The sequence below is a fragment of the Castor canadensis genome, chromosome 10, assembly GCF_047511655.1.
Source record: "Castor canadensis chromosome 10, mCasCan1.hap1v2, whole genome shotgun sequence".
In the NCBI taxonomy this organism is placed as follows: domain Eukaryota; kingdom Metazoa; phylum Chordata; class Mammalia; order Rodentia; family Castoridae; genus Castor; species Castor canadensis.
The window spans coordinates 144,541,738-144,671,262 of NC_133395.1; the positions used below are offsets into that span (position 1 = coordinate 144,541,738).

General features: G+C 45.2%; 4 protein-coding genes across 8 annotated transcripts; 2 read left to right on the forward strand and 2 right to left on the reverse strand.

The window, feature by feature from the left end:
• Positions 1-28,746: 28,746 nt before the first annotated feature.
• Lsm3 (LSM3 homolog, U6 small nuclear RNA and mRNA degradation associated) lies at positions 28,747-38,851 on the reverse strand. Its single transcript, XM_020175691.2, has 4 exons — positions 38,711-38,851; positions 36,748-36,858; positions 33,488-33,583; positions 28,747-29,067 (listed from the first exon to the last, which is right to left on the reverse strand). Exons 1-4 carry the CDS (start codon positions 38,729-38,731, stop codon positions 28,987-28,989), a joined length of 309 nt encoding a protein of 102 aa, XP_020031280.1. The 5' UTR covers positions 38,732-38,851; the 3' UTR covers positions 28,747-28,986.
• Positions 38,818-71,164, forward strand: Xpc (XPC complex subunit, DNA damage recognition and repair factor). Of its 5 annotated transcripts, XM_074044496.1 has the most exons (17): positions 38,908-39,071; positions 42,725-42,793; positions 44,236-44,425; positions 46,626-46,735; positions 53,133-53,256; positions 54,315-54,399; positions 56,229-56,386; positions 56,844-56,964; positions 59,854-59,943; positions 60,767-61,654; positions 63,219-63,379; positions 65,178-65,259; positions 68,137-68,271; positions 68,352-68,521; positions 69,024-69,117; positions 70,002-70,091; positions 70,606-71,164. In XM_074044496.1, exons 1-17 carry the CDS (start codon positions 38,969-38,971, stop codon positions 70,819-70,821), a joined length of 2,886 nt encoding a protein of 961 aa, XP_073900597.1. In that variant the 5' UTR covers positions 38,908-38,968; the 3' UTR covers positions 70,822-71,164. The 5 variants fall into 5 exon arrangements, with proteins under 5 accessions (XP_073900599.1, XP_073900597.1, XP_073900596.1 ...); XM_074044498.1 differs by lacking the exons at positions 38,908-39,071; positions 42,725-42,793 and adding an exon at positions 38,818-38,901; XM_074044495.1 differs by lacking the exon at positions 42,725-42,793 and having other exon boundaries at positions 38,908-39,158.
• Positions 71,165-72,742: 1,578 nt separating this feature from the next.
• Positions 72,743-88,977, reverse strand: Tmem43 (transmembrane protein 43). Its single transcript, XM_020175682.2, has 12 exons — positions 88,789-88,977; positions 85,217-85,366; positions 84,229-84,363; positions 83,575-83,669; positions 82,725-82,774; positions 82,372-82,441; positions 81,549-81,619; positions 80,346-80,467; positions 79,985-80,059; positions 79,032-79,133; positions 76,223-76,340; positions 72,743-74,687 (listed from the first exon to the last, which is right to left on the reverse strand). The coding sequence occupies exons 1-12, from the start codon at positions 88,798-88,800 to the stop codon at positions 74,485-74,487; spliced, it is 1,203 nt and encodes a 400-aa protein (XP_020031271.1). The 5' UTR covers positions 88,801-88,977; the 3' UTR covers positions 72,743-74,484.
• Positions 88,978-89,121: 144 nt separating this feature from the next.
• On the forward strand, positions 89,122-101,027 carry Chchd4 (coiled-coil-helix-coiled-coil-helix domain containing 4). Its single transcript, XM_020175690.2, has 3 exons — positions 89,122-89,357; positions 97,038-97,136; positions 99,887-101,027. Exons 1-3 carry the CDS (start codon positions 89,336-89,338, stop codon positions 100,189-100,191), a joined length of 426 nt encoding a protein of 141 aa, XP_020031279.1. The 5' UTR covers positions 89,122-89,335; the 3' UTR covers positions 100,192-101,027.
• Positions 101,028-129,525: the final 28,498 nt, after the last annotated feature.

A 129,525-nucleotide genomic window follows, 5' to 3' on the forward strand; every position in this document is an offset into this window, starting at 1 on the left:
ACTTAGCAGTCACAACGGGCTGCTGAGATGGGACAAGCAGGTAATGGGAAACAGCTGCTTGGCCTGCGCTGACTCCTAAGCCCCAAATTGGTGATGAGGTGCTGAAGACAAAGAACCGGCTGTTATGGTTTGGGTGGGGGCTCCATGTGCAGCAGTTAACTCCCCTCGCCAAGTTTACCAGGCGAAGCAGAGTCTACCCAGCTGGCTACAGTATGCCAGGCACTTCTGTCTTTAGAAGCAGTGAATATGCACCCAGAGACATGGGCCCACCAGGCTAAGCTGGGCCTCCTTCTCTCTAATATTGAAGAAAACATCCCCAACAGGGATTGATGCCAAGGAAAGAACTCACCTAGTGTCTTGTCCTGCAGTGGCCTCACAGCTCTATTTCATGGTGCTACCCTGTGACACTACCCCACAGAGCAGCTGGAGTTAACTTCTGAACCAGATCAGGAATCAGCAAAATTTCTAGTGAAGGCCAGAAAGAGAGAACATAACTTAGGTTTTGTGAGGCAGGTGGGTTTTGTCACAAGTGTTCAACGGAGCTATTGTAGTATGAGAACCAGCCATGGATAATATGTGAATGAGTGGATGAGACTGTCCTCATAAAACTTTACTTCCAGAAATAGGTGGCAGGCCAGATATTGTGGTCCACTGGCTGTAGGTTGTCAGTGTTTAGATTGGATCACTGACTCAAAGCCCTCTTGTGCCTTCTCATGCTCTCAGTGTGAGACCTGAACTCCTAGCTGTGGGTGTTAGGAGCTGCTGGGTGGGCCCCTGCTCACCTCTCCACCCTTGCCTGGGACTCCATTCATCACTCGCCATGCTTATTCCTGCCTCAAGCCCTTTGCACTTGCTGCTTCCTTTGCTCCACCATGACCCTCGTCCACACTTCACATTTTCACATGACTCACACATTCCTACTATTTAGGTCCCAGCACAAATGTCACTTCCTCAGAAAAGCCACCCCTGCAACCTCTGAAGTGACCATCGCCTCTCTCCCTATTCACTTGTTATCATAGCACTCTGTTTTATTTTCTGCAGAACACTTACCACAGTTGGAAATGAGGTCTAGGTTGTTTGTGTATTTTGTTATTGTCCCTCTCCCCATAAGTTCCAGGAGGCAAAGGAACATTATTTCCTCTGCTTCCCGAATATAGAGATGGAGTAAAGCAAATATTTGTGAGTGAATGAGTGTGTAAATGACGGGGTGGCCTCCCAGCTGATCCAACTCAGCCTTTCAGTCCCTGCATCCCGTCAGTTGTGTTGGCAACAGGTATCCTTTAAAAATGAATATCAGATCATGGCCTGTCTCTGAACTAACCTCTAATAACTTCCCATTGCTCTTAGAATAAAATTCAAACTCCCCACCATTGCTCCAGACACCCTGCAGAGAGGGACCCCTCACATCCCTCCCATCCTGAAGAGGAAGGCTGCCTTCAGGGTCCATTGATGTGACCCCAAAGGACTCCACTTGGCTCTGGAGGTGTTTCTGCATTGATAGATAACAGAAAATGGTGATATTCCAGGAATTCTCTTCAAACAAAAGAATGAGACCATGAACACCTGACTCATGAGAGGCTGGGAAGGCATCCAGTTTCCTCATCTCACCCCACCCGGGTCAAGCTCTCTCCTGTGATATACTCAGGGTAGAGAGAACATGACCATTGCAGACTAATGCCAAAGTCCAACAGGGCCCAAGCCTTGGGGAGGGTGGGGATCATGGAACAGGAGCTTTTACTGCTCATTCTGGCCTGGCTGAAAACTGCAAATCAAAGTGGCAAAGAGAGCAGCGGCTGTCAGCAGAATAAGTTTTTGGAGTTATGGACTCCTTACACAACTTTCTCCATGACAGCAAGGCCATTTGGTGAAACCCTACAGCAGCAATGCGGTAATGTGGACAGCCTACATGGGTCTGATGTAGCTCGTTGCATGGGCCATATTGAGACAAAAGGTTAGGAAACTGCCACCTTATGCCTTCTCAAAATTGCTCAGAAAGTAATATCAATGTGGCTAAAGCCCAGCACTAACTTCGAAGTGACTTTATATGAAGTGGGTGATCGAAGTTGTAAGAATACCCATTTTTTTCCTGTTAAGAGTTCACAAGGTATCTTAATTTTACTGGTGGCAAACGTGGCTCGTGTTTTTCCACCTTGCCCTCTTGGAAAGGTGCTCACTGGTGCTCAGCAGCACAGTGGTATCAGGGCACATGTGCAACGCACTTCTGGTCATTTTTAAAGCATCACATTCTGTCAGGCTTAGAAAAGCAACTTTTTGGAACCACTGCCTCCTAATCCTAGTTGATCTTGACTTGTCTCCACTTGATCTTGTCTCTTCTATTGTGAATTGAATCTCCCCACATTCTTGCCTCTTTCTAATTCTCTCTGGATTTTTCTCCTTCTGCATACTGGGCCATGGCGCTCCAGTTTGCCATACCACCTCCCCTTCATTTCAGTGTCTTGTACCCTAACTGATGCCCAAGCTGGTCAGCTCAGGCCTATGAGTCCTGAGCAGGAAGCAAAGGACTATGCTGGGTTACAATGACATTGGGAGAATGGGACAGACATGGTCTCCCCTCCATGCATGTGCAGCCTCTTCTACCACATTCCTGCTTTCATCCCTTACCCTGCTTTACCAGAGTACCTCCAACGACAGGAAACTCACCATTTCCTGGGACTGTCCTTTTCATTTTCTGACAACTTTATCTGAAAGTTCAAGCTGTCAACAAGCTTGAGAGCCCTGAAGTAATCTATTTCCTGCAGAGTGCTGACGGTGTGGTGTGAACTCCAAGCAGCTGTCAACATGCATTCTGCCTGTCACTTGCTGAGACCAGCACTGGGGCATGCGACATAAATCAATCACTTTCACTTTTCACCAGCATGGCTCCCTGTGCTTTTTCTGCCTCTGGTCATTCATGCTCAGCAGATAACTGATAGCCATAGCAATGTCTGGAACATGGTCAGGATTCCAGGCTGGCCAGATTTAGCCCATTATCACTGCAATTACAGTGTGTGTGCTCATTGAGAAGTTACGGGACACTTTAGGAGGGAGGGAGGGAGGAAGGAAAGGAGGGAGGGAGGGAGGAAGGAAAGGAGGGAGGGAGGCAGTCCTGGGAACTCTGGTGCTGGGCTTCGCATGAAGGAATAGATGTGAAGACGAAGGCTCCTAAGATAGCAGGTCCTGCTTATCTGACATGTTTCCCGCACTGAGGTCACATATCAATGCCATGGCCACTCCAGGTGGAAACAAGCCATAGAATGCCTCAGCTAAAGATCCTGGGGGCTTTACAGAGACCCACTAAGAGGATCAGACTGAACCAAGGCCATAGGAGGAAACCATGGCAGAGACTCAGGTCCTTTGCAAACAGGACCAGCTTTAGGAGGGAAGACAAGGGTTGGGAAGGGGCGGTGTCTTAATGCTTTGCAGGTTGCTTTCTAAGCATACAAGGAGGTCAGGAAGGAATCAGCAAGGAGCTATTTCTTCAGAACCCCAGTCATAACTCTCATTACTAGGTGAAGTCTTGAACATAGCCTGAGATGCAATCTATCAATTTTTATTGAGCACAGCCTCATTCATTCCTTTAGCAGGGCTTCTTCCAGGTACAGTGGCTTCAGAGGTGAACTGGACACATGGTTCTCACTTTCATGGAACTCACATTCTACATGGGGAGGTGGACAGTAAGCCAACAAGTAATATACAGTGTGCAAGGTAGGGATAAGTGCTGTGAAAAAAAGAATAAAGCAGATTAAGGGTAAAGGAAGTTGTGAGGACAACTGTTGCTGTGGATAATAAGGGGCTCAAAGAAGGTCTTATGCAGAAGCTTGACAATCATGCAGGAATCTGAAGAAATAAGAGAAGCAAGTGTCGGGGTCATCTGCAGAAAGTACTGCAGGCAGGAAAAGCAACAGTGCAAAGGCCCTGTGGTAGGAGAGGTAGGAGAGAGCTTGGCATATTTAAGGGACATCAGGGAAGCCAGGGATGCTAGAGCTGAGGGAGAAAAGAGAAGAGGAGAGGGGTAGGAGCAGAGGGGAGAAAGAAGAGACCAGAGGCTGATCATGAAGGGTTGTGTGCATCATCGTTGTGTCTCTGGATTTGTTTTGTGTACGTGATGAGAGTTGCTTGAGGCAAGAGGTGATCTGATTGGCTATTGAAAGGTCATTCAGGTTGCAAGATTGAGACAGTCCTGTAGGAAGGCAGGGGTAGAAACAGAGACCAGTACCTGATGGACTGGATGTGGTGAGAAGTGAAGGGGAACACATATGCTATGTGTTGAGGTAGGGAAAACAGCAGGAGTTGCAGAGTTGCAGGGTGTGATGACAGTGTCAGGAGTTTGGACTGGGTGAACAGCTTTACCCTACCATGTGCTTCCTGCCATGATACTCAGCCTTAACACAGGCCCCAAAGCAACAGAGCCAACTATGAACCAAAACCTCTGAAACTGTGAGCCAAACCTTTGCTCCTTTTAAGGTGATTCTCTTGGGTATTTTGTCACAGTAATGCAAAGCTGACTGATACAGTTTGGGGCAGGTTGAGTTTGACATATCTACAGTCATCCAAGTGAACATTTCAAGGAGGCAGCTGAATATAGAGTCTAAAGTCCAGGGAAGAGGCCCAGTGACCAATACTGGTTTGGAAGTTGTCAACCTACAGGAGGCATTTAAAGCTTCTGTGTGAGACAGGATGACATCACTCATCAAAGGACTGAGTGTGTCAGAGAAGAGGAAGGAGTAGACCTGAGCCTTGGGGCTCCCACATTCAGGATCAAGGCAGTGAGGAGACTAGAGCAAAAACGCACAGGAGCGCTCAGAAAGGGAGGAGAGCCACGGTCTTGAGGAAGGGTAGAGTGCTTCAGGAAGGACTGAGCCAACTGCTCATCCATGCCAAAGATCAGTCAAGAAATGTGGAGTGACCATTGACCATGGGATAGGAACTCGGAGGTCATTGCTGGCCTCGAAGGAAAGTTTTGGTGGTATGTATAATGGGTAGAAAAGCCTGATTTTGAGGCTGGGAGGAGAGCAGTCAGAGATTGGGGTGAGGGTGATTCTTTTGAAGATGTGCTGTCAAGAGGAGCAGAAAGGGCAGGGATGGGGCTCAGGTGCTAAATGCTTGTCTAGTAAGCACAGACCTTGGGTTCAAACCCTGGTACCATTCAAAAAAGAGGAGCCGAGAGCTGGGCACTGGTGGCTCACATCTGTAATCCTCCCTACTTGGGAAGCTAGGTCCAGAGGATTGCAGTTTCAGGCCAGTCAAGGCAAGGAAAGTTTGCAGACCTGATCTCAACCAGTAAACGGGTGCGGTGGCATGTGCCTGTCATTCCAAGGTATGTGAAAGCTAAGATCAGGAGGATTGCAATTCCAGGCCAGCCCAGGCAAAAAGTTCATAAGACCTCATCTCAACAGAGAAAATGCTGGGCCTGGTGGTGCATGTGTGTCAGCCCAGCTATTTCAGGAAGCATAAAATAGAAGAAGCACAGTCCAGGTCGACCTGGGCAAAAAGGGAGAGCCTATCTCCAAAATAACCAGAGCAAAAAAGGTTGGAGGTTGAAAATGTGGCTCAAGCAGTAGAGTGCCTGCCTAGCAAGCATGAAGCCCTGGGTTCAAAATCCAGTACTGCTTAAAAAAAAAAAGACAGAGAATGGAGGAACAAGCCAGAGGAGTATGGGAAAAGAGAAATCAGCACTCCAAAGTCCCTGGAAATGCTTACTCCCTATCCACCCAGCAGGACTGAAGAACAGGCTTGGCTCTGTGTCCTTGGGGCAAGACTCCCAACCCTCCTCCCTTTCAACGTGCACAGCCTCAGCGCCTCCACCCATCTGCCTTTGTAGGCCTTCAGGGCCTGTTTCAACATTTCTGTGTGGTTTAGTTGGTAAAGACATAGTAGTCAGATAAATACACCAGGACATTTACTCAGATAACTTACTATGAGCAGAAAATAGAAAAACAGAGTGTCCTCTGAGAGAGAACAAGGGAGGAAAATGGTTTGTGTGAGTTGCTTGGGACAGCCTCCAGAGGAAACGGCTTTCAGGCAAAATTCTGAAGGCTGAATGCCAAATGATGTGCAGAAGCACGAGCAAAGGCTCAGAGCAGAAAGTGATATAAAACTGGAAGCAGAAGCCAGGTGTGGTGACTCATGCTGTAATCCCAGCACTCAGGAGGCCGAGGTAGGAGGATCACAGGTTCAACACCAACCTGGGTTACATAGTGAAACCCTGCCTCAAGAAAGAAAAAAAAAAATCAACAAGACAAAACACCCCTGGAAGCAGAAAGTGGGGCTGGCCTAGTGAGTGAGGGTGAGAGGGGCTCTGTGGATGCTGGAGAGAGGCTGGAGCCAGGGTCCCAGGGCTGTGTTGAGGAGACTGCTGGTGTTTTTCACTCTGAGTTCAGTGGACAGTCATCTAGTAAGCAAACCATTATGTCCACTGTAGTTGACAGGGAAGGAAAACGCTCAGAAGTAAGACTGAGGCTTCCTTCAGGAATAGACAAGAGGACATGATGTGTTTTAGCCTGGGATCCCCAAGAAGCAGAGTTCGAGCCAAGGTCTTGAGGGCAAGTCATTTATGTCATACCAAGAAGTACTTGTAGGGAGACAGAACTGAGATGAAGAAGAGAAGGAGCCAAGAAAGTTTGTATTACCCTACCAATGACCTTTGCAAGCAAGTGGAGCTTAATCCTCTGGGAACGCTAGGAGCCAGTGTAGAGCACAGTGAGTCCTGACAGCTCCAGCAAGTACCTTACCTGAGGGCAGATGCTGCGGGTAAGTGTTAATGATTGGCTCTTCTGACTGCCATGCTGGTGGTTGCTGGTGGTTAGAGCAGCTCCAGCAGCTGGAGGAAGCCCCGTGGCAGGTGCTGGTAAAGAAAGTGGGCCAGCTTGCACAGAAAGGGTGAGACCTGGCGAGGTATGGGTGGGACACTGGTGCCTGGAACACTGGTGCCCTGTATTAAGTCCACTGCCTCCTGCTATTAATTCTTCTGAGGTTGCCAGTGAGAATATCTACAATGAAGGTAAGAAAGAGTGTTCATTGGACAGGCTGTAGGTCCCATTGCTTCAGGGGGCTCCAATTGCATAATTGGTGCTCCTTGTATCACTATGCATCCGAGAAACCTCCCAGCCCTGCATTCCTGCATATTGAGGTTGCTGATCTGGTGGGCTAACTGGACTTTTGTCTCTTGAAGTCTGAGCTCCAGGTCACCATGCACTGGTCAGCCAGTAATTGCTATATTGCCCACAGTTGTCACTGTGCAGGAAAACATTAAGCCCCACTGAATCCCTTGAGCTCTGGGCATACCCTTCCCTGACCCCATTATTTAGCATCAGCCCCATTTCCTCATGGTAGTGAGGATCTGATATCCTCACGAGCTTCAGTACTCCTTTCCCTGCTTACGGCTCTGTTGGCCTAAAATGACGACGGAAGCTGCATTCTTGGGAGAAGGAGCTCCTCACACAACACCCCCATCCTGCTCCACTGCCAAGACTGTTAGTTAGGCAGAGCCTAAATGTACCCACCGTTCTTGAAGGGGGTGATGGTGACAGGTCCAGTCTCACTTCTACTCCTCGCTTCCCACACAGTCACTCAGTGGGGTCCCACACCACATAATGGCTGCTATTTTGAAGTGAATACTGCATCTTAACAGACAGCATCACAGAGTGAAACTGGCAAAGTTGGGAACCACAAAAGCCTGCACCTCCAACAAAAGAAGCAAATAAACTGGCAAAAGCTATCAACTTTATTGGAATTTGGAAAACTAAAAGTTTATAGCTATCATGAGAATTCTTAATCAGGAAAAAAGCAAAAAGTGGAAACCACCAGAATCTTGATACTAGAGCTTTGTGGTGTTTAAATTTCCCTGAATCAGCAGCGGCCATGAAGACAACTATCTGTGTCCCTGGTACGGGTTCCCAGGATACAGGAAGAAAATGGGCCAAACTTCTCGAACCATTGTGGTACTTTGCTTTTACCTGGCTGGGGCCTCCTTGAAGGACTGCCTCAGCTCAGCTCCCCAAGGGCTGAGGCAGCTTCCCAGGGGCCATTTGGTAAAAACATGAAAAGGCAAATGTATCCACTGCTGCTACCTGGAGCAACAGAAAATAGCTGGAGCAAACTATAGACAAACCAAAAGCCTTAGAAAGAAAGACTGGAGAAGGAGACACTGGGCTTTGAAAAGCTCACAAGTATTCCTGAGAACCTAAAAGGCCGCATGCATGCCCAGGGCTGGAAACACCTGAGAAGGCGCTCCATCAGCAGGAAGTGAAGACTAAGGCAGAGTTGTAAAATACCTGGCTAGTGGCTAATGATTAAAGGCATGCTCCAGCCTGCACATATGGTTCTTTGCAAACACTCAGCCTTTTTTTTCCTTTGGTTCCAGGTGAAGAATACAAGTCTGCATTTAAGTGGCTAGCTAACAGAACAAATACGTCTCCATAGGTGTATTTGACAAAGAATGAAGTCTTTGGAGGATTTGTATCTCCAAATTTCAAAGCTTACTACAATTCTATAGTAATCAAATAGTAGCTACTGGCATAGGGACAGATACAGAAAACAATGGAACAGAATTGAGAGCCCAGAACTAAATCCACACATCTGTGGCTAAGTGCTTTTCAACAAGGATGTCAAGACCACTTTATTGTAAAAGAATAGTCCTTCAACAAATGTCAATGGAATGAGCACAGAAAAAGAATGAAATTGGATTCTTGCCTCATACAATATTAAAAATTTAACTCACAGTGCATCAAAAAGTTTGAAATAGGCAGGCATGGTGGCACATGCCTCTAATTCCAGCTACTCTGGAGGCCAAGATAGGAGGACTGTGAGTTCAGAGGCCATCCCTGGGAAAGTTAGGAATACCCTATTTCAAAAACAAATACGAAACAAAATAACTGAATGTGTGGTTCAAGTAGTAGCGTGCTCATGTGTGAGGCCCTCAGTTCGATCCCCAGTACTTTAAAAAAAAAAAAAAAAACTAAACATAAGAGCTAAAACTAAGAAATGCTTAGAAGTAAGCACAGTGTAAATCTTCCTGACCTGGATTAGTCGATAGATTCTTAGATTTAACACCAAAGCACAAGCAACAAAAGACAAATAGAGTTGTGAAACTGGAGATTTGCACCCATGGCCCAAATCCTGGGATTCCACAGCTGTCCATTCGCCCTGTATTCCAAATAAAGAGGCCTGGTGAAGGCAGAGAAGGGCGTTTATTACGCAGCTCCCGCATGCTACGGGAAGACAGTGAGCACTTGGCCCATTTTCCCCCATCCTGGGGTACAGACATGAGCTATAGGATTAAGGAGACAAACGAAATGGGGGCAGGGGACAAATGCACAGTTAAACGTCCCAGTCACAGGTACATTCTGGTTGACCATATCAGTCCGAGGGTTCCCAGAGGGGTTCTGGAGACGGCGTTGTCGCTGTCATCACTTGCGGGGAGCCATCTGGTTCCCACGAGATGTTTGCTTCTGCTCCAGGGTGCAACCTCATCATTAGAGGTCATTGTCCTCATTTGGGGGGGGGTCTGTCCTGCAAGGCTTGGCTGTTTCTTAAGGACAGTTTCAGTCCCTGTTCATAAAGATGTTATTGATCATTCCTGTCCTTTCTTGATTTCTAGGTGGCTGCAGGAGAGAATGGCTCGGAACAAAAGACAACAGGTACAAAATGGAGATGGAGGTGCAAGCTTTTCTCTTGCTTTTAGTGAATTTGAGGGTCCAAGTAAGGAGTCAGTGCTGTTCAGCAAAAGCAACTTCATCACCTCTTACATTTGGACTTCATCAAAATTAAAGCTATTGTGCCTCAAAGTGAAAAGGGAGCCCACAGAATGGGAGAAAACACTTACAACTCATGTACCTGATAAGGGATTAGAATCTGGAATACATAAAGAACTAAAACTCAGCACAAAACAACTCAATTAAAAAATGAACTGAGAGCATTAGACATTTCTCCACAGCATATGGAGAAATGGCCAGTGAGCACATTGGAAGGAGGCTTGTCACCATTAGCCATTGGCGAAACACTACTCCAAACCACAGGGAGGTGCCGCTTCACAGCCACCAGGATGGCTGTCTTTAAAATATGAAATCTAACAAGTGTCAGCAAAGATGTAGAGAAACTGGAACTTTGAACATTGGGAATGTGAAATGGTGCAGATGCTGGCAAAAAGTACTTGGCTGTTCCTTAAAAAGTTAAACATAGGGCTGGGGGTGTAACTCAAGTGGTAGGGTGTCTGCCTAACAAGCACAAGGCCCTGAGTTCAAACCTAGTACCACACACCCCCAAAATAAGTTAAACACAGAATTACCATATGACCCAGCGATTCCAACCCTGGGTATACACCCAGAAGAATTGCTCAAACAAGAACTTATGCAAGAATTTAATAGCAGTGCTATTCATAATAGCTAAATTAATAAACAAAATATTACATATTCCTACTCGTGTACTATTCCTACTCATAGTGCATATTCCTACTCAGAATATTACAGGATCCTGCTCAGTAGGATCATGGGAGGAACATAGTTTGAGTTGAACCCAGGAAAAAAGTTAGCAAGATGCCATCTCAGTCAATGAGCTGGGCATGGTGGTGTGCCCCTGTCATGCCAGCGACCTGGGAGGGATTAGGATCACAGTCAGAGGTGGCCCTGGAGCAAACGTGCAAGACCTTACCTGAAAAATGACTAAATGCAAAAAAGGGCTGGGGTCGTAGCTTCAGTGGTACTTGCCTAGAAAGCACAAGGCCCTGAGTTTAAACTCCAGTACCACCAAAAAATAAATAAAGTCCAGGCCACTCTGGGTATATAGCAAGACCACGTCTCTAAAGAAAAAACAAACACCTCACTAACTAAAGTCCAAGCCCACATAAATCTTCCTAACCGAGGTGGTCTAGGCAACACTAGCACTTTGGGGCTGGGGCCCCTAGAAAAATGGGATGCCTTTCTATCTTTGTTAGAGGAAAGGCCTGGAAGCCTGAGTGATCTCAGGGCTAGGCTGTGGAGGTGCCTGTGAGCTTGGAGTTTGGACTTAGCTTTCCCAGTCTCTGCAAGACTGCCCTGGGCAGCAGCACACCCTTTGGCTGTGGTTTCATTTACCATGGTCTGAAAATTCCAGAATTAAACAATTGGTAAGCTTAAGTGGCGTGCTGTTTGGGTAATGGACATGAAGCCGTGCACTGTCTTGCTCTGGCCCTCATGGAATATGATGTCTCGTCCCTCTGTGCAGAGCACCCACACTGCATATGTACCTGTTGGTACCTAGTAGCCATCTCAGATACAGCTCAACTTTCACCAGTGTTCAAGTCACTCTTGTTTTACTTAACAGTGACCCCAAAGCACAAAGTAGTGATGCTGACAATTCGGATATGCCAACTAGAAGCTGTGAAGTGCTTCCCTGAAGTGAAAAGGAAAGTTTAGGTTCTTGACTTACAAGAAAAGAACAAACTTGTATTCTGTTATTGCTAAAATCTATAATAAGATAAATCTAGAGTAAGATATTTTGACAGAGCCTACATTCACGTTTCATTACAATTGTTCCAGTTAATTATTGGTTATTGTTGCCAATCTCTTTTTGTGACTCACAAATTAAACTTTTCCTCGGTACATATGTATGAGAGGAAACAGGATCTACACCTCAGTACCTTCTGCAGTTGCAGGTATCCTTTGGAAAGCGGTGGGTGGCTAAGCTGCAGAATATCCAGCTGGTGCTGCTGTAGTCATCTTGCTGCCGGGAAGGGTGCACCTGGCTGAGAAAGTCAGCGGCAGGGGAAGCACAGCCAAGGCAGAGATCGAAGTGACATCACCTGGGCTTTTGGAAGCAGCCATACCTGCAGTCAGCCAGGTTCCTTCCCCACTAACCCCCCAGCCAGTCTGAGGCTTTTGGCTGCTGTTCTTGTTACTGATTGCTAATGAAAAAGTCCTGTTAGTGAATTCCTATCCTATAATTGTCCTTTGCTTCAATTTTCACTAAAAATGCGCTCCTTCCTAGCACTTGGGAAGCAGAGGCAGGATTGTGAAGTCTGGGCAAAGTAAGGCCTGATTTAAAGGAAAGAGTCAGGTGCCAATGGCTTATGTCTGTAATCCTACCTTCTCAGGAGGCCGACATTGGATAATATCAGGAGGATAACGGTTCAAAACCAACCTAGGCAAAAACAGTTAGTGAGACCCGATCTCAATGGAAAACAGATGATGTGCACCTGTTGTCCCAGTGACAATAGGAAGCAAAAAATCGGATGATGGTTCACGACAGCCTGGGCCAAAATTGAGATGCTATCTCCAAAATAACCTGAGTGAAGAGGACTGAAGGTGTGGCTCAAGCTGCAGAGCACCTGCCTAGCGAGTGCGAAGTCCAGACAGACAGACACACACACACACACACACACACACAATCTTTGTGATGGTGAAAGACTGAGAAATATCTCTTCATTGACTTTCCCTAAAGTTATTACCTCCTTTCTGCTCTTCTGCTGCACACTGACGTACATGCACCTCCTGGGCTTCGTGCTCAAGCCTGCCCAGGGTTAGGACAAGCCTCTGTGGTCTTTTGGAAAACGTCCTTCTAAGGCAGACACTACTGGGCTGTTGCTCCCCGATGTTTCCTATGAAGAAATCCTGGCACAAACGCTCAGAGTACAGTGCCAGGAAAATGTAGGTGCTGTAATCGTCCTCTTTTCACAGTGGGAAACTTGACCCTGAGAGATCAGGTTTCTTGTATCAGATCACAGTTAGTCTGCACTGGGGATGGGATCCAGACCCAAGATTTTGTCTCTGAAGTGTCCTTTCCCTTTCAGCAGGGGCTGTGACTGTTAGTAGCAAGTAGCCACTCAGGGATTGATGCCCTGGTGCCCTCATTGCCAGTCCCTCCACCTTCCCCTCTTCCAGCTACCCACAGCTGCTTTATAAGACGCAAACTACAACTAGACAGGAGGTCAAGTGGCCCTGTTTGTACCCTCCCTTTACCAGTGGAGACAGGAAAGTCACCTGGGAGGAGCTGAGATTATCTTGCCTCACTGTTGTCTTTTTCAGTACAACGAGCTTCAGTTTGCCTGGCACAGTAGAAGCTGGGTCAAGTGTGCTTTATTACCTGGATATCCAGGTAATCATTTGGGAGGTGCTGCTGCTAAGTATTATGAACAGAGTTTGGAAACATGGAGTTCCAGGCCCAGGTACAACTTCAGGTCACCTTCTCCCCTCTCTGAGTATCTCTTAGGTGGGAGGTGGTGGTGGGGTCAGACTAGGGTGATGTTTTGCAAAGTATTTTCCAGTGGGCATGTTTTTAGATATTAAAATAAGAAAGAAAAAAGAAGCCCCGCCGCAAGTCCACCAGGCTGGTGGTGCTGGGAACACTGAGTAGGACAGACTTTAACAAAAGTGCGCTTACTGCAGGACCACAGTCTGTGTGTTACAACTCTGGAATAGGCAGGCAAAATACTTCAGTCCCCAACTTCCCCAACTCAGGAAAGCTTCCTGGGTACAGGATGTTGGGGAGGTATTTTGTGAGACAGACTTCGGGAGAAGTGAGATTCAGGAATTCGTGGGATCTCGCTTGGCTCTGAGAGTTTTAACTTTGATTTAAGACTTTGAGAGCTAGATGACTCGAGTCTGAAACTGCTAGGTGACCACAGTCAGCAGAGTTTGGATGGAGTTGAGTTGTGATTTAAACAATTCCACTTGCTGAGAAGGAGAGTCCCCGTGTGAAAAAGAAGCCAATGAGCCAATAAACAGGACGTTCTGTGAACTTGGACAGGCTGGGCAACACAGGGGCTGTACTGTTAGTGACCTCACCATGACTTTCCCTCTGTGGAAACTCAAGGATGCACATATCGACTGCTCTGTACCACCCAAGTCTGGGTAAAGCTTAAAGTCAGAAACTCTCAGCTCTAGGAAAGTGCCTTAGACACTCTGAATTGCAAAATCAAAAAGGGTTAGAACTTTTGGAGAGAGAACCAGACCCAGAAAAACAAATGCCTGCAGGTGTGCATGTTGTCCACAGAAAAGCGGAAAAGCAGAATGAGCGAGTATCTGCCCGAACCTACCCGAGGAAGAGATCAACTCTACAGAGCCTTTATACGAATCATAAAGTGTGCATGATGTGATTGACACCTGTTCAGGGAGCTTTATTTGTTGTGTTATTTTGGTGAGTAAAAAACAACCCATGGAAAGTGAATTCATGAATTCATTGTTAAATTAAAAAAAATTTTTTTTGGTGGGACTGGGTTTAACTCAGAACCTCACGCTTGCTAGGCAAGTGCTCCCACCACTTGAGTGATGCCCCCAACCCTATTTGCTTTAGTTATTTTTCAGGTAGAGATTTTTGGTTTTTGCTCAGGCTGGCCTTTAACTCAGTCCTCCTATTTATGCCTCCATGTAGCTGGGAGTACAGTATGTACCACCCAGCTTTTTTGTTGAGATGAAGTTCTTGCTAACTTCTTGCCTGGTCTGGCCTTGAACTGTGATCCTCCTGATCTCTGCCTCCTGAGTAGCAGGGATCACAGGCATGAGCCAACTTCCCTTCTTTCCCTACCCCTCTCCCTCCCTCTCTCCTTTCCTTCCTGTTTTTGGGAGAGGTTCTCACAATGTGGCTGGAAGTCTTGATCCTCCTACCTCAGCTTCCCACATGCTGATCTTAACCAGTGGGTCCTGCTATGCCCTGCTCACCATGCCTGATGTCCTCCACTGCGTTCACCCTCTCGGGGTTTCTGACATTGGGTTCCTCGTGTCAGTAATGGGGCTTCTTCCAGAGGGAAGAATCTGGGAATTCTTCCCGATTCCAGAGGGCTCTCCTTTCAGGCTGCAGAGACCATGGAGCATGCAAGCATTCATGTTGAAAGATGTTTCCCCAACAACATGTGATGTGTCCTCAAATACATGGTACCCTACTGCTGTGTTTGACCCCTCCAAAGCGCTCCTGTTGAAATGGAGTTGCGATTGTAGTGGGTGATTAGGAGTCATGCTGTCATCATGACAGTGGGCCAGTTATCACAAGACTGAGTTTGTTACAACTTAATTTCCTCTGGCTCTGTGTCATGCCTGCTCACCGGCCCTCATGGTACAATGTAGCAAGAAGGCCCTTAGAAGATGCTGGTGCCAGGTTTTTGGACTTCTTGGCCCTGAGCCAAAAGACAAATATGTTGTTATTGTTTATAAATTACCTAGTCTCAGGCTGGCAGAGTGGCTCAAGCAGTAAGAGCACCTGCCAAGCAAGTGTGAAGCCCTGAGTTCAAAATCCAGTGCCGGCAAAAAAAAAAAAAAAAAAAAAGGACTTTATAAATTACCCAGTTTCTGTGTTGTTCTGTAGTAGTAGCAGGAAATGGACTAAAACACATTCTTATGGTCTCCTATGAGCCTTGTTCTGATCCATGCATTGTAGCAGACAAAAGCCAGGCTTTCCTCCTGTGATTTGAATCTCACGCTCCTTGAGGTCCCACCCCTGGGAACCCCCCACACTGCTGCCCACCTTGTCTCAGAAGAATATGTGATGACGGCAGAGGAGAGGGAGGTGCCAGCGTCTCAGGGTTGGCGGGAAATGAGTGGTACTTAGCTGAGCCCTTCTGCTACTTGGACTTTCTCCTTTGCACACTCTGCCAAGGGTTCTTTCATCTCTTCTGCTTACCTCCAAGATGGGGGGCGCTCACACAGTGGAAAGTGGGTCTTTTTACCATCTACATTGCTGTCACTTAGCTGCCTGGCTCACTGAAAAAAAAAAAAAAAGTGACATTTGACAGCGACAGAAAATGTTGCTGGGTTAGCCATCTGTAACTAGTAGTTCCAAAGAACAGTACTATCCTCTTGTCCACCCTCCCCAGCTCTGAACTTTGTGGCCATAAAAAATGGAGCTATGGCATTTTTTGTCTAGAATAGCAAAACTTTGTTAGTGTGTCTTTTTAACTCATCTACCCGCTACACATTCCTGTGAGGATTCTGCTCAGATGCCCGCAGAGAACGCACTTCCAATTCTCAACATAGTCAGCTGGCTTCCAGAAGGAGGAGGACCAGCACTGATGGCATAGATAAATCATATCCTTGGCCGAATACTCTCTTCAACTTTCCAGCAGGGAACTCAGAGCAAGCTCGGGACACGGCTCAGGGGTAACATTGTTTTCCTGGTGTGGTTTCAGACACCCCGGCACAGAGAAGGGAAGGTCACCCAGCAAGTCCAGGCAAAGCATGCACTAAATCCCAGGAATCTAAGACCTCCCAGCATGGTAATTGAACTAAGACAAACATTTGTCTTGCTAACCAGGGAAATTTACTGTGGTCCTTAGCAAGGGCTTCTGGAGGCTGAAGAGTATAAACAGGGAAATGGGCTGTTAATAACTGGAGTGATTAATTGGCAGAGAAAGATTTAAAGGAGGGAAAGGATCAATGAGTTGGAGAAGTAAAACATCTTCTAAGATGTCCCCACTTCCTCACATTGTGTCAACTCTTCCTGCTCACTTTCTTCATGAGACACTTTTGAAGTGGGTTTTTATTTTGTTGTTTTTGCTTTTTCATTTCTCTTTCTCTGGCAAGGTTATTTGATCGCATCTCCAACTTACTTTGCTTCTCAAGTGGAGTTGAACTTGACCTTTGCCCATCGAAGCAGAACAGCCTCTTGCTTATCTGGAGTATGTGGAACCGAGAGGCCATGGACTAATGGAAGGCACAACCGGAAATGACTGAGATACAGCACATTTTGTTTCTTTGCAGAGAAGGGTACAACAAGGCTTCAGTTTGAGGCATGAGACACAGGTGGGCCTGGAGGCTCTGAGAGAGCCCTGAGAATGGACCAAATCATAGTAGCTTCTCTTCTTTGTGGCACCTTGTCACCAGCAGTGGGGAGAGCTGGTGAGCTTCCCAGCTCAGCTCTGTACTTGCTGTGTGACTTCAGCAAACCGAACAACCTTTCTGAGTCTTGCTTTGGTCAGCCAGCTCCTGTTAGCCTGGCAAGCTCCTTGGGAATAGGGCCCTGCTTTCTTAGTGCGTAGTAGGTACTGGCACTCAGTGCACACCTGCTGTTTGAGGATATTTCCAGTAGTGCTGCAGGATCAGATCGTCGTGAGGATTAAACAAGAAAGTGTAAATAGAAGCCTAGGACCAAGCTGGATGTGGTGGTGTGTGCCTGTAGTCCTGCCTACTTGGGAGGCCGAGGCGGGAGAATTGCTTGAGCCCAGGAGTTTGAGGCCAGCCTGGGCAACGTAACAAGGCCCTCATTACTGCTGCTGTAGCTCTCTTTGTTAGAGTGCTTGCACCGGTGTCAGATCTAGAAAGGAATCTGGATGTTGTTTCTGAAGCCCTTTGTTCTGCAGATGAAAAACTGAATCTCAGGGCAGGTGTGGTGGCTCAAACCTGTAATCCTAGCTACGTGGGAGGCAGAGATTCAGAGGATCACGGTTCAAGGATAACCTGGGGAATAAAAGGTTTGCGAGACCCCATTTTAACCAGTGGCTAGGCACAATAGTGTGCACCTGCCATCCCAGTTCTGCAGGGAAACACAAACAGGATGATTACAATCCAGGACAGATGGGGCACAGCACAAGCTCTTACCCCAAAAGTAACGAGAGCAGGGCTGGGGGCGTGGCTGAAATGGAGAGCACCTGCCTAGCAAGCGCAAGGCCCTGAGTTCAAACCCAATACTGCTAACAAAGCAAAACAAAACACTCCCCCCGCCAAAAAAAAACCTGAATGTCAGATACATAGATTTGTTCATTTCTTTATGAATTCATTGCACATATATGTAGGATATGTGACTTGTTATGTGCATACTAAAGGAGGCATGAGAGAAAAAGCCACCATGCTTATGAAGCTTACATTCTGGTGGGAGGAGATAGCAAGCAAGGACACACATATTTATAAATGAAAATAGTTGTACGTGTAAAGTGCTGCGAGAACAAGCAAGTAGGGTGGTGTGATAGAGAGGGTGTGGAAATGGCAGTGAGGGGTTGGAGGCGGCCACCTCTGTGGAGGTGACATAGGAGCAGAGGCTGAGGACTAAAGACATAGCCACGCTAAGCTTGGAAGTAGGAGTGCTCTATCTAGAACACTGCTTCTCACTTGCTTTATTTTGGTGTTTGTTCTCATCAACCTTTGTTTGCAGGCAAAGGGAAAGGAATATATTTCGATGTAATTTCAAACTTACAGAAAAGTTCTAAGAATGTTATAAGGAAGTCTCGTCTCCTAGATTCACCAGTTGTTTATGTTTTGCCCCTTCTCTCTTCTCTCTAAACATACGGTATGCATATCACACACATACACATCACACACACACTTTTTCAGAACTCTTTGTGAATACACAGTGCAAACATGCTTTCCTTTTACGCCCGTACTTCAGTGTGCATTTCCTAGGAATAAGAACAACTCTTACATAACTGCAGTTCATAGCGAATCTGCAGTCTCTGTTGAAATTTGCTTTGATTGCTCCATCAATGACCTTTTAAAATTACACGTTTTTCCAGGTTCAGGATCACATACTACATTATTCCTCCTTTCTCTTTGTGTTAATGTGGAATAAATTATCAGCCATTATTTGTCTTTCTTGACCCTTTTTGTTTGCTTTTTTTTTTTTTTTGGTGGCACTGGAACTCAGGGCTTTGTGCTCTAAAGGTAGATGCTCTATGCTTGAGCCACACCTCCAACCCATGACCCTGAAGGATTTTTAAAAATGCAAAGTAATCATTTTCTGGGAGGTTCCTCTATTTGGGTCTGCCTGATATTTCCTGAGGACTCAACTCAAGTAATGCAGGAAGACCACAGAAGTGACATTAAGTCCGTCTTGGTGCATCAGACCAGAGGCACACAGTGTTGGTTTGTTCCAATACTCCTGACGGTAACTTTGGTTGTGCAGTTGGGGTGGTTTCCACCAGGTTTCTCCACCATGAAGTCATTGTTTTCCCCTTTGTAATTAGTAAGCCATTTGTGGGAAGGTGGTACTTTTATAATACAAATATTTGGATCCTCAGTTTTAGCCTTCATGGGCAATTTTCTTTCTGCATCTTTGCTTGTACTTAGTAGTTGGTGGGTATTTTGTCACTGTGACAAGATACCTGAACTAACTGACTTATAAGGAGGAAAGGTTTCTTTTAGCTCCGGTTTCAGAGGTTTCAGCCCATGGTCACGCGGCGCTTTTGCCTTTGCACCCGGGTGAGGCAGTGGGCTAGGCAGAGGTATGTGGCTGAGGAAGCCTGTTCCTCTCATGGCAGCGAGGGGGCAGAAGAGAGAGGATAGGCCAGGGTCTCACCCTCCCCTGCAAGGGCACATGCCCAGTGACCTAACCTTTTCCCACTAGGCCCCACTTCCTAAAGGCTCCATCACCTCCAATAGCATCTTGGGCTGGTGACCAAGCCAAGGGCCTTTGGGGGACACTTCAGATCTAAATTCTAGCAGCTGCCATCTTACTTTTCCTTTCCACATTTTCTTATAGAATCATTTGTTTCCTGCGTAACTATGAGCTCATGACGTCTATGTCAGTCAATCAGTTACAACCCACTGTGTGATAATTTTCAGAGTAAGCCAATGACAGCCCGTTAAACTGTTTGCTGGGACTGAGCCGTGGCTCATGTCTGTAATCCCAGCTCTTCAGGAGGTGGTGATTGAGAATATTTTGGTTCAAGGCCAGCCTGGTGAAAAAGTTAGCAAGACTCTCATCTCAACAAAACAAGCTAGGGGTAGTGGTGCATGTCTGTGATCCCAGCTACGTGGAAGGCATAGGTAGGAGGATCATGGTCCCAGTCCAGCCTGGGCAAAAAGCGTTAGATCCTATCTGAAAAACAACCACAGCTAAAGGGCTGGGGACATGGCTCGAGTGGTAGAAACCTAGAAAACTGCCTAGCAAGTGCATGGCCCTGAGTTCAAACCCCAGTACTGCCCAAAATAAATAAGTACATAAAGTAATTTCTCTGTTTCTGTGAAATGTCACCGTCATTCTTGAAGCATTTTCTTGCTTTCTTTGCAAAAAGATATTTCAGGGTCATTGGTACTTTCTCGGCCGATGCCCAGTCCTGGAATCAGCTTTCTCTCCAGTGGTGTTAGAAATATTTAGAATGCATGACTTGGTGCAGGGTGGGCTCCTGCTACCATGTGTTACTGTTTCTAGGCCCTCTTGGAACAAAGCCAGGAAGCTTCTTGACACGGAGTGTACATGTGTCACTGAGGACATCGTTGAAGTGCAGGTTCAGGCTCAGCAGGTCAGATTCGCCAGCAGCATGGTGTCTAAGAAGCCTCCAGGACATGGTGGTGCTACTGGTCCACACACACATTGTGAGCACCAAGGATGGAGGACAATGGTTCTCAGAATACGGGGCGAGTCAGAGTCCCCTGGAGGACGTGGTAAAGTACACAGTCCTGGGCCCTACTCCCACAGTTCCCAGTTCAGTAACTCTGGGGTGGGGACTGAGAAGCTGATATTTTTCTTTGGTTGTGCTGGGGATGGAATCCAGGGCCTTGTGCGTGCTGGACCAGCCCTTGACTACTGAGCCCCACGCCAGCTAGGAATCCTCAGGTGATGCTGCTGCTAGTGCTGGTCTGGGACCCCACGCTGAGACCCATCGAGGCCAACTTATTCAGGCCATTGGCTGACAATATGGTTGCACATTGGAATTCCTGGGGAAGGTGTTTTGGGTTTTTGTGTTTTGTTTTGAATATGGACCCTTAAGGCCCTAAAGATTACAATTTAATTGGTGTAGGACATCCTAGCCATTGAGAGTTTTATGAGCTCTGTAAGTGGTTCTCTTGTTCAGCACAGTTCGAGAAGATTGTTCTAGAAGCAAACGAAAAGGACTTTGAGAGGGAAAAAGCTTGGCTTTTTTTTTTTTTTTTTTTTTTTTGCGGTACTGGGGTTTGAACTCAAGGTGTACTCTTTGAGCCACTCCACCAGCCCTTTCTTGTGATGGGTTTTTCAAGATAGGGTCTCTTGAACTATTTGCCTGGAATGGCTTCAAACTGTGATCCTCCTGATCTCTGCCTCCTGAGTAGCCAGGATTACAGGTGTGAGCCACCCACACCCAGCCAGCTTGACATCTTTGAGGAATAACAAGGAGGCCAGTGTGTTTGGACAAAAGGAGGCGAGGTTAGCGAGATGGGCTCAGTTGGGAGGAGGAGGTGGTAGGTTGGGCCACCATTTAGATGTTACTTTGTCAAGATGGGAAGTCTGTGGAGGTGGTAGCGGGGGAGAGTGGAATGTCTGGGTCCTCACCTGATGGTCACAAGGCCATCTCTCCTCTTGCCAGTCCAGGCACTTTCTCCCCAAAGGAGTTTGGGTTGTGATGAATAAAGGATGAAATAGCTTCACAGCCTAAAAAATCTAAGTGATTTTCATAGTTTAAATATTGCTCATGGATTTTGTTCAGAGTAGAAATCTTTGAAAAGTAAGTTCAGGTGTCAAAATAAAGTATTGTGCTATGGAACAAGGATTTTGTGGATAGCAGACTTTCAGAAATTCATAAAGATATCCAGAAGTTCTTTGCTTTAAGAAAACTTACAGTGTATTGCACAACAGTGTGAATGTAACCTAATGCTACTGAGCTGTACCATTAAACATTGTTAAGATTATATGTTTTATAATAAACATTTTAAATAAATAATGCACAAATATTTCTCAAATGCCTGCTTTATGTAGGTGCGACAATGTGCTCATAGTATCAAGGTTAGAATGTAATTGTCAACTAACACACCTCACTTATATAGTGAGCAACTTTCAAAGATAACAAAGGGCAGGGATGAGCTTTCCAATATGAATCACTTAGGCCAAGACAGAATTACAGCTTTAGAGAAAAAGTTACTACTCATCATTTATTCAGCAGACCAACCTGCCACACATCAATTCTCCAACTTGCTCATTTTTATTCTTCAGGAAAGTTACCATGAGTACTTTGCTGCCCTATGGAAAACTGTGAATCAAGAATTTAAGCCAGGTAGGCTAAGTGAGACAGTACTCTGAACTTACGGAGTTAGGGAATGGATGGAGTTGGGAATAAACGTTTGCTTTAACAAATGACTCCTGAAGGAATCATTCCTTCCTTACTATCAAGCAGGGCCCTCTAGAGTGCGAATGACATGATTGATTTCACATGCACCACCGCGGAAACATAAGGAGCCCAGAGAGAGGCTGCTGGCGACAGGCCTTCTGTGATGTCAGTTCCAACAAAGTGATAATAACTTGGAGGTTTTGCTTATCTGTGCTATCCCCCAAAGGGCATTGCACAATATGAGTGTGCTTGGATTGGACAGGATTCCTGTGACACGATTCACTTTCTATTTTGATTCTGGCAATCCTTAACCTTTCTTCTAGGAAAGGGGATAAAAATCCTGTTAGTGAGCTCAGAATGAGCTGAGCAGAAGTAGGTATGGTCCCTGGGTAACTTTCAGCCACACTCCCAGGCCCTGATATTTGATGGAGGCTTGTCACCAGCTCTGTCAACCTGCCATGAAGATGACCTTCCCTTTCCCTGGGTTATTTGAGTCCTGAGTATCTGACAGTGATGTCATCATCTTGTGATGTTGCTGGGTGACATTGCTCACTGAGCTGGTCTACTCATTTCTCTTGTACCTTAAAGTAGAACTGAGAAAAACACTTCTGAGAACTATGAATGGGGAGGACAAAGGGCTCAGCAATGGTGAAGCCCCTGACCTTCATCTGATTTCCAATCCCTTACCATGACTAGCTTTGGTCCAACGTAGTTCCTAGTCTGGAAAAGTCATAAAGGAAGAACAGTTGCAAGAAGGTATCATGAGAATTTAGTAACCAGGCTGTAGCAGACTCAGCAAGACAGAAACTCTGAGCTCTAAAGGATGGCTTTGGTCCTTGCTGTAAAGACATATTTATTTAGGAGTGGTCTTTTACACTGTGGACCATCCACAGAGGCCTGACAGGCAGTTGGGAGGCAAAGCATAGTGTGAGAGCCACTGACTCTCAGTTCCTGCTGTGAGCCAGGCCCTGTGCTAGATCCTTTACGGACATCACCTTGGCTCGTCACCCTGTGCTGGGTACTGCTGCCATCCCCACTTTCTGGAGAAGGAAACAGGACCACAGAGGTCATGCCTGCTATTAGCTAGTCAGTGGTGGTGCTGTGTTTCAAAGATAGGCTTCGTGACTACAGAGTCTGCATCCTTATCTAGCTACACAACATCTATGTTGGCTGTCAGGTACTGTGACCAAAATTTTTCAAGAGCCCTGGACTTTTAAAATCAGTAACAGAGGGGCCATAGGCCTTTCTCTGAGGCACACATTGTTCAAGCTAAGCGCACACTGCACACTAAGACTGTGAGCAGGAACAAGAATCTGCTCAAAGAAGTGGCAGAGCCTGACCTCAAACCCTGACGCGAACTCCATTCACCCAGTGTCAGCTATGTGCACAGGACCAGCGTGCTGACAAAAACCATCCACTTTTTGTCATCTTAGTTCAATATCTTGGGGTGCGGACACCTTCCTCTCAGTACCTGTGGTACTTCTTATGCCTTCTGTCCTTCTTGGCCCCTGGAAGCAGCAGACAGTGTAAGGTTGGTGTTCCACAAACCATTTGCGTTTAGGGAGATAAATGACACAGCGCTCGTGGTCATGTTCATCTGCATTGACTACAAACCAGGAGGAACTGAAGTAGAAAAAGCAAAGAGCACAGCGCCCTCTGGTGGTAAGGTTAGGCTGCACCTGTTTGGCAGGTCTGTGGGACTTACTTAGGATCAAGAGTTCATGATAATGAGTTTTTATCACAAAGAAATGATAAGTGTTGGAGTAGAGAGATATGTTTACCCTGACCTAAACATCACAAAATGCAAACATGTATTAAAACATCTCATATCAATATATATAGATATATTTTTTGGTGGGACTGAGGTTTGAACTCAGGGTCTTGTGCTTGCTAGGCAGGCGCTCTACCACTTGAGTCATGTCCCAAGTCTTTTTGCTTTAGTTATTTTTTGAATAGGTTCTCATGTTTTTGTCACTGGGTGGGCCTGGACTGTGATCTATTTATGCCCTCCATGTAGCTGGGGTGACAAGGTATGTACCAACACACTTACTGAGTTGGGATCTAGCTAACTTTTTGTGGTAACTGGCCTCAAATCATGATCTCCCCATCTCTGCCTCCTGAGTAGAGATTGCCCATCTGTTTTTGTTTTTTTGAGACAGCATCTCACCATGTAGCCTACACCAGCCTCAAACTCATGATATTAATGTCTTAGTCTCAAGAGTGCTGGATTACAGGCATGTACCACCACACCTGGCTCCAATTTTTGTTTCTGTATACCAGTTAAAAATGCATTTTATTGAGAAAAATAAGGCATGTAAGTAAGGTGAGCTCTCTTAGGGGCATTAACACAAGCCCTTTAGAGGTGAATTCACCTTGATGAGAATCCCTTCATGTGAGCAGGTATACCCAGAAAGGGTGAGACGCTTGCCAAAATTTACAAATTATGTGGGTGATAGAGCAGAGTCTGGTGGGTTTGATTCCCAACTCTGCTGTTTTTACAGGCCCAGCGAGGGAGGAAATCATTCATTTGCCCCAGCGTGAGCATGGAAGACTGGCTAGCATTTGGCCCAAATGGTAACTGTTAACTCAGAAGGAAGACTCCTTCCTTCAGAAAGAGAAAGGAAGGTGAGATGGTGGCATGCAATTGGAGGGGGACCCTGCAGCCCCTAAATCCACACATCACACATGGCCTAGGGTCTGTGATGTGATGGTATGAACAGCCCCTGCTGGAGGTGAACCCACAATGGTCCTAACTTCTGTTGTAGAGCTCAATTAGTTTCTCACTGTGGCCTTGACAAGTCTCTTTCACTCCCCTGGGCTTTGCATGCTCGTCTGTGAAGGTTCTGAGTGACTCAGACCTCCGGTTCTCAGTAACCCCCACCATGTCCCACTGCCTTCCCTAGCTCACTCCTCTCCAGCCTGTTAGCCTGCTTTTGACCAGGAAAACTGTTCTGTTTTGCATTCAATCCTCTACTGATAGTTCCTGCATTTGGTAGTCATTTTTAATTGAATGAATCAAAATATTTCAAAGCCATGATTCTCCTGAAAATTACCCTGAGGGAAAAATAGTGGTGGTAATTGGATGAAGTCAGATGACAGAATGACCTCAGACAACTTCAGGGGTCTCCCACTGCTGCTTCAACTCTGTGCCTTCCGACCTGGGGACTGTGATGAGTCAGTAACATTCCAGTCCGGTCCCAGGCAGCCCACAGATACATTTTAGTCTTATAACCGACCTTAGAGCAGGTCATTCTCCCAGCTGGCAATTGCACAGTTGAATCTGAAGCCATGTTTTTCTGGCTCCATCACACTGCACCATCCTCTATGGTCACTTTTCCAACCCATGAAGGGCAACTCAGTGACTCCTGTCAACACCTGAGCTTACATTCCCATAGCACAGGATGTGAGTGGGAGGAGAACCAAGAAAAATTCCTCCAGGGTGATCAGTATCATAAGCTGCAGGGGGCATGCTGCTTTCACACCCACAAAACTTTTAGCAGTAGCCAAGAAAATAAGAATCTACATGCTCTGGTTTATTAAAATTGAGCAATGGATCTGGCAGGAATTTAAAACATTTGGCTTTGTCTTCTTCATTTCTTGTTAGTTTTCCATGCGAATTGATGCCTTGTTAGGTACCTGCAGCTGGCATCTACTTACATTCTCAGACATAAGGTGACAGGCAAGATGGCTGAAGGGTGAGAGGGGGAAGCGATGTCCAGCTGTGGAGAGGACACCAGTGTTTGGAAAACAAGGTGCACAGTTCACCTTAATCTGAAAGTACCCTTTGCTCACAATGCTGACCACAAAGTACTCTGTTCCTGCTCTTGTCATTTAGTCTTCTTCACTCACTGAGCATGGATTGAGGACAAACTCTTGGCCAGGTCCTGTGTCAGGGCTGTGAATATGGTCCCTGCAGGTAAGCAGCAACTGGTCTGCTGAGGCTCAGTGTTCTTCAAGTTACTCTATTTAAGTATTCTATTTAAGTCACTTTATTCTGCCCTCGCAGAAGCTCTGAGGACCCCCAGTACCTACTCCCAGTCTAACATCTGCCTTGTGTTGCAGGCCCTCCACCTAGGGGACTCTGGTTGCCATCAGGGCCAGCCATTGAACAAGCCTGGGTTCCACCCACCCTGACTCCCCCTTAGGGTGCTCAAGAGCCTACTAGGTCCACTCTTGAGGTGTGTCGTAAGAAACTCGTTACTAATAGTAAAGTCCTAAAGGACTTTCAATAATTTAGAGCAGCCTTAAGAGGGATTCCTGGCTAATAGGAATTGTCTCCGAACCCCCTCTCCGCCTTGCCTTTGGTTTTCTATAGAATACCCCTGTCCACTAGCAGAGGTGAACATCCTGCTTAGTTCCAGAGATGGGCATGTGACTCAGGCCTGGCCAATTAGAGCCTTTCATTCTCATGGCTGGAATGACTAGCCTGTGTATGGGTACATGAACCAATCAAATAGAATGAGACCACCGTGGCTGGCAGGCAGGGAGGTTGGAAGTCTCTGCCCAAGAATGAGAACAGAGTTCAGCAGAGCTGAGTGACAAACATCCATTGTGCTTCTTGCTCCAGCCAGAATGATGCTTGTCAGTAATTTCCCATGTTCAACCCAGGTGAACATTACTCACAGCTGGCAACTGTTCGCTCAATGAAGTATTCCTGTCCTAGTGGCAGCTAAGAGCAATGTGAACAGTAGCTAAGTATTATAAAAGGGTGTGTGAAGTCAGTGTCTGACTCTTAAGTGTCCAGAAGGATGACACCCCTAGTTTGGGGCAGTTCTTCAAAATTCACTCTTTGAAACCATCTATTTATAGCTAATGATTTTAGATTTACTTGGATACTCAAGTTATCTGGGTTTCAGAAATGGATCTACATTTTGTCTTTGTGGGAGGCAATGACAATTTGTCTTTCATGAAACCATCAAGACAAGGACTCAGGTGTGGTATCTGCTGGTGAGGCTTCCAAAGGAAAGACTGTCAGGAGGCTCCTTGTGAGCTGTGACACCAAGTTGCAGAAACCACAAGTCACCAGCTCCAATGACCATGGGCCATCTAGCTGGTGGCCAGAACTGAGTGCTGTGTGGCCTCAGAAGTCCAAGGCATGGCTTTTAGGGGCTATCAGACACATAATCCCAAGAGAACACCCCTGCAGACTTGTAGAGGTAACCTTGATGAAGGGCAGAGTCCTTCTTGAGATGGCCCAGCAGTGCAGAGTTCCAGCTCTGAAAAGGCTCCCAAACTCCTACCACCTCCTCTTCTTCTACTTGGTGACACAGATGGTTATTCTAGTCTATTATTGTCTCTATTCCTGTATCTTGGCAGCTAGATGAGTAAATGTGTTCATCCTGCAGTTAAGATTTGTGTATGTGTGTGTGAGAAGGTAGCTATGCCAGATTTTGAGGTTCCTAGAATTTTGGAAATACGTATAAACAAGTCTTCACAGCCAAAAGTTCTAGCATAATCTGTCAGTTCCAAGAGGAAAAGGAGAAAAACACTCAAAGGACAGAGTAGAGAATGTCCAGGAATTAACATGACTATCACAAACCAGTGAGTATGTGCAATCCTGGAGAGAACTGCAGCGTGGGGCAGAAGAGAGCCAGGTGGTCCATCATGTCATGGTGTGGTGCACACTGGGAGCTGATTTACTACCCAGAGAGCTGCAGCCTCCACATGCTCACAGGTAGGAGTCAGGCAGGGTCACAACCTGCTGCCACATACAGTAAGGAGCCTTTGCCTGAGGCATGATGTTCAAGGAATTATGGCGATTACCATGAGTCACCACCATTACCACTTAGGCAAGCACTCTCCTCAGAAAGGAATAGCCACCTGCTACTTCCACAATTGAAAGTCCCACTTTTTTCTACAGTGAACAGGTTGTTCCAAGCAGCTAACCTCCTGGGACCACTAAAGCTTAAGGATGCGTGGGGGTGGCCGGAGTGAAAGGAGGGGGTCTTCCCTGCCTATGTACACAAGATAAAACCTCCATCGACTCACCCACATTTGTTTTTCTCTTCTCCATTAACTTGTGGAGACAGGTACAATACTTAATGAAAACAAAACCTTTTTTTTTTTTTAAATGACATACACTTAAAGATTCTTTCTTGCACAAACATTGTGCCTATGTAAACATGTGCTTGATAATGGATTAACAAACATGCATTTAGCACAGTCACAGACAAGTCCTCCACAAAGCAGATTTTCTACACTGCAGAATGCAACAACCTACTTAGTGGAGGGTGTCAGGTTCTAAGTCCTGTCTTGATAAAGCTTTATAGATGTAACTTGTATATACTCTCCTCTTTTCTTTCAAGCATGAAGCACTGATTGAAGCCAAAATTGAAATAGCTTTGATTTTAGCCACATTCTACTGACTCTTGTTTTAGATGCCTGTTTTTGAGGGCCTGTGATCTAAGAGTGGAGAATGGTTCTTCAGTCATGAAATCAGTGCAGCATTGGCAGCAGACACTGTGTTTTTTGTTCTATTGAAATGTTAACCTTCACAACCATATGCTCCCTTTGCCCTGTCCCATTCTTATCTGGGTACTCTTCCCTGAGTATTATGGCATCCTATGTATGCACTGCTCCATCAGCACTGGCTTCACTGTCCTGAAAGAACACTAGGAATCACACTGACAAAAGTAATTCCTGATACTCAACTTGGTGCCTCATACATCTTCTCAGTAAAGGTGGATTAAGTGAATGTCAGACAGACGCCTGAAGAAATCACAAGATAGGAGACTGCATTAAAAAAAAATAAAAATAAAAAAGGAAACATCAAATTTAAGTGAAAGGAAACTAATCAGAAATTGTCTGCAAGAACAATGGAGCAAACCAAATCCTGAAAGAGTTCAACATCTTGGTAGTCACATTTATTGGAAGTGTTGAAGAAAAATACAAATGCCATTTAGCTGAAGAAGTTGTAAGTTATTTGCAAATCAACTCATTTCAGGGGTGGAAGAATCCTTGGGTCATTTCTTAATATCAAAATGTATGCAGGCTTCTCTCTTTGAATGTTTTGTACATTTAAAGAGGCAACTGTACAAAGTGTCCTATTTCCTACACAGGATAGACTCTTTGTTTCAGCCAACTCTCAGCGGAGGGGCAACAAGTACAACACCATCTCCCCGGACAAAGAGCATTGGAATATTCCGTTTTGTTGACTGGAAAAGAAAGAGAAAAATCAAAACACATTTATACGAATACATGTATTATTTATTTTTTGTACAGAAAAATTTAAGATGGATTCATCATAACACAAAAAACTGGATTAAAAAAAAAACCCTGATCACAAGTATGGTACTTATATACATATGAAGACAGCATAATGAAACCCACCAAACACTGAAAAAGAAGAGGGAGAATGGAAATAAAATGGAGGGGTGAACTTCTTCAAGGTAAACTATACACATGTATGGAATTATCACAGTGAAATCCCCTTGTCTTGTTAATGTATGATACTAATAATAAGAAAAAAGCTTTTCTTATCTTTGTAGCACAAAGAAACAATCTATTCAGTTTTCTTTTTCTTGGATATTGACAATTATGGCAGAGACTGGTGGTGCTACTCACTGAAACCCATTCTACTCTTCATGGGCACACAGCTAGACTACATTTCCCATGCTCCCTTGTAACCAGCATTGCAATCTATAGGACTGAGTTTTAACCACTGGGAAGTGAAAAGAGCCTCATCCAGACTAACTCATAAACTATCCATGAGTAGCCATTTGTAGCCATTCTTCTACCATTGGATGGACTGATAACACTGAGAACTCGGGACAGCAGAGTCACCAATAAAAGGCCTGGGTCCCTGACTTACCACCTGAAATCAAGCTATTGTGTAGACTGACAACCCTGTTATGGACTGCCAAGAGGGCAGGAAATAAGCTTCCACTGTGTTCAGGCATTATAGTTGTTTCTATATGCTCTTGGAGGTCCAAATATGGAATGCATATCTCAAGGCTGTAGCTTACTGGTCATACTGTAAACAGTTTTATGGCATGTTTGAGATCCCTATTATGTCTTGGCAAAATGTTAGGTAAATCTTGGAAAGCAGCCCAAAGGCCTCCCAGATTTATAGACACTGGGGGAAAATATTGAAAAAAACCAAATGTTAGTAGGTGTTGCTGTTAACTGGATGTGTTCAGCAGGGAAGTACAAGAAAGAGATGAGCTCAGGCAAGGACTGACTGGTTTTAAAGCACAGATGAAAAGAAACAGGATTCATAGGGTGAGAAAAGCCAGTTGCTTTTACACTCCAAACTATGGAAGTATTTTAAAAAGCTTTGATTAAGCTGAGGGGGTGCTCTAGGCAGAGGGGGCAAGATGGCTCAGTTACAAGAGGGCCCCACATTCCCAAGAGAAACCAAGTGGTGAGCCACCAAACCATGAAGCATTTGGTGAAGGAAAGTGGATGGCTAAAAAACTAGGCTGGGGCCAAATAATACAGACCTTTAGCAGTCTACAAAATGGGCATTCCAATTGTGGGGGAACAAGCGCCAAAGAGCAGGCTGACTGCTTTCTCCTTCCTATTAGCAAATCAGTAATCAACCAAATCATTCAGAAATTAATTATGTAAGTTACAGGAAAAAAACTCCAAAACGATCTATAGTCTGTGGGTTCCCTGTTTTGGTAATGTTGATGTTCATTAGTTAGTTCAACAGAGTAAAGAGAACAATACAGCGGGCAAGGTGAGAAAGCAGAGCCTGCCCCATCTTAGATGGAAATAGAGTATAGGAAGGCAAAGCAGTAGTTGTTCATGGTTCTGAGTGACACTGACGGTGGATACTCCCCATGATATTGCCATCTGCCCTTTCTCTGCCTATTGGTAACACATCACACTGCAACGAGAAGCTATTGTTTACATCTAAGAGCCTACAAGATAAGGTTGCTTGCTTGGCTTCTCTTTTTTTTTTTTTTGGCAGGATTGGGGTTTTGAACTCAGGGCCTCCTGCTTGCTAGGCAGGAGATTTGCCACCTAAGCCATTACACCAGCCCAATAAGGTTGCTTGTACAAGTAGACAGGCCTTCCTGTACAGAAAGCAGCCATGATACACTTTGCAGAGAAGATAGTTTTTTTTTCTTTATAGATAAAATGAGAAAAGTATTTTCTACCATCCAGTGGTTTACCATTTTACCCAGTAAATCATGGCAATGTAGAAAACATCTCACTGATTAAAGAGGTTTTACTTAATGTTCTGCATCTGCAACTCTGGAGGCAAGAGAGGTCACATATGCTAGCCAGACAACCGTGGTAGCCTTCGGGGACAGCAGCTGGTAATCTATATGGAGGCCAGTGACTACTGAGACTGTGACAGGCACTCTCCCTAGAGAAATGCACATGTGCTCAACATCTTCATCAGTGTCAGGAGGAATCCTGCTCTTAGCAGGTGTCCCCTAAGAATGGACACCATGACTGATGAGTCAATTATGTCACAGTGAGAGCATTTAAATGTTTATAAAGATTCTATTTCTGGGCCAAGAACAGTGGCTACTCAGGAGGTGGAGATTAGAAGGCTAGTGGTTTGAGGTGAGCTTGGGTCAAAAGTTAGCAAGATAAGACCCCATCGCAACAAAAAAGCCAGGCATGGTGGCACAGGCCTGTCATCCCACTTACTTGGGAGGTGTAAGTAGGAGGATCATCCAGGCCAGCCTGGGCAAAAAAATGCCAAAACTCTACTTGAAAAATAACTAAAGGAAAAAGGGCTGGAGGCATGAATCAAGTGGGAAAGCACTTGCTTATCAAGCACAAAGCCCTGAGTGTAAAGCCTAGCACTACCAAAAAATGTATTCTATGGTGAAATTTTTACGTTAATAATGTTACATGAAAAAAGCAGCATGTAAAACTGCATATTCCATATTTCATCATATATAAGAAATCATTTGAAGCTTTGGTTTAGATAAAAAGGGGGAAATGATGCCAATTAAACACACACTTTTTTCTTAACATTTCAGCTATAAGAAGCAACCAAAATTTAGAGATGTTAAAATACAAGAAAAAGAAAGTACATTTTAGAATTGGTACATTATAACTGTATCCATGTTAAAGGTAAAAAAGTCTACAAAAACAAAAGTTATTAAATGACACCTCTGACTGGAAAAAAGAAAGTCAAATGTCCACTCTCAGAGAGAGAAAGAATGCTGGCAAAGGAACCAGGAATGGTCAGAGAGAGAAAGAAACCAGGACAGGGCTGATGTTCACTAGGTACCTGTCACTAATCTGAAGCTTCTCATGTAACCTCTCAATGAATCTGCGAGAGCCGTATGAAGCAGGTACTGTTATCACACCTATTTTACAAACAAGGAAACTCTGCTACAGACAGGTTAGGTAAATTGACTCAATTATACATATATAGGTGGTGAGCAGGGGGTCAAGCTTTGAACTCAGGCAGTCCTGAAATCTAAGCCCACATTTAGTCACTACGGTATATCAGAGTTGGAGACGGGCCTGACAATACATAAAAAGACTTTTCTGATGAGATCATTGGTGATATTAACAAATGTGATTGTTAAAGAGTTAACGATTAGAATGTGTCATTACTTGGAAGATGTGCATAATTCACTGAACTAATGGCCAGTGCCTGCTGTTAGCAAAATGTGCATGAGTAAGAGGGCCATTTGAAGTAAGAATATAAAAAGTTCACTGGCATGAGTCCACATACCTCAGTGCAACTAACCTTCAGGAAACTACTACTTGTTGAGTGTGGGTATACTATCAAAAGCAAGTATCCACAAAACATGCTCTTCCCTCTCCCAGCTACCGGTCTTTGTGGCTAGATGATTTTCTTCAACTACAACAATATATATATAACAGATTAAATGCAGGAAAAAAAATGTGTGAATCTGGTTGTCATCAATTAAACCAGGCAACAGAGATTTGCTAATATACAAAACAAATACATGTCTAAGTATTTTGTTTTAGAAAATTAACAGTTATCATTTATAAAACTGTTACTTCTTAGCTGGGTGTGTGAATCATGTCTACAATACAACACTCAGAGGATGAGGCAAGAGGATGTTGAGTTTAAGGCCAGCCTGGGCTACTTAGCAAGTTTGGGGCTCTGTCTCAAAAAACAAAACAGTGTAACAGCAATAAACAAAATAAAACAAAAAACCCAAAACACCAAGAAAAAACAACTTACTTAACATTAACAAAGTGATAGGTTTATACTTCTAAATGAATTAATATTTTCTAGATTTCTCAGTTTTGGTTTCTAATACACTCAGTACTGATAGAACAAATCCATATAACGTGAAACACTATCATCGTGTATTAATGTCATACACCAGCACACGCAGGTACCTAGCACTGTCACGTCTCACTGAATCTGGTGCCTCTGGATAAATGGAGGTATTCCTGTGTACCAGAGAGAGTCTACAAAGCTAGTTCTCTGGCTCAAGGGAGTCCACGTAGGAAGTGGCCAAGTCAGTACTGGTATGTTTGATTGTAAAGCCCTTGCTGTTAATTGCTACTTGTACACAAGTAGGTTTTAAAACATGGCAGGCTTCCCATAAATATGTGTTAGCTGTCACACACTGAAAACAACTGACATTTTCCAAGTGATGAATAAAAGTCATGACTTACTTTATATATCTCTTCATATGTCTCTTCATCAATTTCTATAGTGGTCACAGTTTCTTCCACATCTCCCAGGATCATATTTAAATGTTGGTCATAAGCCTGAAGTGGGAGGATGAGGAATCAAAATATTTAATTGAGAAACAATGAACAGGGTTTACAATATGAAAATGACTCAATTACAAGTAACTACATTTAACACTTATACCACAAACTGATACGTGCAAGTAAAAAATCCTGCTGTGCTAGTATACAAATAATTTTCAGTGACAACTTAATTGGCGTGATAAAAGTATAACTTTATGACCAAAAATGATTTACTCAAAATAAACTGAAGTTCTTTTTTAAGCAAATTCTTCACTTATCAGACTAGTTCCACCTGTACGGTAGAACTTCCTGGGGCCTTGCTCAGAAACCACTGACATTTATTTCTAACAAAGTGTTACACGGTTTGCCCACATGCGAGACAAAAATAGACTATCAGTCACAAGTCACATAGGGAACTGCTAGGCAGGGAGTATAGGGTCACTTAGTATAGAGGCAATAGAGTGCATGGAGAGCTGAAGAATCCTCTAAGAGTCAGGGGTAACATGAGTGTCCTGGGGTGTGTGCATGTAATTAAGTTCAGTTCTATTTTTTTTACCTCAAAGCATCACTGTTGCATTTTGCAGCGCTCCTCTCCCCGTAAGGCTAACTGTAGATTACTGTGTCCCCATTTCTCTATTGCCTTTCCAGCCCCAGAGGTTATCTTCAGGTTTCATGGGAGGTGCAACCATAGTATTTAAGAGTGGGGCTGAAGTAAGCCTGCCTAGGTTCATATTCTAGTTCTCCCTATACTGATTATGTTGCCTTGAGCAAGGAACTTCCCATTTCTGAGCCCAAGCTTCTTCAACTGCAAAGTGGGAACAATTAGTATCTATCCTCTTGGGGTTCTATAAAGATTAAACGAAGCCAGGCACTGCTGGCTCACTCCTGTAATCCTAGCTACTCAGGAGGCAGAGATAAGGAAGATCACAGTTTGAAACCAGCCCAGGCAAACAGTTCGAGAGATCCTATCTCAAAAAAATCAATCATGAAAAGGGACTGATGGAGTGGCTCAAGGTGTAGGCCCTGAGTTCAAGCCCCAGTACAGCAAAAAAAAAAAAAAACCAAAAAAAAAGATCAAATGTTAGCAGTTTTAAATCAGTTTAGAGTAGAACAATAGTAATAAAAATAACAAGCCAGGGGTGGTGGCATATGTCTGTAATCTTGGCACTTGGGAGGCTGAGGGATCATGAGTTCGAGGCAAGTCAGAGCAACTTAGCAAGACCCTGTTTCAAAATAAAAACTAAAATCAAAGGTTAGGGGTGTAGCTCAGTGGTAGGGCACTTGCCCAGCATGAATGAAGCAGTGAGTTCAATCTCCAGTACCACACTGCCTCCTCCCCCCAAAAACAAAACCCAACACACTTAGGAAAGTAACAGTGATTGGAGAGGGACAAAAGTTTCAGTATACTCCTTATGAACAAATGGGGTCACTTCAAGGGATCAAATGTATAGAAATAACTAGGTATGCACAAAGAAACATGTTTACAAATGCCTGCAAAAAATGAAGAGCAATCTAAATGTCAGTGCTTTTGCATACAGAATCCTATGTGATCATTAGGCTGCTGCCCAGATTCTCCTTGATATAAATAAAGGAGGTTCACTCTTGGGGATATACCCAAAAGACTGTTACTCCAGAGGCACCTGCACATCCATGTTTATTGCGGCACTATTCACAATAGCCAAGTTATGGAAACAGCCAAGATGCCCCAGCACTGACGAATGGATTAAGAAAATGTGGTATCTATACACAATGGAATTTTATGCAGCCATGAAGAAGAACGAAGTGTTATCATTCGCTGGTAAATGGATGGACTTGGAGAACATCATTCTGAGTGAGGTTAGCCTGGCCCAAAAGACCAAAAATCGTATGTTCTCCCTCATATGTGGACATTAGATCAAGGGCAAACACAACAAGGGGATTGGACTATGAGCACATGATAAAAGCGAGAGCACACAAGGAAGGGGTGAGGATAGGTAAGACACCTAAAAAATTAGCTGGCATTTGTTGCCCTTAACGTAGAGAAACTAAAGCAGATACCTTAAAAGCAACTGAGGCCAATAGGAGAAGGGGACCAGGAACTAGAGAAAAGGTGAGATCAAAAAGAATTAACCTAGAAGGTAACACACATGCACAGGAAACCAATGTGAGTCAATGCCCTGTATAGCTATCCTTATCTCAACCAGCAAAAACCCTTGTTCCTTCCTATTATTGCTAATACTCTCTCTACAACAAAATTAGAAATAAGGGCAAAATAGTTTCTGTTGAGTATTGAGGCGGGGGGGGGGGGGAGAGGGAGGGGGCGGAGTGGGTGGTAAGGGAGGGGGTGGGGGCAGGGGGGAGAAATGAACCAAGCCTTGTATGCACATATGAATAATAAAAGAAAAATGAAAAAAAATAAATAAAGGAGGTTCATTCAGATGCAGAATCAATGACTATGAGAAAAAGTGTTGAAAACTATGTATAGCAAGAGTTCTCTGGCTCCCCCTTTTTTTGGACCAGCTGAAGCTGGTCTCAAATTCATGATCCTCCTGCCTCAGCCTCCTGACTGCACGCACTACCACGCCTGATTAAGATCTCCAATATTTTTCTTATAGGTGGTGTATGTATTGTAATTAGATGCATACAGACATAAGTGTGTGTGTGTGTGTAAATATACAGAAAAGATCTGAATGCTATAAACCCAGTGTTCAACAGTGGGTAACAATTGAGGAAATGGGATTTCACCTTTTACTCTATTTTTGTGCTGTTTAATTTTTTTTTTTTTTTTTTTTTTGGTGGTGGTGCTAGTGATTGATCCCAGATCCCTGTCCATGCTTGGCAAGTGCTCTACCACTGAGCTACATCCCTAGCCTGTTGTTTATAGTTTTTTTATATAACAAAACACATATTTATGAATATATCAGTATCTTAAACAAACAAAAAGGAGGACAAATAAATTTATTCATAAAAAAACAGAAAAGAAAATGAAAGGGAAGATGTTCTATGTTGACATATTCTTGTTAAAGAGAAAAAATAATAAAAATATGAAAAAAAGATTAGTTGTATTTGACTTATGGAAATACCAATGACTTTCCACCTCCTTTTCTTCCACAATTCAAAGTACTTTCTCACACTGGACAATTTCTACATTTCAAAGGCCTGAGGGTAGGAATTCAAGGTAATTCGGAACATTTACTTACATGTAATCTGCCTCGAAGCTCCCGGTCATTTCTCATCTTCACATAAATTCGTTCATCCAGGCTGAGTCTGATGAGATCCAGAGGCTCCTCTACAGTATTGGTAGTTTGTTGCTGACAATAGAAACAGGCTCACTAATTTAACACTAGAGATAGTGCAATGTTTGAATCACTGCTATGCTGTGACATGGGCAAGTTGCTGTACCTTAGTCTTCTAATTTGTAAAATGGGGGAAACAAGTTTGTTCCTAATACTGTTCTTGTGAGGCATAAGTGATACACGAAGGCTTAGAACACATACAATGCCTCTTGTACATTAACTGCTATATAAGTGAGGACTAAAACATATACATAGAAAGAAGCTGTACAACAAAATAATCACGACTGCACTTTGTTCTCTCAAAATCCAAACTACTGGACCCAATTTCAGGGTATAAGGCGACAGTCATGGGCACCTTAGCTTTATTTCAAGTGTCACTAATCATTTGAAAAATATTCCGCACTTGTAAAATGAGAAAGCCACTCTCCTTGAGGAAACTTGAGAAGAATAAATGATCTAATACCTGGCAAACAGAAAATACTTATAAATGGTTCTCATTACTATTAAAGAACTGTTGGAAATGGGTTTCAGAGGTCAGAGCTAGGATGACCTGTGGTTAAATACATGGAAGGAATGGTTGCAGTCATCAAGAGTTGGTAACGATTATTCAAGGCTCTTCAGTGAGTACAGGAGGCCAGTGGAAGGTTACTGAAGGTTACAGGCTCTACAGCTTCAAAGGGCTAGACCAGAGACACAAAAATTTTCCTGACTTCAACTGGTACCTCCACCTCAGTTCAACAGGTGTTTGTTAAGGACCACATAACCAACCACTGGAGTATAATAATACAGAATTTACAGTCCCTGCCCTCAAGCTTATTCTAATGTGAAGAAAGGCATACAAACATAGAATCATGATACTATAAAAGTACTCATGAAAACTCTACTGCTATTTAAACCTCAGACTAGGATAACCACTGTGCACCCTTTTCATCCTGTAGCTTTAAATACTGCCTTTTCAAAGATGCCTCCCTTGATCATTTGGTTGATTCACTCAAAAAATATTTTTGAGTGCTTTCAGCACGGTTCTTAGGTCTAAGAAGAGTAAGCAGAACAAATCCCCGTTCTTATGGCGCTTGCATTCTAGTGGTCATATTTTAATATGAAAAAGAATTAACATGCTATGAAGTCAAAGCAGGGTAAGCAGACTGCTATTTTATGTAGATGGCCAGGGGAATTCTCTTCGATCAAGTGAGATTTCAGTAGAAAGTTGAAGTTGTGGCCTAATCCACAGAGACAACTGAGGAAGAGGCAAGAGTGGGTGAAACAGCCTGCAGAATCATGTTATTCTGAACAGCATTCTTCTTTCCTTCATAGCATGTCACAGTTCTTCTGTATCTCACATAACCACACCTACTTTTATCTGTCCTCCCCCAAAACGTAAGTTCCAAATAAGGAAAGGGATCACTGACGTCAGTGCCAGTGTACCTGGCGCTCGCAACAGCGTGTAAGCGTACAAGCTGTGTTTGCTGAGTGGGTATGCAACTGCTGTCGTGACAGGAGTAGTGACATTAACTCCTTAATTGGACTGTCGCCTTTTCTACTGGAATCTCGACAGCTCCGGGAGGCGGGCAGGCAAAAGCACCTCCCTTCTACAGAGTGGAGAAGAAGTCTTATCTTCATCATCTGCAGATGAAGCTAAGACTCAAAAAAAAAAAAAAAAAAGGCGTGACGAATAACTTGCCAGGCGGGCTCAAAGATCCCTGGGTCAAATTAAATTAGGAGGGGGCGCGTTCCGGAAGGCCGCGGTGACCCACAGGAGGAGGCACGAAAGGCCGTTTTTCCGTGGGCTTGAAAAAGCAGCTCCGGTACGCGAGGGAGGCTGAGGACCGCCAGGTGCTCTGAAGCAAGCCCCTTAGAACACACTTACTTGGTCCACGTCGTCCGCCATGCTTCAAACCCTGCGCCCTTTCCCTCCTCTCGCGAGAACAGGAGCGCAAGCCGCGCTTCCGGAAGCGAGAGGGCGCCGCGCGCCGGAAGTAGAAACAAGCCTGTTTTGGTCCCTTCTTGCTTCCGGTAGCTTACATTGGCCTTTTGGAGCTGGGGCGGAGCTTCGTCAGAGTGAGTAGCTGGGTCCATTTCCCTCGGTCTGGTGCGTCACACACCAAGGGAGTCTTGCCCGGGCAGCATGGCTCGCAAGCGCCCGGCGGGCAGGAAGCCGCGGGGATGCGGAGTGCGCGGCCCGAAGGCCAAGGGCAGGAGCACGGCCAAGCCCGAGGAGAAGGAGGCGGGTGAGAGCGAGGCCGGGCCGGGCTCTGCAGGGAGACGCTGCAGGAGGGCGGCGGAGGCCGGGGCTCGGGCGGGGAGCCGCCGTGGAGGTGAGGGACGGAGCTGTGCTTTTCCGCGGCGTCCGGCGCTGCCTAGGCCTCGCCGACATCCCTGGGCTCTTGTCCTCTGCGCCAGGAGCCAGGCTCCCTGAGCCGCTGCTTGGCCACGAGTTCCCCTGCGCTGCTGCTTGCCCGTTGCCCCGAGGATGAAAACAGTCTCTTGGCAGCTGTTGGGATCCAAACGGGAAAAGGCAGCGCAGGTGTTTTGGGTCCCCAGAAGACGGACGGACCACAACATGCAGTGCTGTAGCGTGCCGACTTCCAGAATAACAGTTTAAGCTAAACCTCATCCCGAATTCTGGTCTCGGATTCAACGTAACCCCACCTGGATATCTCCTAGGCGTCTTAACTTTTCCATGGGCAAAGCACAGCTCTCGATTTTCCCATTTAACATATCCTGTTACCAGTTTTTCGCGTCTCAATGAACGATCCCTTCATCCACTTGTTAAAGCAAAGCCCCATCTTTTCCTTACACGCACACTTCCATTTCGTCAGCAAGTCCAGCCAGTTCAGCATCGGAACTGTACCTAACTCTGTCCTCTGTTTCCATGGCCACAGCCCCCGTCCAGGTCATCGTTACCTTTCAGTTGAATGAGTGCAGCTGTCTCTTTTCTGACTTCCCTTATCGCTGTGCAGTAATTCTCCACCCAGCAGCTCAAATGATTAAAAAATCGTGTGCCTTGGTCCTACTTCAAATCTCTTTGGTTTGCCTTTTCTCTAGGCTCCCTTAGCATGGTCTATGTTCTCCTCCATGATCGGATGCTGCTTCAACTCTCCTGTTGTCTCTTACAACTCTTCCTTGCTAGATAGCCTCCTTACTGGCCTTTCGGTTTCCCAAATACGTCAGGTTATTTCTCACGTGGAACCTTTGCTTTTGATGTTCTTTTTACCTAGAATTTTTTTCCTTGGCTCTTGCTGGGGCTAATTTCTTCTGGTCTAAGTCAAACACTCCACGATCATCGTGTATAAGGTGGTCTTTCCCTGGTACCTTTTACTGTAGCACCTCAGTTGTTGACTTCCCAACCTCTTTCTTAGTCAGTGATGATTGCCTATCTAGAATTTAAGCCTCATGAAAACATGTCTGTTCTTTCTCTGTATCTCATTTTGTTCTCCCCCTGCTTCCCTCCCAGCATTCTTCAAAAAACATTTTAAACATATACAAAATGCATGATGCTGTAGAAGGGATATTTGGATCTTCTGAAATAATGAGGTAGACGATTACATTAGGTAACCCACAGGGCTCCTATGACACTAGGTTCTGTACAGGTTATAAACTCATCCTCCATTAGGAAATAGTCAAATAGTAATAATTCCTAATCTTAGGAAGCGATTTACCCAGGATTTACTATGAGTTTCTTTTTACTCATTCAGATAACTTTTTTCTTTTTTCTTTTTCTTTTTTGAGATAGGGTCTTGCTATGTAGCCTAGGCTGGCCTGGAACTCACAGCGATTCCCCTCATCAGCCTCCCAAGTGCTAGGATTATAGGTGTGTATCACTGCACCTGTCGGGATAACATTTTTTTGAGTATCTGCTATGTGGTGTACAACAGTTAGATGATGTTGGAGAGGGAGATATCTTGGAGGAACGTTGAGTCGGTTGACATAGCACTTGCATGTAAAATATCTAAGGCAGAGCACGTTAAATATCATGGGAGAAGCTACAAGCCTTTGTATCTTCCAGAACTCCAAAGAAGTAATCAAGTTCAATTCGGGAAATTGGGAAATGGAAATGCTCTCTGAATGTGTGCAGTTGTTTGATCTGTGCTCTTAAGGATGGGTACTATTTCAACCACAGACCATGGAAGGGAGTTGGCATTGTGCTCAGTTTGTGTTCTGGATATGTGGCGGTTCAAACATTCTTAGTTTTAATGGGATAGAAATGCTTTCCATGTGGTACCATTTCTCCTAGGTTAATACTTCACCTGGGCGCCAGCTTTGTTTAGCTCCAGCATTTAGTAGTTGTGTACAGTTCGCAAATGTTATTTTGGACAAATAATTTAGCCCTTTGAGCCTCCTCTGTGAACCATAATACCACCTTGCAGGGTGGTTGTGAGTTTTCAGTGAGGTAGCATATCTGTGCATAATCCCATGTTGGGAACTCAGTTTGACTAGCTCATCCAGTGTATCCTAAAGGTAGGAAAGAATGCAGCCAGGCTTTGGTCCATTCTGCCAGTTAGAGGAGCTAGCAGTGTGTTTCCAGGGCAGCTTCCAGGATGTGAAGCATTAAGTCTTTGTTATAGTCAGTGGAGGAACACAGACCTAGCAATTGTGATTTAGGCTGTAGGTGACAGTAATTTGGGGACTGTTCATGGTAGTTTTTGTATTGTTTAGATTTTGACAGCATCCTGTGCATGCAAATGGAGGTGAGTCTTGGCTGCTTTTGACAGGAACAAAGAAAATAAGTCTTACACATTATCACCTTGTTGCTATGAAGACACCTCTGAATTCTTCATATTTCTCTGTGTTAATGCCTTCGTTGATATAATTCATTAATTGCTCCAAATATTTATTGAGCACCTACTATTTCCAGGCACTGTTCTAGTACTGGGGATTATAGTAGTGAACAAGGCAGGCAAGGGCCATGCTATCTTGATGCCGATGATCTTTGGAGGGAGGTAGATAAGATCAACACAGAATTAAAGAAAAGCAAATTCCCATGTTGATAGAGTTGTAGAGAAAGTAAAGCAGGTTGCTGTAATAAAACCGCCATGGGGATGGCAAAGAGGCGTCTGAATGAGAGTCAGTGGTCAGGGAAGGTCCCCGTGAGGAGGTGACATTTTGAGCCAATTTCTAAATGTAATTTTGAGCCATTCACAGGGAGGTATGTGGGGAAAGTGTTCTAGGCAGAGGGAACTCTGAGCTTAAAGACTCTTGAGGAAATGGACTTGACCCCTTGGCTGGACGCAGTAGTGAAAGGCATGAGTGGGAGGAAGAGAGGGGGCAGAAGTGGGCAGGGCCCTTAGCTTGGAGATTAAGCTGAGGAGTCTGAATTTCATGCTGTATGTCACAAGATGTCACTACAAGGTGTATGAGGCGTTTTTTCTTTCTTTTTTTTCGTGTTTCTGGGGTTTGAACTCAGGACTTTGGGCTTACCAGGCAGGCACTGTACCACATGAGCCATGCTCCCAGCCCCAGATGTTCTTAATAAATTTCAGTGGGCAGGCAAGCAAGCAACAGTGGTAATTCTTGCCCTTCTGAAGTAACACTGAGCTCAAAGGGGGCTGGTTAGTCATGTTAGATAGCTCTCGATTTTGGAACATCCTGTGTATATTTATATTTTTGAAAAGATGAATATTATGAATAGTGCACTATGAACACCTTTATAATTCAGTTTTGTTCCTCTTCCCCCTTTAATTCTTCTACCTCTCCAGATCCTAGAAATAATAGTTGTGTCTTTTAAACAACCAAATGAATTTGGTGATGCTGCTGAGGTAGCCTCTTCCTTGTGTTTTTAAATTAGTAAAAATGAAATATTTAGCATCTTTGCTTATTGACAGACTAAAATCATAGTAAGATTCAGAAATCCTGATTTTTTTTTTTTTTTTTTTTTGGTTAGCACTGTGCTCAAACTGTCAAGTCAAACTTTTAAGCAGCGTCTGCCTTAGAATAAGAAATCTGTTTCCAGGTACACAATACCTAATTTTGAAATAATTTGTTTCAAAGTGTTTCCATAATTTGTGATTGTACTATAATGTTTAAAACATGGGAATGCATCGATTCCTTTTATAAAACATTTTTAAAAAGATACAACTGAACCAGTGATTTGTCTAGCATAAAAACAAATGCCCCTCTACTATGAACTTTATTTGAACTAAATTATGATTTCATTTAGATCAAAAGGAAGAGTCTCCTCCCCCATGCAAAAACATACTCTTGGGGAATATAAACACCTGTCCAGTGAGTCGGCAGGACAGACCACGAATGAAAGGAATGAATTAATTTGATATTTCAGGTTAATACCGCATTTCCCTTTTGGAACTTTAATAAAAGCCACAGTGTCTTTTATTTTCTAAAATTAATTGAAGGAGAGTAATAGAAGGGCAAAGGAAGATTTGACATTTGTGAGAATCCATGTGCAGAACAGGAAAGTACCCTTTCTGGTCATATTATTTATGAATTAAGAGTAATTTGTTAATGTAAGTACATGAACATGCTATATGTTTAGATGCCCTAATTTAACTGAAATCAAGAGTTTAAGAATTTTAAATTTTCCCTTTAACAGAAAACAATAATTATTTCAAGAAAATAAAGGTATTTTAATTACTTCAGGTTGAACATCACTAATCGTAAAATTCAAAATCTGAAATGCTCTGAAATCTGAAATTTGGCAAAAAGTTTTTTATTTTAAAGTCAATGCAGATATTTCAAAACCTGAAAAACTCACTATCTGAACGTGAATAGTCCCAAGCATTTCAGGTAAGGGATACGGCCTGTACATTCTTATTCACACCCTAAGTTTGCTCAGGTTGATGGTGTATGAGTGCCATTTGGGATAGGTTAGAAAGGTTCCACTGCATTGTGTGCTTTGAGCAGAGTTTGGTCTAGTTAAAGGCAGAAACAGACTAGTAAAAATAAGGTCATGAAAAACCTTGGATGTGTGTATGAATTCAAAACATTTTACTTAAGAGGAGTGGATTGTCGATGGGCAGGGTGTTAATTCGTGGATTCAGGTATTTCCTCTCTGGGGCTTGGCTGAAACCTAAGATTTGGAAGCTAGGTTTTATTTATATTATGTGGTAGTTTCTCTAGTCTTAGTAGTAGAATAAAATGTTTGTAGAGGAGGATGGGCTGGGACTAAGGGTGTAGTTTACTGGTAGAGCTCTTGCCTGACATATGAGGCTTTGGATTTGATACCCAGCACTTTTTTAAAAAAAAGATGGTTTTTACTGTGAGCATAGACTAGGTGGCAGGTGGAAGGAGGCTGAGAGCTGTTGCTAGTCATGGGATGGTGAACAGTAACCCATGTGGTTCAGAGAGGTTCTAGGTGGTTTTATGACTTTGCCTGTAAGTTGCACTGCTTCCACTTTCTATGTTACCCCTCACTTTTTGTTCTGTGTGATTGCCTAGATGTCTCTGAAGATGAGAAACCAAAACCTCCAAAGAAGAGCTGTCTCTCAAAAGGTTCACAAGGAAAGAGGAAGAGAGGCTGCAGCAATCCAGAGCATCCAGCAAAAAAGAAAGTGGCCAAGATGACTGTTAGATCTGAAAACCTCAAGGTTGTAAAGAAGGCAGCCCTCAGTGATGGGGAAGATTTCAGGTGAGATGGCAATAAGCTTCAAACCCAGCGTTGATTGTTCTATCAGAGAAGTGTGGATGATAAGACCCAGTCTTCCCTTGTTACTGGGATCCAGAGAGAAGGAGGGATCTTTAAACTCAGGGAGTAAGAACTGAAACACATTATTCAGATGAGCACAGTGATGGCTCACAGACAGTGAATTATTCGTGGTTACACAGGTAGGTAATGGTAATTCCAAGAGGAGAACCCAGGTCTTCTGACTCTTGGTCCCGGCTCTTTCAGCTACATAGACAGACAGACAGACACAGACAGATAGAAAGAAGATATTTATCCGCCACTAACAGCTTCATTTACACTGCTCTCTGCAAGTATACACTCCTGCCTAGCTGGACTTGTCAGAATTCACTTGGCTTACTCTTCTTGTACCTTGCTGCCTCTGAGTTGTGTTCATGTTTTTTTATATCCTCCTGGAGTGGATACATATCTGAAGCCATCTGCTCTACTTTTCATTGATTCTTTCCCCTTTTCTGATGTCTTGCATTGTTTTTGAAGAGTGTAACATGTCTGCTGGGTAAGTATGGTTTGTGACTATATTACATAGCCAGGCTTGCTAGGGTGATAGGGACCATGTGTGGTTTATTTTCATAGGCCCTCACACTGGGCCTGGGCCTTCTGTTTGGCAGATGGGAAGTGTTTTTGTATGGATGAACATTTATACTAATATGTGGTAGACAATGAACCAGTTGATTATCTGCCTCCTGAAAAAAGTGGGGAGGTGGATGGATAGAGGAAAAGCAGAGGGGTAGGTGTTTCTTTTTTCTTTGAAACAAATCCTCACTTGTAGTGGCTTTTCCAGAACCTCAAATCCTGACTTGGGCTAGTGGTCCAGCAGAGGGAAGCAGTGGAAAGGGTTGGGGGAGGTGCGGCTTTTCCATTACAGTTCATCTCTCCTCCTGTCCCCTTAGTCTTTGAGAAGAATGCTGTTGATAGGCTGGTGGAGTGGCTTAAGTGGTAGAGCACTTGTCTAGCAAGCACAAAGAAAAAAGAGAAAAAGACGTTGTGGAGCTCACTGCTTCCCAGTTCTCTCCCTCACTTACTGAATTCCATCTCTAGGAGTATGCATACAAAGGCTGCTGCCAAGAAGAGCTCTGGATTCTCCTTTCCTTCTCACCTGAGAGGGGCTGTGTTCCAACCCATAGTACATGAGCATCTCTGCTGTTTTTCTTTAGGGGAAGGTTCTGGTGCCACAATGTTGACAGAAAAGTGGCAGGCTAGCCAGGCATGGTGGCACCTACTTGGAAGGAAGAAGCAGGAGGATTGTGAGCTCAAGGCTAGCCCAGGCAAACTTAGTGAGACCCTGTCTTGAAAACAAATTGTTGCATAAGGCCCTGGCTCAATCCCCACTACATCTCCCTCTCCCCAAAAAAGTGGTAGGCTCAAAAGGTGGTGTATACTATGTTAGCTCAGAATGGAGGATTATTTTAAATGGCGTGCTAAAATCTTAGATACTTTCACCTGATACCAAGTGTCAAAGTGTATGTAAGCTGAAAATAACTCAATCCTGTAGACACATGTATGAATTTGTGGAAGTATACGTTAGCCGTCATTTAGCCTTGGGTCATTGCTGAGATAGCAGTGTTGGCCATGTGTACGGTCTTACCTGTGAATGAGCCTATTCTCACTTAGCTTGAAGTTGGAGTTCTACCAATTTAAGCTTTCCTATGCCATATTTCTTAAAGCCAGAAAACTCTTGTGAGGTAGTTCATGGGAGAATCAGTATGCGTACACACAGATAACTATAATTTTTGCTTCTGAAACTCACTATTGTAGTTTCTTTTAAAATTTCCCTAACCATTCCTAGGCATGGCTGTTTTCCTTCCCATAGGTTGTAGGTTTGTTTGTTTTTTGAGATAGGGTCTCACTACATAGTCCAGGCTTGCCTCAAGCTTATCCTCCAGAGTAGCTGGGATTATAGAAATGTACCGCCATGTCTGACTTCTGTTTTGACAGCGCATCTAAAACTAATTAGGCTGACATTCCAGGCACATCTTGATAAGATTTTCAGACCCATGCTGATGGAGGAAACGAGACTTAGCCCTCACCAATCATTTTTACATACAACCCATAACTAGAAGGAGGAGTCTTTTAAATTCCATTTAGCCTGAATGTGACACTAGGATGTGTGCGCCTTCTTCATCTCGTGTACTGGGTCCTTTGACAGGGATTTTCCAGGTGACTCTAAGAAGACAAAGCATCCAAAGAGAGAGGTGGCTTTGGACAAGGACAACGATGAAGAGGAAGAAAGTGAAGATGACTGGGAAGAGGTTGAAGGTGAAGCATCTTTCCTTGTTTTTAGAACTGTTTGATTCTGTTTGTTCTCTGTTTGGAGCCATATTACATACTGTCATCCTGTTCTTTTCTCTGAATCTAAGACCAAAGATAAGGTTGGAGTAGGGACTGCCTTTGATATAAGGAAAACTCTGCAGTCTCAGTACTTATGAGGCTGAGGCTAGAGGATTGCAAGTTTCAGACCATCCTGGGCTACATAGTGAGTTCAAAGCTAGCCTAGGCCACAGTGACCCTCTGGGTCTTGAGGAAAAAAAAAAGGGAAAAATTCATGACTAGGTTACCAAAGAAGAGTGACTGTCAGTGGAGCAGTTAAAGGTAGAGAAGCTACAGCATTTGGACAAAGAGCACAGGCTTTGGAAACAGTTGGTTGGTCCTGGGTCTAGAGTCCAACCTGGCCCCTTGCACAACTATGTGAGCAAAGTCTTCACTTCTCAAGTGAGTCCTTTTTTAGTGCTAACACTGTAAACGCTGGGCCTTACTAAGCAGTGCAGTCTAGGCTTCAGGGTTGTTGTGGAACAAAAGTTGCAAATGTAGTAGGTGGAGGGATGGGGGCATCATATCCTCAAACTAAGTAGCAGCTAATTCTGCCAACTGGTCTCCACTTCTTTCTGTCAAGCATGATTTTTCCCTGGCATTTTATTTTGAAAATGTTGAAACCTGCAAAAAAATTTAAAAAGCAGTATTCATATTCTTTGCCTGGGTTCATTAACTTTACCATGCTGCCTGTAACATTGAGTGTACCTTTCTAAGTGTACCTTGTGAGCCATTTGGAAATAAGTGGCACTTCACTTCCAAATATGTAGCATACATTTTCTAAGACTTTCCTTACATGACAAAACAATATTATCACACCCAAGAAAATGAGAAGTAAACCCCTAGTTGTTATAAAAATAACTTCATGTTTATAGCTGTATCATTTTCTTTTTTCTAATGCAGGATCCAGTGAATGAATATAAACCTTGGTTGTTATGTTTCTGTAAGTCTCTTTTAATTTAGAACTTTCTTTTTTCTTCAGTGCTAGGGATTGCACAGGTCCTTGTACATGCTAGGCAAGTGTTCTACCACTGAATTACATCGTCAGTCCTTTTTTGAGACAGGGTTTCATTATGTAGCCCAGGCTTGTCCAGAACTCGTAATTCTCCTGCCTCAGCCTCTTCAGTGCTGGGATTACAGAAGTGCACCACTGCACCCCACGTGAACCACCCTTGTCTGGGTTTCTAGAGGATTGTTTTCTTTCCTTCCCTTCCTCCCTTCCTTCCTTTCTGTCTTATATCTTGGTTTTATGAGATAAATAATCAAGCATCTCATGGTGTTGTTTAAAATTTGAGTCAGGCAATTATGCCTCAGACTTGATTGAGCTTAGATTAAACTTTTAAAAATTTTAGGCAAGAATACTTAATAAGTAATGTTTTGTAGCTGCTGCTGAGTCCATCAGGAGGCACTTTGTGTCCAGTCCTTCTAGTGTCTTTGTGACATGGCCTCATTCTTTAGTTAGTTGGAGGTTCTGGGGTTTGAACTCGGGGCCTCCTGTTTGCTAGGCTCTTCCACTCAAGCCACACCCCCCAGCCCTTTTAGCTTTTGATATTTTTCAAGTAGGCCTCGCATTCTTGTCCAGGATTATCTGGGCCGTAATCCTTCCACTTAATGCCTTCCACCTAACTGGGACCATAGGTGTGTGCTGGTCTCAATAACTTTTGGCCAGACTGGCCTCAAATCCCAATCCTCCTTATCTCTGCCTTCTGAGTAGCTGGGATTACAGGAAGGAGCCACCCTGCCCTAATTTTTGACATCGTTTTTGTATTTTGGCAGCAAGATGTTCCAGACTCACCTTATACTTTCCTTGCCCTGGACCTGAAACCAGCCTCTTCTAAACTCTAAGAAGCCTCAGTTTATTTTAGTAAGGACTGGCAGCATATAGAAACTAGGATGTCGTCATTAGTTGCCAGTGGTACATCATGGCTTCTAGGCTAGGAATGGCTTTATTTATTTTTTGATTTGATCTTTTTTAATCTTTTCTTATTATTAGTATATATTAATTATGCAAAGGGGTTTTATTGTAGTATTTTCTTACAGGGATATAATGTACTTTGGTCACATTCACCCTGTAATTATTATCCCCTCTGCCTCTTTTTTGAACAGTTTTTAATGTTTTCTTTCTATTTTTGTGTATGTGTATGAAGTACTTCCATCATATTCACTCCCACTTTCACCATCTCTTTTACATTCCCCTCCTTCCATTGGTTCCCACTCTCAAACAGTCCTCGTTTTATACTCAGTCTTTTTTTTTAAGAACTAGATCCTGACAACAGACAACATATTTGTTTCTTTTTTTGCAAGGGGCGGCGTGTGTGTGTGTGCTGGGGTTTGAACTCAGAGCTTCACACTTGCTAGGCAGGTTCTCTACTGCCTGAGCCATACCTCCAAGCCCTTTTTGCTCCAGTTCTTTTTGATCCTGCTATTTTGTAATTCCTACCGTAGCTGAGATGACAGGTGTGTGCCACCACACTCAGCTTTTTCCACTGAGATGGAGTCTCAGGATATGTTTTGCTCTGGCTGGCTGGCCTGGAACTGTGATCCTCCTGATCTCAGCCTCCCACATAGCTTGGAATGACAGGTGTCTGCCACCGCGCCAAGCTATTGATTGAGATGGAGTCTCACAACCTTTTTGCCTGGTCTGGCCTCAAACTGGGATCCTTCCGATTTCGGCTTCCCAAGTAGCTAGTATTATAGGTGTGACCCACATGTGACATTTGTCTTACTCTGGCTTTTTTCGTTTAACTCATGATAATTCCAGTTCCACCCATTTTTCTGTAAATGGTATTCTTTCATTCTCCTTCATGGCCGAGTAACACTCCATTGTGTATATGTACCGTATTCATCAGGTGATGAACACCTAGATTGATTCCACAGGTTGGCTATTGTGAATAGTCCTGCTGTAAACATGGTTGTACAGGTATCTCTATTACATTCTGACTTTCATTTCTTCAGATACATGCTCAGGAGTGTTGTAGCAGAATTGCAGGGTAGTTTGAGTTTTAGTTTTTTGAGGAACCTCCATACTGATTTCCACAGTGGCTGGACCTGATTTACGTCCCCACCAATTGTGTGTAAGGGTTCCTTTTTCCTCCCACATCCTTGCTAACAAAGCATTACCTATTAAGTTTTTTTGATGATTGCCATTCTGACTGGGGTGATGTGGAATCTCAGTGTCATTGATTTGCATTTCCTTTATGGCTAAAGATGCTTTTATTCATGTATTCATTGGCCATTTGTGTTTTTTCTTCTGAGAACTCTGGTCAGTTTATTTGCCCATTTATTTATTGGCTTGTTTGTTCTTTTGCTGTTTAATTTTTGGAGCTCTTTTATGTATTCTGGATATTAATCCTTTATCTGATGAATAGCTGGCAAAGATTTTTTTACTGTTCTGTAACTTGTCTCTTGACTCTGGTAATTGTTTTCTTTGCTATGCCAAAGATTTTTAATTTGATGCAGTCCCGTCAGCTCTTGCTTTTGTTTCCTGAGAAATAGGAGTCCTGTTTATAAAGCCTCACCTGTCTCTATATTGTCAAGGGTCTTCCCTGTGTTTTCTCTAATAGCTTCACAATTTTAGGCCTTACATTTGGCTTTTGGTCCATTTTGAATTAATTTTTGCATAGGGTGAGAGCCAGGGGTCTAGCTCCAGTCTACTACATGTGGATATTGTTTTCCTAACACCATTTGTTAAAGAAGCTGTCTTTTTTAAAATTTTTTTTTTATTATACATATGTGCATACAATGCTTGGGTCATTTCTCCCCCCTGCCCCCACTCCCTCCCTTACCACCCACCCCGCCCCCTCCGTCTCCCCCCCCACGCCCTTGATACCCAGCAGAAACTATTTTGCCCTTATCTCTAATTTTGTTGAAGAGAGAGTATAAGCAATAATAGGAAGGAACAAGGGTTTTTGCTAGTTGAGCTAAGGATAGCTATACAGGGTGTTGACTCACATTAATTTCCTGTGCATGTGTGTTACCTTCTAGGTTAATTCTTTTTGATCTAACCTTTTCTCTAGTTCCTGGTCCCCTTCTCCTATTGGCCTCAGTTGCTTTTAAGGTATCTGCTTTAGTTTCTCTGCGTTGAGGGCAACAAATGCTAGCTAATTTTTTAGGTGTCTTACCCATCCTCATATCTCTCTTGTGGGCTCTTGCTTTTATCTTCTGATCAAAGTTCAATCCCCTTGTTGTGTTTGCCCTGATCTAATGTCCGCATATGAGGGAGAACATACGATTTTTGGTCTTTTGGGCCAGGCTAATCTCACTCAGAATGATGTTCTCCAATTCCATCCATTTACCAGCAAATGATAACATTTTGTTCTTCTTCATGGCTGCATAAAATTCCATTGTGTATAGATACCACATTTTCTTAATCCATTTGTCAGTGGTGGGGCATCTTGGCTGTTTCCATAACTTGGCTATTGTGAATAGTGCCGCAATAAACATGGATGTGCAGGTGCCTCTGGAGTAACAGTCTTTTGGGTATATCCCCAAGAGTGGTATTGCTGGATCAAATGGTAGATCAATGTCTAGCTTTTTAAGTAGCCTCCAAATTTTTTTCCAGAGTGGTTGTACTAGTTTACATTCCCACCCAGCAGTGTAAGAGGTTTCCTTTTTCCCTGCATCCTCGACAACACCTGTTGTTGGTGGTGTTGCTGATGATGGCTATTCTAATAGGGGTGAGGTGGAATCTTAGTGTGGTGTTACTTTGCATTTCCTTTATTGCTAGAGATGGTGAGCATTTCTTCATGTGTTTTTTGGCCATTTGAATTTCTTCTTTTGAAAAAGTTCTGTGTAGTTCACTTGCCCATTTCTTTATTGGTTCCTTAGTTTTGGGAGAATTTAGTTTTTCAGTTCCCTATATATTCTGGTTATCAGTCTAAAAGAAGCTGTCTTTTCTCCAAAATATGTTTTTGGCACCTTTGATAAAAACCAAATGGCTCTAGCTTTGTGGACTTATTTCTGGATCTGTCCCATTGATCTACACGCGTGTCTTCGTGGCAGCACCATGCTGCTGTTGCTACCATGGCTCTGTAGTAGAATTTGAAGTCGGCTATTGCAGTGCCTCCAGCATTGCTCTTTTTGCTCAGGATTGCTTTGGCTATTTGGGCATATTGTGCTTCAATAAGAATTTTAGAATTGAGTTTCTGTTTCTGTGAAAAAAGACTGGAATTTTGATGGGATTGCATTTGATGTAGGCTGCTTTTGATAATATAGCCATTTTCACAGTGTTAATTCTGCGGTTCATTAACACTGGATGTCTTTCTGTCTTCTAGTCCTCTTCAATTTCTGTCATCAAAGTTTTACAGTTTTCATTGTAGAGGTCTTTCATCTCTTTGTAAGTTTTATTCCTAGGTATTTCATTTTTTGAGGCTATTGTGAATGAGATTGTTTTTGTAATTTCTTTCTCAGCCTGTTTATTACTGATATATGGAAAAGCTCCTGATTTTTGTATGTTGATTTTATATCCTGCTATTTTGGTGAAAGTGTATCAGATCTAAGAGGTTTTTTTGGTGGAGTCTTTAGGGTCCTATAAATGTAGGATCATCAGAATGTCTTTAAAGACTTTTTGGGTTTTTTTTTTTTTTTTAGACTCTTTTTAAATTTTTAATTTTAAATTAGTATATATTGATAGGACAAGGGGGTTTCATTGTGGTAGTTCCATAGATGCATACGGTGTACTTGGAACAAGTTTGCTCTTGTCTTTATTATTTACCTCTCTCCCCTGCCTTTTTCAAACAGTGTGTGATGTGTTTCATTGTACTGTCTTGGTGTATGTATGTATATGTAACATACTTTGGTCCTCTTTACCCCCCAATATCCTTTCCTTTCCTCCTTCTAAAATTGGTTTTGCTAATGAGGTTCACAATTAGATCCAGTCTAGCAAATTCAGTTCATTTCAGCTAGTGTTTACAAGCTATGGAGGGCATAAAGAACTGGAAAAGATACATTCCTTTCATTTTCAAGTTTCTAACTGTGAGTGGAAGGCAGACACCTAACTCATAACTCTGCAAAGCAAATCATGACCCATGTTATTCTCTGTAGAATAGGAGATGCTGGCTTCTTTTTTTTTTTTTAAAGACTTTAAGTATTTGCCAAAACACATACACGAGCATCAGAAGGTGTATCTCTGTGCTTTAGTTTCCCTATCTGAAGATTCTGTCCCTGATTGTTATGTGGGTTAGGTTAAATGAGACAAACAAATATAAAACACTTAGACTGTAACTGAATTGTAGGAATAGTGGTTTCCACATCTGTTCTTCACTTCATCTTTCCCAGAACTTCATTTTTGTTCAATATATAAACTATTATTATTATTATTATTGATTTAAAAAATTATTATTGATAGAACTTAATGAGCCTGTGCTGGGTGACATGGGAGAAAATTCATCCTTCTCTCCATCTGTTCTGCCTGTGGAGCCTGTGGAGATAGAAATTGAAACACCAGAGCAGGCGAAAACAAGAGAAAGAAGGTAAGATTAGGCCCTTGCTTTTAGCTTCCTGGTCTATATAATGGGCAACAAGTACACTTAATGAAAACTTTTGAGAAATAAATAGATGAGCCGAATTGAATATCAAAGTGGTCAGGAACCTCAGATGAGAGAGCCTTGGGCATGCCTTGAGAACTGGCACGAGAAACCTTTTGGGCTGGGGTGTGGCTCAAGCAGTAGAGTACCTGCCTAGCAAGTGCGAGGCTCTGAGTTCAAACCCCAGTACTGCAGTCAATCAATCAATAAAATTGAGACACCTTTGTATCCTGGCTGGGGTAAGAGGTAGAGAAAGGAACTACTGTGTGCCAAGGACTGAGAAGGTAGGTTATCCCTTATCCTACCTCCTTACAATTGAGGAGCCTAGAGGCTCACAGAGCTTAGGTTACTTTCCAGAACTCAGCCAGTAAGCAGATGAGCCAACATCTAAATCCCTCTTACCTGACCTGACTCAGCACTCATGCTTCTCCTCCACTTCCCACTACAAGATTGAGATGATGCCCTGTGGTAAGGTGTCCCTATCCTTCCCAGGATCCTTAGTATCTCTGCAGCCTCTGATGGTCTAGGAAAATGAAGCACAAAACGTGGTTGAGTGGTTAATGAGTTCACTATGTGATGGGCACATTGTTAGGCAGAGAGGAGGGAGATGATCTGTCAGTCAAGAAGTGTCGAGTTTTCTTGAAGATTTTGCCCTAGAGCAGTGCCATATAAATGTCTATGCATTAATCTGACATCAGCGTTGTTACTAAGGAAGGAGTTGGAGGTTGGGAGGTCAGACAAAAGACTTCTGGAGGATGTGGGCTCCAAGGCCTGTTTGTGAGGCAGGATTTGGTGCTGGTAGAGGGTAGTTGATGGCATGGAGAATGTCCTGAGTGCAGGTTTGCAGGTGAGAAGGGGCAGAAAGTAGCCAGCTTGCAGATTTGCTTGTGCAGGAAAGCAGGGCAAGTGGTTCACATGTCATGATGAGCATGAGGTGACTTGGGTCACTGGGGTCTGGCCTCAGTTTCCTACTTCAGCTTTGGATTTTTCACTGTGTGTTGCAGTGAAAAGATAAAAATGGAGTTTGAGACATATCTTCGGAGGATGGTGAAGCGTTTCAACAGAGAAGTCCATGAGCACACACATAAGGTAAGGGCAAGGAATGACAGGAAAGATGGCCCTCCTCTTGGGCGGACAGATCTTTGTTTCTTAGTCAAGCTGAGTCTTGTTTTCTTGCTGTGTTAGTCACTAGATAACCTGGGCAAGTTTCTTATTCTCTCTGAGCCTTTGAGTTTCACTCAAACTTTGGAGTGGGAATAATGATACTGCCTATTTCAGAGTGTGGTGATGAGAATTAGGCACCATTCTGTGTAAAGTCACTTGTAGCACAGTGCCTGGCATGAAGCAGGGGCTGAATAACTGGTACTTGCCTTCCAGCTCTTCTTTCAACCATTGAATAACCCTAGTGCTAATCTCAGCTAGAGTCACTGTGGCTTTTGATTTTAACTGATAGTTAATTGAACATGTATACAGACCCAACAGGGTCCTCATATGGCATTAGAGAATAGAGACTTGTATTGGTTAGGCAACTCTAATCCAAAAACCCAAAATCTGAAATACTCCTAACTTCGAAACTTTTTTGAGTGAGCATCATATCAATATTCAAAAAGTTTGGGATTTTGGAGCACTTTGGATTTCAAATTTTGGATTAGAGATACTCAGCTGGTAAAGGTCTATGCAAATATTTCAAACCCCCATCCCACCCCCGCCAAAAAAAAGAAGTAAAAACCCAAATCTGAAACACTACTGGTTCCAGGAATATCAGATAAGGAATACTCAACTTTTATAAAGCTTACTTTCATATAATTAAGGAGTTTGTTTTTTAGTCTCTCACATGGAACAAGAAAGACTTCAAAACAGAAACTCAGGACTGTGCTCAGAACAGTGAAAGAGATCATCGTGGGTCTGAGTAGCCCAGGAAAACCTTATTTAGGAGAAGGGTGAAAGATTAGGAAGACTGTTGTAGCCAGGATGTGGAGGGGTCCTGGGGATCACCAGCACACCTGCCTATGTTCAGGGTATGTGTGTTAGAGAGCAGTGGCGAGAGAAGGAAGGCTTTTATATCATCTGATGGACAGTGGGCTTCTAGAGAGGGTGGTGGTGATGATGGGATGGGAAAATGTAGGATGGATGGAAGAAACCCTGTGTCCACAACTGCCTTAGAAGTCTAGAGGGGAGACTGGATGAAGTTAGAGAGGGTGACATCCACCTTCCCGAGCTTAAGTGAGATAGCTTTGTTCCTTCTACCTCTTGCTGGGTGCTGGAGGTAAAAGGAACATCAAAGCGACTGTAAGGTTGGTAGCTTTAGTGAGGGAAGAGGGGCAGTACCATTAATTAAGATAGGCTATTAGTGAGGGACTGATTTTGATGGAAAATGATATAATGCTTTGCGTGGGAAAAGAGAAAGATAGTCACATAATCATTATGGTAGGTTGGTGAAGGGTGGGGTTGGGGTCAGAGGAGGGCAGAGATGTGGGATGCATAGCAGGAGAGTATGGGTTCAGACATGCATGGAAAGGTAGAGAGCAGTCAGCACCCAGCTTCTAGTCAGTAGCTCCTGAGTGGTCATGCTCATCTTTTGCATTCACTTTTCCTCTTGGTCTTGTTGGAGCAAACCCCAGATACATTTCATCTAGAAATCCTGCCATACATGTCTTTAAAAGACAAGACTGCTTGAAAACAAGAAGTATGTATTTTGATCTTTGGCGACTTTTCTTTTAAGAAGTGAGTAATGGAGAGAAGATGGGATGAAGGACAAAGTCTTGAGAAATGGCTGATGTTTATCTTTTTACTTCTTGGTACATAAAAATGACAACAAATATTTCCTGCCCACAAAATAGCTGAATGTGGCAGCAAAACCCCTGCTCCTTACAGCCTTCTTTCCATGCCTGCCCTTCCTCCTTTCCCCCTTTCCATAGGTTCACTTGCTGTGCCTGCTGGCAAATGGCTTCTATCGAAATAACATCTGCAGCCAGCCAGACCTGCTTGCTATTGGCCTCTCCATCATACCAACCCGCTTCACCAAAGTGCCACCTCGTGATGTGGACATCTGCTACCTCTCGAACCTCATGAAATGGTAAGGTCCTCTGCCTGTCCTGCAGAGCCAGAGTGGAGGATTGAGTTCAGTCACTTCCTCAGACCTCCCCCTGAGGTGGTAAGCATGCACCAGACAGGGGTCACCGCCTTGAAGAGTGGGAACACCAACATGATCCTGGCCATGGAGGAGCTCCTGGGCTGGCAGGGAGACAAGTTCACACCAGGTAATTTAGGGTAGTGTGAGATGTGCTCTGGCACAGAAGTGCCAGGGACTATGACACCTGGAACATGGATACTTACCTCAGGTGGGCAGTTTGGGAAGGCTGTCCAAGGAAGTGCCATATGAGTTGGGTCTTCAGTGATGGTAGGAATTAGCTAGCCAGGCTGGGAAGAGGAGAACAGAGAGAGGTGGAGTTTTTTATTTTCTTGGCTGAAAAAAAAATGGAAATTCCCTTCACCCTGACCACTGCACTTGGGAATGCTTGGTTTCTCCCCAGGTTCATTGGAACATTTACAGTTAATGTGGACCTTTCAGTCAATGAGCAAGACAGCCTACAGACAACGTTGGAAAGGAGATTTGCTATTTACTCTGCTCGAGATGAGGAAGAGTTGGTCCATGTGAGTGACTCCTGGTGGCAGTGTTTAGTTAGTACTGTTAACTGATGGTAATGAAAATATGATTTCTTCCCTGGAAGATTTGTGTCACTCTATATATTTGTATCTGGGAGCCTCAGATCCCTGGGGTATTTGGAAAAAGAGATCAGACATTTTTATGTCTGTGAGGCCAAAGATTGGCATCTTTAGGCCTCTTCAGATGTGGCTTTAAAGAGTCTAAGATATCTGACAAAGCCAGCAATTAATGCTATAACACCACCAATCAGAGGAAACATTACCATTTCTGTATTGCTCTCCCACATTTTATTCCTGTGTATCTGTAATACATTAATATTTGTTTTGTTTGTTGGAATTTTTTTTAAAACACAAATGGGATCATACAGGTGTTTAAAAAGGGGATCAGCTCAGTATATTTACAGTGTTGTGCAACCACCATCTCTAGTTCCCAAGCAGTTGTATCAGCCCCAGGGGAAAACCCTGTATATACCCATCAGACACCCTTTACTACCCACCCCACTCCTGCCTAACATGGATGGCAGCCACCATCCAGCCTGCTTACTGTCTCTGTATATGTACCTGCTCTGGGTAATTCTTATAATAGAAATACAAATTGTGGCTTTTGTGTCTTTCATTTGGTATAATGTTTTTAAGGTTCAGCTGCATTGCATTTGTATTTTATTTCTTTTAATGATAGACTACTATTCATTCATCCATCTGTGGATACTTGGGTTGTTTCCATCTTTTGGCTATTGTGAAGTGCTGCTCTTCATTCCCCTTCTCCTTTCCCTTCTTCCCTCCCTCCCTCCCTTTGTGGTAACGATTGAACCTAGAGCCTCACATATGCCAAGCTTGTGTACTACCACTGAGCAACACCCCTAGACCATTGATTTTTGTGTTGATCTTATACTCTGCAGTGTTGCTGAATTTGTTTACTGGCTTTAGTAGCTTTCTTAAGCTTTCTTTGGGACTTCTGTATATAGAATCATGCCATCTGTGAATAGCAGAAATAATTTTAATTCTTCCTTTCCAGTTTACGTGTCTTTTATTTCTTTTGCTTATTTGCTGTAACTAGGACTTCAAGTACAGTATTGCATAGTGATCATGAATCTTTGCCTTGTTACTCAGCTTTGGGGAGAAAGCATTAACTATCATGCTATCTGTGGATTTTTACAAATATTCTTTATCATGTCAAGGAAGTTCCCTTCTGTTTCTAGTTCCTGAATGTTTTCTTTTTTTTTTTTAATCATGATAGCATGTTGGATTTTGTCAAATGTTTTTCCTCTGTCAACTGAGATTTTTTTTTTTAATTATTTTATTATTCATATGTGCATACAAAGCTTGGGTCATTTCTCCCCCCTGCCCCTACCCCCTTCCTTACCACCCACTCCGCCCCCTCCCTCTCCCCCACCCCCTCAATACCCAGCAGAAACTATTTTGCCCTTATTTCTAATTTTGTTGTAGAGAGAGTATAAGCCATAATAGGAAGGGACAAGGGTTTTTGCTGGTTGAGATAAGGATAGCTATACAGGGAGTTGACTCACATTAATTTCCTGTGTGTGTGTGTTGCCTTCTAGGTTAATTCTTCTTGATCTAACCTTTTCTCTAGTTCCTGGTCCCCTTTTCCTATTGGCCTCAGTTGCTTTTAAGGTATCTGCTTTAGTTTGTCTGCGTTAAGGGCAACAAATGCTAGCTAATTTTTTAGGTGTCTTACCTATCCTCACCCCTCCCTTGTGTGCTAAAGCTTTTATCATGTGCTCATAGTCCAATCCCCTTGTTGTGTTTACCCTTGATCTAATGTCCGCATATGAGGGAGAACATATGATTTTTGGTCTTTTGGGCTAGGCTAACCTCACTCAGAATGATGTTCTCCAATTCCATCCATTTACCAGCGAATGATAACATTTCGTTCTTCTTCATGGCTGCATAGAATTCCATTGTGTATAGATACCACATTTTCTTAATCCATTCGTCAGTGGTGGGGCATCTTGGCTGTTTCCATAACTTGGCTATTGTGAATAGTGCCGCAATAAACATGGATGTGCAGGTGCCTCTGGAGTAACCTGTGTCACAGTCTTTTGGGTATATCCCCAAGGGTGGTATTGCTGTTTTTCCTCTGTCAACTGAGATCTTGTAATTTCTTATTTCACACTTTTTTTTAACCCCAGAAGAAAAAAGGTAAAAATTTTTTTTTTCCCATCATAACATGGCTTCTGATAGAAACCTGCCATCTGGTTTCTGACTTTCACCTGTGACTTTCTAACAATTAATGTGATTTGCTGGGACATGGAGGTCTGTGGGAGGCTACTTGCTCGAGTAGGTTATCACTTGTGCTGTTTGAAGGGTCATTCCTGAGGAAGCTCCCATCCTTATAGGACAACAGAATTTTCAGAGCTGTAGCCTCACGTTGAAAGACCCAGTGTGGGGGAAGTAGTAAACAGGAAACAGACATGTGATTTGATGACCGTATTTTCTACTTTTTCTTCTCAGAGTGGCATTTAATTTTGTTTTTAATCACAAATGCAACATGTGCTATGCAAAGCAATAAGAGGATAGGTAGCAGAAAAAAAATCCTGTAAGCATCCATAACCCAGTATATGGATCCTTTTCAAGACAGACATGTCTGCATTTATATTTATAAATAGTTTTATCTTATAAAAATGTAATCACATATTTCTTTTTAAAGTTTCTTTTAACATATGGGGAACATTTTCTCATACTTCTGTGAAGATAAATGTCTACATCATTTCTAAGAGTGTCAGAGTTCCAGAGTTCTATTGTCAGACATTTGGGTTTTTTTCTACCTTTTCCTGTCATAAACAAGCAACAAACTGCGTTAAATTAATTAACCCTTAATTATTGTCTCAGGACAAATATGTTACCTCTTCATCCTAGATATTTCTGCTGATTCTTCGGGCTCTACAGCTGCTGACCCGATTGGTGGTGTCTCTACAGCCAATTCCCCTGAAGTCATCCATGGCAAAGGTGAATTTCTCAGGGCTTCCAGAGAAAAGGAGATGTTAGTCTAGTGTTAAAAAAACCAAGTATGAAATAAGAAACAATCTTTTGAAAAATGATTGGTTATGATCATAATTTTAAGAGTTGGTATTCATGGAGCCTGGGTTTTTTGAGCCCATCCGTGCTGCCCATGTTAGGGGAGATTGGATGCATGAGTGGGAGTCTGGCACCTGATCTTGGTGTGCACAGAGTGCTGTGAGAGGTCTGGACTCTGCGGTGCTGTAGTTTCTGTCCTGTGAACAGGGTAGAGTGTCCACATCTCATGAGCAGTCTAGAGTGCTGATAGGTGAAGGACTCTGAATCTTGAGGTGCTCTGGGAAGGAGGATCATTGCTGTCTCTTTGGGATATGGGCATTGTTTGAAGTCTGGTGGTCTACAAGTTGGTTGTAATAATTTCCTTATTCTTAGAAACTGCAGCTGTATTAAGTTCCTAAGTGTTTGTTTGCCAAATGCCTGTGTGTAAGGTAGATATTCTTATAGCTGAGGAAACTGTGACTCAGAGTTTAATGAGCTGAAATCCAAACCCAGGTTTGTCTGTTTCTAAATCCTATGCTCTTTCCTCTGCTTTATAGTTAGAGTGAAAAGAATAATATTGTAGCCTTACCTGAGAAGCCACAGATTTTAGCTAATATTTACATATAAGCGTACAGGGTAGCCAGTTGAGACTGTCTGATCTGGGGACATCTTGCTATACTAACTTGCTAGCCAATGACACAACTCTATTAAATTATAGGATCTCATATCATTAGCAAAAAAGAAGAAAAAGGCAAAATTTCTTACTGTGTTTCAGGCAAAGAAACCTTCTAAGGAGAGGTCCACAGCGGGTCTTGGAGGCTTCTCAGAACCTTCCAGCCAAGTTCCAGAAAACCATACCAAACCAAAGACCAGCAAGAGAACCAAACAAGAGGAAACCTTTTCTAAGGGCACTGGCAAACCAAGTGCCAAAGGGAAGAGAAGCAAGGTAGCTACAGGCAGCAAGAAATGGAGAGAGTCCTCCTCCAGTGAGGAAGATCTGGGAGGATCAAGGGAGCAGCGGAAGGAAACTCAGAGACGTCTAAGTGGCCGAGAGCGGCGGGTGGCCTCCGGGGTGTCCTATAAAGAGGAAAGTGGGAGTGAGAAGACTGGCAGTGGCTCTGACTTTGAACTTTCCAGTGGGGAAGCCCATCATTCTTCTGATGAAGATTCTGAATCTGGCCCTCCAAGGCAGAGGAGGGCTTCAGCTCCTCAGGGGACAAAGGCTGTGTCCAAGAGCGACTCCAGGACCCAGAGTGGAAGCCACCATAAACAGCCAGGCTTTTCAGCAGTATCTTCAAGGTCTTTGAGCAGTAAGAGAGGCAAGAAAATTTCCAACGAAGGTGATATTGCTGAAGGAAGGAAAACTATTGGTGTAGATCAGTGGTTGGAGGTCTTCTGTGAGCAGGAGGCAAAGTGGATATGTGTAGACTGTGTGCATGGGGTGGTGGGTCAGCCTCTGACCTGTTATAAATATGCCACCAAGCCCATGACCTATGCTGTGGGCATCGATAGTAATGGCTGGGTCCGAGATGTTACTCAGAGGTATGACCCAGCCTGGATGACTGCAACCCGCAAGTGCCGGGTTGATGCTGAGTGGTGGGCTGAAACCTTGAGACCTTACCAGAGCCCGTTGGTGGAAAGGGAAAAGAAAGAAGATTTGGAGGTAAGGCTTTGGCTACCAGAGGCTCCCAGACCTAGTCAGGTTATTAAAATGAGTCAGGGTTATTAAAATGATTTCCTTTCTTGAGCACCTTTTGTATCCAGCACTGTTCTTTTGATTTGATGTGACATCTTACTTAATTTTCACAGTATTATGAAGTTTGGGTTATCATTGCCTCAGTTTTACTGGTGAAGTTGGTATCCCTGAGTGATTAACCAACTAGGTATTTGAACTCAGGTCTGTGAGGCTTTGAAGTCTGTACTTTCAGTTATTGTCCAGTTATAAATTTAGAGCTTTAAAATAAGTTATGTAAGTCAGATAACTCATACTAAGTGAAAGAAGAAACAACTCATCTGTATCTGTGTGTCATTGCCCCTTCATTTTACACACACACACACACACACACACACCCTCACCTGACAGAACAACACACACACACACACACACACACACACACACACACACCCTCACCTGACAGAACACTTGTCTCCTGGGAAGGGAGGGACGTGGAATAAGGACTTTGGGAATCGGAGACTTCTAAGGCATAACATAGATGTGTCACTTGGTCCTAGAACCAACACTGACACTGGGAGGAGGACCTGAGGTGCTCGTGTACACAGTTGTGCTGTGGAGTGAGTTCTGCATTTCTGCATGGGAGCTTACCCACATTGGCTGAGGGTTTATTTCTAGTCACTCAGGATAGGGAGAGCATGGGATTACGCAGCATGGCTCACAGTGATGCACTGCATTCAACATTGAGTTTGCCCTGGGGATGTTCCTGGATTGCTTTATTTAGTACTGACAGGTTAAATGGGAATCATGCAGATGGGGTTGTAACCAAGCTAACTAATCTGTCGGTGGATGCTGAGCCTGCAGAGTCCCCTCCTCTCAGCTTCCCCACTTGTCAGTCCTTATTAATCTCTTCTCTCTTTTTTTGGCTGTATAGGGGTTTGAACTCCGGGCTTCACGCTTACTAGGCAGGTGCTCTACTGCTTGAGCCACGCCTCTAGCCCTCTCTTGGGGTTTTTGAAGGGATGCTAAGGTAAAGCACAAGAGAGTTTGAAAAACAGGATTTGGATCACAGTGCTAGGATTTCCTATCAATTCCTCAGAATCCTTAGAGAGATGCAGAGTGGAACTGTTAATCATGGTGGACTAGGAACAGCCCATTTCAGTTTCCTGTGAGAGTAGTCAAGTGAGCTGCATTGTTCAACAAAGATTCACTTTGAGATAAAGCCGCCTCAGGGAAGAACACTCATACTTTGTTTTCTTCCTTGAAGATTTTTAATAGAGCAGGCACTGGTCTGCAAGGTCTGATTAAGGTTTCTAAGGATTGGAAATAAGTCAGGTAACTTTTGGAAGTTGCTGCAAATCATAGAATTAATTCTTCATAGCTTTCACTTGAGGTACAGCCAGCTTCATGGCCAGAGCTATCGGTGCAGCATTACAAAGTCACTAGTGTTTGTGAATATGCGCTCTATCATCTGTTGTCAGAACAAATTAGTGTAAAGGTTGTTCTCTCAAACCTCACTTCTGATGATATGCTCAACGTTGTCTGACCTTTGCAGTTTCAGGCCAAGCACCTGGACCAGCCTTTGCCCACTGCTATTGGCACATACAAGAACCACCCTCTGTATGCCCTGAAGCGACACCTCCTGAAATACGAGGCCATCTACCCTGAGACAGCGGCAATCCTTGGGTATTGTCGTGGAGAAGCTGTGTACTCCAGGTGTGTGAGGTAGCTTGCTGGTTTCCTGATGGTCCAGGATTAGCAGCCTTCTTTCTAGGCAAGGGGCTGCTAATATAGGCCCATCTCATTGGTGAGAGCATTTCAGGGCAAACTATAGTGTGTGTGTGTGTGTGTGTGTGTGTGTGTGTGTTGACTGTAAAGGAGAGCTGATTCTTTAGAATTAAACAAGGATTAGAAGATGGGGGGAAAATAAAAAATAAGACAAGTAAACATATTACAAATTAAGAATAAACAGGAAGGAATGAAGAATTTGATCACAAGAGTTAAAATGAGTAGGTAGGTAATCTAAATGGGTGCTGATGCCTGCGTGGAATGGTGAAAAGCTCTGGAAATGGGTGACGGCATGGTTGCACAGCATGGCGAGTATACATGAAGCCACAAATTGTTAAAATGGTGTATTTTGTTCTGTAAGAAATTGACAAAAAAAAGTGGTGTAAATTTAAAAAAATGTAAGATATATACAAAATAAAAACTTAAGAAATATTAATATAATTTGGAGGTGAGGAAAAAAGAAAAATAGAATCAGGAATTTTTGGAATGTCCAAACGATGCTTACTTGCCAGCTCCTCTGACCTCTGTTCTCTGCTCATATCTGAACACCATGACTGTGACTTAATCACTCCTTTGGAGAATCAAAGATGGTCCACCTCCAGTGGGAGTGTGGCTGGAGCTTTGCAGCTCTGACAGCAGGATGCTACTGACAGAGAAGTGCTGCTCCAGCACTTAGAAAGAATCTGTCCTAGCATCTGTGTAAGGTAGAAAGGATGGACTCACCATCCCTCATTGAAGGATGAGGCTACTGAGGCTTAGGAAGGTGAAGAGGTGGTCCAGGTCACCCTGCTAGGATGTGGCACAGACAGGATTCTGTTGTGTCCACATGCTGTGTTGCTGGTCACCTCAGACTGCTGGGTCAGTAGGGCCCACTGTGTGCACCAGAAGGAAACTTGATGTCCTGGCTTGGTGGAGCCCATATTCCCACTAAGAAGTTAGGGATGCAAACTGAAGAAGAGGTGGTGTGCCCTGCTAAAGAAGGCTTGGTGAGGGAGGAGTTGAGCTTTGTTGGAAAGTAGATTTTCAGGTATAGCTCCGAGCTCAGGGTGGAGAGTGAGTCAGAAGCTTTCTACCCAGAATCACAGACTGCCCTGCATCATTTCACTGTTCATTGTGTATGTATCTTAGTTTTGTGATGGTTTATTAGCTTCTTGTAGTTCTGTGTAGTCGTCTTTTGGGTTTACTGCCCCCTTTTCTGGCTTTGTATTTTTTTTTTCTGTCTTTGTTTTTAAAAGTTATGTAGGTATGTGGCCTTGTGCTTGCTAGGCAGGCTTTGTACTACTTGAACCATGCCTGCAGCCCTTTTGCCCCTTTTCTAGACACTTGTCTCTCCCCTCGTGGTGTTTAGCAGCAGATCAGACCCTCAGTGGGCATTCATACTTGCATGTGGTGGCCTTTACTTCACCTCCTTGGGCTGCAAAGGAAGCTCTCACTGTGACAGAGGCAAGGTAGGAAGCTGCCGACAGAACAGCTCCACACAGGGTAGTTTGTAAGTGGACACATCTCATCAGAGACAAGTAGTCCAAGTGAAAGGTTGTTTTCCTAACACTGCTCTGAGTCTGTTAGGAGCAGGGCCTGTTCCTGCTGCAAGACAGGGCCTGGGGAGAGAATCGGTGGGGCAGTGCTCTCTAACTGCTACAAAGTCATATGAGGCACTAAGGAAGTGTGTTGCCATAGGCAGGTGTGGACTGAGTTTGTCCTTTGTCTACCCATGTTGTACCTGTAGGGATTGTGTGCACACGCTGCACTCCAAGGACACGTGGTTGAAACAAGCAAGAGTGGTGCGGCTTGGAGAAGTGCCCTACAAGGTAATCAGAGCAGGATGTCTGGCAGCAAGGGTGGGGTGGTTGCAGGACTCAAGCTGGGAGTGGATTTGGGGTGATAGATGCCTAGCTTATAGATGCAAAGCCCTGAGTTCAAACTCCAGTATTGCCAAAAAAAAAGGGGATGGGTGGAGGGGTGGGATGCAAAGCTGCCCATGCATGCCAAGGATAGGAAGCAGGAATGTCTTGCTTCTTTGAGGAGGATATGAGCATTTAAATTATTTATTAATGAGGGGTGAAAACATGCAAGAAATCTGGGTGAGAATGCAGCCTGTAGACTCCTGTTGTGAGCGCAAAGGCCTGCAGGCTGGAACTGTGTCTCTGTGAAGCCCTACTTCAGAGACATATGCGCCAACCAGATTGCCCTGTTTGACAGTTTATTAAGTATTTTGAATGTATGTAGTCTCTGTTGAATCTCAATAATATAGGCATTGGCACCATGATGCCCATTTTACAGATGAGAAAAACAGCTCAGAAAGGCAAATGACCCACCCAAGGCCCTACAGTTTGTAAAACCCAGAGCCCAGCAGGAATCCTAGGCCCTGCTTCTACTGCAGTAGAACTGCATGTAACACTGCCATGGTGCTGTTAGGTCAGTTGCCCATGAGCAACAAGAACTCAGCACAGCATTCCATGGACTTTTCTCAGAACTTGTGTCTCAGTTAAACCAGCTCTATATAGTGGCTGGTCTCAGAGGTGCATTTACTTCTTTATCACATCCCACCAAGAGCCCTTGTGGCTGTAATACTGGGGACGGAGGGCCTTTGCTTAATGGGAGGGTAGCAGGTGCTGCCAGCAGCAGTTTGAGTGCATAGAGCAGCCTGCTGAACCTGTGCTTTGCCCTAGACCTCCTCACCTTTTTCTGTGTTCCTTATCACATTGCCAGTCTCTTCATTCTAGACTAGTACTGCCCAGTAAAAATATAATATGAGCCACATAGTCACATTTTTACTAACCACATTAAAAAACAAAAGCAGGTGGTATCTTAACATGTTTCAGTAATTCTAATATATCCAAATATTATCACTTCAGCATGTTAGAAATATTTAGGAATATTTTTAAACAGTAACGGGATATTTTAAATTTACTTTGTTCTTACTGATCTCCATAATCTTCTGTGTGTGTGACTTTCAGTACCTTAGGTCAGACTGGGTTGATTACCCAAAAGTGACTGGTAGCTGTGGTCTTAGCACAATTCTGGAAAAACCCTAGCTTTCTCAAATCCGTCCTTTGTTCTTACTCTGTCATTCCTGCTTCTGCTTCAACATCTCTTGGATAGCAACTCCAGTGTAACTACATTCTCTGTATTGCACTTGTGCAGATCTTTCTGCAATAGTGCTAGTGCGTAGCCTGCTCCCTCACTGCCCCAGCTGTCTGTCACTTTCAGGCTAGAGGCCTCCATTTCCACATGTCGCTGGCACCTGCCTCCTCTATTTCAGACCACATTGAATCCCAGATACAGGTGTTCTCACACTTCTGTGCCCTGTGGGTCCCAAATGCCCTCCTCTCTAGCCATGCTCTCCTGACCAACCCCTCTATTTCCTTTAAACTTCAGCTCATATGATCTGCTCTAGCAGCCTTTCTTCTTCCCTGTCCACCCCTCCCCTCTGCCTCATCTCCCCCTCCCTTTCCCTTTCCCCTTTTTCCTTTCCTTTCTTTCCTTTCTTCCTGTGGTGCAGATGGTTGAATCTAGGGCCTTGCGCATGCTAAGCAAATGCTGTACAACTGAGCTGCATCCCCAGTCTTTGAGCGGCCTTTCTTTTCCTTCTCTGTCCCTGGTTGTCAGAGGAGCCACCTCCAAGTTCCCATTCTACCCTGTACTTTTTATGCTTTCCTCACAGGGGCTCGAGCTCCCTCAGGGCAAGGACTTGCCCCTTCCCTGTCTGCCCCAGTGACTGGTGGCATTCTTAGTGGCTATTTAGTGAACAGTTTTAGATGATTGGCTTTCTCACAAAGGGACCATGAGAACCCAGAGTCCCTTGAGCCCCACAGGGGTAATAGGGTATACTTGAAGACCATGGCAGGAACAGACATGAAAGCAGGGATCAGCAAACTGCAGCTCACAGGTCATATCCAATCTGTGTCTTGTTTTGGTAGGGCTCTCGATCTCAGAATATTAAAGTGTTGTAAAAAAGGAAATGGATAAAGAATATCACAGAGGCCACATGTGACCCTTAAGCAGAAAAGCTTGCTGATCCCTGCACTAGAGGAAATTTGTTTTCCCAGGCCCAGAAGCTAGTCCTTAGCCCCGTGCCACCTCTGCTCATATAAGAGTTATGCAACCATCTCTCTTTGCCAGTCCTCTAGTCCTTTCACCCCTTAACTCCCCAGGGAAAATCTAGGTTTTGGCCATCAGATGTATGTTATGTGCTGGGGGTCCTAAGTGGTCAGTGCTTTCCATAGTTTATTTGAGGTTGGATAGTGGTGGACAGTTGTCTGGGTTTGCTGCCTGTAGTCCTGGTACCCTAAGTAAGCGACTTTATCTAAGGTCCGCTTTCTCTGTCAGTGATGGAAGTACAGAACACAGGACAATGACTAAAAGCATTAGGCCTTGGCCTTTACAAGCTGTGACTTTAGGTGGATCCTTCCCCTCCTAGGATGCTTATCTGTAAAATGGAGAGAATAAGGTGACCTACCTCTTGGTTTACTGAAAAGATTAATAACTTATACCAGAATAGTGCCTGGGATGGTGAGTGGTCTATAAATGCTGGCTGGTACTCTAGTCATAGGAAGGTTAGAAGCCCACCCATCTCCCAGGTTTGCTGAGGAAATTGAATGAACCAACAGCAGTGAGCATAGCACCTGGTGTAGACTAAGTGGTCAGAAGCCTTTGTTGTAAACTGGCTGTTTGCTCTGGAGTAGATGGTGAAAGGCTATTCCAACCGAGCCCGGAAGGCCCGGCTTGCTGAGCCCCACCTGCAAGACCATAATGACCTGGGCCTGTTTGGCCACTGGCAGACAGAGGAGTATCAGCCCCCCGTAGCTGTGGATGGCAAGGTAAGGGTCACACTAGATGGGTCAGAACCAGGCTGCCTGTCCTCCGGCTGACCACATCCTCCTGTGCCCACCCTCTGCAGGTGCCACGGAATGAATTTGGGAATGTGTACCTCTTCCTGCCCAGCATGATGCCTGTCGGCTGTGTCCAGCTGAACTTGCCCAATCTGCACCGTGTGGCCCGCAAGCTGAACATTGACTGTGTCCAGGCCATCACTGGCTTCGATTTCCATGGAGGCTACTCCCACCCTGTGTGCGGGAGGGGCTTTCGAAAGAGGGCCGGGAAGCCATGGAGGAGAGGGTGCAAAGCTAGTATTGGGCCAAGGCCTGGTGGCTCATATTTTCAAGATTTGACTCTGGGTTTAAAGTCAGCTTTAGCACTTGACCAATACTGGCTTCTGTCCAGAGCAACAAAACCAATGAAACCACCATCTTACTAATGCTGCATTAGAACACTGTTACCTAGGGGTGGTCACAGGCTGGTGACCAGAGCAGGGTCAGCATCCTTCCTGGCTACTGAGTTCTGCCCTCTGTAGAATAGGGGCCTCTCACCCCATCCCTGGCTCTGGAGAGGAAGAGATGTGGGTTCCCACAGGCCTGTCTTCTGTATGGGTGGTGTCTGGCACTGGCAGGCCTGGGATATCCATCGGGGCTCCCTAGTGCTCAGATGGGCCCACTGACTTCTTAAAAGGGGAAAAAGAGGGGTAGGGCAGGTGGCAGGCCGAAGGAAGGTTATCTGTGTTGTGTCTCCACAGAACTGATGGGTACATCATCTGTGAGGAGTTCAAAGATGTGCTCCTGAGCGCCTGGGAAAATGAGCAGGCACTCATTGAAAAGAAGGAGAAGGAGGTGAGCAGTGTGAGCAGGACCTGGGGGAAGGGAGCAGGAGAGCAAGTACATAGCTGGGGAGCATCTGTCCCCTGCCCAGGCCACTCTTATACCATAGAAAGAGATGGGCTGGGTCCATGTGTTCTAAAGTTCTTCTGGCCCTCTCACTTCATGGAAGGTGCCCTAGGGAGGGAGTGAGCATGGGTAAAACAGACACCTTCCCGCCCCTCCACATCCACTTTATCCTGGCCACATCTTGGCTCCAGGGACTGCTGCCTCTGTGGCTAACACCTGCCCCTGCCTTGAAAGGAATTTCCCCAGGTCCAGGTTCTAGACCTTATCTACTGAGAATTTCAGAGGCAGTAACTATTCAAAAGAGGGTTCTGTTGCCAGGCTCTGGTGGCTCACGCCTGTAATCTTAGCTACTCTGGAAGCAGAGATCAGGAGGACCATGGTTTGAAATCAGCCTGGGCAGGCAAATAGTTCCTGAGACCCTATCTCAAAAATACCCAACACAAAGCAGGGCTGGTGGAATGGCTCAAGTGGTGGAGTGCCTGCCTGGCAAGCGTGAGGCCCTGAGTTCAAACCCCAGTACCACATACACAAAAAGGGTTGGGTTTTTTTGTGGCTTTTAAGTATGTCATTTTCTAAATTAGACCAGTTTTTTTTTTTTTAATGAGACTTGATATGATTGCAAGACTATATCTTTTTAACTTACAACTGCATATATATGTATGTATTTTCTCAGGTTGCATATTTTTGATGGTATAGGTTGTTGAATTCAGGGCTTTGTGCTTGCTAGGCAGACGTTCTACCACTCAAGCCATGGCTTCATCCTCCCAGGTGACATCTTAATTGAAGATGTCAGTGCTTAATATTTCTTCCCACTGGGTTTCTGCCTGCAGAAGAGGGAAAAACGGGCTCTGGGGAACTGGAAGCTGCTGGTCAAAGGACTGCTCATCAGGGAGCGGCTGAAACTTCGCTATGGGGCTAAGGTCAGTGTGGAGTCTTTGCAAAGGAAATAAGCCTGGAGTCAGATTCCTAGGGTTTTCATTCAGAAGTTACTGGCCTTGATTCTGCTGACATCAAGCTATAAATGGCTTTTAAGTTATGATGCCTGTCTTTCGGCCCTGCATGCCCTTAACTACTAATGAGCACCTGCTGTGGGGCTGATTTGCTGTGCACTGGGCTTCCTGTGCTTGTTGCACCACTCTTAGCTTCCAGTAAGCCCAGTGCCTATAGTCACCTTTGGGCTTGGATGTGCTTCCTCACTACATCTCTTGTAGTACCTACCATGCACCAGCCCTGGCTGGGGACACAGGTGTGAATCAACATGCAGCCCTTGAAGGGCTCCTGCCTGGGCATAGGCAATGCCCTGTCCTCCACCTCACATGGCTCAGGGCAGGCGTGGGCTGGGGCAGCTTGCCAGGAGCATTGCTGTCTCTTGAAGGTGCTTCTTAGTAGCCAGTTGCTGACCATGACCCATGGTTCCCTCTGTCCCCCTTCCAGAGCGAGGCAGTAGCTCCCCATGCAGATGCGGGAGGTGGACTCTCTTCTGACGAAGAGGAGGGGACCAGCTCACAAGCAGAGGCAGCCAAGATCCTGGCTGCCTCATGGCCTCAAAACCGAAAAACAGAAGAGGAGCAGGCGCCGGAGTGCCCCAAGACTACTAGAAGGCGGAGGAAAGCAGCTGCTGTGCACCTGTTCCCGTTTGAGAAGCTGTGACCTGAGCCTCAAGGTCATGTTCCTCCATTAGGCATGGGTGGTGGTATCTTTCCCTGCTGAGGAGGTAGACAGAGCAGCATGAACTGCAAATACAGGCCAGGGTACCCAGGGGCAAGTTGAAGTTATGTTGCAGATCAGTCTGGCCCCAGTCCTCACCAGATACACCTGGGTTGGGGCTATTAAAGCTTTTCTTTTTACCAAAATCCACTTTTTGTGCTATGGAACACTTCTGTGAGAGACAGTGTCCTCACCCCAGACCTGTTCTTCCCATCTTTGGAAATTTAAAAAAAAAAAATTGCTGGGACACTTCTGGTCTTCAATCCTTGTATACAGCTAGAGTCTTCATTCCTCAGACACTTGTGCTCTCACCTTTCCTGTGAACCTAGGATCTTTTCTCTGCAGGCCACTTAATTTTCCTGAATAAGTTTTCCTAATATTGCCCAATGCTGCCTCTTTGTAGTTGGCAAGAGAGCAATGAGAACTACAGGTCATCTCAGATCAGGGCAAGCTGGGATCTATTTTTTGAAGTAACATTTTGTGATGGCAGAAGACTAGAACAAAGAGCTGAAATCAGGAAAGAAGTGGAAAAGTAATTGAGAATTAAGGAAAGGGCAGTAAAAATGGATCCGTGCTAAACTACATTTTATTCATTACCGGATAAGTTTAGAAAACTCTATGTGCTATAAATATTCAGGAGAAATTATTTTTTATAACATTTTAACATTTTGAGAAAAAAATAAAGCATTTCTCTAAAAAAGACGACTATACTTTCATATTTTACATCAGCTCACAGTGATAACAGGTAACAGTGATTTATATGCATGTTGAGACTTCACGAAAGCTTCCATTTTGTTCTCATAAAGGCTGGGAACTCATTATTAAACACAAGCAATATTTTTTCTTTGTATGTCTAAGCAAGGAGATATTACTTAATCTTTTGAGAGGAGCTGGTGAAACTCTGAGTAACTTTTACTGAAGAGAAGCAAAACACTTGGGGTATGACTCATGCAGCAAGAGTCTGGCTGGGCCAAACAGGCTGGGGTTGCTGTGGAAATGGCATTCTCACAGTTCCTGCACCAGAGCCTGACAAGCTTCCGGGGGTTTGAGACCAGAGTATGGCCATGTTTCTGCAGAAATAACCTACTCAGGCATGTCAGCTACCAGGAAGTATTATGGAAATAAAATGAAACTAGGTTTTGAGAAATATGAGAAGTTTTGGAAAATTACCACTCATCTTCCTGTAACAAAATATAATATAAGCGCATGCCATTCTGCTAGCTTCAGAGTCAGCAGTCACTGCTTCAGAACAGGAAGGAAAATGAATGAAGAGCTAAGTGCCAGATGCATTAGCATTTCATGGGGTTTATCTCATTTAGTCCCATGATGACTCTATACAGATGAAACTGAGGCTGAGATCTTTGATTTGCCCAACATTGTGAGCTAATCAATGGCAGACTTCCACTGTGTGCCACTTCAAAGCCAGTGCCTTTTGCACTGTATATTTCCGCCTTTTCTTGCACGTTCTGTAGGTTCACAAAGATTAGTCATTCACTTTAGAGCCAAAACAAAGTAGGTGCTAGGAATCATAAATGCTAGGAATATTGAGTTGCCCTTTTTTAAAAGACTTGAAACCTATTTTGGCTGGAGGTGCGGCTCATACAGTAGAGCATCTGCCTACCTAGCACAAACCCCTTTATCACCAAAAAAATTAAAAATTTCTATTAAAAAATTGAATCCTATTTTAACCACTAAAAGCAACTTAGAACTGAATTCATTAAAATTCATATAGTTCCTAATAAATTTGATGGCTGATTTTTTTTTTTCTCTTAAATTTTTTTTAATGGCTGGCTGAATTCTTTAAAGGAATGTAGTAACAACCCTCCCCCGCCAACTTCAAAACCAAACACAGGCTAACAGCAAGTTCCTATACCAAAAGATGTAAAAATTTATTTTGAATTTTTCTGAAAAATATACAAAGATAATACAAATTTCACGGTGGTTTTTCAAAGTCTTCAAATTGCTTTGAACATTTTGAACATTTTAACATTGCTCTTAAGACCACTTTTAAAATTGGCAGGTAAAATCCACATACAAAAATGATACAAACTAAGACCCAAGGGTTTTATACTTAGCTGTAATCTAATTATAACGCGTCTGTTTTCCAAAAGCATCCTTTACAAGTTTAGAGATTTGATGATACTCATCAGTTTGCAATAAGCAGTAGCGAATACTGTTTGAATCCTAAACCCAAAGAAGTCATCTCTGGAGCTGGCTATGTTTTTAACATGAAGAACCCAAACATGCAGCGCAGATATCCCAGGACAATGAGGACTATTACAGATCACTAATAGCAGAAGTTCTGACCTCTTATTCAGCTTTCAAATACTTTGTTGCCAAAGCACCCACTCCCAGCAAGGGGAGAACAATTTGCAAATATAAAGGACAGTAGGGTGCACAAAGACTGTTAAGACATCTGTCAAGGTTATGGCGTACTTTCAAAGGGTATATGAGTAGTTGGGAAACTTAGAAATTCTGTGAATTAAGGGTGGGTGAATTTCATTTAGGACATAACGTGATGAACATGAAACGTGAGAAGCACTTTTTAAGCAAACACTTTGAGGCTGGTTTCCCAAGCCTTAGTCCTTTGTTGGTTTTGGTAGACTAGGGGATCACCATGCAGAAGACCACTACTAAGCTCTTCTTCATATTACAACTTTTCAGCCTTTTCCTTTAATGGTTGACTAAAAACTCACATCTTCAAGTGAACAGGTAGTTTCTGATGTCAGAGGATGAAAGAAAATGCTTCCCACCCCCGCTTTCCAACTTCCCCATCCCTGCCCAGAGTGAAAACAAGTCCTTTTAACGAACATTTGTTTTAGAAGCACTGCAAAGCTTCCCAGTTCAGTTTGATGGGCTATGAATTAAGACAGATTAAAGGGTGTGTTCACTAACAGTTTGCACTGTTAATTATTCAGGAGAGTTTTTGTCTTGTTTTCAGTCTAATCTCAGACCGTTCCTTCTTGGGGTAGGAAAGAACACTGAATAAGCCAGGTAGTGCAGAAAGCCAGGGCCTGTGAAGGGCTTGCACACCTATAGATTCTGCTAAGCCGTAAGTGTGAAGCTCCCAAAATGTCATTTTTTTCATCATGACACCTTCAGTGTTTGTTTTTTAGGTACCAAATCAAGTTCCACCTGCAAACTTAGTTTGGGGGCATCTGCTTCACCAGTAGACGTGGACTGTCTTGGCGATCCAGTGCAGCTTAGCGGGAAAGGGTGATGGCTGCCCTTTAGGGTCACGGATGTGCAGTCCTGACACTTGTTTTTAGTGATGAGGCTGAGCCCTGACCCATCAGCTGGTCTCGGGCTGACAAAGCAGGTGAGTGAAATGAAACATGGGATTTGCCATGTCCATGTGGTGCTAGGAGGGGAGGAAATGAAGAAGACAGTGCTTGTTGGGTCACCATCGTTGAGTGCTTCGGCCCACCCAAAACTGCATATTTCAAGAAAAGGGGTGGGGAAGATGGGAACTGGTGAGCACCAAACCTGACCCTTGAAGAAGACAGTAGGCTACAGATGGCTGCTCTGGCATGGAGCTGGATAAAGGCAAGGGAAGACCTGAACCCCGAAGCTCACGCAGGTGTTGGGCAAGTGCCAGGGCCTCATTCATTCCAGCTTTTTGGCTGATACCCGGGTCCGGGCAATGATGATGGGCACAAGGGCCAGGCAGCCGAAGAGGAGGGCCCACAGGGGCCGGTAGAAGAACCAGCCAGCAGCCACAGTCAGCAGGGTCAGTGAGGTTGCCATACAGAAGGCAAAGGCTTTCAGGCCAATGTTGACCAGGTCTCGGAAGACAGGAAACCAGTCCACTGTGAAGAAAAGAAAGGCCATGAGGCCACACCTCAAAGAACCCCTCCTATCTCGGCCAAAATGAACCATCACTACCATGTGAGAAGAGGGTCACAAACAGCACTGAGGCCAAGAGAGGTGGCGCAGCCTCTGAGCCACCTGTCCCAGGAAAGGAGATAGCTGGCGGTACTTTGCAAACTTTAAAGTCCATGCTGCTATCAGTTTGAGGCCAGGGAAGACACTCGCCTGTAATGTTGGCGAAAACCCTGTTTCCTGCACACTCAAGCAGGCCAGGATTGACAGGTCTGCCTGAGTCAGAGCTGAGCTCAGCCTAAACCTGCAGAGGATGGGGCCTTGACTGTCTTGCGCTTTGGCAGGTCCTGGGCCTGGAGCAGCATCTGGGCTCAGAGTTTACTGATGAGTAGGGGATGCGTGTGTGCGTCCTGCTGCAGCTCCTGAGAGCCCCTCCATGCTCTGCGTCTGGCCTGAGTGTCAGCCTCCCATGTGTGGAAGAATTGGAATCACAGATGCCACATCTGGAGTAGGGCATCTGAGACAGACAGTGTAGGGATTGAGGCTCAGAGAGAAACTGCCTGTCTACAGTCACATGGCTGGCCAGAGGATTCTGTTTTAAATTCTTACTGCTCCCTAACATGCCAAGATGTGGCTGGCATTTCTGAGCACAACTCAGTTGTCCAGAGAAAGGCTCAGAACATGTCCCAGGGCCTCAGTTTTCCCATTTGTAAATGAGGGTGGCAGTCCCCCAGCTTTGATGGTCTAAGATGTGCTGCTACCAGACTGTTCCCCAGCCCGTAAGTGTAAGTGTGAGATGGGCTTCTGTTAGCATCCAGAGCTGGGCATAGGGACACACTGGGATAAACCTTGGGTAGAAAGTTTCTTGAGTCCCCCTCCTCCTACACCAACAATCTCAGCCCAGAACACATTCCACAACCTGGGCACTGGGTCTCAAACCAGGCTAGGTCACTTGGATTTAGCTGGCCTTACTGGTGCCTGCCTTGGGCCAAGTGAGCAGATCCACACATACTCCCTTATGGCCAGACTTGCTGGCTGCCCCAAACCTTGTTCAGGCTTTGGAGAGGAAGCACAACAGTTTCTGAGGGCTTCACATTTACCAAACATTCCATGAAAAACTCCAAGGTAGGTAGGTGTGAGGAAGGGAAACTTGGGCAGGAAACAAAAGGGCCTTAAGTATCCAGAGTTCTGATGTAACAGATTTCAAATGGAGCCCTTGCTCCCTCCAAAGGCTGGCCAGCCTCCTCACCATGGCTATTCAACTGTGGAGTGAAGGAGAGGGCAGATCTTCAGATCATGGAAGCCAGACCACCTCCGGGGGGTGGTCCACCCTGCCCATAGTGGCATATTGTCCCTCTCACCACCTTTTTCCACTTACTTACTCCAAAGCCAGCACATGGGGACACAGGCCAAATACCTGGTCTGTGCCCCATCAGGCTAGAAAGGCTCACAGGTGAGAGTCAGACAAGCACAGGGGCTGCAAGAAAGGGCAGGCTCTCCCATCCCCCCTCTCCACACATACCCAGGGTATAGACGATCCGTGTCATGAGGTTGAGGCCCATGAACATGGCCATCCAGCCAGCTGCCCGCAGGCCCCAGGTCTTCATGGAGTTGCTCTTTTGTTCTCTGCGAAACACCTCCTGCAGGACAAAGAAGAGTGGTGTCAGGACTCTGAGGGGTTCACCAGCAGACAGGGTGGCTACTGAGGGGGCTGTGCTAACTCAGGAGCTGAACAGACTATAGGGAGATAGTCAAACCTCCTACCCGCATCTAAATGCTACCCACCCAGCATGGAACAGGGTGGCCAGAGACATCTTGTGGAAGGTATGAGCTCTTGTCAGGGAGAGCTCAGCTCCTGACCTCACCCTCCTTTACTGTCCACTCTCCCTGAGCAGGTGACGTGAGGGTGCATTCTGGCTATGGGCTGAACACACTGTATGTTCTTCACTGACTGGAATACTGGCTTTGCGGACACCTCACCCTCCCAGTCCTTGTCCTACTCCCCAGGCTGCTGCTGCTGTCTCCACTCTTGTTCCCACCCCTCGTCCTGGCCTCTTAAGTGCTAAAATTCTTTGGTTCTTCTCTCCACCCTGCCCAGGGCCCCCCATGCATCTCTGTGGTCCCCATCCACCTGTGACCCTCAAACACAGTGCTGCAGCTCCAGCAATGCTTTCGGCCACCCAGCCTGTGACTCCTGGATGTCTCCACCTGGCATCTTGACAAGCCAGGCACAATACTGAGGCCTCCACCCCAACCCGCTTCTCCCTCCATCTTCTTCAGTTCAGCAAACGGAACCTCTGGTCACCCACCTGCACACGCTGAAACCTGGGGGTCAGATGTGGCCCACTCCTCCCCTTGCCATGTCAGTTTGGGCCATCACAAGTTGCATAAGCTGCCTCTGCACCCACATTCTCCAAGTCTCTCACCACTGTCTACCCCTAATCTTCACCACTGCCATCCCTCACCTGACCTTGCACTAGCCTCCCATCAATGTCCTCCCTGCTTTCTCAGCCTACTATGTTCCTCACACAGCTACCCGCTGAGACCTCCACCACCTCCTGATTGCTGCCTGAGCTAAGGCCAGGTCAAATGTCCTGTCACCTCTGGGCCTTTGCACTTGCAGTTGCTCTGCCTACAATGCTTCTGCCCGCAACTGTGCCTGGACAGCTCTGCACTTGCTTTCAGTCTTAGCTCAAATGTCATTTCTTCAAGAACCTGTCAAAATCTGTAACGCTAACAATAACACTAACAATAAAACTAGGTAACATTTATTGCTTAATATTTATGTATCGCTGTCAAAAGCTAGAGTGAAGTATTTACAGGTTCTTACTTGATCCTCAGAATAACTCGGTGAGCTAGAACACTTCTTGCCACTTTACAGATGAGAAAATGAGGCCCTGAGGGCCTCAGTAACATGCCCACAGTCTCACTATAGGCAGTTAACTAACCTAAAGTTCCTGAAATTAGGGACCATGTCTGTGATATCCCCTTGTGCTCAATAAAAATGTGATGAGCGAATGAACAGCAATCAAATAAGGCAGGGACAACAATGATGGGGATAACACTTTGAACATTTGCATTTTACAGGTGAGGAAACAGGCTCAGAGAGGATAAGATGACAGGTCAAGGTCTATAGCAGGTAAGAGGCTTGGGCTGAGGCATAATGCATGATGTCCTCACCTGGGCCCTTGCACTCTCCTGCCTTGGCACCAGAGTCCTGGCATCTAGACTTTGGGGCCCGGGTTTCCTCTCAGGGCTGAGTGCCTATCTACAATGGCAGAGATGGCCTTCCGGGGGAGTTAGGTAACCACGGGGCTCACCCACCACTCTCTGGGGGCAGCTCTGAGACCTGAGTGAGAGTGCCTGAGAAGGCTGCAAGCCTACAGCTGGGCAAGAGCTCTGGGAGAGAGAACAGGGGCCTCCTAATTTTAGAAAGTCCCTAGGGTGACTCATGACCCATCAGCCTGGGAAGTGGAAGCCCCACCGAGTCTGGTAACCAAACCGTGAAACAACCTTACCACACCTCATTCTTGCCAGGTGCAAGGAGTGACAAACTAACGAGATGGACAGACAGAGGGCAGGTGAGGGCCCAATAATAGGAACGAAAGGGTCATAGCTAATCCCTGATGACTGCTTTGGGTTTACCATCCAGGAAGAATCAACATCGCATTTTTCTTCTTGCCCATAAGAAAGGCTAACTTTGAAGGCAGGGAGTGGAGCTACTCAGCATGTCTTTGCATCCCTCCTCCTTGGCACTGGGTGAGGCATGACCTTCCCTTTTTATAGATGGAGAAAGCACACCCGAATGGCTGTGAGGACTGTCTTGTCTGCAGGGTGCTCCCCCACACTCCAGCTCTGAACCTTTCATTGCTTTCCTGATGCTCCTGCAGGAGGAGGGGGTGCCTCTTCATCGCCCTCCTGCACTCCTGCTGCCCTCTGTTGAGGTAAACCTTTTCCTGCTTGGCTGCCAGTTCTTCCATGGTGGACCCTCTTCTTCGTGTGGGTCTCAGCAAGAATGTCACTTGTCAGAGAAGCCCCAAATGGAGCACTGATTTTCTATGAAATGACCTTCACATCTGAGCAGATGCTGCCCCTTTGTATCATTGTCAACAGCCTGCTGTGACTCCCTAGTCTTCCTGACTCTTTCTCCTGAGAGGGCAGAGGGTTCTGCTCACAGCCCTGCACAGAGGACTCTGGTGTCCCTCTAGGTCTTTTTCTTCCAGCACTGCATCAGCTGTGATCCCTAGGGGTGGCAGCTTCTTATAGCCACAAGAAAGAGGGGCAGGACATGCCTATTCTTCTACCATACAGGCAGGGCAGCAGCAACTCACCTCTGCTGAGAAGTCCCCATGGTGCAGGAGCAGCAAGGTGTCCCCAGACTTGGTGGAATATGGGACTAGCTGGTCACCCCGTTGCCGGGCAATCACAGTGACCTGGGTAGAAATCAGTGTGAGAGCTGAGGGGAGGGACGGGATGGACAGGAATATAGGTGAGACCCACAGCCCACTTCCTGGGACTCTGTGCCAACCAGGGTTGCAAATAAGAAGCCCCTGAAGCCTGTCTCCATAGTGCTAGCCAGGGTGCAGTGGTCCCTGGAAATCTGGCTTGAGCTACTTCATTCTAAGCTCTCAGGAGGACCTTGGCAGAAGCCCATGTTAAGGCACAGCAAGGGCTGGTACAGAACTTTACATGGCAGGGCAGGGTTACCCTCCCAGACTGAGAGTTACTAGTGTGAAGGACCCAGTGACCATAGCAGGGACAAGCTGAGTGGCAGAGCAGACTGGGTGGCCAGGACAAGCCCTGGGCCGCCCACCTTTCCCTCACCTTGGCTACCTGGGCCCTAAATGTCTTCTCTGCCACCTTTCTAGGTCAGGCTCTGGGATAGAGTTCCTGGCTATATATTCAGGTTCAGGAACCAAGACCAAGAATTTACAGATCAAAAAATCTGGTTGGGAGTGCTGGTGGAGTGACTCAAATGGTACAACATGAGGCCTTAAGTTCAAAACCCAGTACCACCAAAAAAAAAAAAAGACCAAAATTGGTGTTGGAAGAAAGAGGCTGTATGTGACTGTCAGCAATCAGGTGTAATATGAGATAGATCTCTCTAGAACTTCAGTTTTTAGCTTGGAGTGGTGGGATGGTTTTGGGGAACGAAGGCTTCTGGAACCCTTCAAAAGCATGCCTGATTGCATGTGCAAAGTGTTCAGGAAATTCTCCCAGGTGTCTGCACCTATGGAAGTCATGAAGCCCTGACTTGGAGTTGGCCCAAGGGAAGCCAGCTTACCACATGAGCTGGGCCCAGGTCAGGATCATCACTGCTCAGTCCTGCATAGGAAAAGTATACACGCAGATCGCCAACCTGGGGGTAGAGGTGGAAGAGAAGTGAGCAGAGAAAGTTAGGGAGCAGCCAGCCTGGGCCTGGGTCCACATCATCAAATCTAAGCACCTTGCTCTTTTCCCTCTCTGCAACTTTGCCCAGGCTGTCCTGTCACCTAGAAGGCCCTCTTCTACCTCCAATGCCTGGTGGCTTAGCACGGTCTGCATTCAGCTGAACTGAACTCGCCTGAGTGTGGCCCTTGGTACAGAGCTTCCTTGTGCCCACTCTAAGGCTCTGCCATGTGAACAGCCCATGCCTCTCTATGTACCTCTGGATACTTGGGGTTTTCACTGTGGTAGAAGTAGTCTCCCCTGCGAAGGATGTCCACATGCGGGTCTTCCAGCTTAGACAGGCTCAGTGGCTTGAAGTTGTCAATCTTGTCAATGAGGCCTGAGAGAAGCAGAGTGGGTAGAAAACATGGGTCCACTGAGAACCTCCAATCTGCAAACCCTGCAGCCTGACACCTCCCCACCACCCCACCACACTCTCACAGCCTAGCCACACTGCCTTCACTCAGCCCATGTCCTGAGGCTTCCTTCTCCTTTTCCCTCCCTTTTTTTTTTTTCCTTTTCTGAGACGGGGTCTTGCTTATATAGCACAGGTTGGCCTAGAGTTTGAGGTTCTCCTGCCTTAGCCTCCCAAGTGCTGGGATTACAGGCATGTACCACCATGGCCAGATGGAGCTCTCTTCTGATTCTACCTCTTCCAGAGCTTCCCTGTACCCATGTCAACTCATCTCAGTCACCATCCCCTTCAGGAAAGCATCCATGCCCTCTCCCTGCCAAATTAGACTGGCCCCAGCTCTAAGAACAGCATTGGCTTTTGCCTATTCCACCTGATATTATAGGTCTCCACATCCAAGCTGGGCTGTCCTCCTGGACTGACAGCTGAGTAGCAGAGCTGATAGGGTGGTTAGGCCAATCCCTAAGTGACCACCTGTTCTCCCTCACCTTGGCTATTTGGATCGCAAATATCTATTGGCTATTTGGATCGCAAGGTGGTGCCCCAGGAATGGCACCACCTTGTCCCCTAAAAGCTTCTTTGGAGTCACTTAGGAGTCTGTGATGTGCCACCCTCCTGGCACAGAGCTGGACACCAGGTAGGGCTTCCCAGCTGCAGGGAGTCAAAGGCAGTGTCTTTATTTCCACTCTTGGCCTGACGTGGCTTGAGGAACTGTCTGGCATGAGATCTGTTCAGAACAGACAAGCCCAGCAGCAGGATAGGGCGTAGTACCTGGGGTGTTCTCTGGAATAACTATTTCAGAGGAACCTGGTGAGTAGGGATTGGGGTTCTGCCCCAAGCCTTTACCCCCTGAGAATTTGCCTTCCCTCTGCACCCCTCAGCTCCAAGTATGATGTGGTGATGGGGACCAGCTCATCCTTGCCTCTGGTACCTGAGGGCTGAATACTGGGGGCTCTGGCCCCAGGGCCTCTGGGCTGTCACTGGCTCACAGGAAGGGCCTAAGACTTACCTGCTGAGAGGAAAAACCTGCCAATTTGGACAAAGGGGGCTGTTGCTGTGAATGACTCCACTGCCATGGCACTGTCAAGGAGAAAGAACCAACAGTGTCAGAGCACTGGGATTGAAGCTGCAGGGTCTCTCTGGGTTGTTTATACTGGGGAGCCCTCACCCAGGGATTCCTGCAAGTCCAGACTTGCCCAGATGTTGTAGACATCTTATCTTTACCACCCCTGGGACTCCCATTCTCCCTGCCCTGGGTAAAGCACCCTCACTCTGTCCCTGTCTCCCAGGGCTTCAATACCCTTTTTCTTAGACCCATGCCAGTCTGTCCACCCCACTGACAATCAGATGGGACTTCACATCCCTTGATGTCCCCTTCTAGTCTAGGGAGCATTCTAGCTCCTGACTGTCTTCCTGGTGAATCCCTGACCACTGCTGTACACAGCCCATGCTCCAGCCATGCCCAAGTGAGTTACCACCCCATGGTGTGAAGATGACCCACTGTGGAATCCTAAGGCCAGATCAAATGCCACTGCCTGTGAGCCTTCTGCATGACCTCCTCACTGGCGGCTGACCACTGACAAAATGCTTCCTTTCAGGCCCTTCGTCCAGCCTCGCATGATGAAGACTTGGTGACTTTTAGGGAGCTTATCTGGGGCCAATAAGGGTTGAGTCTTGCTCTGCTCCAGCACAGGACTTGGCCTCGAAACCTAGGCCCATGTTTTCACCACTCTGTGAGGCAGGACTGACTCAATCCATTTTGCAGATGAAGAAACAGGCTGGAGCCCTGCTGGTGGTGGGCAAGTCTGGGCGTAGGCCCAGGTCTGGCTCACCTAGGGTTTTTGTGGCCAATCTCTCGGTCAAAGTTTTTGCTGCTGATGATTTCTGACCTCCATTCGGTGTCTGTTTGGAGAAAGGGAACAATTTAGAAACCAGGGTAAGGGTGGACATGTAGCTGAGGTCCACTGGCCCTGGTCCTTTTAATTGAGCCTGTGATGCTTGGGGGTTAGGAGGACAGCTCCTGGAGTTTCCCTGGATGGGCAGGAGTTCAGGATTTGGAGGACAAGAACCTAAGGAGTCCAGTGTCTGCTCTGTGCCCCTCCCATGGCTGTCCTGCTCACTGCTGCATCAGGATGAGCAGAGACCACATGTGAGCATGGTGGTCTTGGAGGGGCCTGGTACTCACTGTAGGAGTACCTCGTCTCCTTCTTCACCTGCCCGTCCTCTGTGTACTCCCTGCAGAGAAAGGACAGGCAGCCACCAGTCAGGCCCAGGCTCTTCGAGGCCTTCTTGTCTCTAGGTATCTCTACATGGAAGCGACGTTAGGGCCCAACTCCCCAACAGAGCAGAAGTCTCATCTGCAGAGGAGATTCCTCCTCTCCTCCCGACCCACACACACGCAGACACTGTCCCTTGAAGGTCTGGCTGCAGGCTCTACCTGACTCATGCCAGGGGGCCCAGCCCTGACCTCCAGCTGAGATCTAGCTGTACCCTCAGCTCCAGACAGCCGTGGAGAGGGCCCCGAGGCTGCCCATCTGCCTCTTCTAGCCACTCCCCTCTATCCCTCATTCACAGGCCATGTGGTAAGGTGACACTGAGCCTGGTCCTGGCTCCAGGTGAACTGCCCTGGCCACTGAGAGCCTGCTCTGAGATTTTTGGTAGGATGTGAGCCCACTGTGGGATAGAAGAAGGGACCAACACAGGCAAGCAGAGCACAGAGACTGGCGGTAGGAGGGCAAGGATCCTAGTGACAATGGTATAAGGCCTGGATTCAGACTCGTGCATGCCCGGCATGTCCCAAATGAGAGGTCATCTATCAATCCCCTTTTCTGCTTACTCTGAGCCACTCTGCATTTGATTTTTTGTCCTCTCCAAATAAAAGATTGGCAACTAATTGGATAACTTGACATTTTTTGTCTGATAGGAAGACTCTATACTTTGAATTTCAGAGGTGTCAACATGAAAACCACTGCATTTTATCCTAATGCCTACATCTCCTTTACCCTCAACTGGTTTTTCACTTTCTGGGCCCTCACCTGGACTCTTCAGTTTCTACCCACTGGTACATCTCCACATGCCGCCGCAACTTCACAGCTGGAAGATGGACCCCGTAGTTTGGATCAGACAAGAGCTTCAAAAGAAATCAGACAAACCAAAAAAATAAAGATAAGACTAACATCAGTCCAGAATCCTCGGCCCAGGGGAAGCCAGACTGGAAAAGAAACGTAGAGAAGGGGGCTAGGAGTGAGAACTCCATAGCTGCCACACATGGGAGAATCCAGTGACACTGCACGTTCCAAGTCCTTAAGACTTAATGCTCATGACCAAGGCCCTCAGAGTACAGGGCCAGGCTTCGTGGCCCAGCAGCATCATGTCAGCAACAATGTGCGGGTGTTCACGTAACAGCAGAACTCTGATAACCAGAGCAGTTACGTGCTCATCGTAATCACGACAGTGCCTGCTTGTGAAGTTCATACCACGTGCCCAACAGGCGGGCAACCTAATCCTACCAAGGCTTTAAAACTGGCCATCGGCCTGTTACCATTACCATCTGTTTCACAGATGAGGATGCAGACTAAGAAGTGAAGAGTCTACGCAGCTGTGGAGTGGAGTAAGGAATCACACCCACGTCATCTGTTTCCAAGGCCCCTCCCTGAGCACTGGTGGTCAGCGACCTCTGCCAAGCCTACCTTGGACGTCCGCAGGGCCCCAATGATATGCACCAATCTCCCTTCGTTCTCTGGGGCCACTACATGGATGCTGTCGGGGGACACCACAAGCGAGAGCCCCTCTGCCAGAGAGGTTGCTGTCTTCAGCGCACGGCCCTGTGAGCAAAGTGGAGGAGGATTTCAGCAACTCAGGAACAGCTCAACACTTGGGTTTGTTACAGAGTATCAGGGAAGGAGGGGTCTCAGGTTGCAGAGAGCCATCTCCCCATTTTACTGTTGGAAAACTGAGGTCCAGCAAGAGCAGAGTCAGGATTGGAACCTAGGATTCTTGCTTTCCTAGGTACTTCCCACTACCCTAGTGGTTCTCACTGTCCCACCAGTCTCAGCACTGCCCCCATGTTGGGAATAGCTGGTGTTTCTGCTGCTCTGTACCCTTCCCTCCATTTCCCTCTGCCTTCTACTCTTCCCTGCTCTCAGTCCATGTGGTTTACACAGGCCAACGTGAACTGCTGTCCAAATCATGTGACCCAGGCTTCACCAATTAGAACACGGGTCCCAGGCTACAGGACTGGCTCAGAGGACCAAGCCTCAAACCAGGACACTGAGAGCCCTCTCTGCAACTTTTGCTAACGGATGCAGAGAAGGTTACTCTTTTTTGAGAGTCTCTAAGCTACTCTGATATTGAGCCTGGAGTTGCTGGGGCCAAATTTACCACCATAAAGGAAGAGTCTGCCCAAGAACAACGCCCCAACACAGTAAAAAAGGCAAGAGATGAAGAAATGGGATTCCTGGTGACTCAGCATCAACACCTGTATCCAGCCACACCTGAAGCAGGGATTCATTCCTCTTTTTGATTACATTAGTCATGAGGTGGGTCACAACAGAAAGAGTTCTGATTCATTCATCATTCCTCTTTCTCTTCTATAAAATCTAGGCCCGTTACTACCAAATCCAGCCTTTGGATCCATTGCCCTTCCTACCTGGCCTTGTGAGGCTCCAAACATCTTACCTCATTGGTGAAAATTAAGTAGAAAGAGAGCAGAAAGGTCAGGAGCCCTACAAACATCCCACCCGAGGTCTCGCTCAGCCGCTCCAGGAAGCCTGGCTGGGGGTCAGATGTAATTTTGACATGTTCTCTCCTGGTACTTGTGCTGGAATACTGAGAAAAACATGTATTAAGAAATCACATATGTCCATCCCCAGTGCCACAAAAAGATCAGAATGGTAATTACCTTTAAAAACATACAGAATTTTGCTATTTATTTACATATTTTTTATTATGTTTTAATTATACATGTATACAGTTAGTAGATATTAAGTGTACAGGTCGATGGGTCTTGTCCAATGATTCTGGTATCTGTGGGGGTTCCTGGAGCAGATCCCCCTGATACTAGTGTCAACTATACCTAGCAGTGGAGTTCTGGCTCACAGGGAAGATGTGTGGTTCACTATTTAAGAAACTGCCAAGCTGTTCTGCAAAGAGGTTGTTAGAAATGTATTTTTAATTAAATCTGGCAAGTGCTGGTTGTGCTTCCTGCAGGCCATACTGGGACCTGTGGGGTCAGCGGTGGGGTAGATGGCCCTTAGGGCAGCCAAGTCACAGCCACAAGCAACACTAGGAGGTCATGCTGAGTGTCCAGTGAGAGAGGTGGGCCTGGTGCTGGGCGCACCTCGCAGCTGGGGTCTCAAGGCTGGCTCCTTGGAGGAGGAGGCATTGAGTGGGATGTAGAGGAGACCCTGGGGATAGACACCACAGCAGGGGAAGGCTGGGAGCAGTAGTGTGGAGCAGAGAGTGCTCTGGGGAGCAGCAAGCTATCTGCTCTGGCTGGTGGAGGACAGGCAGGGAGATGGAGCAGCAGGCATGCCTGGGCAGCTTCCTGGTAGGCCTCAGCTCCAGATCAGTGAAGCAGACTTTGCCTCCCCATGAGGCAGGATTTAGAGTATGCCCACTACTGTTCAATAGTGTCACCAAGGGCAAAAGGACTGGACTTGAATCCTGGCTCTGCCACACCACCACCTGTGCCCCCTTGGGCATGCACTTGAGAGCCTCTGTGCCCTCCATTTCGTCATGGGCAGAACGGGGGTAATAATCTAGTGCACAGGACTGTGGTAAGAACCAAAGGGCACAATTAGGTGGCACCATGCAGGGGTTGGCTAGTAGGAATGTTATCAGATTTCTCTGTAACTGGAACCAGGCTGGCACCCAGAAGAGGGTGTGCTGACAAAAGTCTCAAAGATGCAACGAGTTTCCCAGGTAAGCACTCCTTGCAAGTCAGGCCCCTTCCTGGCACCAGCTTGGGGTGGTGTCAGAGGAAGGATTCAAGTCAGAGTCAGTGAGCAAAGCTGATGCCATGTTCCTCTAACTGTCCCTGCCCACCACCAGCTCAGGCCAGATATCCATGGCATAGAGAGGTCTTGACTTTCATTACCATTTGGATACATTAGTGGAGTAATGTAACTGTGGGCAAGTAGGTAACTGTCAACTGGCAGACTGACGACAACGGCAAACATGCAGTCTGTTACAGGCCAGTCCCCAGCAAGCCCAAGTCCCCATCTCATAGATGAGAAAATCGAGGCTCAGTAGTTATGACATCTCCCAGATGACATAGCCATTAAACAGCAGAGTAAGTGTTAAATCCAGGCAGAATGGAGCGACTCTCTACCCTCCAATCCAGACTGTCTGCCTCATTTCTTGTGCTGTAATGAGAGTTGAACATTCGATGGCAGCTGCATGCAGCAGCAGAAAAAGGAGACATGCCTTCCTCCTGGTCCCCCCTCAGCCAGCATCAAGACACAGGGCTCAAAGATGGTGTTGAAGGGAAGAGAGGCTGGGGGAAGTGGGAGGTGGGCAGTGACATGGCACACACAGCCCACATTCTGAAACAAAATTCCCAGTAAACATGGAGGATTGTGGGGACTGAATGTATGTGTGCCTACCACACACACACAGAGACACACACACATGTCCCCACTAACACCCTTCCACACCCAGCACTCAGGTCTCAGAAGCAATGAGCAACAAGGCTGTGAGAAGTGGGAATGGAGGTCAAGACATTGGGCCTGGAAGTAGGCAGAACTGGGTTAGAATGTGCAACCTCTGATCCTGTTTCCTCACCCGATGATAACAATACCTTCCTCACAGGGCAGTTGCCACACAACATTCAGTTGCCTCCGCTCCACCCCACTATCTTCAGATCTTTCTTGCTCATCCAGCCTTGTAGCTTCCACAAATGTGTACCCAGCTACTGGATGAGCCAACAAAGGCTTGGCAACTGAGGATACCCAAGTGTGTCCATGTTCCTTGCTGAGGGGTAAGATCCCACAGATGGGGGCTAAGCAGAAGTCCTTAAACTTCATAGTGACTGATCCCACGAGAAAACAAACCCAGATAGATTAAGGCCACACGACCCCAGAGAGGAGGGATCTGGCTGTCCCCAGGTCTACCTGACACTTAAGTTGGCCCTCTTCAGCACCTTCCCATGCTGTAGCATGCCAAGCTGGTTGAGAGACCCTGGGCAGGTGTCTCTCCTACTGGGGAAATTATCCCTCTAGAAAATATGGTGATGGCAATGATGGGGGTGGACAGGAGTTCACCTGCTGGGGGAGGGCAGGTCTAGTGACTGCTCTCTGGACTGGCAGACCCTGAGTCTCATGCACCACCTCTGAGGCCTTTCTAGATGCAGCACTTGTGAGTTCTAGCCCCCCACCCCAGCCTAACAGCGTGCCAGGCAGAGCTGGCCAGAGAGAGACTGACATAAACCCTGGCTTCTCAGGACGTGTGGGAGGCAGAGAGGAGGCTTGGGGACAGAGGAGGAGCCTAGAAAGAGGGTGTAGCAGGCACGGGGAGGGCGGCAAGGACACCAGCAAAGCAGGAGGGAGGGTGTGTCTGGGGCTGGCAGTGCTCCGGAGCTGGCTCCCAAAGTGCTTTCACAGAGGAGACAGGGTGAGTCACCAGCTTCTCCCACACCCAGTGCCCTGGTAGGTGGAGCTGCTCGGTTTGTTGAATGGTGTTGGGCTTAAAAAGAACATTTCTCAAAGACTGGTTGCAGTCAGAAAAGGCCAGCAGTCATGGTCTCCAACCAAATCCCTAGCAGCAGGGAAATGCTCCCTGTGCTTGTAATCCTAGCTCTCCCGCTCCCCGCCCCTAGGGTGCGGAGATCACTATAAGCCAGGACAACAACCGTCCGTTGTTGGACAGTTCCACCTGGGCGGGATCGGCCTCCCATCCTCCCGACGGACTGGCTCATTCTCTGAGGTCCCGTCGGGCCCCCAAATTCCACAAGTTTCAGAACCCCAAGGGCCTAGGTGCGGAGGCGCCGCGCACAGAGTCGTCCTCCGCGAGACGCGCGGGCTGAGGACGGGCGGACGAACGAACGAACACGGGCAAGGGGGGTCCGGACCGGACAGGAGAGCTGGACAGGCCCGCGAGCTGCGGGAAGGCATACACCCCGACATGCAGAGCGAGAGATCGGGTACCCGCGGGACCTACGAGGGTCAGACAGAAAAAATGGACCTCTGCGGCCCGCAGGCCCCCGGCGATGGGGAGTCTGGGTGTGGCTGGGAAGACCAGGAGACACTTACATTCGCGGCCATGGTGGGCACCGGCTCGCCGCCGCCGCCTCGCTCTGCTCCGCCAGGAAGTAGACTGACGATCGGAGGGCTGAATGCAGTGTCCTCTTGCCTGCCCGAGAGCTGCAAAAATCCTCATGGAGATGTCCAGGACCAGGCGGGACTTGTTCCAGCGTTACCGCCCAGTGGGCCCCGAGTTTTGTGCGCTTGCGCGCCGCAAGGCCTATTGGAAAATGTAGTCCAGGGTCAGGCGCTTTCGCCTCAAAATTGCGACACAGCCTGTTCCTGAACATGCGCCTGCGCACTCAAAGATTTCTGGGAAATGTGGTTCTTGCGGCCTGGAGAGCTGCTGGGAAATGTAGTTCTCGGTTGAGGGGCCCGGGCTGGCGCTGGGAAGGCGCAGAGGCAGGCGTGCGGCGGGCAGGCCTGAAGGGGGCGGGTCCGCGCGGGCCTCAAAGCCGCCCGCGGTGCCTGAGGAGAGGGAGGTCACGGCTGGAAGGTTTGTTCGCTACCGCTGCCGCAGCCGCCTCTTCTGCGAATCAAAGCGCCGGGGGCAGCCATGGCCTACTGCCGGCAGGAAGGTAGGTGGGCGGCTGCCATGGAGACCGGCCTGCGAGGTTCAGCGGGAGACACGCGGTCCGCTCGGCCTCCACAGGCCCCGGCTCCCCGCGACCCCGCAGCGGCGCGGGAGCCGAGGCGCCGCCCGTGGTGCCCGCCTTGGGGTCCTCGGGGGCGGGCTGGGCGGCCGGGTCGCCCCCGCCGTTTCACAGACGAGAAAACCGAGGCTGTAGAAGGGACGAAGTTGGCCCAAGGTCACGGTGAGGCTCGAACCCGTGACCTCACGTGGGGGAGCCCCGAATGGGCCCCGCGGGTGCCTGGGCGTGCCGAGCGCGTTGCGTCTGGCTCGTAATTGGGAGTTTATTGTCACGCATAGTCACTGTCGCGCCCGCCAGGCACCACGTGTGCGTTTGCACGGGCGTTTCACCTGTCCCGGAAAGTCGTCCCTCCGGCTAGATGCGGGAGGCCCGCATACGGAGCGGGCGCCGTCTAAACTTTGTGTGGCTTTCCTCACCGAGCTGGCTTGTCGATTCGATCGAATGGCACACTAAGCCACGCACCGGTGGCCTGGCCGGGTCACACCGCCAGCGGGCCGTGGAGCTGGAGTTTGCTGCCCAGTTTGGACCCCCTGCTGGGAAGACCCCCCCCGCCCCCCAGCAGAGTTGGGGTCCACCCACTTCTCTGTGGCCCTGTTGTTACCGCCACCCGACAGCGCAGAAGATTCCTGCCTTGTGAATGAAGGTGGAGGTGGTTTGGGCGGGTATTCAGGAAGCACGTGCTCGGGGCCCCGAGTACCTGAGAGCGGAAAGCGACAGAGAGAATTGGAGCTCATCTAGAACCTGGTGGGAAGTCCAGATCCCTCGCTTGAATGAAGAGAATGGGAAGCTCAGAGAGGGTGGCCTACCCAAGGGCGCACATCCAGTGAGGACAGCTCAGTCTAAACTGCCAGGCCTCTCCCAGTACCACAGGCTGCCGCCTCCAGAACCTGCCCTCCTTCCCTGGGTGTCTCTAGAGAGGACTGTTTCTGTTGTTTCTACTTAATGAATGAATGAATGCCTTAAGCAAGTCCCCTGCCCTTACCACTTTGTTACACAGCAGGTCCTTGTCCTGCTTTTTAAATTTCCTCTCTCCAAGTCTAATTCACCTCTTTGGTTGGCAGATCAATTTTGAGCCTTTGGGGTAATGAGCTATGTACTTATCACCACCCTTCCTTCCCTTTGAGGGTTGATGTGTCTCACAGATACTCTGGAAGGAGGAATGGGTGAAAACACTTTAGGGGCTCACCTCACTTTGAGGTCTTCCTTTGGTTTTTTTTTTTAATTTTATTATTCATATGTGCATACAAGGCTTGGGTCATTTCTCCCCCCTACCCCCACCCCCTCTTCCTTTGATTATCTTGTCTACACCACTGCTTCTTCAAAAGTGCTCATTTTGGGCCAGAGGTGTGGTTCAAATGATAAGCGTGCCTGCCTTGCTAAGCACGAAACCCTGAGTTCAAACCCCAGTACTAAATGCTAACTTTATTTTTCTGTCCACTGGTCCTTTTTTTTTGTTTCCCATGGGATTTAGGAAAGTGACCCCATACTCTACTGTGTAGAGGCTTATGTGACTGTGCCTCAGCCACTCTGGCTGTTCCCTTTGCCAGTGCATCCTTCCTCCAGCTCTTCTGCTGTCTCTTATCCTTTAAGACCCAGCTCAAATGTCACCTCCTCACAGGCCTTTCCTGAATCCTTGTGTCTTTCACATCTTAAACTCTGAAATTACCTTGTGTATTTTTTGTGATTGTGTTTCCTGCCTGCCTTCTCTTACCAAGCTGAGAGCTAGCACAGGGCCTGGGTGCTCATCTTTTAACCCATGTCCCCAGGCACGTGCCTGCCCTCTGTTCTGAGCAAATCATTACCTGTGCACATTTACCTTCGAGGTCCTCAGTTTGGCACTTAGAGAGTGCCCTACAGTGTGGGCACAGCTTTACTCTTTGGCTTTGGTTTGCCCATGCTTTTCTGTCAGTGCCTCATTGTCCTTTAGTTTTCTCTTTGTAAGGCACAGCCTGCCGCTCCTTGTTCAGTCTACAAACATTTATTGAGCACATGTGGTGTGCCAGCTACTTGGCATGTAGTGGTGAGCAAAGTGACACATTCTCTGCCTTCATGGCATGAGAAAAGACTGAAACGTCACCAGATGAGTGGATAATTACAAACAATCCGTGACATGAAGGAAATGCCATGGTAGTATAACGAAGGGCTCTGCAGGGTAGAGACGGCTTCCAGGGCTTTAAGATGATTTCAAAGGCATCTTCTCAAAACCTTTCCAGTCCTTCTGACCACGTGGAAATGAGCACCTTAACCTCTTAGAACCACCTTCCAGCCTTTGCCCACGCAGGCCCTTCTGGGACATCTTATGTCCTTCCCTAGCTGCACATGGGATCCCAGCTCTTTCTTCATTGAAAATCCCCCCTCCCCACCACCAGACAAGGCTTCTCCACTGGGTGCCTGTGTTGTACTCATCTGGGACCCCCCAAGTCCTGGAACAGAGCAAGAGCTAATGAAGGTTTATGGACACTTAATATTTTTTGTACACTGTCTGAAAGCTATTTATGTATTCTTTGGAGGCACATGCTCCTCCCTACCATCTGCCACCAGTTTTAAGGTACTAAAGAGTGAGAGGGATGTCTTGACCTCTTGATCTCTGCTCTCCAAGCCCTAGAAAGGTCTCTAGCATAGATTTAAGAGCTCGGCCATATTTGTTGAGTTGAATTTCCTTCCTAAATTTAGAATTTCCCTCTTAAATATAGGGGAGTTGCCTCTTTCAACAGTTAGATTGTAAACATGAAAGTCTTGAATAGTCAAATATATTAACCTCTTAAAAACCTTTTACCTCATTGAAAATACATCATAGCTACAACTCAGGGTCAACTAAAGCATTTCCCTCTGTCTGTAGGTCTCTTTCTCAGGGTGAATGTCAATCAGAGAGTAGTTGGAATTGCATTACAGGTGCATTGAATCTGCTCAGCCAAAGAGAGACGATAAACCGAGTGGTATAGGCCACCATTTTCCTCAACTGTCCTTGGGAGACCAGGAGCTGGGTTTCCTCTGCAGGATGTGTGGCTTTTCTTTTGGAGAAAATGAAACCACATACCCGAGGTTTCTTTTCTCTATAATCTACCTGATGGAAGTAACCAATCTGTCTTTCTGCTCTCTCCTGGGTCTGGGGTCTTCATGTCCTCATGCTAAGTTCGCTTTCTCTATTGACTTTTTCAGCACAGGGAGGTCTTACTATGTCCTGGGCACTGTTCTAGGCTCTGGAGACACTGAAATGACCAGACTAAAAAAAAAAACCCTGCTCCACATAGATCTGGCATTCCCATGGGGGAGGCAGGTGGTAAACAAATACAGTTTCCCGGGTGCTGGTGGCTCACGGCTACAATCCTAGCTACTCAGGAAGCAGGGATCAAGAGGATCATGGTTCAAAGCCAGCCTGGGCAAATAATTCGTGAGACCCTATCTCGAAAAAAACCATCACAAGAAAGGGCTGGAAGAATGGGTCAAGTGGTAGAGCTCTTGCCTAGCAAGTGTAAGGCCCTGAGTTCAAATTCCAGTACCGCCAAAAAAACCGAAATATATAAAAGTAAGATAAGAAAAACCATCTAAGAGAAAAATAAGATGGGGATGATGGCATCTCAATAGGAGGCAGGGCAGGCAGAGTCCCCTGGGAGGACAGTGCTCTGGAGGTGAGAGCAGTCTTCTCAGAGACCCATAGGTGGGAGCATGTTCAGCATGCTCCAGGGCAGCTGGAGGAGCCAGTGGTAGAGATGGGCTCATAGAGGCGAGGGGTGTAGATCTTCCACATGTGTATCGGGTAGAGCTGCTGGATTTGCTAATGGAGGTGTGAGGGGAAGACAGGAGTACCTTGCCATTCAGCTGCCCTCCAATTCTGATTGCAGCCCTTTGTGATCTTTCCCCTGGGTTCTGGGGTGGGGACTGGTTTGCTTCTGGCTGGCTTCCTCCTTGTGCACTTTGGGTTCAGCTTTCTCTGCTGGTTCTAGATAGACAGCGCTGTTCCTCCAGCTTTCTGACCTCCAAAACTTTACTGGCGCCTCTAGCCTGCGACTGTCTTTACCTGGCCACTGTACCCTTGTCAGTTGATGCCATTGAAAACATGAGTCTTGCAAGTGGGATTTCAGCTGAGTACAGAGACTCATTTTACCTCCTTGGGTCAACTCTTGTCCTGATTGTCCCTGTCCCTGTGCACATGAGGTAGGTAGGCTGACTTGCTGGTGGCCTTTTCTGAGACCCAGAGTGTACTTGAACCTGGATTTGAACTCCAGTACTTGGGCTGTCTGAGATACTGATGCCACTGTGACCATCGGTGTAAGACATGTGAGAGGGTGTAAGGTGGATGCCCACACTCCACTTTTTTTTTTTTTTTTTTTTTTTTGGTGGAGATAGGGGAGCTTATCTTGGAAATAAAACACAAGTGTTTTAATATTTTATTTCTCTAGAGAAAATCCTGAGATTTCATGAGAACTACTAGTCTAGCCAATTACCTCATGAGTCAGCTATGACTACTTCCTTCTTTCACAGTTAGATTTGTTAAAGATTACATTAGCCTTGACTTTGCACCAGTTCTTGCATCCACTCTTGTTTTTAACTTTTTTTTTTTTTTTTTTTTCACAGTGCTGGTAATGAGACCTAGGGCCTTGTGCCTGCTAAGAAAGTGTCACACCACTGAGTTCCCACCCCCGAACTCCCACAGGCCTGGTAGGACTGACATGAAGTGCAGAGCGTAAAAAGTGACCCTTTCAGTCCCTTTCAGAACACAGTTCCTGCCCTGCCCTTACTTGCTGTGTGCCTTTGGGCCGGTTTCTTAGCTTTTGGGCTTCTGTTTTTCCTATCTCTGGAAAAAGACAGAATGATACCTTCCCTCCTGTTGATATGTGGGCTAAATGAACTCAGATGTAAAGGCATTACACGGGGTTACTGCTCTTCCTTTTGGCTGAATGCTAAGGGAAGTATCCAGAAGAGCTTGAGCCTGTGGCGGGGCGGGGGAGGGAGGGAGGGAAGGGGCTAGGGCATTCTCTGTGTGGGATTGTACTAGGTTTGGAGTCCTAGTACTATGTTATCCTAATCCCCTGTGAAGCCTGTGAGCAATATGGACATTGCAGAGAGCTTGAGTCAGCTTTTGTTGGGTGAAGCCTGGGCTCTAGGTTTTCTGCATGCGTCATGAACCCTGTTAGGTGTGTTCGTAGCCTGCCTGTAACGTTTACACTCTTTCCCTCTGGGCCTGTGCCCATTTGACTGGGCTGAGGTGGGGAGGTTGGGTCAGCTGGTTTTACTTAGCATTATTGCAGATTGCTTTCAAGTGTTTTGAAAACTGGCCAGAGTACCAGGCCACGAGGTGCTCTAACATTTCCCAGCTGTCCTGCCCAAATGCTCCCCAGGCCTGGTGGAGGAGCCATCAGCTCTGCGTAATGCGGTGCTGAGACAGAGTTGCCTGCCTTTGTGAACAGAGACCTTGGGTGGTGGTAGGTCTGGGCCCTGTGCACCAGAATTGGTCCTGTTAATCGTCTCCAGTATGGGGGACCCTATGCATGTGTGGCCATGGGGTAAAGCACCTTCTGTCTTCCCTGTGTCCCTGAACTGTCCTTATCGGAGTTGTCCCTCTGGCCTTTGCTTTCCCCTAAGCCTCTTCCCTACTCTCCTTACTCCAGCCTAAGCCTGGGCTTGCTTTCCCTTAGCTTGCCCCAGAGAGAACTTTCCAAAATAGAAAGGGGAAAAAATGTGGAGATAGTGCCTCTCAGAGAGGCACATCTCTGCTGGCCACCCCTGCTCCCCCAGTAGTTAATACACTCCGAGCCACTCACTAAAGCCCTGTCCAGGGGCATCTTTTCGCCTACCTGAAGAAGTCTTCCTAATTTGAGGGTCCCATCTCCTCCACTTGAGAGTCCACTTATCCCAGACCTCCTGGTGTCAGAAGGTACTCAGAAAGGCTGTAGTCTCAGCTGTTTGGGATAGGGGTTGGGTGGGTATTTTTGTCTTTATGGGTGCCCTAGGAAGTGCCTGAGTCTCCTGCCCTGGAAGTGCCATGTGGATGCTGGAAGTCCCAGCACTGTGTAAGCCTGACAAGTCAGTGAGGGGATTGCTGTCCCCAAATTGGTAGCGATAGGGTGGAAGGAGCTGACTGACACACAGGACCCAGAGGCCAGCCTAATCTGTCCTCCAGGAACTGTTAGGGAAATGGGTGATCCATCGTGCAGTGTGGGAGGGGCTCCCTACCCACAATGAAAATATCTGATTCATCTGTGCTGTGAGTTTAACTAGTGGCCAAAGGTCTCAGGAAGCTGAGGTAAAGTGTTCTCAGCTACAAGGTGTCTGGGAGAGAGCAGCAAGGGCTTTGGCCAGGTCAGGATCCTGCCTGCCAGTCTCCCCTGGTTGATCTTGAGTAACTGCTCTGGACCTTCGTTTTCTGCTGTACTCAGTGGGTGAGGGTGCTGATACCCTATAGGGTCACTGGATGAAACGGACATTTGATGTTCCCACTGCAGTTTGTTCAGGCCCTGCTTCCCTTGCCTCACCCAGCCTCCCATTAGGAGAAGCTCGAGTATGAAGTGCATCTGATTACTCACATGTTTATCCCTGGAGTCCTCAGGATCCCCTGGCAGCCAGCTGTGGCTTTCCTAGGAAGCTGGTCACAGAAGATAAAAAATCAGCACTTCTGTGAAGCACTCCCCCCATCATTGTACTTGTTCGGAAATAGCCCCTGGGCTGTGAGGAATGGTTGAGTTGTCCCCCACTGACACGATCTTGACCATGGTTAGAGACAAAAGTCTTAGAGGATCTGGACCCTGGACACCTGTCCCTCCAGCATCTGTAGCTTCTGCCTTTCAGAGACTGGTACCAGGAACATTTTCCTTTAGGCTGGCTTCCTGGAGGGAATAGGGGCTGCATCAGGTGTGCACGCTGTGAGCTGGATCCTCATATCACTGCATACTCCCTTTGTCCAACTCTCATTGTCCTTAAGTTTGTTATGCTTTTTGAACCCTGTGGGTAAACTCCAAGGATACCAGAAAGCATGGTTTTTCTAGTGTCTTTTTTTTCCTATCCCCCCTGCCCCCAACACCTTCTACATCCCCCTTCTCTTCTCCCAGTCTGAAAGAGCAGCTTGTGCAGCATCACGGGTCCAGGCTGCTTGGTTGCAGGCCTTCTGAGCATCCCTTTCCCTACATTTCCAAGGGTTGTGGAGGAGGTGGGCAGGGCAAGAAGTGAAGTAAAGGTTGCAGGAGGACAGTCAGGGTACCAGGGAGTATGCTTTGGTTCTCTTTTGGGGAAGGGGAGCACTATTTCTTTCTTGGTAGGAAGAGAAAGACATTGCACTGGAGGACTAGTGACAGATTTGGAGACCAACACAGGCACATTTTGCTGGATTGGCAGTTTCTCCTACCTGGTTGATCCATTTAGAGGGTAAGGTACACTGCCTTCCTTCGTGCCCATGACTCCCATGGAGTCCGACTCTGGGCCAGGCTCTTGGAAGGAGTGGCTGCTAGACTGTACTACAGAGTCACCCAGGGGGAGCAGTTTAAAGGTCTCCTCACTTGGGGACGACCTGTAAGACAGTTTGCAAACTGTCTTGTGTGGCTGCTCTGGGTTTAAGACAGAGTCACTGCTCTTGAGTGAAACACTTCCTCCTCTGTTCCCCAAAAACACTAGGAAAAGATCGAATCATATTTGTGACCAAAGAAGACCATGAAACTCCCAGCAATGCAGAGCTGGTGGCTGATGACCCCAACGATCCGTATGAGGAACATGGTAAGTGATACAGGGCCTCCTAAGGACCTAGACACATTCTGGGGGAAGGCTTGTGTTGACAATTCCTTGCTCACCACATCTTAGGCCAGGCTGTGTTTGTGGTGTCCATCTCAGCCCCAGCCAGCTCTGGTGCTGAGGCTGTCTCCCTTCAAGGTGTTGGGGCTGCTCTGAGCCATGAGCAGCAGTTTCTTCTTATTCAAACGCTTCTGCCTCTTTTCTCTCAAGCTTTTGCATTGACTTAAGCCAGTTGGATGCTTCATGGTGATTAAATTTTGGGGGAAGCTGTCTGGATTCCAGCAGTTCCAGGTAGGTCAGGGTGACAGGGATCTGTCTGCTTGGTCAAGTTACCAGACTGAATTCTCCATGTCTACTGACTATATTGGCAAGCAGGCACATAGCAGTCGTGTAGTTGATCTGTGAGGCTGCACAAGTCCCTGCTCTCTCCTTTGAAGTGCTCTTGTGAGCACTTGGTATGAAAAGGTCCCTCCATGTAGTGGACAGTTTTCTAGCAGCAGGTCTCAGCTTGGCTAGGCAGAACTGCTGCATGCTCCCGGGCTCACAGCCAAATACAGCAATGCTCACTTGGACCTAGGATGTCACTCTGAAGGCCTTAGGCTGCTGGGCTCATCAAGTACTTACCCTGTCCTGTAAGACTGGTGTGTGTGTACAGTATTCACAGACATCTTTGTTGGCAGCAGCACTCAGTTCACCCATCAGAAACCACTTCTGACATCCATGGTGATCGCTAACAACACGTGCTTCTCCTATTAATTGCTGATAAATGGGAAGAGCTTGAAGCAGCTGCCCCTGGAATAAGGGCTTCTGGTTGAATTTTCCAGATGTGATCTACTGTGTATATTCCCTGGTGGGGAACTTGTTACCTCAAGGTTAGAGCAAAGCTAAGGGTTCATAGGTAGCACCCCATTGGGATCAGTAGAAATGCAGGCGCCATATGAAATAGGACTAATCTTCAGTCAGCACTTTTTTTAAACAAAAATAAATCCCATGTCAATTACAGCCCTTTGCCTATCTTTAGGTCCATATTAGTTAAGCATATTTCATTAATTGATTGAGACGCTGGAGGCCTGTAGTTTTGTTTGCCTCTTGGTGTTTAAGATATACATCGGGACTTAATTTAATTGCTGAAGCTGTCCTTGTGGAGTTATGTTGTGTCCCTGAAACAACTGCTGGCACCATGTGTTCTCTGCAAGGTGCTGCCTCACTTCAGCTCGTCTTCCCCTGAGAAATGAAAGGAATTCTATAGACTGGGTTGAAATTTTTAAACTTCAGTATTACTTCTTTTGGAAATTGATTGTGCAAGTTTGTTAGCAGATTTGAAACTCCAGGGGGTGGAGCTTGCACAATTTTTTTTTTCCTCAGCACTGAGATCTCTGAGGAGTGAGATGGTGAGATGTTGGGGAAAAGGACTGAGGCTCTGGGAATTCTGTGAGCCCTTGCTGCAGGCCTGACTTGGATTTCATGAAGCCCAGAAACCTCAGGCGTAAGCTGGAGTTAGTAGTGTCTTCAGAAAGTTGTCACAAGGAGTAGTCGAGCTGCCAGATGTAGCTTAACCAGAAGAACTTGCTCTGCAGCTGCTGGTGGTGTCAGTGTGAACTGCCTGCTAAGAAGTTAAAGTATCAACTGAGGCCACCACTGTTGCCCCATTTTATAAATGAGGAACAGTAACAACATATCCACTGGCCAGTGAAGCTTCTCAAGCTGGAATTAACAGGTGGGATTCAGCCTAGGACTTGACACTAGTTCAGAGAGCTGTATCTGGGCACATTCCTGGAGTGAAGGATCATGTATAATTTTATGGCACTTTCGGGTTTTTCTTAAAGTGTTTCTCTGTTTCTGTAGAAGACTCGAGCAATGTCTATATGGATCACATTTCTGTGTCCATCCAAGCTGAAAATGAAGCATCATCTTACAGCATGTTGGAAAACAAGGAAATACTATTTAGATGTGCACAAAGTTGAAAGTAGAAAAGACAAAATTCCAAAGTACGAGGGCTATATAATATAGGTTATGAAATTATGAAAGTGAAAATCCATCTGTAGCCTCACTTTCTCACACACACACACACACACACACACACACACACACACACACACAGGTTTGTTTGTTTAATTGTGGCCTGGGAATTGAACCCAGGGCCTCATGCATGCTAGGCCTCGACTCTACCACTGAGCTACATTTCCAGCCCTAATATTTTTATAAGAATCAGTCATACCATTCTGATATGCCACTAGCTTTTCATTGTATGTCTTGAACATCTTTCTGTATCAGTGCATAGTGATCGTCCTCTTTTTATCCCTTGGGCTCCTGAGCGAAGCTGCAGGGCAAGAGCACTCAAGGGGTAGGAGGATGTGTTGTCCTAATTATATGTATGGGAGGGGAGTTGAGACTGGAAAGAGATCAGTACCTTAGTTCTTTACAGCATTTGGGCTTTAGAAAAGCTCCCTGGTGACCATCTAAGGGACCACTGCTTCTTTGGGCTAAATGGTTGGAGCACAGCCTCACAGCACGGGGGAGTGGCTTAGAGTATATATCAGTGCTATACATTGAGAAGGATACTAATGGCACTTTTGTCTAGCTGGCCAAGGAATGCTGGATTTGTGCTAGGCATGAAGCTGATCCAAATCACAGCAAATGCCTGCCAGGAACTGTGAGGACTAGACTGGTTTTTTTATGTTCCAAGACCATAGAAAGTATCTTTCACCTTTCCCTTGTCCATCTTCCTGTTACAGGATTGATACTGCCAAATGGAGATATTAACTGGAACTGCCCTTGCCTTGGGGGAATGGCCAGCGGCCCCTGTGGGGAACAGTTCAAGTCGGCCTTCTCCTGCTTCCACTACAGTACAGAGGATATCAAGGGGTCAGACTGTGTAGACCAGTTCCGGGCCATGCAGGAGTGCATGCAGAAGTACCCGGACCTCTATCCCCAAGAAGATGAAGAGGAGGAGGAGGAGGAAGAGAAGAAGCCAATGGAACATGTTCATAAAACGGTTCCCACTGAGGCCTCTGCATCCAAAGAGCAGGGGTCAAGCTAATGAAGGCCATAGGCACTGGGCTCCAGTCCTTCCACTGCACAGTGACATGGACCTTTGCACAATGCCTTGTAGTCACCTTCCAAGAAAGTGTCTTTCCCTCTTGTTGTTCTGTGCGCTGTAATGTATAAAATAAGTTATTTTGATGATCGGGGTCTTGACGCCTTGCCATATACACTGAAAATGGGGTCGTATGTGTGTTTCCTATGTTAACCTGTCAGTGAATGTAGCTGCCACTTTTGAATTCTCTTCTCAGTTTGTCCCGAATTTTGCCTCTTTGAAATAATGTGCTGAATAGTGTCAGCAACCAAAAATCATTATCCAGGAATGTTTCTTGTGAGTGAGCTTATTTATTTTGATTGTACTCTATTGTATCCCTTTTAGTAGATTTTATACCTCTTTGGGGAATGAAATAGAAGGAGAAACATCTTTAAAGATGCTGGAGTGAGGCCATTCTTGATAGAAGAGGCCAGTGGTAAGGTGTGTATTTCTCAAGAACCATCTTGCCCTGGAGAGAGAGGCTGCTGTACTTCATTCCTCATACGTTTGGTTTCCATGTTTGCATGGAGCTCTAAGCTCCAGGTTTTCTGTGTTTGTAAGGTGGAATTTGTACCCTCTGATTCCCAATCCTTTCTTAGTGAAGAGAAAGGCTGGTTTTTACTATTTCTTGTTTTCCTGTTCCAGAAGCCCTTGTTTGGCACCCGTGTTCACATTGACTCTCAGTCTGGTCAGATTCAGTATTTCTGAGAGGTGGGGACCTAACTGTTGCCAGAACAGCAGCCCAGGGGAAACAGTGCAGGTGAAAGAATCAATTAAAAGGAAACATGATTTCCAACTGATTTTTAATATGTCTTTTGTTTTTTCCTAGGTGCAATTTAAAATTTTTAAATTCAATTTTATCTTTGTGGTACTGGGGATTGAACCAATGGCCAAATGTAGACTTAGGCAAGAGCTCTACCATTGAGCTGCATCGCTACTCCCCATCTTTAAATTTTATTTTGAGATGGGTTCTCACAAAGTTTGAATTCTAAGCCTTGAATTCCCAGTCCTTCTGCCTTAGCCTCTGGGTACCTGAGATTACAGGCCTGCACCACCATGCCTGGCTAGAAATATTTTTGGTGTAAGGGAATATAAATTATGAAAAATTGAATTGAAATTCCTCTTTAAAGACTAGCAATCTAGTTTGCGTTTGTTAATGTTCTGTGTTGAGTTGAAAGCAAGCTGTTTTTCTTTGTGAACAGATGCCTTCATATAGACATAAGCTGCGAAGAGGGAAAGATTTTTCCCATTTGAAGAGAAGGAAGATAGTTTGCTCAAGGTAACTGCTAGATAGTTTCAGGCTGTGGTGTAGTAACACTTCCCATCTCTCAAGTATATTAGTTACTACTGTGTAAAAAATTATCTTAAAACCTAGCCGCTGGAAACAGCAAGCACTTCCCCCCAAAACAACCCCCTAATTTCTGTTGCTCAGGAGCCTGGGCATAGCTTATCTGTGATCCTCTGGTACAGTCTCCTGCGAGGCTGTGATCCTCGTGGGAATTTCATATTTTCACAGGCTTTCTACAATCCAGCAGTTTGTGGCTGGATTCAGTGGGTTGAATCTTTGTGGGTTGTTGGATGGAGGGCTTTAGTTCCTCTCTGGCTGTTGGCCAGACTTCCCTCAGTTCTTTGCCATGTGAGCCTTACCTTAGGTCAGCTCACAGCATGGCAGGTGGCTTCTATTAGAGTAAGTGACAGAACAAGGTGGAAGCCAGAGCCTTTATTGTAACCTAATCCCCATGCATATAAGCAGAGCTCTACCACTGAGTCACATTCCCAGCCAGTGACATTTCTTCCATCACTACCATATTTATGTGTTAAAAGTGGCTCACAATCCACCTGCCAGGGGAGTGGCCTCAGGGCCTGAGTGCCACCATAATGAAGCACAAATTTTGAGAAGTAGTGATTCCAAGGTGCAGGGGGGTAGAGGTCTTGTAGTATCTGTACCAGGACTTTATCTCGGTTAGGAGCCAAGAACCTGGGACTGGCCAGGTTTGGAAGGTGTGACAGCCCTGTAGACTTGTCAGCCCTTGTGACTTCTTTACTAGAGCCACAAACAAAGTGTTACTGATTTGAGACCATCTCGTTCATTTGATGCATTCATTTGATGTCCCTATGACCTAGGGACATAGGAAATTGATACATATATGACACCTGCCAGTGCAGGAAGTCCACATTTACTAGAAAGCAGAAAGGAGCTGAGTGCTGGTACTTCACACCTGTAATCCTAACTCAAGAGGATCAGGAGGATCAAGGTTGAAAGCCAGCCCTGGGCTAATAGTTCATAAGCATTTATCTCAAAAAAAAAAATCACAAAAAAAAGGGCTGCCAGAGTGGCTCAAGTGGTGAGAGTGCCTGCCTAGCAAGCGTGAGGCCCTGAGTTCAATCAAATCCCAATGCTGCCAAAAAAAAGGCAGAAAGGAACGGGTGGATATTACATAATGGTGCTTGATTCTTAGGGCAAATAATTTTCTTTCAGCTATGATAACTCACAGTACAGATTCTCAAGATTTCTTTCCCTGGGTCCCTTTGGGTTAGGCAAAAGATTCTTTTCCATTTTTCAGTGGAAAAATACATTGGCTTTATTTAAGCAATGGAATTGTGGGGAGATTGTTTTGGGACAAGGGGTTTGGATAATTCCTATTTAAACTGACATGTCTTTATAAGCAGAAAACCTTCAATAGACCAGAGATAATGATACAGGTAAACACAGAGTTGATAATTTGCAAAAATTTGGTATTGAAACACAAGGCAACACTGATGAGGAAACACAACCGCTTTCACACACAGTGTTTTGGGATTTTGTGATGTCACCAAGTGCCACATAGCAGCCAGGCTTCTTAACAGAACTCTCAATTTAGCCCTCAGTGACTTTAGGACTACAGATTTTAATTTAGTAATTGTATTTTAGGGTTGGAGGCATGGCTCAAGCAGTACAGTGTCTAGCAAGTGTGAAGTGTAAGTTCAAACCCCTGTACCACCAAAAGAATTTTTAAAAAAACTAATAAAATTTTAGTAACCCATAATGTCTCAAGATGCCAGAAAATAGCCCTATGTAAAAATAAAAGTTTCCTAATTCATCTGGAAGAATCACAAAAAAACACAGAAAACGAAACCTAAAAACCCATGAAACAAGAAAGTATGTTTAGTTTGCTTTACATGTAACTTTCATGACTCATTGTGAGGCAGGCTAGAAGTAGGAAAAGTTTAGGGTGTATGTAGGTTGCCAGGGAATGGTCCAGACCACTCACCTGGCTGGGAACTGCCCATGCCCCCCCAACCCCCATATTCATTATTGGGTGGGAATCTCAACCCCCCCTCACCTGGCCAGGAACCACCCATGCCCCTCCCAATCATTGGTTATTGGCTGGGAATCTTCTCCCTTTCCAATAGGTTATAGGTTTTAAAGCTTCCGGCTTCCACCTGGGCTCCACCATGCTTCCCTATGTATTTCTTGTCCCTAACTTTTAAAACTCCCTTTAGCCCACATATCCTGCCATGAATGCTTTCTGGTGGGATATGAAGAATTTGGAATTCTGATCACAGACTGCACCAGCACTGTTAACATACTTGGCGAGCCAGCCAGGAGTTACAAAGGTAAAGTGCTATGTTTATTAATTTGTTTCCTCCTAAGCCATTCCTCCCTGCCCCTTACACATCAGCATCTCGCCCAGAGCATGCTGCTGGGAGATGCTGGGATGCACTTTATTAGCCCAGCCTCTGTGGCCGCATCTTGATAGAAATGCAGCCAGGGAGGGTGGAACCACAGGGGTAGCCAGTGCTACAGGGCATGGGTCCACCATCTGGCCCAGGTGGGGGGGGGGTGAAGGACTGCCTGTGAGGCCCTAAGTTATCATCCTTGGTAACTGCTGCCTCTTTCCTGCAGCTGCCATGTGCCTGCACCTTCCCTTTCCTTCCTTCTCCCTTCTCTCTGCTCCCTTTCTGATTCCTGGGCCCAGGTAGCCACATGGCCCAGGAAGCATGCTAGCAATGGCAGTACTCAGCCATGTTGGCCACACCTGCGAGTGAGAGGGCACACCCCACTGGACCAAACTCAGGCCTTGTCTCTAAAGTGAGAACAGTGGGGTCAGATTTTAAGGTTAAAATATTTACTAAGAAATTTAGCTTTGAATTCTTTTGGCCCTGGGGTGGTTTTCTAAATTTTGGTCATTGTCTTGTTAAGAGAGACATTGAGTATTCTACTTGTTCCTGCACTAATGAATGTAGAGTTTCTGTTTGAAATTTCTAGCTTTTGCTCTGCCTAGCTCCTCAGTTTGGGTTTTTTGGATTTTTTTTTTTTTTTTAGATTCACTTGTAAGAACCTCCTTGCTCCAAAAATAGTTGTTTAAGAAGTGGATTGCTTTTTGGGTAAAAAGTGAATTAGGCTTTAGAGTGAATTTAGGATAACTAGAATTTCCTGTGATGGCCTCTGGGCTTTTGGCTACCTAATCTTAAATAGAGATTAGTGGAGTTGGAAAGTTAAAGTGATTCTTTTCTGTGGCTGCCATTTATCTACTGCCTCTCAAAGGAGCCTGGGATGTGCCTGTGCCTCAAGTATCTGGTCCCATCTATTAACACCAGCCTGGGAGCCTCAGCTTGGAGGCTGGGAGGCTTGAGCACCAGGCAGGTCTCAACGGCAGCACAGAAGTGTGCCCGGGAGCCAGCCCTGCCCAGCTAGCCTGCAGAGTCCCCTCTGCTGCTACAAGCTAAAGGCACAAGCTCTGGTGGCTGCTGCCTAATAAGAGAATAATAAAACTTTGTTCTCTATCGCTCAAAGTAACGTGTGAAGTTCTAAAGTTGTTTAAGGTCCTTTCCAAACTGTAGCTCTGTAAATGGCTGGGTTCTACAGGATGTGAATTCTTGGTTTTCTAGGTAATAACAAAGCCCCTTTATGAGGCAACCCAAGATCTACTTATAAACACCTGATGTAAACTGGACAGTAACAAAGCTTAAAGGGTTACTGCCATGTGCCCTAGTAATCCTAACTTTAAATAAGTCTTTAAAACTAAAAGATAGGACATTACACTCAAAGAGGGAAAAGTTCTGCAGCCTGTGATTAGTTGGTCTTTTCATTGGCATGTCTAACTCATGGATCCCTGCCTCTCAGGGGACAATGTCTTATTCCTCTAACAGATCGCTATCGTAAGCCTGTATACTCCATGTAACATGTCTGTGTGTTCCATTTGAGAGACCCTTTGGAGAGACCATGTGGTCGCAGGGATGCTTCTACCATGATGCAGCCCCCAGGTGTCCAGCGCCATCTTGCCATTCCCTAAGAACATGAAACTCATGGGTGACGCCATCTTGCCATCCTCTAGGAAAATTATAACTAACTTGTGGCTAAAATTCTTTAGATTAATACAGTTTTTATGCATGTTGTTGTTTATTGCATTGGTCTGTTAAGGATTGGGCCAAGAATGGAGTATTCATGTAAAGATCTGTCACAAACTACTTAGGACTCTCGCTGACTAATCTTCTAAAGATAACGTCAAAGAAATGGTTTGTGTGCACTCTGAATTAATCCAATTGTTTTGTGTGTCATTGTGTTTTCTGTATATGTTTTTGTATACTACCAATTGTGGATTTTTACTTTTTTGAGCTCATTATATGCACTCATATTCTTTGGCATGCCTCGGTTGTAACATCTGTATGTCTGTGTGTGTTTAGATGTCTTTAGGATGGTTCTTAAGCTGCTTTTATAAAGTTAATGTGTACAATTGTCTCAAAAGTTAGCTAAAGTTCTAATCCCAACCAGGCATAACTATCATCTGCCTTAGAACTAAAGAAAAGTTATAGACAATAATCTCAATCTATTTCATCCTATCGTGAGTGTAATTTACATTTAACTCTTTTATAATTAGGTTTATTGACCCATGTGTTCTTATAGGTTGCTATAATTTTAAAACATGGTTTAATTTTCTCCTTAAGTCTTTTAAGCTATAAGATTACTAAAATTTTATTTAAAACAATGTTATCTAAATTTGGGTTTTTACAAAGGTTATTTCAAGATATAAATTCAGGTCTTAAAGCTTATAAGTTTATAATTAAAAGTTGGAAAGTTTTCTGAGGTCAAAATTTAAGATACTACTGTGTGTTTAAAAATGAGTTTCTGTTTCATTAAAATAACTGTCAGGGATTTTGGGTGCTATAGGCTCATACAAAATTTTATCAAAACCAAACAAAATTCACCCTCCAGATGGAATATTGGGGTTTGTTTCCTGTCAATATCCAAGCCATGACTCTCAGTCATTGGATTTCCTAACTTTATGCTTACTCCCTTATCTCTATTTCTGTATTTAATCATTTGAGATATTCATCTTGTTGACTTATTATTATCTTTTGAACTGGTCCTAATAGTTCTGATGTTTAATAGTTGGGGTGGCATTCAGGATCAGCATCCCATTTAGGAACCCTCATGCAGACATGTGAAGAGACTGGCCCTTTGGAGCAGTAGGAAGTTGGGGGACCCTGCTGCTTGTTTCATGAGATGACTGCTGAGAGCCTTTAAGGCAAGCCAGGTCTAGAGGACCTGCAATCCAGACTTCTAAGGAATAAGAGGGACACCTTGAAGATCTTGGAATTGATCTCACTCTCTACCAAAGGACACTGTCCTCCCTTTTCCTCCCTCACTCTCCACCAGCCAGCATAGGAAATTCCATTCAGGAGCCCTTCTGTAGGGGTGGAGGGATGAATGGATTTTCCCCTCTCCTTCCCTCTCTTTTCACCAGCCAGCATAGGGGAAACCAACATATTCACTTGGCTGTATCCTTAAGTGTTGGGAGATGCTTTGATCCTGCTAACCAAAAATAAAATGCCCAGTTCTCTTCATAGCCCATTTAAGATTATTTACTGTTCTTTACATCCTGCTTAAATTAGTCTCTTGCCAGACAGAAAAACCCCAAGGTATTTTTCTGATAACACAAAACAACTAAATTTAAACTAAATAAAAATTCTTTTAAATGGTTCAAATACAGCTAGTGCCTTATACATGTATCTAAATGTCATAAAATCATTTATAGAGTTAAAAGTGTATACATGTAAACAGCTATAGTTCTTTTACCTAAGGTACTTTCTTTCTAAAGGTCTCTGACATTTCTGCTCTGTATGACAATTGCTTAAAGTTCTGTCATTTAGGCTTGACATCTGTCAGCTAAACATTGGTTTACCTGACATCTGTTCATTGGATAAATGTTGGTTGATCTGACATTGGCTAGATAAATATCTTATATATATAATATGCAACTGAGCATCAAAACGGGCTATTTGAAATTACTCATAGTGCCTTCCTTTAACCATTGGAAAATTTAGGGTTTTTAATTGTTAGTACTGTATCAACAGTGCTTACCTAACCAAAATTCAAGGTTTAAACTGTGATTCTGCTACTGACTCCTTTATATGCTCCTTCTAAAATAGTTATAAGAAGACCAAGCTGATGTCTTAATTCCTTTTACAAGTTTGTGTGAATGTTCCCAATTGTAATAAGAGAAGTTTAGTAGCAATCCTATTGGGACATTTACAGAAAAGCCTACAGAAAATGACTCTGACAAGTGTTTCTCTATCAACCAGGACAGACTCTCTAATTGGACTCACACCTGCCCATGGTACACCTGACCCTTAGGGTAGTCCTTAACTGCCCACTATAGTAACAGTCCAAAACAGAGGGCCATCTAAGAGTTAAAAATAGCTACAGATATAAACACCTATAGGCAATTTTGTATTTTTCCTTGTAAAGCTTTATAACTGTTGTCTATTGGCACTTTACAACAATTTAAAGGTGTCAGTATATCCCCTATGGGACAATTAGATTTAATTAAGCTCAGTTTAAGAGCAATTTTTTAAAAAAAATTTCTTTGTTGCTTAATTTGGCCAAAAGGTCACATTGGCATTGACATCTGATCTGTTTGAGTCTCCCTCCTCTGTGGGACAAAAATCTGACTTTCTGGGAAAAGCCACTCCTGTACCAGAACTGCCAAATTGGCAAAATCTTCAGAGACAACTGTTTAGAGAAACAGTTTAAGAGGACACGACCCCTGAGTAGTCAGCGTCCCCCAACTTCTCAGAGAACCAAGTGGCCTTCAGCCTCCCAAGACATTTCAAAAGGACTGCACAGATGAGGGGCTTCTCTAGATCCACATGGAGTCAATGATGCCAGACCTCTAAAAGTAACCAAAGCTGAGAGATTTTTTTTAAAAGGGGAGCTCTTACATATGTGCTCTAATATTTAAGCCTTCCAGGCTTCTGGCAAAAGGCAAACTCATGTCTTTGGCCAAGTCCTTCTATTTAACAAAGGCAATATCACTTTCAGTGGTGTCTTAACTTCTGCTTAGGGACCCCGTGAGTCATCTTTCTGTACAGAACGGACTCACTGATGTTTACTCTCTAATTGGACTCACACTTGCCCATGGTACACCTGACCCTTAAGGTAGTCAGTCCTTAACCGCCCACTATAGTAACAGTCCAAAACAGAGGGCCATCTAAGAGTTAAAAATAGCTACAGATATAAACACCTATAGGCAATGTAACCACAAAGACCCTCTGTCACTTTTCAAAATGAAAAGTTCTCTATCCTTCCTGCTACTCCTGGCAGAGCCCCTTCTGATGCTCCTATCATTGTTCCTATCATTGTCAATGTTCAAGTCATGCCTTCTAAACAAGATTTGTCTCTTCCAGAATGAATGCCTTTAACCCAAATCATGAGGCAACAAGGCTATAGATCTCTACAAACAAACGAGATCTCCATGAGAAGCTTTAATCATAATAAAACAATAATTCAGACACCTTGTGTCCAAATGATTCCCAAGGGAAAGAAATAGGAGACTCTACCCTACAATCCTGGTATACAGTTGTTAATGGCACTGGTGCAGTCTGTGATCAGAAGAATTCCAAATTCTTCATATCCCACTGGGAAGAACCCATGGCAGGGCACATGGGTGTATTTGGAGTTTATTAAAAGGGAAGGGAATTACAAAAGGTCTGCTGCCTCTTAACTCAAAGGAGATACTGAAGATGGACTGCCCCCCTTCACCAACTCCCCCAAAAGAATTTTTTGGAATATTGTCTCTCGGGGAATTTGAGGCAGTCTAGAAGTAGGAAGAGTTTGGGGTGCATGTAGGTTGCCAGGGGATGGCCCAGGCCACCCTCACCTGTCTGAGACCCACCCATGCCCCTCCCAACTCATTCATTATTGCATGGGAACCTTCTGGGTCTGACCTTCCCATGGGTTACTGTAGGTTTTAAAAGCACCTGAAAAAGAAAAGCACATACTCTCTGCCAGCGGACTCCACCTGCACCCCACTGTCCTTTTGTATTTCCCTTTCCTAACTTTTAATAAACTCCATTTACACCCACACGTTCTATTGGATTCTTCTTGTAGAAACACAAGGATCAAGGTCTTCTGAAAATATCATTTTGCCACAAACACCAGTACCACACGTGCAACAAAACACAAATACTGATTAAGTGGAAGTCTATCCACTCAGTATTCTCTGCATCTTTGTATATTAGGAAAAACAACAAAATTGTTTTCTCCTCCTTCAATCACCTCTCAATACAGTACCTCATTCTGATGTTTGGGACTTTTCCTCCCATATCAAGCAGTTTTCCAGCACACACCAAAGTGGTGTCCTACCATTTAACTCAACTCTGACATTGTCTACCTGGAGTTAGGTCAGATCCCACAGTTTAAAGACTTAGTCCCATGAGGCTGCTCTCATTCAGATACCATTTGCAAGCCACAGGTAGTTTTACCTGTGCTTAGACTCTTGTGTCTGCCTGGTTCCCATGCCTCCCTCCTTAGTTTTGAGTAACTATATGCAGGGCTCTCAGTACCTAGGGAAGTAGTTTACTTGCTGTTCACTATTGCTGATTTATTACATGGTATGTGTGTGTGTAGCTGATGTCTTGGAAGATTATATCAAGTTGACTAGCTTCAGCTTGTGATGCTTTATGGGAAAAGGCAACTTTAAGTTCAGCGATTCCAAGTCATAAAAATAGGAGAAAACTGCAAACAATAGTTTGGACTTTTGCCATCAGATATTGGAGGAAACCATAAAATTCTGGATCAAGTCCAAATTTCTGGTAAATAATAAAATCTGAAATACAGCTAGAATCTAGTAACAGATGCATTGTAGTTTTCTTCTCTATCTGCCCCTCCCCCCAGTTTTACCAAAGATAGTAAGTTCAATTTATTTGTAAAATAAATGTTTTAATAATTTTACCTTACTTAGAAATGATCTACATATTCAATGAATAACCATCTTATTTAATTTAGAAAAATTCTTAAGGGTGTACATACCAAAAGAGACCTGTTTGTGAAGCACATAAACAGGTTGAGTGTCCCTTACCTGAAATGCTTGGGACCAGAAGTATTTTGTATTTTTTTTTTTAGATTTTGGGATATTTGCATATCTATAATGAGATCTTTGGTATAGGATTCAAGTCTAAACATGAAATTCAGTTATATTTTATATGTTCCTAAAAGATATGACTGAAGGTAATTTTTACAATGATTTTAATAATTTTGTGCATGAAACAAAGCTTGAGTACCTGAGATCAGGTGTGAGATTTCACACTCCTGGTGTCATGAGTGCATGTCAGTGCTCAAAAACTCAGATTTTGTAACATTTCCAATTTTGGATTTTACTATCAGGGATGTCCAACCTGTACTACAAAATGTAATTATTGTTAAAAAGTTTATTTATAAACTTTTATTCCAGTTACATTCATTTAAGTTACTTTCCCTTACAATTATGCTTGGAAGAATTTCATGAGACATTAGACAAAGCTTAGTTATCATCTCAACTTGTTGCTGGAGGACAGCTTTCCAGTTTCCACACAAAATCTCAGGTCCTTGAGATTCACAAACATTGAAAAGCATTTCAAGGTGTCTCACAACAAGGAGTCTGAGAAAGCAAAAGTTTCAGCAAGGATTCATTTTAGTATAGCAGGATAAAGTATGGGTGAGGGGAAGAAAGAGAAACATCTGTTCCCCACACAAAAAATGGAGCAAAGACTCAAAATGGTGATCCCCAACTCTCAATTTAATACTGGAGAGCTGGGAAAATACACATGGTCAAAGATAATGGGTCTGGCTGACAGGGTGAGGTCACTGTCCAAATCATACCCTAAATCAGAGACAATAGGGTGCTTAGGACTTCTCTTTCCTATACATGATTATTTCTCCACCCATCCAAGGATCCTTATCACTCCCTAACATCTCAAAGAGGAAAGCAGAAGCAGGCAGCTCTTTTGTCTTGCAGTTTCTGTGACATAGCATGTAAAAGACAGGAGGGGGCAGCTGCTCTGGCTCTCCCTGTTCCAGTGTCAGAGTCTGGTCCTTTGAGTATTGATTAAAATATAATTTCCCTGTCTCCTCATCTGTCTATCCTGCCTCAAACTTAATTTTCTGTTTATTACTTTAATTGAAAATGTACATTAGGCAATTACCATCAAAATAAGAACCCTAATGTAAATTTTTTGATAACCTAGAAGACACAGCTATTTTTTTATTAAACTAACAATATTAAACTAGTCTTACATTAAAGATTCACCCAAAGGAATTTGTGTTTTTTAATTTATAAGTTTTCATTTATTTCTCAGTTTGATACTATTTAAACAATGTACATACACATGTAAACATAATTATAGGCCTAACATAGTGTAGCAGGGAGGAGGACCAGAAAGGAGACAGACAAGACTGTGTTCTGAAAATGTAGCGGGGTCAGAGGGAGAAGGGATGGCATAGCAGAGAGATGAAACTTAAAGAATCTAAACGTGAAGAAGGTCATGTAGAACTGGGGGTGTGTGAAGTAACCAGTGGAGTTGCATGCAACCACATATGAGTTAAACTTTGCTTTTTGTTTCTATAACCTGCTTGCAGGGGTATATAAGGTAAGCCCCCCTTGTTCTCAGGACTCAGTCTTTGGACTTAAGTCCACTGAGTCTGTGCTGGCACAATAAAATGTTGCTTCCTGCTGCATTGCCTCAGTGTCCTGTGACTCTGTTCGAGTTTCCCATAACATTTCTTGGGGCTCACTGCTGGGATTGCGGAGATGATGTTTTTCACCTCCCTTGTCACCAAGGTATGTCCCCCAGACTGTCGGGAGAAGTGATCCTGCCAGGTGCCAACAGACAGTTAGATCTGGAGGAGGGACTTGTTCTCTTGGCAAGTCAGGATGAGGGCCTCAGACACACAATGGAACCTGGTGAGGCACAGGAACCAGTGAGGTAAGAACCTGGATTCAAATATTTGGCCTGTCCCTAAGTGGCAGAAGGGGAGCTTGATCACCTCCCAGAGTCACCTGAGTAATTTTGAGTGAAAGCAAAACCATGACTCCTAGGTGCTGGGTGCGGGATGGAGACTTTGGATGACTGTGTGAATGAGATGTAGACTGGCTATGAAGCCAGTGTGGAGTCCTGATCTGTGAGTCTGTGGCAAACTCATATGGTCTAGGGTGAGCCCTAACAGGACTTCCAATCTGAGGTTTATATGGACTCACTATGGCTAAGAGACATCTAAATTCCCAGAAGGGAAGCAACTGGAGATGGACAAAGCAAGTGAGGATCCTCTGTAGGTGCAGTTCCTGGCTGGGCAACTGCATCCAGGTCACCAATAAGGGGTGTGTATTGTTCTCCCTTGTGTATTGGAGAAGAAGGCCCTCCTTTACCTCTCCTCCAAAACCCCTACCCCTCTGTGTCTGCCTTGACGTCTGGTAACAGGTAGAAATTAGAGTAAAAACACTCCCTTGAGTGTATGTTTAAGAACTTTAAAAGGGGATTTAACGGAAAAAAGGATTTAATGGAGACTATGGAATTAAGTTAACTCCTAACAAGTGCAAGGCCCTTTGTGAAGTAGATTGGCCTGCTTTTGGTGTAGGATGGCCCCCAGAAGGGTCACTAGATAAACTGTGGTTAATGAAGTTTATAGGGTAATTGTAGGAAGACCTGGGCACCCAGAGCAACTTCCCTATATTAACTGCTGGTAGGGTGCTGTCCTCAGCTGGCCCACATGGCTAAAGCCCTGTCTGGGAGAGGCCTGTAGGATATGGCAGCTAGGGTGGATACAACTTCTAAGTGTAGAGAGAAAACAAAGGAGCCTGTACTGGCCAAGGAACCCAAGGAAGTTCCACCACCCTATGTGCTGCTTTACCCACCTCTGCCACCAGTGCCCAGTTCTGCACCCCCACCTCCAGCATTAGATGGGGAAGCTTGAGGGACAGTCACACCTGTAAAATCTGGCCTGGAAGCCCCTGGAACTTCAACTCCCTTGACTTCCCCAAGTCCTGTGGACCCCATGACCACTCCAAGTCCACCAGTTCTCACTCCACATCCCCCATTCAATCAGGGGCATCTAACCAGTCTCTGCAAGGATGCCTTCTCTCCTCAGACTCCTGCTGCCCTGCAGATGCCCCTGAGGGAAGCCCAGGGCCCGATGTATTATGACCTGGAAGGCCAAATACAAGGAGGATGGACATTTGTCTACCAGCCCTTTACCACCATAGACCTCCCAACCGGAAGCATCACACTCCCTTCTTCATGGAAAAGTCTCAGGCTCTGATTGATTTGATGCAGTCTATCATCCAGACTCATAAACCCACCTGGACAGACTGTCAACAGCTTCTTCTGACTCTATTTAATACTAAAGAGCAATGCCATATAATGTTGACAGATCTAAAGTGGTTAGAAGATCATGCCCTGAGGGCACTCTAAATGCCCGAGCATCTGCTCAGGCCCATTTCCTGAGGAAGACCCCTGTTGAGACCCCAAAGATGACCAGATTACCAGCAACTTGAACAGTATCAGGAGGCACTATTGGGAGGCACGAAGGAAGGAGGGAGAAAGTCCATGAATGTGAGCAAAACATCAGAAGTCCTCCAAGGGCCAGATGAGAGTCCCAGCCAGTTTTATCAACATTTGTGTGAGGCCTTCCATTTGTACACCCCCGTGGACTTGAAAGCCACTGAAAAACAGTAGATGATTAACGCCACTTTTGTTGTGATACACATAAGGTGAAAATCGCAGAAACTGGAAGGATTTGCTGAAATGAATTCCAGCCAGCTTCTGGAGGTGGCCACAAAGGTTTTTGTCAATTAAGATCAGGAGGCTGACAGGAAGATGAAAAGGGAAGTGGCTCTCTTGCAGCAGCCCTTGCTGAACAGTCAGGTAGGCCTTGGAGAGCTAATCCAGGCAGAGGCAGAGGCAATTCCCAAGGATGGCAACAAATGCCCCTAGGTTGCCCCCCACCCTAGGGAGGAACTAGGGCAAAATCAATGTGCCTGCTTTCATCAGGAAGGGTATTGGAAGAATGAATGTCTCCAATGGGCCAGGGACTTCAAAAAGGCCCCCCAGACTAGAGGCAGAGGCCAGGTTGTTGAAGGAAAATATCAGTCCACCTGCAGGGGAGCCCGCCCCAGGAGGAAAACCTTGTCAATCTGGCAGGCCTGGAAGGCTATGAGGAGGACTAGGACAGACCAGGCTCCATTCTACTGGGCCCCTAGGAGCCTATGGTCTGAATGGATATAGGGGACCACTCATTGATCTCATAGTGGGCATGGGTGCAGAACATTCAGTCATGACCAACAAGTGGGCCCTCTTTCCAAAAGGCATACAACTATTATTGGGGCTACAGGGGACTGGGTCCACTGCTCCTTCTTAATGGCTAGATGATGCAATCTTGGGAGTCATGAAGTAAAGCATGAATTCCTTTATCTCCCTGATTGCCCTGTGGGCCTGATGGGCAGGGACTTGTTATGCAAACTGAGGGCACAGATAACTTTTGATTCAGATGGCACAACAGCCTAAAAACTGAGAGGACCTGAGGCAAAGACTCTAATCTTCATGGTTGCACAAGAAGAGGAATGGCAGCTCTATGTCCTTAATGAGAGGCCTACTGAGATTCCTGAGCTTCCCTTCAAAGTTCCAGGTATATGGGCTGAGGATAACCCCGCAGGTCTCGCCCAAAATGTGCCCCAGTAGAGGTGGAACTAAAGGTGGAGTCAACTCCCTCAGCCAAAAACAGTATTTCATCTCCTGCAAAGCCCAGGTCAGAATTAAAAAACACTTTGACCGACTCCTAAAATATAGGATCTTCCAATCTTGTCAGTCATCCTGGAACACCCCATTGTTACCAGTCCAGGAACTGGGGACTGAGAATTTCGGGCCAGTTCAGGACTTCCAGGCAGTAAATCCAGCAACTGTCACTTTGCACTCTGTAGTCCCAAATCCATACACACTTTTAGGCCTTGTGCCCGAGGCAAAGTTTTTTTTTACCTGCCTGGATCTTAAGGACACATTTTTCTGCATCTGCCTGGCCCCACAGAACCAGTCTATTTTTGCCTTCCAATGGGAAAATCCCAGTACTGAGGGAAAGGAGCAACTAGCCTGGACTTGATTGCCACAAGGTTTCAAAAATTCGCCCACTGTTTTTGGAACTGCCTTGGCATCCATCCTCAAAGCCTTCTCAGATGACCAGCACATCTGCTCACTCCTCCAGTATGTAGATGACCTCCTGCTGGCTGGGCCAACTCGGGAGGACTATATAGAAGGTACTTGCCTTCTCCTTTCTCTTTTATGGGATACAAAGTCTCAAGAGAAAAAGCCCAAATTTGCCAAAACACTGTCAAATACCTCAGTTTTCACCTGTCCCAGGGACAATGCAGGCTCAGACCTGAAAGGAAACACACTATCTGTTCTATCTCAGCTCCTAAGACCAACTACCAAATTAGAGAGGTTTTGGGAGCTGCAGGTTTCTGCTGAATCTGGATCCCTAACTACTCCTTCTTGACCAAACCCCTCTATGAAGCCACAAAGGGGAGAACAAGAACCTTTGGTATGGGGAAGAGAACAAGAGAAAGCCTTTAAAAAAATCAAGAAGGCATTCACCAATGCCCTAGCTGTAGGCCTGCTGGATGCAATGAAGCCCTTTTTCCTGTATGTCTATGAATGAATGGGAACAGATATTGGGGTCCTGACTCAGTTACTGGCTCCCAGCACCATCCAGTGGGTTACTTGTCAAAACACCTTGCTGTTTCCTGAGGCTGGCCACCTTGCCTGCATGCCCTAGCAGCCACCGCTGCGCGAATGACAGAAGCAGACAAGCTCACTCAATGGCAAGAATTCACTGTCCAGGTTCCCCACTATATCCTGACACTCATGGCGTATAAGGGAAATTATTGGCTGACCCAACCCTCAGATGGTCAAATACCAGAGTATGCTATGTGAAAACCCACACATCTGGCTGGAGGTTGTTAAGACTCTAAACCTGGCCACTCTATTGCCAATTGACTCGGTCCCCCAAGCATGACTGCTTAGAGGTTATGGATGAGGTTTTCTTGAGCTGGTCAGATCTAGGTGGTCAGCACATCAGCAATCTGGACATTAAATATTTCACAGATGGCAGCAGCTTTGTCCAGGATGGCACGGGCTTTGCTGGGTATGTTGTGGTGACTCTGGACTCATTGAGGCCCGCCTTCCACCAGTTTGGACTTCTGCACAAAAGGCTGAAGTTGTTGCCCCAATGAGGGCATGCCAGCTCGCTGCAGGAATATGGGCAAACATCTACACTGACTCTATATATGCCTTTACAACCATTCATTTTCACAAGGCCTTACATAAAGAGAGGGGACTCATCAACTTGGGAGGAAAAAGTATCAAGTATGGGCAGGAAATCCTCAAACTGCTAGATGCTGGGTGGGCTCCTAAATGGGTGGCATTCATACACTGCTGAAGGCATCAAAAGGGAGATGCAACAATCACCTGGGGAAACCAAAAAGCTGAAAAGGAGGCCAAACAAGTGGCCCTCGCGAGGGGACCAGCCCCAAATGTCCTGACAGCTGCCTGGTTCCCATATCCCTTAGCTGAATGGGACCCATGGTACACACCACAAGACAGGCTTGGTTTAAGACTGAGGAGAGAAATTTTCTACTGGACAGATGGTGGAAATTTGCTGATGGCCACATTGCCATATCTGAGTCACTGGCCCCTACATTTGTCAAGAAGTTCCATGAAGGAACTCATTCAGGGTGAACAGCCCTTGAGACCACCCTCGCCCAGCATTTTTATGTCCTCAAGCTCTCCAGCACAAGTAAGGCAGTATGTGAGAGATGTATGCTATGTGCCCAAAACAACCCCAGACAAGGGCCAAGAGCACCCCCTCGTGTGCCCAGAGTGTTGGTTGAACTCCTCTTGAAAACTTGATTGTGGATTTCACTGAAATGCCATGGGCTTGAGGATTCAGATATCTGCTGGTATTTGTCTGTATCTTCTCAGGGGAGATGGAAGCCTTCCCCACGTAGACTGAAAAGACCAGGGAGGTGGTCAGATGTCTGCTAAAGGAAATCACCCCTCAGTTTGGAATACCTGTATCTATTGGGTAAAATAATGTGCCAGCCTTTGTGGCTGAAGTGGTATAGCTGATGGCTAAGGGTTTAGGAATCACCTGAAGGTTGCATATGGCCTGTAGCCCCCAGAGTTCAGGAAAAGTGGAATGCATGAATAGAACCCTAAAAGTACAGTTGGGAAAACTATGTCAGGAGACCCATCTGCCATGGGATCAATTACTACCCATAGCATTACTGAGGCTTAGGTCTAGTCCCACGAAGTGGACAGGGCTCTCACCCTTTAAAGTCCTTTATGGACACCCATCCCCCTTAATCAAGGGCACACAGGGGGACCTTAAGGAAATAGGTGACCTCACCTTGAGGCAATGGGTGCAGGCCTGTGGGTTGACTTTCTCGAAGATCAATGACTGGATGACTGGGTCTGGGAGAGACTTCCTGTCAGCCTACAACTCCCATGCACACTTACAGGCCAGGGGATGCTATCTGAGTAAAGGAATGGAATGTCCAACCATTAAAGCCCCATTGGAGAGGTCCTTTTGTTGTTATTTTGTCTACCCCTACTGCAATAAAAGTAGCAGATTGCTCCTTGGATTCACCACAGCCAAGTCAAACCAACCTCTCTTGCGTGGGAATGCATGTCTGATTTGGCTTCACCATGCAAGACCACCCTCCAGAATGCTGATGTCCTTTCTCAGCAGGACAATACTTCCTGGGAGACAACAGGAGACCACAAATGACAGGACAACAGCCCTGCTGTAGTCACTCCAGAAGCTTAGTCTACACCCAGCAGAAGCTTGAGGAGTCATCTTCTTCCCCCTCCAGGGATGGGTCCTTTCCACATTTTTCTTTTTGTTAAATTTAATCAGTCCCTTGCTGGGGAACCCCCAGATCTCACACTGTGACCTGTGGATGAATACTACTCAGGCAGGAAGTGTTGTCACCAGGACTTTGCTTTTCCATACTTACTATTCCTGTGCAGGTCATGCATGCACAACCTTACCATCTGTTCAGTGTGTTCCCATGGTGATCAGCATGTCTATTTCAACCCCACCTACAGCCCTCGGGAACAATGGTCGGAGGTCTGGAGGTTTGATGGTGCTGTCTGGGGAGGAATTAGGGACTTCATTCACCCCACCCAGGTGTTCAATCCTGAGAAGCCAGTGTCTGTGCTTTTGATGTATGTGCAGCCCTAGATGTGGAGGTATAGGCTGTGGCTGTGAGGCCTGGCCTGGGAGACAGCCTTTATGTTAAGTGATAAATACTGGACCCACATGGAAGGTCATGTGGTAACACAGGTTGGCATTATTGCGTTTACTGGAGTTGTGTCTCATGGGCTACTTGGCAGGAAGTAGGGAGCTCCACAAGGGAACACGTACACCGACTATACCTGATTGGCAACTATAATCCTGTAAATTTTACTATACTTAAGCCCTTAGACTGGGAACAGGGACATATGGTTGGTATAAAGATAAATGGAAAGAGGTACAATCCTGGGACCCTACTGCACCTCAAGTTAGTGACTATCAACCACGACAATTCCTCTTGCCAAGTCTTTCATCATTCACTTTATGAGGAAATGAAAAGTGAGTTCCCTATATCTGACAAGACCAAAACTTGTTCCTCTCATTGGCTGAGTCTATAGCTCAGACGCTGAATGTCACTTCATGCTGTTTATGGAGGAACCAACATGGGAGACCACTGGCCATGGGAAGCAAGAGAGCTGAACACACAGGTGCCCTTTAATGAGACTGCCTTCCTCAATCACAGGGAAAGCTTCTGGCACCTAGAAACCTGTCATTGGGAATTACTGTGTCTGTCACCCAAAAGGCCAGTTCTCTACCCCAGCAGGGGATTTAACTTGTTTAGGACAGAAGTTTTACGATGACACTGCCCAAAAGACTCAATGGTGGGGAGCTCCAAACCACACAGAGCCCCAGCTCCAACCACCAGCCAACTTCTCTAATCTCTGGAAAGCTTGGGACAATCTTATGGCAAACAAAGATTGGTGGACAACCAGGGGGCTGTATCGGGTCTGTGGGAAGCAAGCTTATACGGTGCTACCCAGCAGCTAGTTTGGGTCTTATGTACTAGGCTCAATCAGACCATCCTTCTTTCTGCCTTTCAGACAAGGTGAAAAACTGGGAGTCCCATATATGAAGAAAAATTAAGTAGATAAAAATGGGATGCCTTACAAATTGGCAATTGGAAAGATGACAAATGGTCTCCTAAGTGAATCATCCAGTACTATGGTTCTGCCACTTGGGCAGAAGATGGGTCCTGGGGCTATCGCACCCCTATATATATGCTCACCTACCATCAGGCCGCAGGGTACCTATCAAAACCGCTTCGCTCTAGACTATTTGCTGGCTTCTGAGGGAGGAGTTTGTTAAAAATTTAACCTAAGCAACTGCTGCTTACAGATTGATGATAAAGGAAAGGTCATAGAAGAAATCACAGACAGAATGAGGACGCTTGCCCATGTCCCCATGCAGACTTGGAGAGGATGGGATCCCAACGACCTGTTTGGAGGGTGGTTCTCTGACTTGGGTGGATTCAAAGCCCTGATGGTGGTGATTAGGCCCTTGTCCTGAAAGCTTTACACTGCCCTGCCGGGCTCCCCTGGTACTGTGGGCTATCAGGACCATTATGGAGGCCACTATAGAAAGAAAAGCGGCCGCACATGTAATGATGCTATGGAAATACAAACCCCTAGATCAAGGTGATGGGGAGTAATGTAGCAGGGGGGAGAAAAAGTCTATATTCTGATAATGTGGCAGGGGGAAGGGATGGCATAGCAGAGAAAAAACTTAAAGAATCTAAACTTGAAAAAAGTGACATAGCACTGGGGGGTGGTGAAGTAATCAATAGAGTTACATGCAGCCATATGTGGGTTAAACTTTGCTTTTTCTTCTGTAACCTGCTTGCAAGGGTTTATAAGGCGAGACCCCTTTGTTCTCAGGGCTCAGCCTTTGGTCTCTAGTCCACCGAGTCTGTGCTGGCACAATAAAACGTTGCTTCCTGCTGCATTGCCTCAGTGTCCCATGTTCGAGTTTTCCATACCCATACGTGCATACATAAAAACATAGACAGAAACAAAGCTGAAAATGTTCAGCCACGAGACAAGTGGGATACCAACTCACTAGCAGAACAGGGAATAGAAATTATGCCTCTGAAAATGGAACAAGTGAAAGTTTATCAGTCTCACATGGGTAAAGAAGACCTAGTAGGAAAATTTACAACTCAAAGACACAAAGAATGCAAGTTTTTACCAGGAATTTAGGGTATGTTAGCCAGGGGACACAGAAAAGAGGGAAGGTGGAGCCCAAGTAACATAATAGAGGAATTCTTTGCAGGATGTGGTAAGGAAATATACAAACAGGCTTAGGACAAAATAGAATCAGATGCCTGTTCAAAATAGATCATGGCTTTTTGATTTACTTTCAGTTTCTTACCTGGATTACTGAGTTCAAGGCAGAACCCACTGAAGAGCAGGGCAGGCCTAGCATTGCAGCTCCTGGACCTTATGTACAGTTGGGTGGTGGAGCCAGAAATCCAGGATCCTAGGCCCGCCTCCACCGCACCCCAGAGCTGAGGGAAATTCCATGGGGCTGGACTCCACAAGGTTCCCAGAGTGGCCAGGGTATCCATCCCACCTCCGTTGGTGGGTGACTCGAGGTCAGTCAGCCTGCTCAAGTACCACCCTCAGTGGCAAGTGCTCTGAGAGCCCAAACCGCAGCTCCCATGGAGCGATGGCCCAGGCCTAGAGATCCCCTTCACCCACCTGGCCAATGAATTGTTTCACAACAGAATGCCACCTACTGACAATTTCTCCTGACCCAGTTTGACATCTGAGGTTTTCCTCTTTTCTTCTGCGGAACTTAATAAAGCACTTTGCTGTAGTTAGCATTGGCCTGTCAACACAGAGCAAGCCACCACCTGTGATCGTCCGAGTACATGTCACACAGTGGGGTTAGGTGTGTGGAGAGCTGTCAACACGCTCAGCTCCTCTTTGCTGCTTCGTAAGTCAAAAAATGAATCCATCTGGGCTGGTTGTATCCTCACTGCTGACTCCATAGAAGTGGGGCAAGCTGACCTCTCCGCTGCCAGTACTGACCTTTGTGGCCATGTCAGCTACCACATGCCTTCTTGGGGATAGTTGGCTATGGGTAGCAGAGAATCGGATTATTGTGACTGTATCATTTGGTGATGCAGTCTGTAGCTGTGAGTCCATGTACATGGCGTGTATGGTGGACGTGGCAAATCCCTACCCATTCCAAGAGACAATAATCAGGTTTATATGGCACAGATGTTACCCTAGCACAATATCCGTTCTCCTCCTCTGTCATGATAGTCTCCTTCATACTTACATCCTGCACATCATGTGCAGGATGATCATGTGCTTACGCATCTGGTGAGCAGATAATTAAGCGTGCCGAAGGGTGGGTCAAAATCCTGTAAAAGGTCAAGGGTACTGTCAAACTGCTGGAGGTTCTGAGTCCAGAATTCTGGAGCATGTGGGGATATGCATTTGAAATTAGAGGCAACTTGCTGCATTTTGTGCTATCCACAACAAAGAAAGAGACATAATCCTGGTGGGCATCTTAGAGTTGTGGAGGCAGCATATTTCATTTGGGACCACGCGGCACTGATCCATTTACTAGGTAAATAAGGCTGCCAGTTTGGGATGGGATCCAGTGCAAGAAAGGGCTTGCAGCAAGAGCAGGGTGCCATGGCTTTGGGTCCTTATGTTCCCCAAAATAGAGGACAATGTAATATCAGATATGTATTTATTGACTGTATTTGCAACCTTGGTTTTATGGGTTTGGAGGTCTTGGCACCTCAGCATTGGCTTTAGAATTGGCTTCAGGTGAAGCCAGCAGACTCCACCCTGACACTCCATAAGATGTACGTGTGGCTGAAACAAGGAATAGTCTTTTTTGGAACCCAACATGAAGATATTTCCCCACTTGTTTATGATTGGCTCATGATTATCTATGAATCAGTAATGTGGATGAGATAAACTTCCTGGCTTGCATATATTCATATTCTGCACAATCTCCAGAATTGAGTGTTAGGTCAAGTGTTCTAATCACATGGAGTGAGAGTGGGGGAGGATGGCTTCTCAGTGAGGAATTGAGACAACTTTTACCTGCAGGTGTCTGCTCTACTCCCTAACTCACTTCTAATTTCCCAATGGCATTGTTAGTGGTTCCCTCTTGAAACCATCTATTTCTAGGTCCTGTGTCTGTCTACACAAGGGTCCCACTGTCTGGCCTGAGCAAACACTACATTCTGTACTTCCCATGTCCCTAACCTTAAAGTCTCTGCAATACCCGTTGTTTGTGGTATTTCTTGAGTACTGTACTGCAATTTTCTTCACAGCAGTCACAATATTTATCTTTTACATTGACTGCTATGCATGTTTTATTAATGTCTATCTTCCCTGTTAGGCCGTAAGCTTTATGAAGCCAGTGACTGAGTCTGTTTGGCTCCCAAATTTGTCTTTGAAAGCCCCACTCAGTAGCTAGCATATATTAAAGGTTCAAGAATTTTTGTGGGTAGGTAGATATATAAATGAAGAACTATGAAAGACTGAGAATGAGTAAGGAAGAAAGGCAGGGGAAGAAGTGAACAGTCAGATTCTACAAACTCCAGAAGCACGGGTGAACACATGTGGCCTAGGATGATAACCTGACACAGATGACATGGCTCAGGGTGTACTGGGTGTGAGCAGTCTAGCTTCAGCCAATATCAGCTCAAAGGCTCTCACAGTGGAGCTAGAAAGCAGGAGGTTCCTCCCTTACTTCCTGACTTCGTGAAGTCACCATGCAAGGTCTTACTATGATAGATGAGAGTATTATGTGGGGTACGTACCATACGGACTTGGAACGTCCTATCCTACGCTATCAAACACCATGAGGGTCATATCAAAAGACTCAGAACCGGAATGAATAGACTCCCATTTGCCAAAGATAGGACAGTTTCCTCAGTAATGTAAGCATTAGATACTTGACAATATATCCAATATTGTTAAATATTTAGTGTGGTAATGTGGTTGTGTTTACATGTGATAGACATACTGACTTCTCACTGATAAAATGAATATCATTAGTGGGATTTGTTTCAACATCTGATGGGGAACAATGGGTATGGAAGAAACAAGAATGGTTAGGATTTGATGGTTTTGAAGCAGGGTAACAAATACATGGTTGATATTACACTGTCTTTTCTGTTTTTATTTGTATTTCAAATGTTTCTACAATAAAAATTTAAGAATTGGAAAAGATACCATGAAGAGGGGGAAGAAAAAACAAGTTTCAAAATGAGAGAAGATATTTGTAGTACTTATACTTGGCAAAGTGTTAATATACAGAATATGCAATGTAATTTTAATAATAAAACTATAATAAAACCAATAGGAAAATGAACCAAGGAAACGAGAAAAAGAAACAAGAGTGTCTAATGTGCATTTGAAAATATATTTATCCTCATTAATTAAGGAAATAAAAAAATCAAAAATAAAATGAGATACAATTTCAAACTCACCAGATTGGAGAAACCTAACACCTTTGACCACAGTATTGGCTAGAATGAGAACTTTCAGACTTTGCTGGTATGGTAAGTAAGTTTATAGACTCACTTGGAAAACAATGTAGCATAAACAAATATTAAAAAAAAACCAGAGCCGGAACTTGGAACAAGCAAACTGTCTCAATGGTATGTAATCTAGAAAAAAATGTTGAACATGGGTCCAGGAAACGTCTAGAGGAATGTTCAAAGAAGCTTATTTACACGTACATAGTTGGAGAATTTCATTGTATTCGTACGATGTCATTCCACAGGAGAGCCAGTGAGAGAAACATCTCCACTCACTCGCAAGTACTATTCCCCAAACAGATGGCTTAGCATACTCACAAAATATCTTGATGAAATATCCAAATGATAAAAATGAAAAGGAAAATTATTTTCATAACTAGGATGTGATTCAGTTGGAAAGTTTTTTTGTTTTTTTTGTTCAGTGCCTTCTGAGAAAGATACACAGGGGGTGCAAGTATACAAATGAACTCTCATCTTTTGTAAGATGAATGATGATTTTAGTATGGTTAATTCTATTTAATATAGTAATTGTTTGATATGTCCATTTCTCAAATTTAAAGGTTAAAAAATGCCCAGAGATCCCTTTTCCCAAACTTGCTGAGCAGTGCACATGTAGCTGGTTTTCTGCCCCTTTTCCATGTTTCTTAGTCTTTCCACCAAGGTATGTGGCATTTGTACTTTCTCCACTTAAAATGAGACAAAACTGTCCCCTCTAACAGTGTCTCCAAAGGCAAGGGATACCAGCAAGCCTGGTTTGCTCTTCCCCCTCCTGCACTAACTATGGGTCTCACAGAGCCATGCAGGTGAGTCAGCCTATCCCTCCCCTGTTGTTCCTCACTGCCCTCAGTTGTCTAGTCTCTGCCCAGTTTCTCAGTGTTCCGGTGAGGCAAGACAGAGACTGGCCACTCAAGGTCCACCTGTTCGTCTTCCACACAGGAGAATGTGTGCGTTGAGGCAAGCTGTCCCCGTGCTGGGCTGTTCTGGCTTGGGGAACCATGATCCTAGAGGGAAACAGAAGTGGCTCCTTTTGCCGGGTTCAGTGCAGCTGTTTTTGAGTTTGTGTTCTTCTGGGGTACTGAAACTTCTTGACTGGTTTCTGGATTTCTCAGAGAGGTGTTGTGATTCATAAATTGTTAAATCATGCTTCTGTAAATGATGCGGGCTGAGACAGCCTCCTCTTCCTATTTACTGACACCCTTCTCTAGTTCCCGTATGTACGTACCCCATAGAACTTTACTGATTATATTATCCATATGTCTCAAGAAATTAAGTTAACTATTAGAGTACAGTGTTGTATAGAGCCCCACAACTTTTATCTATAGCCTTAAAATTTCATTGAACACCATTTATTAAAGTGACTTAGCTCACTCTGTTCTCAAATTTTTTAGTGTATACACATCAAAATTCACTTTCTTTTTTGTACTGGGGTTTGAACTCAGTGCTTTGTGATTGCTAAGCCAGCGTTCTACCACTTGAGCCATCTCCTCAGCAACAAGGTTCACTCTTTGTAAAACAAATTCTGTGGCTTTTGACAAATGCATACATTCATCTCTCTGTTATCCTATTACAGCACCAATGAGTTCCTTCACCTTAAAAGTGCTCTAGGGCTGGGGGCACGGCCTAGCAAAGGTGAGGCCCTGAGTTCAAACCCCAGTACTGCCAAAAAAAAAATGGTGCCCTAGATGCATCCACTTTTTTGGTGGGTTTTGAGGCAGGGTCTTACTGTGTTACTCAGACTGATCTGGAACTCATGGGTTAATACAATTCTCTTGCCTCAGCCTCCCAAGCAGCTGGAGCTACAGAGTCATCCAACCATATCAGCTGCATCCACGTTTAATTCAGTCACTGGCCTCCTCCAGCCTCGAACACCGCTGGTGTGTTGTCTGCTCCATAGTGTTGCTCTTCAGGAATGTCATATGAAGGAAAGGAAATCAGCAATCTTTGCATCCTGGCTTCTTTCACCTAGTAAAATGCATTTAAATTTCATTCTTGCTATTTAGTTCATTAATATACTTCTCTTTTTTGCTGATAGAAATTTCTTGGATGGAAGTACAATATTTGCTTCTCCATTCCTAGGCTGAAGTACAAATTATTTATTCCTTTCAATTTTATGATTGTAAATAAAGCTGCTTTAAACACTTTTTTGTTGGCATACAGTAATTGCACAAAGGAGTTTCCTTGTGATATTTCTATGCATACATTTAATGTACTTTGATCAAACTCACCTTCTCTATTACTCTTTCTTATCCCCATCCCCAGGACTCCCTTTTATAAGGCAGTTTTAATGGTTTTGTATTTTATTTTTATATGTGCAATTCACCTCCTTAATCATTCTATCCTTTTGCCCCTCCCGTCCCTGGCTCCCCTCAAACAGCTCTTACGTTCCTGTCATTATACATTGTACATCTAGATTCCACAGATAAGATAAAATACGTGCTATTTGACTTTCTTTCTCATACAATCAAACTTTTATTTACATTTCCTATTATTATCCTAATACTACACCCTTGTCATGTTCCTGACGTTAGAGGAAACGGCTTCAGTTTGTCCCCATTAAGTATGATGTTGGCTATAGGCTTGTCATATGTAGCCTTTGTTATGTTGAGGTACATACATTCCTTCTATTCCTAGTTTCATCAGAGCTTTTATCATGAAAGGGTGTTGAATTTTATTGAAGGCTTTTTCTGCATCTACTGAGATGATCAAGTAGTTTTTGTCTTTGCTTCTGTTAATGTGCTGTATTACATTTACTGATTTGTGAATGTTGAATCATCCCTGCATCCCTGGGATGAAGCCAACTTGGTCATGGTGTATGATCTTTTTGATATGCTATTGCATTGACTTTGCCACTATTTTGTTGAGGTTTTTTACATCTATGTTATGAAAGAAATTGGCCTATAATCCTCTTTTTTTATTGTGTCCTTGTCCGGTTTTGAGATGAGTGTAATACTGGCTTCCCTTTCTATTTCATGGGAAATTTAAGGAGTGTTGGTATTAGTTCTTCTTTAAAGTTCTGGCAGAATTCAGCAGAGATTCCGTCGGGTCCTGGACTTTTTTTTTTTTTTTTAGAAGACTATTGCGACTTCAATTTCATTGCATGTTATATATCTATTTAGGTGATTAATATCCTCTTGATTCAATTTTGGATTCTGATATGTATCTAAAAATCTGTCCATTTCTTCTAGATTTTCTAATTTATTTCAATATAGGTTTTCTTTTTTTAAAAATTTTTTTTATTGTTTTATTATTCATATGTGCATACAAGGCTTGGGTCATTTCTCCCCCCTGCCCCCACCCCCTCCCTTACCACCCACTCCGCCCCCTCCCTCTCCCCCCCTCAATACCCAGCAGAAACTATTTTGCCCTTATCTCTAATTTTGTTGTAGAGAGAGTATAAGCAATAATAGGAAGGAACAAGGGTTTTTGCTGGTTGAGATAAGGATAGCTATACAGGGCATTGACTCACATTAATTTCCTGTGCGTGGGTGTTACCTTCTAGGTTAATTCTTTTTGATCTACTCTTTTCTCTAGTTCCTGGTCCCCTTTTCCTATTGGCCTCAGTTGCTTTTAAGGTATCTGCTTTAGTTTCTCTGTGTTAAGGGCAACAAATGCTAGCTAGTTTTTTAGATGTCTTACCTATCCTCACCCCTCCCTTGTGTGCTCTCGTTTTTATCATGTGCTCAAAGTCCAATCCCCTTGTTGTGTTTGCCCTTGATCTAATGTCCGCATATGAGGGAGAACATACAATTTTTGGTCTTTTGGGCCAGGCTACCTCACTCAGGATGATGTTCTCCAATTCCATCCATTTACCAGCGAATGATAACATTTTGTTCTTCTTCATGGCTGCATAAAATTCCATTGTGTATAGATACCACATTTTCTTAATCCATTCATCAGTGGTGGGGCATCTTGGCTGTTTCCATAACTTGGCTATTGTGAATAGTGCTGCAATAAACATGGGTGTGCAGGTACCTCTGGAGTAACCTGTGTCACAGTCTTTTGGGTATATCCACAAGAGTGGTATTGCTGGATCAAATGGTAGATCAATGTCTAGCTTTTTAAGTAGCCTCCAAATTTTTTTCCAGAGTGGTTGTACTAGTTTACATTCCCACCAACAGTGTAAGAGGGTTCCTTTTTCCCCGCATCCTCGCCAACACCTGTTGTTGGTGGTGTTGCTGATGATGGCTTTTCTAACGGGTGAGGTGGAATCTTAGTGTGGTTTTAATTTGCATTTCCTTTATTGCTAGAGATGGTGAGCATTTTTTCATGTGTTTTTTTGCCATTTGAATTTCTTCAATGAGAAAGTTCTGTTTAGTTCACTTGCCCATTTCTTTATTGGTTCCTTAGTTTTGGGAGAATTTAGTATTTTAAGTTCCCTATATATTCTGGTTATCAGTCCATTGTCTGATGTGTAGCTGACAAATATTTTCTCCCACTCTGTGGGTGTTCTCTTCAGTTTAGAGACCATTTCTTTGGATGAACAGAAGCTTTTTAGTTTTATGAGGTCCCATTTATCTATGCTATCTCCTAGTTGCTGTGCTGCTGGGGTTTCATTGAGAAATTTCTTACCTATACCTACTAACTCCAGAGTATTTCCTACTCTTTCCTGTATCAACTTTAGAGTTTGGGGTCTGATATTAAGATCCTTGACCCATTTTGAGTTAATCTTGGTATAGGGTGATATACATGGATCTGGTTTCAGTTTTTTGCAGACTGCTAACCAGTTTTCCCAGCAGTTTTTGTTGAAGAGGCTGCTATTTCTCCATCGTATATTTTTAGCTCTTTTGTCAAAGATAAGTTGCTCATAGTTGTGTGGCTTCATATCTGGGTCCTCTATTCTGTTCCACTGGTCTTCATGTCTGTTTTTGTGCCAGTACCATGCTGCTTTTATTGTTATTGCTTTGTAATATAGTTTGAAATCAGGTATTGTGATACCTCCTGCATTGTTCTTTTGACTGAGTATTGCCTTGGCTATTCGTGGCCTCTTGTGTTTGTTTCCATATAAATTTAACAGTAGATTTTTCAATCTCTTTAATGAATGTCATTGGAATTTTGATGGGAATTGCATTAAACATGTAGATTACTTTGGGGAGTATCGACATTTTTACTATGTTGATTCTACCAATCCATGAGCATGGGAGATCTCTCCACTTTCTATAGTCTTCCTCAGTCTCTTTCTTCAGAAGTGTATAGTTTTCCTTGTAGAGGTCTTTCACATCTTTTGTTAGGTTTACACCTAGGTATTTGATTTTTTTTAGGCTATTGTAAATGGAATTGTTTTCATACATTCTTTTTCAGTTTGCTCATTGTTAGTGTATAGAAATGCTAATGATTTTTCTACGTTGATTTTATATCCTGCTACCTT

Bases quoted from the DNA above. Each gene is read 5' to 3' on its own strand.
- Lsm3 (XM_020175691.2), bottom strand. From the start codon at position 38,731: ATGGCGGACGACGTGGACCAA. The intron at 36,859-38,710 runs GTAAGTGTGTTC...TTCTATTGTCAG, and splicing joins TGGCGGACGACGTGGACCAA to CAACAAACTACCAATACTGT. The intron at 29,068-33,487 runs GTAAGTCATGAC...TTTCTTTTCCAG, and splicing joins CATATGAAGAGATATATAAA to TCAACAAAACGGAATATTCC.
- Tmem43 (XM_020175682.2), bottom strand. The intron at 81,620-82,371 runs GTGAGCCAGACC...TCTCCTTGACAG, and splicing joins ATTGGCCACAAAAACCCTAG to TGCCATGGCAGTGGAGTCAT. The intron at 80,468-81,548 runs GTAAGTCTTAGG...TGCTTCTCTCAG, and splicing joins CAGGTTTTTCCTCTCAGCAG to GCCTCATTGACAAGATTGAC.
- Xpc (XM_074044495.1), top strand. From the start codon at position 38,969: ATGGCTCGCAAGCGCCCGGCGGGCAGGAAGCCGCGGGGATGCGGAGTG. The intron at 56,387-56,843 runs GTAAGGTCCTCT...GTTTCTCCCCAG, and splicing joins CTCTCGAACCTCATGAAATG to GTTCATTGGAACATTTACAG. The intron at 68,272-68,351 runs GTAAGGGTCACA...CACCCTCTGCAG, and splicing joins CCGTAGCTGTGGATGGCAAG to GTGCCACGGAATGAATTTGG.
- Chchd4 (XM_020175690.2), top strand. From the start codon at position 89,336: ATGGCCTACTGCCGGCAGGAAG. The intron at 89,358-97,037 runs GTAGGTGGGCGG...CAAAAACACTAG, and splicing joins GGCCTACTGCCGGCAGGAAG to GAAAAGATCGAATCATATTT. The intron at 97,137-99,886 runs GTAAGTGATACA...TTCCTGTTACAG, and splicing joins CGATCCGTATGAGGAACATG to GATTGATACTGCCAAATGGA.